General features: G+C 48.7%; 2 protein-coding genes across 2 annotated transcripts; one reads left to right on the plus strand and one right to left on the minus strand.

Annotated features, from left to right (window-relative positions):
* Positions 1-13,894: 13,894 nt before the first annotated feature.
* Positions 13,895-83,720, minus strand: LOC119393120 (uncharacterized). The gene is made up of 2 exons (XM_049416124.1): positions 83,700-83,720; positions 13,895-14,732 (listed from the first exon to the last, which is right to left on the minus strand). Exon 2 carries the CDS (start codon positions 14,669-14,671, stop codon positions 14,024-14,026), a length of 648 nt encoding a protein of 215 aa, XP_049272081.1. The 5' UTR covers positions 14,672-14,732; positions 83,700-83,720; the 3' UTR covers positions 13,895-14,023.
* On the plus strand, positions 34,921-35,868 carry LOC119393080 (uncharacterized). Its single transcript, XM_037659904.1, has one exon. It carries the CDS (start codon positions 34,921-34,923, stop codon positions 35,866-35,868), a length of 948 nt encoding a protein of 315 aa, XP_037515832.1.
* Positions 83,721-144,179: the final 60,459 nt, after the last annotated feature.

A 144,179-nucleotide genomic window follows, 5' to 3' on the forward strand; every position in this document is an offset into this window, starting at 1 on the left:
CAGCACAAGAAGGCACATTGCGAATAAAAAGACCAAAAGTTCTTGCTGCTCTAAAACAGAATTTTCCAGACGCTTCGTTAACAAATCACTAATTCACAACACATCAATCACAACAAATCAGTCTAATTCACAAATCACTTTACATTTTTCAAATGAATCATCATGTCCGATAACAAAAGTATTTCCACATAGGCTTTCAAGCGAAAATAAGCTTGTCCGCAGTGAGGAATACAATATTTTTGGGCCCTCTGTGTCAACATATTGATTTGCATTTATGGCACAGAGCGTGATAACCATAACAACTTTTTTCTGACACTCGTAACAATAATGCACTTTTGACATATAACATAACCATTACAACCTTTTGCTGGCAATCGATGTCAACGTGATATTTTACACGTGTGAGTCAGACACAGAACATAACCGTAACAACGTTCAGCTGGAAATCCATGGCAACTGAGATTTCACATTTCTGACCATAGGTCGGCAAAAAAAAAAAAAAAAAACTGGAGCTCACTTACTCAAGAAAAATATTTTGCTCCGAGAGCTCACTGTGACTCAGACTCACCAAATTTCCCTCATCCGGACTACCTAAACCTTTTCTCGACCAGACTCATTCGAGCTGAATTTTTATTTAAATAGAAAAAAAAATAACATGAGAAGGTAGACTACATTAGAGCCGGCTATCTCAACAACAAGAATAAATAGGCCATAACAAGAAAAATGGAAACAAAAAATAGAAAAAGAAACACAATGAGTTGAACTATGCACATATGCAACATGCGTCGTACAACGTAGTACTTGCAGAGTCCAAGGGCAGAGTCTAGCACATAGAGGGTCGTGTCACATAACACCTCGGTGGCAGTCCACAGAGCCAGTCTCCCATAAAAGAACATATGACATGACTAGAAAGTATTCTCAATAATACAATGCTATGAAAGTAAAGAACCATGATAATCGTAAGGGGCTCATTAAGTCTGTATAAATTAAAAATACCAAAGAGCACTCATAGCCCGTCTTTGATCGTCATAATTTCGCCAAGGTCCAAACCTTGAAAATTGAGAGTGGTCGTTTGTGAAGTCTCTTGCGTCGATCGCTAAGTCGAACACGCTGTTCTTCATATTTCGGGCATTCTATAAGGAGATGCTCCACTGATGCATCAGAATTATCACAACGGTCGCTGGTATTGCTTGGCAGAATAACCATTTTTAATAAACAAATGTAAACACGCAAGAGTAGGAACACATTAATAACAAGGAATGCCAGGGTACAATAACTCAGTAAATGAGTAAATAAAACACAAAAATGACAAGTGGTATCACAATTTCAGGTCCCATTGCGACAGAAATGAAACGAGGCAGCAAACGCCATTGACATGAGATAAAAAAGAAAAGGGAACCTTATTTTGAACATTTACAATCTCAACTAAGCAATGTGGTTCACGCTGATGCAGCATATAATGTTAACATTCACGACCAAGATAATCACATCCCAGCCGGCGTGACGGTACAGTGCTTACAGTATCTGGCTGCTCACACAAAAGGCTCATGTTTGAGCGTGTCGCATTTCAATGAACGGGAAATGCCAGATGCTCGTGTACTTATATTTGGGTGCACACTAAACAACCCCCACAGGTCAAAATCTGTAGAACCTCAAGCACAGCATGCCTCATAATCACAGCGTAGTTTTGGCACACAAAATCCCAGCATTCATTATAACATCACGATAACGTAACCAGAACATGCACGAAGTGCAAAAAAAGAGATCAACAGATAAAATCACAATCAAGTGAATAAGCGATAAAAATGTAAAGAAACAGCAGTGACCGATAGTCCTCAAAAACAATATCACAGTTTCTGGTTAGGTACATGTGCAATCATTTGCTCGAAGCATTGGCAAGGCACACATGGAGATGTCACGGCACTTCATCAATTCCACTCATGTCGGAGCTGCTCGACTCATCTGAACAAGTTGAGTCTGTGCACAAAGAAATGATGAGACTTTCTGTTTGGTTGTCTATAATGCCATCACGCTCCCATGCCTCATCCTCAAGCCTCATCACGTGAGTGCAGTCATGGAACCAGTTCTGTTGGGTCACACTTGCGATTCCCTCCTGCAGCAGCTTCTCAACCGATTCAATCTTGAAGTCTCTGTTCCTTGAAGCAACATGGCCTTTGATTTGGCTCCATACAACCTCTATAGGATTTAGCTCGCAGTGGTAAGGAGGCAAGCGCACAAGCTCATGCGCGGCAGCACTGGCAAGTTTGTCAACTTGATAAGCAAGGAAAAAATGCTTATTCTGCTGAACGAGCTGCAGCAGTTCACTTTTCAGTTGGTCATCTCAAAAGGAATATTTTTCGATATCAACAAGGACTTGATTTTTGCTTGTCTGGATGATGAGCTCGGTAGCTTCTCAACCTGAGCATCGTGATATGACGCATTATCCATCACAATCACACTGCTTGGCTTGATGCTCGGTAGCAGCTGTTCAACAAATCATTTCTGGAAACGCGAAGTATCCATTTCTGTGTGGTAATCACCAGCGCCCTCCTTGGCACGGAAAACTAGGGCGGCTCCATCAACAAAGCTTTCTGCACTTCCAGCATTCAAAACGATTAGGCGTCCTCCTTTACCGCTTGGTGCACGGAGGCCGGTTGAGAGCCCTTGACGAAATGCGTCTTGCCGAGTCATCACGCTGTTGTCTGTCCAAACTCTTCCCTTTGTATGGCCGGCGTTTACCCAGGCCTCATCAAGGTAGTCTTATTGTTAACAGCGCACTTTCACTGGCCTGGCAAGAGCCCATTAACAAAGCAGACAGCCTTCATCCAAGGTTATGCCTCTGTTTAGGAGCAGTGGCAGGGAAGTAGCAAAGAAGACAGGCCACGCGTCTTGGCCGTCGGGTTTCGGACCCGAGCCACGGCGTCTACCTCCGTCTACCCGTGTCCTGAGCGACATACTGTGTACGTGCTGTTCCTGGCCGTGGGTATCTGATGCTCTGCTGCTGGAAAACGTGCCTGTGCCGGTGGACAGGTTCAAGCAGTCGGGCTTCGGGCTCGAGATCGGACGCGGCTGTCCGGCCGGAACATAGCATCGGTGTCGGCGCTTCGACTCCAGTGTCAACCTGTAGCCTAGGGAGGCTACCCGATGTAACAGTTCTTCGAGCCGCTAGACGGCGACGGCAACAGCGTCCCTCATCGGCAGCCGTACTTCGCTCCGTGGCATCTTCGCCACTGACCTTGGTGAGATCAGCACCGTGCCTTCACTTCTCTCCGCGACTAGCTGTAGGCTAGGGACTGAGTGATTGGGAACTAAGCATGTAGATTATTCGTTCTGAATGACGTGGCCTCAGTCACAGAGCCAGTTATTTTTGTAGTGTACTCTTCTGTCTTTGTTAGTGTTGTGTATTCTAGTTTTAGTGTTGTTATTAAATGTGGGTTGCAAGTGGGGTCGTCCTTTTGGGGAGTGTCTTGAGGGGATGCCTCGGACATTCCAAATAAATAAAGAACCTGCACGTTGTGCGAAACCAAAAATCAGAACGTAACACACTTCAAGTTGCCCGGCCACGGATTAAGACGACCACCTTTTCTATGTCCTTCTTTGTACGGAATGCAAAAGAATGAAATGACCTTCCCCACGACGTCGTCACCACTGCATGCCCATCATCATTTGTTGATGAATTGTGTACCATTTTTCAAGATTAAAACTTGTGGCAATAAAAATTTTATAGCCCATTCCTTATGTAATACCCCCTTGAGGGGTTTTTAAGGAAAATAAAGTTATGTTATGTTATGTTATGTTATGTTACGTTACGTTATGTTATGGCAACCTTGCCTCGGATCCTCACGCAATCACAGCACACAGACGCCGTCGGTTTCTGTCGGCGATCGCAGCCACTGATAAGGCGCTCGTGTTGTGCGTTTCTTGTCCTTCGTCCGTGCCGCGCTGCACATTTTCCCGAAGACACTAATAAGGGCTGGAAGGCGGCGCCGGCTTGTTGCCTTTCGATGAATATTTCCGCGGATGCTGATGAACTCTAGTGGTAATCACAGTAACGTCCAAATACACTTGAAGAAGAACGGCTGCTTGGGCTAATTGGTTAAAGTGCATTTTGAAAGGGTTTGCAGCGCAAGCACGGTAGTGCTGAAGGAAAGGCGTAAAAGCGAGGAACGGAAAGCTAAGAGGAACGACACGAGCGCTGACTACCAACTGGTTTTATTGTTCACGACACACACGTACATAGATATACACACAGAGATAAACTTTTATCAAGCAGACGTCAGTAACGCGACACATTTCGGTGGCATGTCCGATAAAAATAAGGTACAATGATAACTATTAAGACTAACCCTTATCCAAAAGCGCAAAATTCTTTTTCATGCAAGGCCACCGAAAGCTGGCTCACGCATTCACCGTCATATTTCCTAATATAATGCGCCTCAGTGATTTCTCGCGTTAGTTTGTCTAAAACCAGTTGGTAGTCAGCGCTCGTGTCATCCCTCTGCGTTCCGCTCCTCGCTTTTACGCCTTTCCTTCGGCACTACCGTGCTTTTACTGCAAACCCTTTCAATATGTCCGAATAAGCTTCTTTTATGCGGCTACTGACATGTCCTCACCTCCCGCTTCGTCGCTTCATGCGAGCGCCATGTTTCACGACGAGCATGCGTCATACGGTCATCATCCTTTTTTATTGCGATAGCAATTATATGGACACTGTCGGCTGGTTTTTGCCGTCACCGTCCGTCGACGCCGTCCGGGCCCATATATGTACAAGTGTATATATATATATATATATATATATATATATATATATATATATATATATATATATATATATATATATATATATATATATATATATATATGTGACGACCCACACGAGGACGGTGTGGTGCTGTAGTGTGAGAGAGGAAGACGAAGTGTTTAATAAACATGGATCTTCGTACAGCCATCATGTCGCCTGCGTTACACTAGTCGACAGGATCTACTGTGTCCTTCATCATGGCAACATCCAAGAAAGTCATCAACATCCCCAAGTTCTCTGGAGCACCCGACGACGTCCCCTTTGACAAGTGGCTCCGGCTCTTCGATGTGAAGACTGCGGCCGCTGCATGGACGGAGCGAGACAAGCTTTGCCACTTCTCCGATTACTTTGAAGGTGAGGCTTTCCGCTGGTTCCTCACCGAGGTGTTCGACACTGAGGCATCTTGGGACAGCTTGTCCGAATGCATGAAGACACGTTTTACAAGTGCCGTAGCGGATCCTTTCCATCAATTCATTCATTGTCAGCTGAGGCCAGGCCAGAGACTGAAGGACTACTATAACGAAAAAATGTGTCTCGGACGCCTTGCCGACCTAAAGGACGCACACCTTATTTCCGGGCTCAATGACGGCCTTCCCGCCGATATGGAAATGGCTCTTGCTGGGCTTAACCCGTCTACACCAGCGACGTGGCTTTCAGCTGCGCTGCGCGTAGAGTCAACTTTGCAGAGAGTTAAATTACAGCGCGTTCTTCCCAGTCGAAACACGCAGATCAACGCAGCAAGCGGCAGCGCCCGTCAGCGTCCACCTAATACGCCGTTACGAACACCCGCTTCTGAATGCAGACACTGCGCAATGGATGGCTTACCCCGGCAGATGCACTGGCACAATGAATGCCCACGGCGCGCAAGCATTTCCGCCCTCTCTACCGACCAGGGAAACGAGGAGGGCGACCCAAAGCTCATGTAATTCAACTTGATGCACTCATTAACGGGTACCCTGTCAGCGCTACTCTTGATACTGGAGCTACGATCACCTGTATCAACGAAGCAGTGCTGGAGGCTCTTCACCTACAAATAATGAGGGATTCATGCGTCTCAGTTCAACAAGTCACATCATTTACCAAAACTTTGGGTCGCGTCAATCTAATGATACAGATAGGAAAAGTCACAAGAGAAATTCAGGCACATGTTCTACAAGGCATGAAGAGCAACTTACTTCTTGGCTTGGACAGTGCCTGTCTCTTTAACTTGTCCCTGGACCTTGACACCCCGACTCTAGGCCAAGAGAATGACATCGTGCATCCTCGTGCACCAAACCATGCCACGGCGAATATGGACGCTTCTTTGCAGGGAGTTGAAGTTTGCGATTTAGTGCATCTAAATGAAACTCAACAGTTCGCATTGAAGCAGCTTGTCCATAAGTACGACGACATTTTTTCCAAGTCACAGACAGACATCGGGTGCATCATCAGCGAAACGCATCGCATTCTTCTCACCAACAATATTCCCATCCGCAGGGCTCCTTATCGATGCTCAGAAGCCGATAGCGTTGAAATGGACAGACAGATCAACGATCTTCTTGCGCAAAACGTCATACGACTGTCTACGTCACCATACGCTGCACCGGCACTTCTGGCAGAGAAAAAAGGGGAAGGACGCACGCGTTTCTGCATCGATTACCGCAAGCTAAACGCAGTGACGGTGCCTGACTATCAACCCATCCCTCGCATCGACGACGTTCTTGATTCTCTCAGGAAATCTACGTATTTCTCGGCATTAGACATAACGTCTGCTTACTGGCACGTGAAGATGCATCCCGAGGACATTCCAAAAACGGCATTTGTCACACGTACCGGTCACTACGAGTGGCTTGTCATGCCTTTTGGCCTACGGAACGCCCCAGCCACTTTCGAACGGGCTGTCAAGTCCATATTGACAAAACACCGCTTGACGCACGTCACGAATTACTTTGATGACATTGTTGTCTATTCCGACACGTTCCCAGATCACCTGAAGCATCTAGAGGCCGTTTTAAAAGCTTTCAAAAGCGAATTCGTCAAGCTGAAATTGAAGAAATGTCAATTCGCCCGAACCTCCGTTGAGTACCTGGGACACAGGGTATCGAATGGCACGGTCACTCCGAAACAAAGCAACGTGGATGCAATCCTACGGTTTCCGACGCCATCAGGCCCTAAAGAGTTACAGCGTTTTCTCGGCACTGTGAATGTTTACCGTCGCTACATCGCCCGCTTCCGTGAAATTGTTCACCCACTGACACGTCTGCTCAGCAAAGACGCCACCTGGAACTGGGATTCGGACTGTGAGCTGGCTTTCACTCAGCTCAAGAAATGCGTAACAGAAGAGCCCATCCTTAAAATCTACGACGCCTCCAAACCTTGTGCGCTATACTGCGATGCGTCCAACAAAGGTATCGGCGCCGTCTTGAAGCAGGCTGATGATGAAGGTCGAGAGCATCCAAACGCATACCATTCACGCAAGCTAATAAAACACGAAATCAATTACGCCATCACAGAACTTGAATGCTTAGCAATTATTGACGCCATTGATAAATGGCACTGTTACCTACACGGCAAACCTTTCACTGTTATCACGGACCACGCGGCATTGCAGTGGCTTAAAAACATCAAAAATCACCAAGGGCGTCTCTTCCGATGGTCCTTGAAGCTCTCCATGTACGACGTGAACATCAAGCACCAAAAGGGCATTGACAACATCGAAGCCGACGCACTGTCTCGGAACCCGATTATTCAACTCCTATCTGCTGGACAACTGCGAGAGCATCCACACGACAAACCACCCGGCAAGCATATCATTGAGAACGGAATGACCATAGTCACGCGCAGAGGGATACGAAAAGTCTACGTCCCCTTTGCCCTCCGATCTTCTCTTCTCCAGAAAGCCCATGGCGCTTTCTGGAGAAGACGTGACCGAAGCGCCCATGGCGCTTTCGGTCACGTCGGTGTAAAGAAATTGCGGCTTCTCTCTCCACAATACTATTGGCCTGACATCGTCACCGATGTTTCCGAATACATTCGACACTGCGATACTTGCCAGCGCTGCAAGAAGCCGAAGACCAAACGCTTTGGTTCCTTGGAGTCTTTACCACCAGTGGAACAACCATTTGATCTTCTGGCCATGGACACTATCGGAGGTTTTGCCAACTATGGTTCCTCCAAAAGATTTATCCACTTAGCCGTTGATCATGCCACCCGTTATGTGTGGGCTTTTGCACACAAGAATGAGACCTGCGACGCCTACATCTCTTGCCTGAAGAGTATCTTCGCTGCTGGAAAGCCTCCGAAGTTCCTTTCCGACCGCGGCACAGGATTCACCGCCGGCAAATTCAAGCAGTTCCTCAAGCACAACAACATTCATCAGCTTTTTACAAGCTCACAACGCCCGCAGTGTAATGGCCTAAATGAGCGCACCAATCAGTCCATCGTAACTCGCCTTCGCTGCAAGATTATTGACGAACCCCGAAAACCATGGACGTGTCTCCTCTCTGACGTTATCGACGATTACAACAGAACACCTCACGAGGTCACGGGCTACCCACCCTATTTTCTTATGTATGGCACACCATCGTACCCTTGTCTCCTCTCCAACGTTGCCGAAAACCTGCAGGACGCTCGTGCAAACGCGGTCCGCAATTCACTAGCATATCACGAGAAAAACAAGCTTATATACAAGAAATTCATTCCATCGGAGCTTCAAGTGGGAGACTTCGTTCTATACGAAACACCCTGGCACCCAAACCGCGGCAAACTTAGTGCAATAATGGAAGGACCATATACCATCATACGCAAGATATCCACTGTTAACTACGAGATCGACCGCAGCGTGGCTCCACTCGGTCGCCAGACTGACATCGTTCACGTGGGCAGATTAAGAAGATATCATCCGCCCCTGCATCTAGGACTCTCTCGGGGGGAGGGGGAAGCGTGTGACGAACCACACGAGAATGGTGTGGTGCGGTAGTGGTGAGAGAGGAAGACAAAGTGTTTAATAAACATGGATCTTCGTACAGCCGTCATGTCTCCTGCGTTACATATATATATATATATATATATATATATATATATATATAAACGCCACCAAGAAAAATTATTCAGAAAATTTTTTTTCCGAAACGAGGAATCCAACGGGCGACCTCTCGCTACGCAGCGCGCGGCATTACACGGCTAGGCCACGAAAAATACGCCTTCCAGCCTGCTAACGGCGGGCTATTTATATACACCATTTACTTCAGCATGCTTTCTCGGTCGCCAATGAGATGGCGCGAAGTGCGCCCGGGGCGCGCTTGAACGGTCATCACCCCGCTCCTGCAAACACCGATGCTCATCGCCCTACAGGGCGTCGTAGTCTGAAGCGTGGAAACTTGGGCAAGTTGGTAGGTCATAATTGAATAAACGAACAGCGCAACTGACAAGGATAAAGGAAGGTAACAACACACAGCGCTGACTTTCAACAATGATTTATTAGCGGAGCGAAGTACATATATAGTGAAAAAATGGGCATACGTAGAAGGATGCAGTTAACAGCCACTGCGATACAATGCCAGCAAAACTCTTGTCACTTACTGAATGAGCTGGAAACCAGTACACTTCCTAAAAATGGTCGAGATACGCAATCTCTTCTTGCAATAGCGCAACTGATGGGGAACTTACACATGTACCGTCAAATTTATTTATGTGATAGGCCTCAATTATCTCACGCGTGGCCTGCGAGTGGTGCTTGCCTATTACCTCGCAACGCTCAAAGAGGGGCACGCAGCCGCAGTCGCGGCAGTGAATTCCGAGGTGTCCTTGAACCGCATTGTGCACATTGTTATTATGCTCTCTTAAGCGGTCATTCAAGCACCTACCAGTTTGTCCTATGTATTTCTTACCGCAGGAAAGCGGAAGAAGATACACGACACCAGTAGCACAAGGAACAAAGCGCGTTCTGTGTTTCACAGAGCATCTTACTCTATTTGCAGCTGGTTGTCACCAACTTACAAAGCTTCGATAGCTTTTCCGGGGCGGAAAAGACAACAGTGATGCCAGCGCGTTTCCCAATTTTTCTCAGCCTATGCGAAACGTTATGCAGATAAGGAACTGCAACACAGTTCTTAGGAACTGACGCATTTTGAGGCTGAGACTGCCCTCCTTGATGTTTGAATTGCTTCAAAAGCTTTTCCGCAACAGCAGAAATCAGGGCAATCGGGTAACCAGCGCTTAAGAGGCGCTCGACCTGTGCTTTGAAACTTCGTTGCATCGAGTGCGGGCATGACCTCCTAAGAGCGTTGACGAGGCAGACATTGATGATGCCCCTTTTCACCAGTTTTGAATGATCTGAGTGAAAGGGTAAAATGGGTTTTCCACTTCTCGGTGTGAACAGCCAGCACAAATGATCACACCGAAAACAGAGCGTTAGGTCTAAGAACCTAATCGAATTACCTGAAGGTAGCTCATGTGTAAGTTCCAGTGGAAGCAAGTGATCCTTAAACAACCCAGAAGTCTAGGGACAACAACTTCAAAATCAGCATCCGAACAATCTACAAATACTATGATCTACAAATACTATGAACAATCTACAAATACAGTCTTGAGTGACATCTTTCTCTCGCGTAAGGACCGCCACATTCTGAAAGCTCTTGCTTGACTTGTCTCTTGTTGTGAAGGTCTGTAGGTTTGTTGACGATTTCATAGCATTTGTAGATTGTTCGGATGCCGATTTTGAAGTTGTTATAGTTGCGTTACGGTTGTTATATGCTTGTACTTATCCGTTATGACGGAGAACGCATGCAAGTTTCACGAACTTGTATGCATGTATGGGAGGGGTCCTTGGCAGTTCTTGAATAAGGTCATTATCACCGTGATCAGGGAGCACCAGCAGCTGGACAGGACTTATTATCGGATCCGTTCGTGATCGCGGCTACAAACGGTATAAGTGTAGTGAAATGCGAGGTATAGTAGAGCTGGTTGAAACCGCAGATGGCTCTTGCGAAGAAATGATCTACGATGCCTCCTGTCCTGGACGTGGCACCGAGGTCTTGTGATGCCCTGTCCACATCCAGCCGTCTTTTATGCCGTCTAAGAACCAGGCATTGTTGGGATTCATAAATCAATGCTGAAGTCACCGGCAATCATGAGGGACATGGTCCTCTCGGCAGGGTTATTGTAGGAAGCATTGACCCCGGTTTTTGCGTAATCCACTTGTTCGACGTTGCGGACCACGTGGACGAGTGGATGGTAGCCGAGCGTCTTCCAGGTGTGCTTTGTCTTCAGCTCCCTAACTTTCTTTTCGTCCGCCGCTGTGGTGTAGTGGTTACAGTACTCGGCTGTTGACCCGAAGGTCGCAGATTCGATCCCGGCCGCGGCGCTCGCGTTTCGATGGGGGCGAAATGCTAGAAGCCCGTGTACTATGCCATGTCAGTGCACATTAAGGAATACCATATGGTCAAAATTTCTGGAGCCCTTCACTACAGCGTCACTCATGATCATATCGTGGTTTTAGGACGTAGAACCCTTGCAATCACTATTATTATTATCACTTTTTTTCCGTGTAAGTGTGTATGTTCGCGGTTACTGCGTTGATTGAGACTATGTTATCACCTGAGGCACATACCCGCATAACATTAACTCTGGTATACAGGTATGTGCCACACGTGACTGAGGGAAAGGATTTCATGACGTACGCGACAGGTATTTTGCTTTATTCACGTCATGACCAGTGAATCATGTTCGTTATACACTCATCCTATGCTGTGCAAATGTTGGTATATTACAGCCTATGGAGACGACCAGGAAGGTGCCCAGACGTAGGCGGCTAGATAGATAGATAGATAGATAGATAGATAGATAGATAGATAGATAGATAGATAGATAGATAGATAGATAGATAGATAGATAGATAGATAGATAGATAGATAGATAGATAGATAGATAGATAGATAGATAGATAGATAGATAGATAGATAGATAGATAGATAGATAGATAGATAGATAGATAGATAGATAGAAAGAAACGCCCAAAGTGCCAGAGGTTCGCTAAGAAATGCTTCGCATTTAATAAGCTTCATGCATGAAGGCAGGTGATTTCTTAGGGCGAACAATGTGACAGGCACTTTTACATTTGTCTGCCTGTATAACTAAATAGAGAATACCAGAATGAAGCCTCAATTAAGCGATTGCGCGGCCGCAACGTAGATGAGTATTTATAATAGTATACACAGATATCCGTTGTTGCGTGGACCTTAGAGCTTTTTGAAAACGATGTCATAATAACTATGCGTAATTCTGTCAAACACTTTGGTGAAGTCTATCGTGAGAACAGACAGACAGACAGACAGACAGACAGACAGACAGACAGACAGACAGACAGACAGACAGACAGACAGACAGACAGACAGACAGACAGACAGACAGACAGACAGACAGACAGACAGACAGAGAGACAGACAAATGTGCATTTGGTTCGTCAGAAAATCCTTTGCGTTGACAATACGTCTGTATCGCTAGCTGAGACAACCGAGTGTTACGTATCACTCAAGCAGGCCCGTAGCTCGGGGAGGAGGGGGGTGGGGGTGGCGCAACACCTCGTCCCGAAATTTTGATGGAGCGGGGTGTTTCACTGAAAATAAATAATGAAAATTGGCATTTTTTTCGAATAGTCAGAACCTTCTGCAAGTGTCTACGCGCCCCCCCCCCCCCCCCCTCTGAAAAATATTTCTGGCTATGGTCTTGCACTCAAGTATCCGACAGCTGGGAAGTTGACAGGGCGAGAAGGCATATTTTCGGCTGCCTTCTTTGATCAGAATGACGCACAGTTTGCCGTCAGCAGAGCAGTTTTCGCAGCGCCGCGTGTTTTATAGAGAAGAACGCTCCACAACGGATGAATACAGTGCTTCTGAAAGATAACGCTACTCAAATCAGCTGTAGGCTGGGATTTGCTGTCAACAACTAGCAAGAAACAGAACGTGGAATAGGGGAGGCGCGTGAGACAGGCTGGCCGACATATTGATATGGGGACCTATCTTTTTGTCAAATGCGCCATGTCGTCGTAGGCGTTTTAGATTTAGGCGGTTTAGTTGACGTCATATCCCATGGCGTCATGCTGTCGTTGTTGACGTAGTTATAGAGGTGATGTCCGTTGAATTCATGTCCGGTTACTCTGCAAGAACGTTCACATTCACAAGCGTGAAAGGGCCACTCTCACGCGCTTTCCATTTACTTCTTTTCCAGATGTCAAGTACCGGCAGCGACACTACGTTTCATAAGGTCAACATCTAGCCCGTGTAAACTTAACATGCCAAAGACAACAAGGCCGATTTGACAAAGATGTCCACCAGCATGTCTGAGGCAGCTATCCCTGTTCGTTTAAACTATTCACACGTTGTGTTTCTACCGATCGGCCCCCACGTTTACCACAGAATCTGGGGTGGTAGACAGGTGACGCAATGACGACGAAAGCATGAACACGAAGAATCAGGCCAGCCATAAGTGTGCGCAGGGTTTCCCATTAGTGCTGGCGAAGGTTCATCATTACAACCCCGCCCCACCACGTTTGTCGAGTCTAAAAGACTAAATGCTCCACAGAGGCTGCAAAAAAATGAAAATGAAGCAATGACATGCTTCTGACAATGGCCTTCCTCTGGTCCCTGGCTTTCCAGAAATAAAGATGCGAAGTAAACAGCTATTGGAATGCAGCTTCAGAGGCCTTCGGTTGCCATAATCGTCAAAAGCATATATATCACCATTCTCTTTAAACAATGACGGCACTGGTCCCACTACGTAAATGCATGGGGCAGACTATGTGGCCCTCTTAGGTGATTACGGAAGGAAGGCCGCCCACCCCTGCACCCCGCGCGTACGCCTACGAGGCCGGCAATAATTTGAATTTGCAAGTTTTCTCAGTAGACCTCGTACCCGGACAGACAAATTTTTTTCCGAACTGGATAGGGTAGTCCGAAGACTGTTTTTGCGCCAGAAGCAATTATGTCAATATAGTTGGAGGGGACAAGCATCCCTTGCAACTCCAGCTGTTTATTGTCGGCATGACCATAATTTATACGTTTAACCAGAAGTATAGTTATGCAAGCAGCGAACATTTACTCCAAAGCGCTTCAAGCATCCAGTTCGTTCACCTGTAGGTAAAATGCTGCCAAAACGAACGGGCCTTGTGAAGATGAATTTGAACAAGCCTTGGTAATATACTGGCTGCTTATGCTTGTACGGCAAGCACTCGTGAAAACATGCAGGTTAGACCGGGTTCGACGGCTCCGGATGGTCGTCGTCCTTAAGCGGGATGGTGCCGAAGTCCATGGACTTGGTCCGCTTATGCAGCGACGCCAACGACGGCGCGGGCGTCGGCGGCGGTGCACGGTCTTCTAGGCTGAGCCTGCGGGGTGTGATGGCCGTCGAAGGGCCGCCCCGGCGCACCAGGCTGGTCACCGACTCGTCCTGGTGGAGTGGGGGCTGTTGCTGCACGCTGTGGGCCTCTTCTGAAACGCCGTCAAAGGAGAGCTTGACGCGTCCCTTGCCGTAGAGCTCGACGCGTGTCTCCATGGTTAAGCTGGCCTTCTTCTTGAGACCGGTACACAGTGGCATAGGCGTTGTCACCACTTTGCTTCCGGACGTGCCACCCGGAGGCATTAGAGAGCCGCGGCGCAGCTTCAGGTCACGCGAAATCTTAATGTACCGCTCCATCTCCTCCTTGGAGACGGACGCATCGCTGGGCTGCTCCGGATCCCCTTCGTGTCCCCCGCGGCCAGCTGCCGGTTCGTTGACCAGCCGGCTGCTGGGCGACGCTTGTGCTGCTGCTGCTGCTGCTGCTGCTGACAGCGATTCGTCGCTCATCGGAAGGGACTCGGACTTGGTCACGGGTGCGTCGCTCGCGCTGCTCGTCATGGCTCGCTCAGGCCTCCAAGGCACCGTCTCCAGCCCGTAGAACCGCGCTCTATCTGGGATTCTTGAGACAAAATAGAAAAAGAAGTCTGTCAGGAGACCGGCTGGCTTGCAGAAGTACTCTCACAATCCAATCAGCTACGACTGCTTATATAAGAAAAAAAGCTGCAGGCTGAGTGTGAACAACTTTTCGTTTCTTAGCTCTAACATATCTATGCGCTTGACAATCGAGAGTGCGCCCATCTTATATGTCGTAGGATTTAGTGATTGCTACAACCTGCTCTTTCTAAAAAAAGCCGGGCGTAGCTTCCTCTAGTGGCGCAAGGCTAAAGGCACAGCCGAACTGATCGGTTTCTAGCTTGTGCTGGCCATACGAAGTGATGCTAAGTAACGTTAAGTGATGCCAAGTAATACGAAGAAAAAATCGTAAACAGGGGGTGTGTGCTGGCGCCGACGTTTCGACAAGCGGACTTGTCTTCTTCAAGGCTGCAACTGATTTCCTTAGCGCTTGTATGTATATGCGAAAGTATATGTAAGTTGGTAGCGAAACTATCATAGAAGCTGGTGTCTCAAGTAGTTGGCGGCTCGTTGCCACAGTCGCCATCTATGTATCGCGGGGACAACTAACAGCAAGCGAAAAGCAAAATAAAACACATGGCTGATCCCTCCGTCACAGGAATCGGCATAAAACGAAAGTGAAACTTGTCTTCACAGAAGTAGTGCTTATTGTGTAGTGATAAATGAAACTTTGTACAATGTCTATTCGTGTGTAGTAGCTATGGCACCGTTTGACGCCTAGTGGCATATCTCCATCGCGACAACTAACGCCCGTGATAATGATTAAACCGTTGTGGAAGCTGAAGTTGTGAACATATATTTGGACACAGGGAATCGTGACTTCCGCGTTAAGATGACATCAACACGCTCATAATCAACTCTGGTACCCGATATGCACTTCTTCAAAACGTCGTCAATTAAAGGGAGAAACGGCACGGCGTGCGCTGTCTAGTAATGGGTAACCGATGCCTGTGATCATGCATACACTATATACCATAGAGCACTGCACGGGCCGTGATTCTCGGCCCGGGCCCGGGCCAGGCCCGGAACTTGTTCAAGTTTACCCGCCCGAACCCAGCCCGGTGACTCAAAGCGACACCCGGGCCCGGCCAATAAAAAATTTTGCCTACCCGGCCCAGCCTGGTCCGACCGCAAATCGGGCCCGACAGGGACCCCAACCACTGATATAGATGGTGTTGCCCGAACATGGAATCGAGAGCACGGTGTTCTTGGCGCATGTATCGCTAACAAATATACTTCAACCTACAGTAATTTCTCGTAAATAGGAGCTCAAGGTGGAAACAGTTGAGCGGACATACTGGGCAAAATGGATGTTTGTTCAGCATTGTTTGTTCAAAAGCCAATTTTTAAATGCGAAGCATTTCTTAGCGAACCTCAGGCACTTTGGGCGTTTCTTTCTATCTATCTATCTATCTATCTATCTATCTATCTATCTATCTATCTATCTATCTATCTATCTATCTATCTATCTATCTATCTATCTATCTATCTATCTATCTATCTATCTATCTATCTATCTATCTATCTATCTATCTATCTATCTATCTATCTATCTACCCGCCTCCGTCTGGGCGCTCTCCTGGTCGTCTCCGTAACTTGTAATATACCAAAATTGGCACAGTAGGAGATCGGTGTATGACGAACACGATTCACTGGTCATGACATGAATAACGCAAAATATCTGTCGCGTACGTCATGAAACCCTTTCTCTCAGTCCGTGTGGAACATAGCCGCATACAGGAGTTCATGTTATGCGGGTATGTGCCACAGCTGATACAATCTCTCAACCAATACAGTAACCACGAACACACACATTCACACACAAGGAAAGTGATAATAATAATAATAATAATTGTTGGGGTTTTCTGTCCCAAAACCACGATATGATTATGAGACACGCCGTAGCGAGGGGCTCTGGAAATTTTTACCATCTGGTATTCTCTAACGTGCACCGAGATCGCACAGTACACGGGCATTTTGCATTTTGTCTCCATCCAAATGCGACCGCCGCGGCCGGAATCGAAACTGCGACCTTCGGGTAAACAGCCGAGCACCGTAACCACTACACCACCGCGGCGGACGCAAGGATAGTGAGGAAGCTGAAGACAGAAGACCTCTGGAAGACGCTCAACTGCCATGCACTCGTTCACGTAGTCCGCAACGTGGACCACATCGCATATGCAAAAACCGGGGTCAATGCTTCCTACAATAAATCTGCCCAGAGAAACAGGCCTCTCAACATTACCGGTGACTTCACCATTGATTTATCAAGACCCAACAATGCCTGGTCTTTGTGTGAAAGAAGGCTTGAAGATGGACAGAGCATCAAGAAACCTCGCTGCCACGTCCAGGACAGGAGGCATCATAGATCATTTCATCGTAAGAGGCATCCAGGATTTCCACCAGCTGTGACCTCGCACTTCTCTACCTTAGACCCGTCGTAGCCGCGATCACGAACGAATCCGATTAACAAGCCTGGTCCAGTTGCCGGTGCTCACTGATCACGGTGATGATAACCTTGTTCAAGAACTGTCAAGAACCCCTTCTACACATACACACGGGTTCGTGAAACGTGCGCACGTTCTCCGTCATAATGGACAAGTATAAGCATAACAACCGTAACGCAACTGTGACTGTAACGTACGTGCAGTGCGCCTGCGCGGGGCACTGGGCTGTGTGTATATCCAGGGAAACTTTCCTGAATGAAGCTTAGTTGCGAGTAACGCCTGTCCTGCGCATATGTGTTTCTTCTTCGTTCTGTTCAGATTCGCACTATTCAGTATTGAAGAATGTAAGCACTGCATGTCAGCTTACCGCGTCTGGTGTTGTTAACGCCCGTGTTGGTGTTGGCATGGTTACGCATTTGTAAACAACTAGTTATATAATACATATGCGACTCTTCAACATATGAGTGTGCGTATACCACTTCCACATTTCTCTAGCGTCATTCCGTAACGTTTCGCTCAATGTAAAAAATTACACAACAGTAACCATCCCGCGCATGCTTCGCAACCCATCGATTCCCACGGTACGTGGGATCTGCCGAATTTTTCTGCAGATACAATGGGGATCAAGGGTGTTTTGTAGCAGATAATATTGTAGCAAGGAAAGTGATTTGCAGCATGAGTTCAGTTTCAATAGGGAGCGCGTTAAAAACAGAAGAGACAGAGAACAGGACGTCCTCCTCACTTTGTTTTTATTGCACTCTCCGTTGAAATTTAAAGCATGCTCTAACAACAAAGCCAATCGTGCACCCTTCAGGATATGTAGGACCTGTTCTCAGCATAGTAGCACCTTGCCACAGCAAGAGAAATAGATAAAGAAAGCCAAATTTATTACCTTGTCGTAAATACACAAGCCTATAGATAAAAGTTACAATGAACCGCGTGCACCACGTGTACTTTTAGAAATACGTATACAAGCAGCCAAAAGGAAGAGAAAGAATATTTGTCATAGGATTATTTGCAAATGTCACTCCACTGCTAGGATGTACAGTCTATAAGTTTTTTGTGGCGTATTTCATAGTTTATTTCTTCACATGTTGTTGTGCAAAAAATGAAATAATTAGAGATTCCGGCTTTAAGCACACCATGCGCTGTTGCATCACATATCCTGCCGCGCTAAAGTTTCTCGCATGCTGCTTACGCTAACCGCAGGGGCGCACATCTACCTTGCGAATTCTGAAGGCGTCGGAAGCCGTTGTTCTTAGCTTCCACCACTGGAGCAAATTTGGAATACGTTTGTGGACCTCTGCAGAATGAACATAGATGTACAGCTCATCCCGTCATTTTTCTCGTTCTAGAACATCGCGCCACTCTTCAAGGTCGTCTAGAAAACTCCCCTTTGAGGGCTTCTCCTTGCAGTTTTCAGCAGCGTATGTTATGCACGGTTTGCACCGTGCTCTTTATTTTTCTTATTATAATAGTGTATGCCTTTCTAACGAGGTTGTACTGGTACAAGGTGGTCATTGGACTACACGGGTAAAACGCGTGAGGTGTACGAAGTGATTTCGATCAATTTTCTGGTTTCGCTACCAGTTTGGTAATAAAGGCGCGAATAAGCTTCACGAAATAAAGTTTGTCAACGTGGATTTTTGGGCTAGGTGGTTATATGCTTCAGAATGGGGCAAAGCGCGGTGATAGCTGTGTCAGCTGCCCGTCGGTTCCGCTTACTGCTAATGAATCGGCCTTTCTTGACGCTGCAGGTTTTCATGGGCGATGAGTGGTGCGTTTGCGTACGGATCTAATTATACCGTTGCTTTCGAAAATAATCAGTTGAAGGTTAGCGCCTGTCCTGTTGTGTCTTCCTCGTCCGTGTGTGTTAGCGCTATGCTCCATTCTGAAGCTTCTCGAAGCTTACTCATTGGATGCATATGGTTTGAGGTAAAGGGACATCACCCGGCACGGAATTCGTAATTCTCTTTTTTCAAGCCACATATTTCGTCAAACGAATATGCGTTGCCCCACGCCTTGTATAATTGCCCTATGCTATTCCTGCACATTCCAGCGCTGTTGCGGCAGTATCATATAGCTCTCGCACTTTATAGCGAAGGGGTCTCGAACACGCTGCCCGAAAACCTCTCGCTAGCGGCCCGCGGCCAGCACGTGACTGTCTTCGTTTCACTTTTTTTTCTTTATACCGTATTTACTGGAATCTAGGCCGGCCCCGGTTCTAAGCCGACCCCCGAAATTCGCAAGGCCAGATAAAGAAAAATTCGGCAGATCCCACGCACTGTGGGCATCGATGTAATGCGAAGCAGCCAGCAAAGAGCTGCATACATCGCCTTGTTTGTCTTTGAGCCAAATGAAATCATTCATGCCATGGCATCTAGTCCACCATATATCGCACATTTGCCATGCACGCATGCATGCACCACCTAGTATACACCACGCCAATGAAACGCATATTCTGGTATATACAATGCATGACCTATCGCTTATGTTCATCACGCACTCGTGTCGTGCCATACCAATTTTGGTACATATCCAGTTAACAAAACGGCCGGAAGCACACCGTGACAGTGGCATGTAAATCATACCGTACATGACATGCATAACATGATTCGCATGTTAAGACCTTTCATTTATGTTCGTCATACAGTCACATCGCGCAATACCAATTTTGGTGTATATCAAACGACCGAAATGGCCGCGAGTGCACCACGAGTATAGCATGTAAATCATGTCAACATGACATGCATGTCATGATTTTCATGTTAACACCTTTCATTTACGTTCGTCATACAGTCGCTTCGCGCAATACCAATTTTGGTGTATATCAAGCTAGCGAAACGGCCGCGAATGCACCATGAGCGCGGCATGTAAATCATGACATACATGACACCATGGGTGCTATGCAGGATGGCCCGAGTTTGGCGAAACTCGGGATCTTTCCGAGCTCTGGCGACACCCCCTTTTGAACGAGCTAATAGTACGATAAGGTGAAATCCATCCCTCAGCGCGCGCTCCGTTCCATTGGTTACGATGGAACGCGGCGTCACGTCAAGGGCGGTCGAGAAGGTTGGGTGGTGTCGTCAAACTTCTTTCATTTGTTTGTCGTTCCACTGAGTGCAGAAGTGCACCCATGCAAGAAAAGTGGCAGAAAGCTCTACTAACTATATTTTTTATGTGTGCGAGGGCCGTTTGAATTCATTTTCAAGCGTTTAATGTCTGCACTAAGTATCCTTTAGGATAATCAGCACCGTGTCCTCTGAGATTAGTTCCGACCGAGCGCCTTATAACACAGCGGCTAGAGCTAATCCAATGGCTAATCGCCGAGGCCGTGTGTATAATCACCATGACCAGCTTGTACATTCTAGCGCGTCGCTCGGCCGGCGCGCGCCCTCGTCGTTCTCTTCTTCATCGTCTGATCGCTCCCAGAGCACGTGCACCTGGCTGATTAGCTAATTGGCTGGATGGTATACCTAACTAAGTCAGGACGGGCTATGACGAAGCTGATGGCCAAATCATGCTAAGGCCGAGCTAACTAAGCCACGTCTTACTCAGACCATGCTAATGAAATCGTGTAAAGCGAAGAGCAAGGTAATTAAGATCATGCTAACTAACACGACGCTAATTAGGAAAATGTAATTAAAACCAAGATAATCAAGACCTTACTCACCGAGATCGTGTTAATTAAGGTCGTGCTAATTAGGATTATGCTAATTACATCTGTACTATTCAGGACCTTGCGAACTAAACCTGAGTAATTAATGTCGTGGTAATTAAGACACTATAAATTAATGTTAACTAACACGACGCTAATTAGGAGCGTGTTAATTAGAATCGTGCTCATTAAAATTGTGCTAATTACTTCTGTACTATTTAGGACCTTGCGAAATCAACCTGAGTCATTAATGCCGCTGTAATTAAAACATCGACAACTAGTGCTAATTAACACGACGCTAATTAGAAGCGTGTTAATTATAATCGTGCTCATTAGAATTGTGCTAATTACTTCTGTACTATTCAGGACCTTGAGAAATCAACCTGAGCCATTAATGCCGCTGTAATTAAAACATCGACAATTAGTGCTAATTAACACGACGCTAATTAGGAGCGTGTACTTAAAACCAAGATAATGAAGACCTTACTCACTGATGTCGTGTTATTTAGGATCGTGCTAATTAGTATTATGCTAATTACCTCCGTGCTATTCAGGCCCTTGCGTATTAAACCTGGGTAATTAATGTCGTGGTAATTAAAACATTAACAATTAAGAAATGGCTATTCAATATCATGTTAGTTAGGACCTTCCTAATCAATAGCACCATTATTGAAACCGAACTGACACGGTCATAACTCCGAAGCAGACCAAGCATACTGAGTAGACGAGCCACGTAAAAAGCTGGAAGAAGCTAGGTGATCACAAGCTACTCCGATGGCCCCAGCCTTGCGCAAGTAGTGCAAGCTGACGAAATTATTTTATACGCAATGAAGCTGCTGAGTAGCGTCCACTGCACAAAACACTTGACAAGCACACCGGCACTATGCCAATTACGAGTTGAACTGGGGCCTCTTCAGAATCAACGAGTTTGTGCCCGAGTTCGCGTGTCAATCAATTTGATTGACAGACGCCCGCGGCGAAGAGCGGGTCCGCCCACCGCGTTTCCTCTTGCCGAGGAACAGTGCTCACGACGCAACGCCAGCGAGCGGCACGATTCATCTATGAGCCCATAGAGTTAATATACTGACTCTAGAGGAAAAGCTGGGCCGCGAGACCTATAACCACAAGAACGCTGACATCTTGGAACGTTGTCATTCTTGCAATCACACATCAATCCTAAAGAAGCATCTCCACAATTAAAAACTTGCGGATATTGTTTTGTGTTTATTTTGAATACTTCTACGAAAGAATCCGACGGCTATTTATGCAATTTACTGCGCGCGGAAAGGAGCGTTTGCAGGCTGATTAACTAGATGGCACCACCATATCAACACTCGCGAGTACGCGAGTGTGTGCTTGCGGCCGATTGCGCCGGTTTGCGCGTCGTGTTAAAGCCCCTGAAACTTCGTTCGCGTCGTGTATCTCGTAGTTGTCATAGTGTCCCGTTGTGTGCGTTTTCTGTCGCCGCATATACCACTCGACTTCATGTGACAGCGCTTTTTTCTTTCAAGCTGAAAACTTCAGTGCAAACCAGGACGGACGGCAAAGAAGAGATGAGACAAGCCCTGAAAGTTATGTACGAACTAGTCGCAAGCGATTCTTTTTAGACTTTTTAACGGCGATAAAGCTTCGTGGGCCGTGTAACTTTAGTTTCGATTGAAGCTTTCGGGAGATGTCTCACTCACATTCGCCGCTGCATGCTGCAATCGACATTTTTCTGCTTTACGGCTCTCTGCGCTGAACTACGGCAGCAATGAGTTGAAAAAGAATGTGGATACAGGTGTCTCGCCATTGCAAGTCGAATCAGCGCGCGACCACGGCCTACGGACTACGGACTTTACTTCGAGCTGCGAATCTGTCGAGTGACCTTTGTGCCAGCGAACGGAGAAACTTTGGTAGGGAGTGCCTAGTAAAAACCATGCACAAACAGGTGGAAATTTTAACTGTTATCAACCGGACCACCTGCACAGACAACCGTACACTAACACACGGCTTCACGCATCAAAACACAGCTGATGTTCTCTGAACAGCGCGTAGCTAGCTGGCTTAGGTTGGTAGATTAGAACTGATTACTACCGTCAAATATAGCGAGCGTCTCAGGGTCTGGAAACGCTGGCAACGAGCGTTTTGTTCCATCATGGCGGAACCCATGCGGTTATAGGTTTCAATGCATGGGCCCTATGGGGAGCTTTTCCTCTAGAGTCAGTATATTAACTCTATGTATGAGCCTAATCGCACAGACTATGTACACACGCACGAAGAACTAAAGGTTATATCATCACGTGGCTACGATGTCTCGCATTCACTTTCACCGCTCTCACGACGTACCACTCACAGCTAAGAAGCAAGCGCCCCTGGTGGGATTTTCGGCGAGAACTATTTATTTGTTTACTATTTACTTGTTTGTGGAGGCATTGTTTCTACCGATTCGCTACTACAAACAAATCTTCAGACGTGTAATGTAAGTATAGCAGTAACCTGTCCGTTTATTTATCTGTAATATTCCAGAGAAGCGAAACGAGCTGCAACAGAATGCTGCGCGTGCGCCCTTGCTGCCTTCGAGAGTGGAAATTTCCATGCTGCAGGTGGAACGAAAGAATTTTACGAAAGAGGACAAACGCCCACGAACACGCCCGTGGGCGGCGCGATGATCAGTTGGCAAAAAGATAGCGCGACAATCACGCTGTCGTCGCTGCACTGTCAAAACGTTGACTGCGTGGCGGCGCTGACGCGCTCGCACGCGGTGTTCCTTTGAAAACCGCCGCAAATGCCGCATATGCGCTTGTGACGCCATGCTCGTTCTTGTAGCCGTTTTTATCAACGCCGCTATCGCGTGCTCCTCACTGTCTTCCTGTCATGACCACCGTAATGCAAGCTCGGAGCAAACTCGTGTGCCCGAGAAGCTCGGGCCATCCTGCATAGCACCCCATGTCACGGTTTTCATGTTACAACCTGTTATTCATGTTCGCCATACAGTCGCGTCGCGCAATACCAATTTTGGTATATATGAAGCTAGGAAAATGGCCGCGAATGTATCATGAGTGTGGCTTGCAAATCATGTCGTACATGACCTGCATGTCATGTTTCCATGTTACCACCTCTCATTTACGTTCGTCATGCAGTGGCGTCGCGCAATACCAATTTTGGTGTATATCATGCAAGCGAAACGGCCGCAAATGCACCATGAGCGTGGCAGTAAACCATGACATACATGTCATGGATGTCATGGTTTTCATGCTACCACTTGTTATTCATGTCCTTCATACAGTAACATAGCACAATACCAATTTTGGTGGATATCAAGCAAGCGAAACGGCCACGAGTGCGCCATGAGCATGACAAGTAAATCATGTCGTACATGTCATGCATGTCATGTTTCCATGTTACCACCTCTCATTTACGATCGTCATGCAGTCGCGTCGCGCAATACCAATTTTGGTGTACATCAAGCTAGCAAAGCGGCCGCGGCTGCATCATGAGCGTGACATGTAAATCATGACATACATGACATGCATGTCATGGTTTTCATCTTACCAACTGTTATTCATGTTCTTCATACAGTCACTTCGCGCAATCCCAATTTTGGTGTATATCAATCTACTGAAACGGCCGCTAGCGCACCATGAGCGTGGCATGTAAATCAGGTTGTACATGACTTGCCTGTCATGATTTTCATGTTAACACCTCTCACTTACGTTCGTCATACGGTCGCGTCACGCAATACCAATTTTGGTGTATATCATGCAAGCGAAACGGCCTCAAATGCACCATGAGCGTGGCATGCAAATCATCACATACACGTCATGGATGTCATGGTTTTCATACTACCGCCTGTTATTCGTGTTCTTCATACAGTCACACAGCACAATACCAATTTTGGTGTATATCAATCTAGCGAAACGACCGCGATTGCGCCATGAGCGTGGCATGTAAATTGTGTCATACATGACATGCATGTCATGATTTTCATGTTACCAAGTGTTTGTTATGTTCGCCATACAGAAATGTCTCGTCATACCAGTTTTCGTATATATCCCTTCATTTAAACGGCCGCGAGCGCCCAGAGACCATGTCATGTAAATCATGCTGCACATGACATGCGCCTCATGATTTGCATGTTAGGACCTGTCATTATGTTCGCCATGAATTCTTGCCACGCCGTACCAATTTTGGTGTATATTAAATTAACGGAACGGCCGCAAGAGCCTAAGGTCGTGGAATGTAAATCATGCTGTTCATGACATGCGTGTCATGATTTTCATGATATGACCTGTCATTTATGTTCGTAATAAGGCCATGTTATAACACACCAATTTTGGTATACATCCCATTAATGAAACGGCCAGGAGAGCACAAAGTCGTAGGCGGCTAGATAGATAGATAGATAGATAGATAGATAGATAGATAGATAGATAGATAGATAGATAGATAGATAGATAGATAGATAGATAGATAGATAGATAGATAGATAGATAGATAGATAGATACGCTCAAAGTCGCAGAAGTTCGCTAAGAAATGCTTCGCATTTAAAAAAAACCTTAATCATTGTACTCGAATCTAAGCCGACCCCCCCCCCCCCCACTTTCGCACATCGTTCTTTCTAAAAAAAGAAGACATCAGCTTAGATTCGAATAAATACGGTAACTACGTTCTTAAGCTACATAATCATGACAGGGTTAAATCATTTTTTTTTTCGTGAGGCACCCTCAGCGGCCACCACGTGATAACAGTTAAACAAAACTCTACATATCAGAATCGGCATCCAGATTTCAGACATTTTGGAGATAGGTATCTATATGTTGTTGGAATTCTGCCGCCGAATACCCATCAGAAACTACAAGTGTTGTATGCGTTACCGAAAAAAAGAAACTAAATACGCTACTAGTTAAACTAAAGAAAAAGGAACGCGTTACCGCCCTGCGTTACCCATAAAAAATTAACGCTTTACCGTTACCGTTACCGAAAAAAAGTAACGGACGTTACTTCTATACCGTTACCCCATAGTCATAAATCTTAATCAGTGCGTCCTAGCCTCAAGAACCTACTATAGCAACTTTATAAAACTCATATTTATATGTCACATTAAAGTTGTAGCCCAAACGAAAAAATCACAGCATATCCACGGAGTGAATGATGATGAGTGGGCGAAGCTGCGGAGGTTCATCGGTAAACCGTGAATCTTCCGTGAATTCTGCCCAGCACATCATCACCGACGTGAGATCGGGTGCGTTTATACTAAAGGTTCGATGAGTTATGACGACTTGCAGCTCACTTTAATTTTACATGTACGCTGTGAATTTTCATTGTTTAGAAAACTATTGCTTTAGAAAACATCTGGCGTCTTTCGTTAAGCAGCTGGCGTCTTTTCGTTTTGCTTTAGAAACATCTGGCGTTCTTTCGTTTTGCTTTTAGAAAACATCTGGCGTCTTTCGTTGGTTTATTTCATCAATCAAGGGCGTTTTGAACAAAATTTTTATTGTTTAATAACGCACTGGAGAAATCTCACCAGGCACTACCTTGGAAGTAAACAATGGCTGCTAATAGGAATGAGACACAGAAGAAGTCGGCTTTTAGCTAACACTTACACTTCTAATTCTACTAACGTTTCCTACTGGAACATGCCAATGGCTGCTAATGGGGAATGAGAGACAGAAGAATTCGGCTTTTAGTTAACGCGCACGCTGCGAATTTTTTATTAGATGCGAAGTATCTTAAGGCGGAGCTCAATCCGGTGGTGGTGGTGGTGGTGGTGGTGGTGCGCGGCGTGACCACCCTTACTACGCATGCGCATACCCTCTCCACACACCTCCTCTCCATTCACCCTCTCTCAACCCCTCTCCACTTTCCCTCTCCCCTTCCCCTCTCCACATTCCCTCTCCCCTCCCCCCTCCCCCTTTCCACTCTTCCTCTGAAACGGGGGCTAGACATGCCGAAATTCTCTCCTGCGAAACGCCGCGATGAGCTCGAGCGCATGCGCGTTCCCTCCGCTTCTCTCTCCTCTCCCACGCTGCCCCCCTCTCGCCCGCCTGTCGACCGCGTTCCCCGCTCGCCCTGCGAGAATTAACGGCCAGGCTAGATGGAAGATACGACGCGCGTAGCGTCCCTCTTCGCGTTCCACGACGCGAGGTCGGTAGCATTCCCAACGAACGCCAACGGAACGCGATCGTGCAAGTGCTCCGGCTTCGCATCGCCTCATGGTCCCCTTTAGCGGGAGATGGTGTAATTTTTTTGTTCAACGCACAGGAAAAATCTCCCACCTTGGAGGTCAAGATCTGGTACTAGCGTTACGACTGGTTACGCACTACTACGAGGGACGAACGGGTGCCGCCTTAAGGAGCTTCGCCCCTAAAATTTTAACCGAAATGCTGATTAAACAAGAACAATCTGCACAAATCTGCCGTATCTTCGCAGTACTATAGTCGCCTAAAGTTGCCTGTATAGTTTCATGTGATGTCTTACAACTATGTGGCACACGGGGAAGCTGTTTTCCGGAACGGATCATTAAACACAAAGTGACCGATTTCATCATTAACGCTCTCCGCAATGAAAACATAACTGAAGAAACTTGCAGTAATTATGACGGCATGCTTCTACTACCAAAATAAATGCGGAAATTTTGGCAGCAATAAAGGAATGCTTAAATGACATAAATCTAGGGAAAATTATTTGCGCATATCAACAAGTTTTTTTTTTAATTTGGCCTGCATAATTGCCGCAAATATTGTGACGGCGTGTGTGAAAGTGTTAAACGTCAGCCTCGCTTGCTCAGGAGTTCCGTAACCAGTAGGCGCAGTTGCAAATAGCAAGACGCAAAACTAATTTTGAACACGTTTATAAAGAGTGCTAGAGTATTGCAGGGAAAGTTTTCTAATGTAACTACAAACCTCTGAATATAAGCAACAGCTTTGTTTCAAATATTTAATCGGACAGCCTGACTCGCTTATAGCGAATACGTGCGCACCTACGATAAATAGGAGCTCGACGGACGCACCATGTGGTACTGCTGTATTCACTTTAAGCAGGGGCGTAGCCAGAATTTTTTTTTGGGAGGAGGGGGGCGGGTTCAAGCATACTTTATGTATGTTCATGCGTGCGTTTGTATGTGTGCGTGCGTTTGTATGTGTGCGTGTATATATACGCAAGCAAAACTGAAAAATTTCGGGGGGGGGGGGGTTGAATCCCCCGAACCCCTCCCTTGGCTACGCCCCTGACGTTAAGGAAGAGCTGGTGAACGCGCGGAAAGTCTTCCTTGAGCCCGCTCATGGCGATGCTATGTGGCATCAACGGTAGCGAGACAGTCGCTCATCTTCAGTTGCCGATTACGTTCTGAAGGCATTTCCGAAGAAGTCATCCTCTTTTGAGCTGGAGCTCACGCCGAGTCTTGGTGTCCACAAGCCGAGCAGGTCTGGACAGCTCGCTTTTGACGGTTGCGAGGAACTTCAACTTCGATAGCAAGGTAGCCGAAACTATTCATTCAATAAACTTCGGCAATTTGCTCCCCTTTGATATTTTCCCGCACAATAAAGGACCCCGTGCGGGGTCGCTTTGTCAACGCTTGGCGGGCCGACAGCAGACTGCCGCAGCGAGAAGATAACGTCTGGGCGAGGTCTCAGAAAGGCGCTCCTACAAGACGATTGAATTTTGTGTAAGACTGCGAGGATAATTGGATTACAAAGTTACGAGTAATGTGGCACCTCACGTTACCGAAAAATGTTAACGAAAGTACGTTACCCGTACAGTTTCGAAATAGTAACGAGTACGTTACTAAGTTACTGAAGAAAGTAACGCGCTACCGGTAACGCCGCTACTTGTAACGCGTTACCGCCAACACTGGAAATTACCCATATACGAGATATGGACAAGGTCTTTCAAATCGTGGCAACGCTAGCCTCCCTCAACCCCCCCCCCCCGCTCTTCGTCACTGTCCTTTCCCCTGCGAGAGTAAATTTTCGTGAATGCGGCCCGTTAGCTGAGGAGAGTTTGAGACTCCTTATAGAGCGCAACAAGACGAAAGCTCAGACGTTAACAATGTGGACAGAAAAAGCAGGCTGTGCATGTCTATCTCGCGTCACATGACCACTGGAAGTCGTGACGGAACCACGGAAAAGAATGTCTTTATAGGAATTCTATCTAACGAGACTTCGTGCAGTCCTTTTGTTTAAGTGGAGGGCTGGAACTTTCAAAGACGTTTCCCCGATTGGAGCTCTATGATCGCTCTTGCGATGATAGGTTAGAGGTATAAATTTATTATATTACATTTATTTCTGCGAGTAGAGAATAACATTTGGGATATAAAATATTAACTAGTGCAAATAAAGCACAGAATACCGATATGTTAACTATATAAGCGTCAGGTCTGTTTAGTTTTAGCTCGATAAATCAAGTAGTGCCACACGCAAGAAGCAAAAGAAGTTCAGTACTTGTCTCTCATAAACTTCTCCAAATAACTTTCCCCTCATAAAAAAAGCGTTTTTTTTTCGAGATTAAATGTGAAACATATACTTATGCACAACGTATGTGGAACAAACTTAAAGAGACAAGTCAGAGAAGAGCGATTTTACTATTAACAGTAAATCACTCTTTTAAAATTCCACAGTCATGACGCTCGCTGCGACAACACTCTTGGTAAGCGATAAAACGCACAGAAAAAATGCGGGTGGTGACGCCACCCTGAATTTCGCGCAGCAGAGGCCGTGACGTCATAGATTCCGGCAGTGTTCACTGGGGCCTGCGTAGTTGCTAATCGGCAAAAATGAAGCATATTGGCCTCTGAGGGGGCCATAGACTTAACATACCAAGTTTCAGGAAATTTCGTAGAGCCAAAGTCCCAAAATACGACAAATACAGTTTGAAATCCGTGACGTCGCGCGCAGAGTTTTCAGGGCGACATTTAAAAATGGAACTTTGACCTTGATAGTCACCTCGATTAACTCATGATGGTGAAATGAATGACAATTGAGTTCTCAGGGTACACTTTATCAGTCTACACCGATTCAGTGTTTCACTTTGGTGCCCCTTTAAGAACGGTCCAAGCCCGGCCCGACCCGAGCCCGCCACCTCAAACTCGGGCCCGGCCCTAAGCCCGGAGCTTCAGGCGCGAGAGGCCCTTGCCCTCCGTGAAAACTACTTTACCCGGCCCGGGTTTTCGGGTAGCCCCCAACCCGTGCAGTGCTTTAATATACCACACTGCGCTTCAGCAACACGGGAGGGAGAGGTTTGTAGCTTGAGCCGCAAATGCCTGCGCCCCGCTGGCCTCTGTCTCGCTCCACCAAGGCACGACATTCGCCCGTCGAAATCGTGTCCTTTCTGCAACGCGTATTGCAGTAACTTTGTTAGTCGGTGCTCTCGCAATCGAAGCAGCCGGCGGCGGAAAAATCCGCTTGGTGCATGTGGAAGCTGCGCTACTCCGATGAGCCGGTGCACGCTAAAACTAAGCGCAAGACAAAGAGCGTAACTGCGTCTAGGGTGCCTCGGCGACGCCAGCGCCTCGCTGGTATCGAGACACTTTAAACATGGCCTCCGAGGTCGCACGCAATCTCAGAGTAAGCGCTAGTAAGTGTCAATCGTGACGCATTACTTCTTTTCACCTCTGACAGACGGCGGAACCACCCCGCTCCGCCCCGCCTATACCTACACCGCCGTCAGAGCACCGCGTGAGAGAGAATGTGTGAAAGATATACACCGTTGCATCGGTCCAGGAGGACCGCTGCCTGGCAGCCAGCGCTTTCCGCCTTTCTGGCTCTTGCGCCACGGCGCGGAGTGCGCAGGCTGGTGCTTGGATGAGTGGCGTTGTCTGTAGTGAACTAGAACATATTGGTTCTGGTTCACTATAGCGTTGTCGAACGATTTTTGCTGTGTTTTAGGTCGACCTGCGGATTTTGTTCACTTTTAATGCGATGTCATTCAGCGAAAGGTCAACGGGAAACCACTGTGCCGTTTTCGGTTGTTCTAACAACTTTGGAAAAAGGAAACTGCCGCCTCAATAAGTATGCGACGTGCATCGCCAAACGCGGAGTGATGATGATTAGTGGGGTTTTGTGGCGCCAGGGCCATGGGTGGCCAAAGAGCGCCATGTTTCTTATGTGGTGTTAGCGATGGCCAATGATTACGAAGGCCTAAAATCACGCGCTATAAAGAAGCGTAAAAGATGTGTATAGAGTATAAAATTATGGCAGTGACAAGTGATGTGATCTGTGGGTGTGGGATGAATGCCGAGTGAGCATGGTATTTACAAGTGAGAGGCGGGAAAAGAGCACGAATGCCTCCTCAAGGCTTTTGGGCCCATAGGCCGGGAGGCACGTGCTTCCTTTGATATAGACCGCAGCAGCAGCCTCATGCAATCATGAGGCCACGCTACGGAGCGCCTGGAAAAATAACGTTGAAATTATGTACATTTTTTAAAAATTCAAAGAGGGACTGATATTTAAAAAAGGTGTTCTCTGACAATTAACATAACGGGATGGAGTGGAAACTGCAGGTACATTGGTGAAAAATGCTTTTTCCTGAGAGCGTCTAGTTCTGTGCATTGTAGTAGGGTGTCGAGTGCAGTTAAGGGATCGCCACAGTGGTCACACAAAGGTGGATCGCGTCCGGACAAAAGGTGTGAATGTGTACTGTATGTGTGTCCAATCCTCAGTCTGCATAGTGTAATTTCTGTGTGGTGTGACTTCGACAATGACGGCCAGTTACCAAGATGCGGTTTGATAACGTGTAGCTTATTTCGTGTGTGCATATCCCATGTGCTCTGCCAAAAGGCCCTAAGCTTTCTTTTGAGGAAGGGTTTTAGGTCTAGTGTGGGGATAGCTATGAATGTATTGGGACTGTTTTCCTGGGCGGATGCTGCTAACCGGTCCGCCAACACGTTGCCTTGAATCTCGCGGTGCACTGGCACCCAGCACACTACGACATGTTGTTCGAGTGTGTAGATCGTGCATAAAAGAGAGTATAGCTAGAAAAGGTCACGGTTTTTGTGCTTTTTCAGAGTTTTTTACGCTTTTACCACGCTTAGGGAATCCGTGTATATTACTGCCTTTTATAGTTTTGTTTTGTGTGCTTAACGGCCGCAAGTATGGCGTAAGCTTCCGCTGTGAAGATACTTGAATTATGGTGCAGAATACCGGAATCGGGAAAGGATGGACCAACGGCTACGTAAGACACAGAAGTATTGGACTTTGAGTCGTCTTTAAAGAATTCTGGACCAGTGTATTTGTGCTGGATTTCGAGGAAGTGTGTACGGATATGTGCAAGTGGCGCGTGCTTGGCAATGTCCACGAAAGAAACATCACAATCTATAGGCTGCCACTGCCGCGGCTGGATATATGGAGCCATTAGACAGTGTTCGAGAAGTGGCACACTCGTTTCTTCAGCTAGGCCCCTCACACGAACTGAGTAGGGCTGTCTCATCGAAGGTCGGTTGTGAAAAAGTAAAAGAACTGGATAAATCATTCATTGTAGTGTGTGAGGGGTGTTCATTGTTTGCGTTCACGTTGAGGAAATATACAAAGGATAGGTAAGATCTCTGGAGGTGTAACGACCACTCATTCGATTGAACGTAAAGGCTTTCTACGGGGCTAGTACGAAAGGCACCCATACAAAGACGAATACCCAAATGGTGGACTGGGTCAAGCATCTTCAAGGCACTTGGTGCCGCAGAATGATAGATTATCGCCCCGTAATTTAGGCGCGTGCGTACAAGGCTTTTATAAAGGTTCATCAGACACTTCCTGTCACTACTCCACATAGTGCGTGACAACACTTTTAGAATATTCATAGTTTTTATGCACTTGTTTTTTATGTACCTAATATGTGATATAAACGTAAGTTTTGTGTCTAGAATTAGCCCTAGGAACTTTTGTTCTGTTTTGTAGCGTTAGCTACACTTGCCTAGCCGGAGCCAATTTTGCGTGAATCCTCATGAGCCGTGCTGCGCATGCGCGAGGATCAGTGATGTCACACAGCTGGCTCACCGGAGCCGGCATCTCGCGCGCTCTCCGCCACCGCCACGCGCGACTCGCCGCTGCTGGTCTGCGCATTCGGGAGGAGTGGCGTCGTAGCCGCGGCAGACACACTGGCGCCGGCGCGCGCGCAGACTCCGCCACCGCCGCGCGCGACTCGCCGCTGCTGGTCTGCGCATTCGAGAGGAGTGACTTCGTAGCCATGGCAGACACACTGGCGCCGGCGCGCGCGCAGCTATTCGCCTTCGCTGTGCAGTCGCCGTCTGACACTGCGCTGGAGCCGCTTGATAGCGCCTCTGACTGGCGGTTGCAGGTGAGTAACGCCATGGAGAAGGAGAGCGCAAATGTTGCTCAACGGCGCAGAAGAGGCGAGGAGCTTATCTCATCGGATCCCGAAGTAGTTGACTGGCAATTAGTGGTTCAGCGCACGAAGAACGAACAGAAGAAGGCTAATAATCCTAGACAATCTGGAAAGGTAAGAATAATCAGCTGAATCTTTGCTAACGCTACGTATATCCTGGCATAGCCGAGCTAAGCCACTGGAATTTTTTTTTAATTGCGGACCTTTTACGTGCTTTTGTTACCCACGCAATTTTATAGCGTCCTTATGGCTCACCAATTGCGCGTTTGAGAGAAAAGGAAGATCAACAAGAAAGATTGGGGAAGCAAGCTTGTTTCATTAGCCAAATAGCGTACTTGCAATATACACCAAAATAATTTGCAGGTGAAGAAATTATGATACAACGGCTTACGAGCAAATTTCACAATAGCTCGAAAATTCACGTTGCCCATTCAAGAAAAAACACTGGAGCGAGACAACAGCCTTGAAACTATCACATTGGCAACCTTACAGTACAGCGTTTCTTCGCTTAGCCAGGCTAGTAGCATAGCGCGGGAAGACACACGGACAAAGAAGAGGTACGATACGAACACAAGATGTACCAACAAGCCCATATCGGTACCCTAGTCGACTTCGCTTAGCGTGCCACATTTGCCGTCACGAAAGGCGTCGACACGCCCGCCGTGAGCCATCGCAGTCATTACTGACTGTGCTAGCGCGCAGTCAGCGCAGTAATTTCCACTACTCAAATTAGTCCTAAAGCTTAATTATTTTGAATTTTATTCGTCCTACTACCTACAAACTTTTGGAACTAGTATGGGGACCCCTTTTGCGCCAGGATTTTTATGGTACAGTTAGAATCAGAGCTGTTGAAATCATACCTTGCATAGCGTTCCACCTATCTCCCCTGCATAGATAAAATGTTTATTCTATGGGAACTAGGCCTAAGCGCACTAAACGCATTCATTGACCACTGTAACAAGTTTCACTCTAGTATTAAATTTACCATGCACCATTCTTCCATCGAAATTAATTTCCTAGACACGACGGTATCTACTGAAACAGAAAAAATAAAGAGGACGCTCTACAAAATACCAACAGACAGCCAACAACACCTAGATTACACCAGCCATCACCCGCGACACTGCAAACAAGGAATATTTGTCGGATAGGCGAGGCGTACAAGGAGGATCTGTAGCGACGACGGTGGCTACGTTCACCACTTAAGCAGCGTAAATGAAACATTAGCTGAAAGAAATGACCCGCACGACGCTCTAAACAAGGTCTACAACAAACATGTAAATTAGATATGAAATGAAACCTAGTAGAAAGAGCCCCCTAGCATAACCAGTGTTGCCAAACAATTTTTCGAAAATACGTATGTCCGTGTCAAAATTGCCCTACTTTACCCTACAAAACTTTTTTAATTACCGTACACTTTACCCTACGCCTAAAAATGGCATAGTGTAACTATAGCGCATCCCCTTACGTCGCGCCCCGAAGCCGGCGCCCGCGGCATCGCAAAGAAAGAAAACAAAAACTCTCGTGCTATGCCGCCGCCGCTGGTCGGGCAGCGCGGGGAAGACAGGGGACAAGTCGAACCGCGCTCCTTCTCTCCTACTTCTCCTCTTTCCCTTTTGCGTCGCCCCGCGAGCCTGCTCTCGTTTTTGGGAAACGAATAAACAGTTGCTAACCATAGCTCTCGGTTCCTCCTGCGTGCGCTCTACAATTTGGTGACCCTGTTGCATACACGCCCTTAATTCAAGTTAGAGTCATGTCCCTCGCAGAGCCGGACGCAAAACTGACACTAGGAACCATCATGCCACAAGACCAGGCAGATCCCCCTAACATCGGCCAGAATTCCCACACTGCAGACGCCCCCGGCGACGCAGTCTCTGCGGTATCCCTACGCTTGCCACAATACTGGGAGCGCAACCCAACCGTCTGGTTCCTGCAGGTGGAATCGCAGTTCCACATCAGCCGCGTAACATCTCAGCTTCAAAAATTCCACGACGTCGTCAGTGCACTGCCACCTGCTGCAGCAGAAGAGGTCTCCGACATACCGGTTTCCTTCAGGACGAACCTCCCGGCAGCTCCCTACGACGAACTCAAGGCAGCGCTGCTCGACAGAACCGCTGCATCGGAACGGACGCGAATTCAACAGTTGCTGTCAACTGCAGAGCTCGGCGACCGGAGGCCCACGCAGCTGCTTCGTCAGATGATGCAGCTCCTAGGTTCGCGCGCACACGCAATGGACAGTGCTGTGCTACGCGAGCTGTTTCTCCAACGCTTGCCGTCCAACGTGCAAATGGTGCTGGCCACCGCTTCCACTATAGATTTACCGTCACTCGCCGCACTCGCCGACAAAGTCATGGAAGTGGCGACGCAGCACTTGCAAGTCGCTGCCGTCAGCACTCCTTGTACACGACCCCCGTCGTCATGTGCTGCTTCTAATTTGACAACCGCTACCACCTCGCCTTCCCACATCGACCAAATCTGTGACAGGCTCGAAGAAATAATCGTGGCAGCCACGCGACAAGACTATGCTCCACGCCGTTCGCGACAACGTGGCCGATCCTCAACCCCCCACCGTGCCGGAGAACGTGATCGGAGTGCGTCTACAGGCCCAAGCTTGTGCTACTACCATCGCCGTTTTGGAGCCGAAGCCCGCCACTGCCTGTTGCCATGCGCTTGGACGGGAAACCCGCCGTCCGACCACTAGCGGCGACAAGCGGTCAGGACCTCGAGGAATGTCGCCTCTTCGACGTCGCCGATCACACCACAGGACAGAAATTTCTCATCGACACCGGAGCCCAGGTGAGCGTCCTTCCTGCCGAAAGGTCAGAACGTACTTTGCCTGCCATTTTATACCTTCAAGCTGTAAATGGCACTCGCATTCCTGTGTACGCCCAACGTTCCCTCACGCTGAACCTGGGGCTTCGCAGACTGTTCCGGTGGGTGTTTTTAGTCGCCGACGTCAAGTCCGCAATAATAGGAACCGATTTTCTTCCCAAGCATGGGCTTCTCGTCGACCTCAGACACAAACGTCTCCTGGACTCAGCAACGAGCCTGTCTGTCCAAGGCATCGCTGCGGGCGCAACTACTGATGTGGCACCTTCCTGCGCTGCATGCAGTAGCCTCAGAACCGTTCGCCGCCTTGATAAATGAATTCCCATCCCTGACATCACCACCAGATTGGACTCAACCTGTTGCTCACGCTATTCAGCACCGTATAATAACATCCGGCCCACCTGTTTTCTGCCGTCCGCGGCGCCTTGCCCCCGACAAGCTCAAAGTGGCCCGGGCTGAGTTCGAGCACATGTTGGAACTTGGCATAATTCGACCGTCATCCAGCAGTTGGGCATCCCCCCTCCACCTGGTCTCTAAAAAGTCAGGTGACTGGAGACCATGCGGAGACTACCGGCTCCTGAACACCAAGACCGCCCCTGACCGGTACCCACTGCCCAGCATCCAAGATTTCACCTCTGCTCTGCACGGTGCCACAATATTTTCCAAAATCGATCTTGTTCGTGCATACCACCAAATCCCCATGGCTGAAGAAGACATCCCCAAAACAGCCATAACGACACCATTCGGGCTTTTCGAATTTCGCGTATGCCATTCGGACTCCGAAATGCTGCGCAAACTTCACAGCGCTTCATTGACACAGTGACACGCCGACTACCGTTCGTGTTTGCCTACGTCGACGATTTGCTTGTAGCAAGATCGTCCTTCGAAGAGCATGTGCAACACCTCAGGCTTCTCTTTGAGAGGCTGGCAGCCAACGGAATCGTCATCAACAGCGGGAAGAGTGAATTCGGAGTGCACGCTCTCGCATTCCTCAGTCATGTGGACACCAACGGATTCCGCCCACTTCCCGACAAAGTGAATGCAATCGTAGAGTTTCCCAAGCCGACACCGCTTACAAAGCTCCGCCAGTTTCTTGGTCTGGTGAATTTTTACCGACGCTTCGTAAAAAACTGTGCCGCGCTACTGGAACCGCTCGATCGCTTGCTTTGCGGCAAACAGCAGTCTGCCACACCACTAGCATGGGACAGTGCCGCGGAGGACGCTTTTCTTTCAATTAAGCGTGCCTTGGCCGAAGCCACCCTCCTCGTTCACCCAAATCCGGACTCTCCATTGGCGCTCATGACCGACGCATCCAGCTCGAGGGTGGGAGCGGTTCTTCAACAAGAAGTTGATGAAGACTGGCAACCTCTTGCCTCTTCTCGAGACGCATGAACCCCGCCCAAACCTGCTTACAGTGTGTTCGGCCTTGAACTCCTCGCCATGTACCTGTCCGCGCGCCATTTCCGCCACCTGCTCGAAGGTTGATCGTTCACCATCTACACCGATCACAAGCCTCTGACCTACTCCGTCGGTCGTTCCGAGTCCATATACACTCCACGCGAGGTAAGCCAGCTTTCCTTCATATCGGAGTTTACGACGGACATTCGACACATCAGCGGCTGTGATAACGCCCCGGCGCACGCTCTCAGCCGCATGGACGCCGTCACGCGCAGTCGTTCGAACAGCTCGACAGCCTCGTTTCCATTCAACCTCTGAGAGCTCGCAACAGCGCAAGAGAGCTGTCCGGACTTGATATATCTGCGCAACGCGACGACCTCCCTGCAACTGGAGCCAGTGACCTTTCAGAGTGTGCCCATTGTTTGTGATACCTCCACCTCAGAAGGCACACCACGGCCATTTCTACCCGTCGTCTTTCGCAAGCAAGCCTTCAACTCATTGCACAATCTCGCCCACCCTGGAATTCGAGCAACGCAAAAGCTCATCGAGGCTCGATTTGTCTGGCCTCGCATGAACGCGGACGTTCGCGATTGGGTGCGCGCGTGTGCACCTTGCCAGCGTGCTAAAGTTCACCGCTACCCGGTACCGCCACCCCGCCGCTTCCTGCAACTTGATGAACGGTTCGCGGTGGTGCACGTTGACATTGTCGGACCGCTTCCACCTTGTCAAGGCCACCGGTATTTGTTGACATGCGTTGAACGCTTCACCCGGTGGCCCGAGGCAACGTCACTTGCTGACATTACAGCAGCCACAGTCACCGAAGCGTTCGTCTCCACTTGGGTTACACGGTTTGGCTTCCCGACAACAATACTCACTGACCGTGGCCGTCAGCTTGAGTCATCGCTCTTCGCAAAACTTCTAAAGCTCCTCGGAACGGCCCGTTTGAGAACAGCTGCCTACCACCCCCAAACAAACGGCCTCGTCGAACGCTTTCATCGGTACCTCAAAGTGGCATTGACAGCGCACGGGTCCCGAAACAAATGGGTCGAGACACTTCCGCTCACTCTTCTGGGCATCCGATCCGCATACAAAGAAGAGCTGTCGGGAGCCACAGCAGAGCTTGTTTATGGCACCACACTTCGCCTCCCCGGCGACTTTTTCGACGCCACAGCAACCCCAAGCGCTCTTACAGCCAGCGAATATTTGAGCCTGCTTCGCACAGCTTTCGGGAATCTTCGACCGCAGCCGACGCGTCCAAACCCAGCCTGGACAGCTTACATCATGCCAGACTTGGAAAGAGCATCGCACGTGTTCGTGCGGTACGGGCCTGTGCGTGGTTCACTGCAGCCTCATTACCTCGGACCCTTCCCTGTGCTGGAGCGTCTCCCCTCGAACTTTGTTGTGGACATGAATGGATCGCGTGAGACTATAGCACTCGAGCGGCTGAAGCCAGCGTACAGTGAAAACGCGCTCTCTTCTGTTTCGGCATCTTGCCTCACTGTGCCCCCCTCCCCTCTGTCCCTTTGTCACTCATCCCCATGCCGTCCTGCGCTGAGGCTTCACTGGGGCGCACTTTGCCCACAGCACTGACAATCGTTCGTCGCAGTGGTCGCCTCACTTGGGGGGGAGCTCTGTAGCGCATCCCCTTACGTCGCGCCCCGAAGCCGGCGCCCGCGGCATCGCAAAGAAAGAAAACAAAAACTCTCGTGCTATGCCGCCGCCGCCGGTCGGGCAGCGCGGGGAAGACAGGGGACAAGTCGAACCGCGCTCCTTCTCTCCTATTTCTCCTCTTTCCCTTTTGCGTCGCCCCGCGAGCCTGCTCTTTTTCCCTCTCCCCCCAGTGATCCACTCTAACTCTAACTTCTATACTTTTCTCCCCTTTCCCCCCAGGTGTCGCGGTTGTGGTGTCCTCGCCTGAGAGACAGTTACTGCGTCGCCTACCCCCACTATTCACCTAATTTTCCCAAATAAAGAATCTCTATCTCTCTCGTTTTTGGGAAACGAATAAACAGTTCCTAACCAGATGTTGTAGCTCTCGGTTCCTCCTGCGCGCGCTCTACATAACAATAATAACATACAGACTATACTTCACTGCAGAACATGCAGACGTGTGGTGGCGCTGAAGTCGCTAGCGACTTCAGCGGTTTGAAAATTAGTTTCGGAGAAGACTAAGTGACATGAGAGGAGAAATCGTTCTGGTATATTTGTATGAGAAGAGCGTTTACTCATAGTTAAAAACAACTAGGAGACTTATCATGAAGTATACGGCTGGCAGTGTAAGCGACATGGTAACAATTAAAGGGCCCCTCACCAGGTTTGACAATTTTGAGCTAACGAGCGCAATGCATACACTGGGCGTCCACGATCACGTCTGCCAAAATTTGCGACGCTACGCGCCGCGGAAATGGGTCAAATTTCAAGGTGAACGCTGCTTGCCCTTCCTCTCGCGGGCGCACGCTTTAGAGAATGAGGGGATGACGTACATGAGAAAATGGCCCTACGTAGATGGTAGTGCTGTGACGTCGCTCCTCTACGTAGACGACTGTGCTCTGACGTCGCCAACAGTAGCACGTGACGCTGCGATAATTATTTGACACGACATGTGTAGTTTGTGTAATTTGTTGCTTGAATAGATAATAAAACTTGAGAGAAATAATGAGACACACAAAGGGAATGTGTGCGTCTTTTTCATTTTTTTTTCGTGAATTGCAGCGACATGCGGGGCTAATGTGCCTCCCTTTCCCATGCGTTCGTGTCCCCGCGGTTAGCGCATCGAGCAGACGCCAGCCCTGGAAACGAAAGTAATGTTCTAGCGCGTTCGAGCACTCATTATGCTCGTTTATTCTACGGCGTCCAAGTAAACGTTAATGCGGCACTGGCTCATGATACCGCCACTCTCGTGCCCGTACAAATGTCTCAACTTTCATGCCCGTCCCGCAGAGACAGGCAGTACACCACAGAGAACGCCGACAAAACGCCCATGGCCGCTACATAAAAAAAATTACACCATCTCCCGCTAAAGGGGACCATGAGGCGATGCGAAGCCGGAGCACTTGCACGATCGCGTTCCGTTGGCGTTCGTTGGGCATGCTACCGACCTCGCGTCGTGGAACGCGAAGAGGGACGCTACGCGCGTCGTATCTTCCATCTAGCCTGGCCGTTAATTCTCGCAGGGCGAGCGGGGAACGCGGTCGACAGGCGGGCGAGAGGGGGGCAGCGTGGGAGAGGAGAGAGAAGCGGAGGGGACGCGCATGCGCTCGAGCTCATCGCGGCGTTGCGCAGGAGAGAATTTCGGCATGTCTAGCCCCCGTTTCACAGGAAGAGTGCGAAGGGGGAGGGGAGAGGGGAGAGTGGAGGGGGAAAGTGGAGAGGGGACGGGGAGAGGGAAAGTGGAGAGGGGACGGGAGAGGGTGAGTGGAGAGGAGGTGTGTGGAGAGGGTATGCGCATGCGCAGTAAGGGCGGTCACGCCGCACACCACCACCACCGGATTGAGCTCCGCCTTATGATACTTCGCATCTAAAAAAGGTAGCGGCCGTGCAACGCCGCTTGCGTGCTCCGGCTGGCTCGGGCACGTCATGCGCACGTGACCATGCATGCGCATGACGTGTTCATGCGTATGTGTCAAGTGAAGAGGGCAGGGAAGGGATTTGGCTTGCGAAGGCTACACGGGGCGAGTGGCAAGGGTTCGAAACCCGCCTCCTCGCATCATGGTTTCGCGCCGCTACAAATTATTGTTTTTCTCAGCTCGTAATGAACCGATTTGAAAAATTCTTGCGGCATACTGCTCTTCATTCGGCACACAACAACTTCCAGCGTGTAACTAAAATTTGCTATGTGGCCTGGTGAGGGGCCCTTTAAGGAACGTTAAGCGAAGCTTCATAGAGGCGGAAAAGATGTATTGGATATCAGCGATGGAAAGAAGGCCTGCTCTGAGCAACTAGCGAAAGCGTAAAGACGAAGTAAGTAAGATTACATTTTGCAATAATTCAAGGGGAGGTGCTCTGCTGTTTGAAGTGAGGTGAGGTTGCCTTAGAAGGCGTTGTTATTAGTCGAGATTAAAACAGAGAAGAGAAATTCACATGCGTGGAGAAGGTAAGTAAACGACGGAGCATGTTTTAATTGACTGTGGAGATGTACACTGTCGTCCTTTATGAAAGAAAACACACAAGCCCGTGGCCTGCACTCCGCGGCCGCGACCTACAGCGCCATCAAGCGACAGTTGAAGAAAACACGTCCGCTTCTGGCGTCATCAATTGGTAAAGAAAATAACGAGTCGTGGGCCCGATGCACAAACGCTCCTGGATTACACTCCCTCTGTACCCCCAAAAGATTATGCTTCTTGTGCTCGCGCCTTTTACATTGCAGGTACAACAATAAATAATTTTTTTACAAATATTAGAAACATTTTAGGGGCGAAGCTCTTTATGCCGTGCGTCTGTCCATCCTCCCTTTGTTTATGGCGTTGTAGTAGCCACCGCTAGCTCGTGAGAAGCGCGCGTTCTGGTACGCAGTAGAAGAAGAAGACGACGTCGACGAGTGAGACTCTCGTGCGTGTTCGCCTGTGTGATATTCTTCCTTCTTTACTGCGCGCGTTCTGGTATGCAGTATAAGAAGAAGACGACGTTGAAGAGTGTCACTCTCGTGCGTGTTCGCCTGTGTGGCGTTCTTTCTTCTTTAATACGTCTCATGTTTTCAACGACACCCGAAGACAACATTTCAGAAGTAACGCGCCATGAAGCTCCCTCTTGGCACGCTTTCTGTTTAGCTCGGAAAGGCTGCGGAACGGAGGGCACGGAAGGCGGCGGCAGCGCGTGCTCGCAGACAGAATCCTGCGGTGAGAGCACGCGAGGCCGAAGCTGCACGTCGACGCCGCGAAGCAGATTCCGCCGTTCGAGCCCGCGAAGCCGAAGCTGCTTCGACAAGCGGCACGGCTGCGGCGAGAAGACCCCGCCGTTCGAGCCCGCGAGGCCGAAGCTGCTCGACAAGCTGCAGGGCTGCGGCAAGAAGACCCCGCCGTTCGAGCCCGCGAGGCCGAAGCTGCTCGACAAGCTGCACGGCTGCGGCCCGAATCGGATCTTCAAAATGTGAAGCACCGTGAAGCGGCGAGAAAGCGCGCGTACCGGCAGGCAGAGCCCGAGGCTGTGCGAGAACGTGAAGTGGCTGCAGACGCATCAGGCGGGCTCTGCCCGAAGGCGCCGACGCGCGCTTCGAGCGGGACTTCCTTGATAACAGTTTCGGCCATAGTTGTAGTGTGTGCAACAGATTGTGGTTCTCAAACAATCTAGTCACAATATCTTCCATCAAGAAGGACCACGCTCGCGCCAATGCCATCGCCGTGCTGCAGCGCGAGTTGGCTTAGCCCGACTCATCATCATTCACCACGTGGATATGCTGTGATTTTTTTTTCGCTTCATATTTCTTAAATAGCAACATCTCCTTCGCTGGCATCACGGTTGGGGTGATTTGGTCGAGCATGACGTCAGAGCATCAAGTGCGGACATACTAAACGTGAAAGTACTTTCTCTGCTGACGGACCAGTACTTCCCGGGATAGTGGAATTCTGTCTCAAAGGAAAATTTCCACGGCGTTCAGAGACGCACTTTCGAAAAAGCAAACCACAACCAAACCTCCACCTGAATGCATTGCTCTCGCCTATATAGCTAGTGTTTAAGCAAAGCGCAATTCGCATATCCTGAGAGACAGCTTCGACGTTTCAACCGTGCTCGCGCACCACGCTCTATTTGTTGGCATCAGAAGACGCGATGCATGCAGCGCCTGTTACGCGAGCGGAGAGGGAGCATTATCTAGCGGCGATTGTCCGCCGGTCATGACTCGTTATTTTATTTGCCAATAGATGACGCTAAAAGCGGACGTGGTTTATTGAGTTGTCGATTCATGGCGCTGTAGGCAGCTGCCTCAAAGCGCGGGCCACGCGCTCGCGTGTTTGCTTTCATAAAGGACGACAGCGTGCACTCGCGTGTACCTTAGGGCACTAGCCTACATGAAGCCTTGGGTTTTAGGGACGTCATTGCGTACGTAAACAGGTCGGCGATAGAGATAAGTATCGGATTGGTGGCGGAAAAGTACGCAGGAAAAAACTGGAAAACTAAGTTGAATCTGTGATAAGGCGCAGAAAGTTGAGCTGTGAATTTATAAGTATTTTAGATGCGAAGTATCTTAAGGCCGAGCTCAATCCGGTGGTGGTGGTGTGCGGCGTGACCACCCTTACTGCGCATGCGCATACCCTCTCCACACACCTCCTCTCCACTTTCCCTCTCCCCTTTCCCTCTTTCCACTTCCCTCTCCCCTCTCTTCTCCCCCTTTCTACTCTTCCTCTGAAACGCGGGCTAGACATGCCGAAATTCTCTCCTCGCAACGCCGCGATGAGCTCGAGGGCATGCGCGTCCCCTCCCCTTCTCTCTCCTCTCCTACGCTGCCCCCCTCTCGCCCGCCTGTCGACCGCGTTCCCCGCTCGCCCTGTGAGAATTAACGGCCAGGCTAGGTGGAAGATACCACGCGCGTAGCGTCCCTCTTCGCGTTCCACGACGCGAGGTCGGTAGCATGCCCAACGAACGCCAACGGAACGCGATCGTGCAAGTGCTCCGGCTTCGCATCGCCTCATGGTCTCCTTTAGCGGGAGATGGTGTAATTTTTATAGGAAGGCCACATTAATTCAGCTGGACAAGATTAGGCAGTAATCTAATAATGGTAATCATAATAACAACAACGGCACAATTTAGAGCTTGGCAGAGCGCAGGTCACCGCCCCGTTATAAGACGCTCTTTCATTCATCCATCCACTGCCACTTAAAAAACTGGCATGATCCCTTTGCCTAAGATGACTGGAAGGCGAAAGCCATTTGCGTTTTTTTTTGTTCTCAGTCGATTTTCGTCTCAGCCCTCGACAGATTTCTGCACCTAGCGTGGTTTCGCCCTGCCTCCAGGATCGCAGGCACTGAAGCTTTCTGCACTTCCCGTGCCTCTGGGATCGGCCCACGTATGATAATGTGATGGCGTCACTATTTGACGGCACATCGTTATGTCACAGTGACGTCACTATGACTTCACGATGACGTCGCAAACTTTGGCGATCTGTGACGTTACGATGACGTCATGAGTTGACGTCGTTGTCGCATTATCTGCATCACTCGAGTTGACGCCGAGGGTCGCTTTTCGTGTTTGATGAGGCATCTAAGTCTTTCGCCTTAATAACTGCAAGTTGGAACCGCCTGCCGTCGCAAAATTTAAAGGCCCCTCCAGGCAACAAACGAATGGGAGACGACGGAGAGGAGAAAACTGTCTACGAGAAAAAAAGCTAATGCTAGCAGGGGATGTGTGACGTAACATATTTTTTCTCTGCCCTAAGCTCTCGACATGTGAATTAAGACAGTTCTAATTTTATTCAAAGAAATATTTTGTTTCGGATCTATTTAGGATGTTTAAGGGACGTTGATCCTTGGCAGGAGCCACAATGAGCATGCGCGGCTGGCTCTAGAAGCCTATCATATCAGAAAAAGGGCTCATCTTTGCATTGTGAGCTCCAGCTCCAAATATAGCCATATCCTGAAACGAGGTCAGGCAACCCTGGGAGCCAACGAACGTTTTCCCGCCGAGAGAGAGCGGAGAGCCGCGGTATTCGGCTTCATGCAATGTGACCGTCCTTTGTCTTCTGCCTAGCCTCCTCAAATTAAACGTTTTTCTACCCTTTCCGTCCTGTTACTCCGCTCACAGCATAAGCGACACGTCTCTGTCTCTGCACTCATCTGAGTTTGATTTCATTTCTTCGCGTATGTAATACACTGAGTCATTTTGCCACTGTTTCACTTCTGTTTTTATGCCGATTAAGTGGCGCATGTGCCGTAAGGCTGCCTCGGAGGCATATATGCATTGACAATCGCCGAAATAAAGTCAGTTGATAGTCAGCGCTCGTGTGTGTCGTTTCTTTCTTTGTGGCGCGTCTTTGCGTTTGCGCTGTAAATATACTTCTGGGATTATGAACCAACTAGGCCCAAAATAAATTTTACTAAGTTTTTTCATTCCGAGAAATTGAAAGGAATGGAGTTGCGGCAGGTCCCAATTCGCCGGAATGGAATTGGAATGGAATGGAGGCTCCCATTCCGCAAGACTGCTTCCCACCTAATGCATAGTCCTCAGCCATAATTCTTCATCATCATCAGCCACAGCACAAAGCGTATATGCCTTACAGATGTGTAGCGGGTACAAAGATTCTTCGAAAAATGACGAAGAATTGCATAGTGGGAACTTCGCTACTTCTGAAAAACTACGATGATTTATGGCGTAGTGGGTACCTTGCATGTCTAATTGTATTAGTTGCCCCAAGAGACTCTACAACGGGCTCTACAAAGTCCGCTCTTCCAGCTTTCGCTGTGACTGTGCTGCGTGTTCCGCGCAGGCCTCCTTTTATCAGAACAGCGATCTCGGACATCAGACAGTACACTCAATGACGTGCTGCTTCTGAGATCGTGCTCACTCACGACACAAAGCATTGAGTCCACAAAAAAAAATCGTATTTATTTTTTGAGAAAATAAATACTAGGACTTTGAATTTAATGCTGCTTTGTTCAAGTTGGTATGAATTCGTCGTGCACTTACTTCCGCTCCTCTGAAGAACGTGTTTTACCCTTGTCCCACATCCCTAAGAGAAGGGCAAGTAACTACATCACAAATGCGATGTTTTTTTTAATGCGAATGCATTTCTTAGTCGGGCTATCTCAGGCATCCGGCGTTGTCCGCGCGCCGGCAGGTGTTACCTCTCCGCTCTCACTCCCTCTCCCATAGCAACAGCTGCGGGCGCGCGCGCTTATCCTCGCCCCTAGCAACCGGAGCACGTGGTGCGAGAGAGTGTAGGAGAGGGTAGTTGCAGTGCTTCGCCGCTCCTTCTCTCGCCGTTCGCTCTCTCTCCTCCCTGCGCCCCACTCTCCCGTCCGCTCGCGCCTCACTCTCAACCGCTCGCTGGCTGGGCGCCTCTCAAGAACATCCCGAAATGTGTGCGCGAGACGCCGCTGTGAAACGCCGACGGCGACCACAAGGCTGAGATTATGGCCGTCAGGTACAATGACAACACAAACAGGTGCTGATGAACGTGTAAATAAATGGTTTTTATGATTACCTTACCTTCAAATTTTTGAATAAGAAACCGTTACGAACTGTTACGGAACATTTTTTTCGTTCCGGAACATAGACGGAACGGAACTTTTTGCGGTGGAACGAAACTAAAACCGTAATGAAAAACATTTCGTTCCGATACCCTGGTTGCAAGAGTTCCTTGTCGACGGAAAGCCTCTAGAACCGCTGATATACCTCTACAGAGTCGAATGTCTTTTCGTAATCTATGAATGTCACATAAACAGTTTTTTGTATTCGGCAGTTTTCCCAATTATTTCCTAAATACAGCTTGTTCTCTAGGTACATTAAAGTGAAGTGTGGCTCTTATCCTATCTAAAGTTATCTTCCTGAATATATTGAACAACATGCTGAAAGAAGGCTGATAGTTCCGCAGAATTCTTGGGCGAAAGGTGCAACACATCCTTCGTTCACTTCGAGCGATGATGAAGACCTTCCGTGTATGTGCATGGTGGTAAATTAGCGGAAGAAGAGGAGGAGGGGAATGAGGGGGGGGTTGTTACGCCCGCATGGCGATAATTGTGATGATTTAAGAGGAAACCAGCGAAAGACACGAAGGCAATGAAGGAGAACAACCACACAGGACAAGCGCTGGACTTACAACAAAATGTTTATTGAAGAAAGCCCCCACACACATGAACCAGCAGCGCATGCATGAATAGGCTGTCTGAGCCGTGTCTCATTTGCACAACTAAGAGTACAAAGCCAAGAAACGTGTCGAGGTGGTACAAACAGCCCACGAAACACCAAAATATCAATGCCACGTGCACCCGCTATAGAGAACCGCGAAATATTTATCTGTGATGAAAACTGAGGGATCGCTCACACATGACACTTTGCCCTGCCTTTCCTTCGCCCGTTTTCTATCTCGAGTAAAGACCCTAGCGGCCATCGTCGTCTTCATCGAACGACTAATAATTATGGCGCGCCATAATTAATAGTCGGCCGGTGAAGACGACGATGGCGGCTAGAAGACGTTTCGTAGCGGGCCCTCGGCGACGATACACGACAGCGACAGTCAAGGCGGGGCCGACTCCCAGCACGAGCTGCGTTCTCTCTGAAAGAAGCCGAAGATGGTGACCCACTAGAAGGGGCTGGAGGGGACGACCCACTTCAGAGTTCCAAGGCTTCGCTACAATTACCCCGGGTAGGAAAAGGGAGCCGCCTGGCGACCTAACAGCTTGTCACTACGAGCGGGTCATGGCAGGCCTTGAGGCGCTCCACGTTGACAATGTCGCGGCCTCGACGGCGCATGTCCGAAGATAGGTCAATGGGTTCGATCAGATAGTTTACAGGGGCTTTGCGTTCGACGACACGGTAGGGACCTTCGTACTTTGGCAGTAGTTTTGAAGAGAGGCCAGTTCCAGTGGTAACGATCGAGAGCCATACGAGTGCTCCAGGGAGGAACGTGGGCTCAGAAGTGGTTGTGTCACCGCGAATGCTCCTCTGCCGCTCTTGGTCATGTGTAGTAAAGCTCTTGGCAAGTTCGCGACACTCTTCAGAAAGTCTGGCTGTGGCAGAAATAGGCGTTCATGATGACTGAGGGGCGCGAAAAAACGGCACACAAAGAAAAGAAGTACACGGTGTGCCGTTTTTTCGCGCCCCTCAGTCATCATGAACAAATACCAACTCGCCCAACTTTTTACCTTACTGAGAAATAGGCGCAGACTCAGATCGATCCAGCTTGTGAAGGATTGTGTCGATTGTGTGCGATGCATCAAATGGGCGACCGTACAAATAAGGTCGGAATTTCGTAAAGGCCCAGATGATTGCCAGGCATTCTTTCTCCGTAACGGTGTAGTTGTTAGTCTCGGCATAGTAAGCGTACGACTTGCATATGCCACGACATATTCCGGGAACCCCGGTTTGCACTGTGCAAGGACAGCACCGAGGCTAATACCGCTGGCGTCCGTGTGTACCTCTGTAGGGGCCGTAGGGCCGTAGTGGAGTAGTATGGGAGGAGACGTCAACAAACGACGGAGCTTTGCGAAAGCGTAGTCGCACTCTGACGACCACGGATTGAGGGGCCCGTTGCTGCCAAGGAGCTTCGTCAGCGGCGATATGATAGTCCCGAAGTTTCGGATGAAGCGCCGAAAGTAGGAACATAGTCCTAGGAAACTGCGCAGTTCTTTGACGGACGTAGAATTGGGGAACTCTGTCACGGCCCGAAGCTTGGCTGTATCGGGGAGAATTCCGTCGTTGGACACGACGTAGCCTAGTATTGTCAGCTGCCGTGCTGCAAATCGGCACATTTTTAGATTCAGTTGTAGTCCGGCGTCGCTCAAACGTGTGAAAACATACCGCAGGCGTTGAAGATGCGTGGAGAAGTCCAGGGTGAAAACGACAAGAGTATGAAGTTGGGCATGTTCGTAATGCGTGATTTCTCACGTAGCGCAAAATTTGACACTGGACTAGAGAGGGACGAAGACGAGCGCTTACTTCCAACAAGGTTTATTTCGAGAAGCGTACACATATATACTCTCGAAATGCGAAAAACAAACAAATCATTCAAGGCGCCCACAATCGTCGTCGAGGCAGCACAGGCACATGTGCCCCTTCAAGTTGCGCAGAACGGTATCCATCATTACGCTCAAAGGTCGCGCGCGCATCACACAGCCCAAAAGGAATGACGTTGAATTCGTGCAAGCCGTCGGGCGTGAAAACGGCTGTCTTGGGTCGAGCGTCATCAGCCATGGGTACTTGCCAGTACCCTGAGCGCAAATAGAGCGATGAAAAGAATTCTGCTCCTTGCAGACTGTCAATGGCGCCATCTATTCGAGATAGGGGATAAACGTCCTTACGGGTGATCTTATTCAGTCGTCGGTAGCCCACACAGAACCGCACAGAGCCGTCCTTCTTCGCAACCAGGACGACAGGAAACGCGCACGGGCTGTTTGAGGGTCGAATATCGTCGCGGCGAAGCATGTCTTCGACTTGATCGTTAATTACACGACGCTCTGCTGGAGATACGCGATATGGGCGTCGCCGCAGTGGTGGTTGGGCACCAGTGTCAATGCGATGCGTTACAGCAAACGTGCGGCCGACAGAAGTTTGCGCGACATCGAACGAAGAACGAAATTCTTCCAGCAGGCATAAAAGCTGGGAACGCTCGACCGACGTAAGGTTGTCAGCAATCGAGGAAAGAAATACATCAGTGGATGACGAATCAGACGTGGAAACAGCACTGAGCATAAGGAAGCTGGCGCAGTGAGTGTCACCCGGTGCATCTATAAGTTGTGCGTTTTCGAGGGGTTCCGCTCCCCCGAGATATTCTCCTCGCACCAACGTTATAATGAACGGGTATGGGCTGGTAACAAAAATATCGGTGTCACCCTGAGTAACTTCCCCGGTCGCAAATGGCACCAGCAAGCCTTTCCTAGTGAAAACGCGGCCATATGAAGAAAGGAGTGCAACGGTGTCGGAGAGACCAGTGAAATAGACTGACGCAGCCGTTGACGAGTGTGCAGTAACTGTGGTGTCGTCTTTGACGAGTACCTTGGTCGCAGCCGATGGACTGTCTGTAGGCGTCTAATCTGAGAATGCCGAGAGCTCTATTTCGGCTGGTGCGCCGTGAATTACGGCGTTGTTGCGGGCGAGAAAATCTCATCCCAGGATGACGTCGTGAGAACATGAAGAAATTATGATGAATTCGACGGCGTATAGAGCGTCCTGAATGATGACACGGGCTGTGCATACCGCCGTTGGGTGAATGCTTTGGGCGCTGGCTGTACGGAGAGAGAAGCGGGAAAGTGGCGTCGTCACTTTTCGTAGTAGCCGGCTAAGTTTAGCGTGTGTAACGGATGCGGCGGCGCCAGTGTCGAAAAGAACAGATGCGCGAACACCGTCCACAAAAACGTCTCTTGCGTTCGATAGACTTCGCTGAGGACTTTCGCAGTTCGATAGCGTCGCAGCCCTTGCCTCCTGGACTGCAACGACTAGTTTTCCTGGTCGCGTGGGGCCGGACGTGGCGCCATCGATAACAGTGAGCGGCGTCGTGGCGACGGTGAACAGCGGGTATATGGAGCTGGGCGAGACGTCGATGACAAAAGCGTAGGTGGATCGTAATATGGGCGGCTCGAGTGGCTGGTGGCAGGCGACACGACTCTAGGCGGCTGCACGCGATTGCAATAACGCGCCACGTGGCCGGCCTAACCGCACGCGAAGCATATGGGGCGGTTGTCAGCTGTGCGCCATCGGTTCGCTGAAGCAGGGCCCGCCCATGGTGCAGGACGGGATTAAAGGGGCAGCAACTGATATTGTCACCAGGCTAACTGATTAATGGGAGAAGACACAGGGCAAAGATACAAAATAGGAACGTTTTCTTTAGAACAAGGCCGACACCCAAAAGCGCGCGCACACACCGATCAACTTCGTTGTTCTCTTTCAAGGGACTGGCCACTACGGCTGCCAGCCTACCTCACGTCAATTCCCCCCTCTCAAGAGCGACCGTCCCGGTCGATGGGTTCAGGGTGCAAGAAGAGAGCACTAGGGAGAAAGGTGGTTCCGTGAAGAAAAAAAAACCAAGGTAACGTAGTACAATATTCAAACGGGTTTCGAAGTGTCGGTTATCACTCGCGGGCGTGGTACGGCTTCATCCGTACGACGTGAACAACCTCAGCATGTGGACGTTGTCGGCTCAAACTCGGGTGAGAGCTTCGGGGCACCACCTCGTAATTCACATCACTGATGCAGCGCACAACTTCGTAAGGGCCAAAATAGCGTCGTAACAACTTCTCCGAGAGCCCACAATGTCGGATAGGTGTCCACACCCATACGTAGTCACCCGGTTGGTAATGAACGTTCCGTCGGCCCATGTTGTAACGGCAGGCGTCGTTGTCCTGCTGCGTGCGAATGCGGTTCCGAGCAAGCTGGCGAGCTTCCTCGGCTTTCTGAATGAAGTCGTCAACGCTGTCATTTCTGCTGGTGTCGTGTTCTATTGGGAGCATGGCGTGTAACGGTGTTGTGACGCGACGTCCGTGAACAAGCTCGAATGGTATAAGCTCGGTGGTCTCTTGCACAGCTGTATTATAAGCAAACGTCACATACGGCAAAATTTGATCCCACGTTTTGTGCTCCACATCCGCGTACATAGACAGCATGTCAGCCAGTGTTCTGTTAAATCGCTCCGTCAAACCGTTGGTTTGGGGACGATAAGCTGTGGTCTTCCGGTGGTTGGTGTGCGTTAGCTTGGCGACCTGTTGCAATAACCCCGCAGTAAATGCTGCACCGCGATCAGTGATGAGGGCAGTAGGTGCACCATGACGCAACACGATGTCGTGGACGAAGAATCTGGCGACTTCGACAGCAGTTCCCCTGGGCACAGCTTTTGTCTCCGCATAGCGAGTTAGATAGTCGGTTGCGACGATTATCCATTTGTTTTCCGAGGATGAGGTAGGAAATGGGCCGAGAAGATCCATTCCCACTTGCTGGAACGGCGCTGGAGGCGGATCCAAAGGCTGGAGGAAGCCGGCAGGCTTGACGGGTGGAACTTTACGCCTCTGACAGTCACGGCAGGTCCTGACATAGCGCTGAACTGATGAATATAGATGTGGCCAGAAGTATTTTTGGCGTATGCGCGCTAATGTTCTCGCAAAGCCTAAGTGACCGGCAGAGGGGTTGTCGTGGCACGCCTCTAAAACTTCCCCACGCAGTGCCGTCTGAACAACGAGGAGAAAAGTTTCCTGGCTGTTCTCGAAATTTTTCTTGTAGAGATCATTGTTCCGTAGGCAATACAACGTCAGTCCTCGTGAGAGCGGGCGTGGGACGACAACGTCAGCTCCCTGGAGATAGCGGATGACAGGAAGCAGCTCAGCGTCCTCACGTTGCTGTACATCCATCCGCACCACGTCGACGAAGCCAAGAAACGGCAAACTTTCTTCCATGTCAGATGATGTCACGGGAATAGGGGCACGCGATAGGCAGTCAGCATCGGTATGCTTTTGTCCGGATCGGTATACGACAGTTATGTCGTACTCTTGAAGACAAAGGCTCCAACGAGCGAGGCGGCCTGATGGATCTCGGAGATTGGCAAGCCAAGAAAGCGAATGGTGGTCACTGACCGCTCGAAATGGCCGACCGTACAGATAGGGTCGAAACTTGCTGATGGCCCAAACGACTGCTAAGTACTCTTTTTCGGTGGTAGAGTAGTTAGCCTCTGCTTTTGTGAGACTGCGGCTCGCGTAAGCGATCACACGTTCTGCGCCGTCCTGCCATTGAACTAGAATGGCTCCGAGTCCTACGTTGCTGGCGTCCGTGTGAACCTCAGTTTCCGCAGTATCGTCAAAATGTGCCAGCACTGGAGCTGTTTGAAGTCACTTGCGTAACTGTACGAAGGCCTGTTGCTCTTCCGTCCACACGAAAGGTAGATCTTTCGCGTTAGTCTCGTAAGAGGTTCCGCAATTTTGGAGAATCCTTCAACCAAAACGACGGTAGTAGGCGCAGAGGCCAAGGAACCGCTGAACAGCCTTCATGTCCTCTATGTTTATTGTTACCCTTTCGTTTGGGCCTTGAACTCTGGCCTCCATCGCACACTCAGCTCTCTCCTTCCTGTCCACTCTGGCAAACTCGCTGAGGAACTGCCGACGAAGCTCATCCCACGACGTTAACGTTGCCTCATGGTTTTCAAACCACGTTTTTGCTGAATCTTCGAGAACGGAGTACACATAGCGTAGCTTACGCTCTTGGGTCCAGTCGTTGATGATGGCAACCCGGTCGAAGTGCTCAAGCCAGTCGTCGGTATCCTCGAAAGCAGCTCCATGAAATGTCTTCGGCGTCCTGGTTTGGTTGACGACAAGCTGCGCAGGTGCTTGCACGGTAGCGTTAGGAGGTGTTTGATTCATAGCTCGCGTGCGTTGAGGTAGCAAACCGTGCTGTGGCTGGAGGCCCTGGAGACGACGACTCGTACGTACGTGCACAGGGGTAAGCTCGGTCGGACTATTCGGCGGGCTTGCGTCTGCGGTGCGCTCTGGGGACCGTATCATCTACCGTACCCAGCACTTCCACCAGAAAATGTCACCAGGCTAACTGATTGATGGGAGAAGACACAGGGCAAAGATACAAAATAGGAACGTTTTCTTTAGAACAAGGCCGACACCCAAAAGGGCGCGCACACACCGATCAACTTCGTTGTTCTCTTTCAAGGGGCTAGCCACTACGGTTGCCAGCCTACCTCGCATCAATATGACTACATGGTGGGCTGCAGTCGTGGCCTTGCATGACGTCGGCGTAGGTTGCCGGTACATCCGCTTCGAAGGACTGAGGTCGAGCGGCGGCTTCGGCGTAAATGTGTGGGGCAGCCGTAGGGATTGCTGGGGGCGTTCTTGCTACAACTTGAGCGTAACTCAGCAGTTCAGGAGCCGGATGGTGCTTGTGGTACTCGGGCATGACCTCCGCGATTTCCTGCTCAATTGCTCGACGGAGGGGAGGCAGAAGTGTGGTCGACGGCTGTTGAATGTACTGAGGGTGAGCAAAGTCCAGCAGAGAGAAGTGGCGCGCGATTTTCTCGCGGACGAATGACTTCATCTCTGCGAGCAATGCGGAGTGGTCGGATATGGTCGACAAGCCAGCGAGCTCGGCGTCGCGTGATGGGGAGCGACGGGTCATCGATCGCTGCCGGCGCAGCTCCACGTAGCTTTAGCAGGACATTATGACATCTGCCACTGTGCTGGGGTTTTTGGCGAGCAGCATAGTGAAGGCGTCGTCGTCGATGCCTTTCATGATGTGCCGGATCTTGTCAAATTCGGACATGGTGGCGTCGGCTTTCTTACAGGAATCGAGGACGTCTTCAATGTAACTGGTGAATGATTCACCGGCCTGCTGAGCGCGTTCACGTAAGCGCTGTTCGGCCTGCAGCTTACGAACGGCAGGGCGGCCAACCACGTTGATAATGGCGGTCTTGAAGTCGGACCACGTCGTAAAATCTGATGCGTGGTTGTTGTACAACAGGCCTGCCACACCCGCGACGTAGAAAACCAAGTTGGTGAATTTTCCTGCCTCGTCCCATTTATTGGGGACACTCACGCGTTCGTAAATAGCGAGCCAGCATAGGCGTGCGCACAGGGGGGGGGGTCGGGGGGGGCGGCCGCCCCCCCTAATCACCCATGAGCGGGGGGGGCGCAAAATATGCCCTGTACATTGACCCTTCTAGTGACCTAAGAGGGGGGGCGCAAAATCTGCCGCATACATTGTCTTAGTAGGGTAGGGGGGGGCGCTGCGATGAACCTTCGCCCCCCCTAATGGGGAAGTCTGCGCACGCCTATGCGAGCCAGTCCTCCACGTCGGTACCCTCTGCGCCAGTGAAGACTCGGATACGAAATACACCGGGCCGGTGCAGGCGGGGGCGTTTGCTGGGCGGCGTCTTGAGGCATGGTAGCTGGCAGGGTACGGGATCGAAGAGACTGGGGCATCGAATGAGGGCCGAAGTTGTTGTGAAGGCATAGCACTCTCCACCAAATTGTAAAGACGTTTATTAGTGGGCACTCGGCGACGATACACGACAGCGACAGTCAAGGCGGGGCCGACTCTCAACACGAGCTGTGTTCTCTGCGAAAGGAGCCGAAGAGGGCGACCCACTAGAAAGGGCTGGAGAGGACGACCCACTGCAGAATAACAGAGAGCTGAGCTAGTCGGTAAGTATTCATTCTAAACAGACAGGGCTTGCAAACACAGACACAAGAAGAAGTAAGGACACCACAAACGCCGACTAACAACTGAAGAGACGCACAACGGCTGAAAAGAAAGAAGGCACGAAAACTTATCTGCGCATGCCCATGCAACAGACGAACCTATCAATCCGGCACGCGTGGCGGTCTACGTGGAAGATAACTGTTAAGGCATTTGATTTCATCTTTATGTAAGTTAATCGACGGTTGGCTCACGCATGCGCTACCACTATTCTCGATATGCCATGCTTCAATCACCAGGCGCGTTTCTTCATTTCTATGCCGGTACAACACTGCGCATTCATCAAATTTTGGCGTGCACTTACAATCTCGACAATGTAAAGATAGATTAGAAGGTGAGCCTCCTGTTAGCGATCTCTTATGTTCCAACAATCTCTGGTTGATTCTCTGGAGAGTTCCAAGGCTTTGCTACACTCGGACTAAAGTTGACTAAGTAGGCTTAGGTGCCGATTTGTATCAACCATGCTTAAAACAAGATATCACTAATGTAGCTTTGAACGAGTTGGTTTATAATATTCGGAAGAGGAAACCAGCGAAAAACACGAACAAAGCGAAGGAGAACAACCGGACAGGTAAAGCGTTGGACATACAGCTAAATGTTTATTGGAGAAAGCCCCCACAAACATGAACCAGCAGCGCATGCGTAAATAGGCTGTCTGAGCCGCTCAGATAGATAGCCTGGCATAGAGCATCGCACGGAATTGCAGGACGAAGCGGCGGATGAAACACAAGAGAATGTAAACTCACACTTAAATGTTTTGTCCGCATTGTCCTGTTCTGTGTGTTACTTCACACGAACTTATGGTGATCACCATCTCGTCCGATTGTCCACCTTGGTGAACCTGCCTCCCTAGATTGGGGATCATTTCTGTGTGATCTGTTGCAATATGTAGATCATTTCAATTTTTTCTAAATATATGCCCTAAACTAGCTCTTGCTCATTTACACTTCTGAGCAACATGAGCAATTGCGTCCTTCTGCATCCACCGTTCCTCGACTCGATTTCACAGTCATATTTATTGTTATTCCAATACCGACTTTCCACACCTCATATAACCCAATTTGTGTGAAAGGGAGTAGCCTCGTCAATCAGAATATGCCTACAGTCATCCTCGCCAAACACCACCGCTGGCGTTGTCACTGACTCGGATTAGCATAAGTACAACGTTAACATACACGTTTATCTTGAATCAAACACTACCTTTCCACATTATGGGGACACCTCATAAGTTTTTGTGGTCCAGTGATTTATTTTGAAGAATTAAGAAAGAAACGGGTATTTACTGGTGACAGAGGTGCGACACAAAGGTAGAATTAAAAAAAGTCACAGTTTCGCCGCAAGGGCGAAGCAATGAATGCGAGAGGAAGAAATTAATGCTATACTAAGTGAGGCTCGCCAAAGGATACTCTCAGTTTGAACAGCGCTCGTGTTGCAAAGGCGGCCGAAGCAGCGAAGGAAACTAGCGTGCTTCAAGTGTCGAGCTGTGACACTTGATAGTTCGCGCTCATCTTCTGTTTGTTCGTTTAGCGGCGTCCCTGAGCTCGAGTGACATTCGTACGCGCCGTAACATGAGCGCGGACATCACGGTGAAAGCTTGAAACGTTCCTCTTACCCTCACCACGAGAAAACCGCGCGAGCAGACAGCGGAAGGGCAAGGCTCTCCCATGCGCAAATATAAGAAGCGAGTGAGCTCGCCGACGACTTTAAATGCGCCCGTCGGGCTTCTAGCGCCATCTCGCTGGTAATGAAGAAACGCTTATTATCGCCTGTCGTCTCTGAGTCCGTCCAGCGGTAAAGGGTGTGTATATAACGCTCGCCGTTAGCTACGTGGAGGATCTGCGTTTCGTGGCGTAGTGGATAGCGCCACTCGCTGCGGAGCAAGAGGTCCCTGGTTCGATTCCGCGCTTCCGAAGCATTTTTCTGAATTATTTTTCTTTGGGGCTTTTATATATTGTGAGCATTGTTTATGCGCTTCATCTTCTCATATGTACATACTCATCATCACAGCTTGGGTTTGGGTTGTGGGGCTCATACTCGAGACAATAAAGAAGTGTCTTGAGCGTCCTAAACGTTGTCTCACAAGTGGTGGAAAGTGCTGTCCGGTCACTGGATCCTCTCACGCTAACCGACCATCTCCAGCTTTACCTAGAACACATCCCTGGAGCTCCGTTCGGGACGCCGCTTACACCACCTGAGTTCGACGATGTCGCAACACGAGCAGCCCGGCATGGCAGCAACCCCAACGCACGCCCCGGCGGCAACCCCTTCTTGGATGGTCACGAGCCCTCAAAAAGATCCACTGGGCTTCGTGGTGAAGACGTTGAAGACTGGCTGGAGGAGTATGACCGCGTGAGTGCCGTCAACCACTGGGATGAGCCTGGCAAACTCACCCACGTTGCGTTTTACCTAACCGGCGTCGCAAAGACATGGTTCTTCAACCATGCGTCAGATTTTCCGAATTGGACCTCTTTTACGTTTCAGCTATGCCAGATATTTGCCAACCCGTCTGTGCGCTCAGATATCGCGAAGAAGCGGCTTGCTGGGCGTGTTCAACACACGGGAGAGTCATACACCTCTTACATAGAAGACGTACTCGCCCTCTGCCGTCGCGTCGACAGCTCAATGGCGGAGAACGACCGTGTGCGCCACCTGCTCAAAGGTATAGGGACTGTGGCTTTCAATGCGCTCGTAGTGCAGAACCCCACGACCGTAGCCGATATTGTCGCTACCTGTCAGCGCCTCGATGAGCTTCAGACCGCACGCTTGCAACCTTACATGTCTGACCTGAGGCCAAGCAATGACATAGAGCTGCGTGCATTGATCCGCTCGATCATCCGAGAGGAACTTCATGCACAAGCTTCGCCGTGCCATCTTGAGGTTCGCACGACGCCACCTGGTGCCAATCTACGTGAAGTCGTGAGGGAGGAACTGGCTTCCATGACCGGCACGCAAGTCCCGAGCCCGCATCCTGTGCCAACGCCAACATATGCTCAGATTGACACCACCGCCCCAGCAGACACCACTAGAGGCGCCTGGAGTGCATGGTTCGCTTAACTCCCTCACACCACGCGCGCCGGTCCAGCCTTACAACGCCTGGCGCACTCCTCGGCCGATCTGCTTCTATTGCGGCATCCGTGGCCATATTGCAAGGTTTTGCCGACGCCGTCAGCAAGACGAAAGACGAGGCTACGAGGACTTTGAACGGGATGAGTTTTACACCACTGGACCGCAATATCGTCGCCCATACCAGAACAGCCCACGTCGATCACAGTCTCCGCAGAACTTCGGCTCAGTTGGTAGTTCCCGATTCCCGCGTCGTCGCTCGCCTTCACCGATGCGGCGCTCCTCTTCCCCACTTCGGCCTCCTACTTCGACTCCTGATCATCGACTGGAAAACTAAATAGTGCAGCTTCGGGAGGGAAAGCTGCATCGTTCGCACTATATGAAACTCCTCCGCACCGCCCGTCAAATATATTGTTGGTGTACGTTGAAGGTGTTCGGACTGAGGCACTGGTGGACACAAGCGCATCGCTTTCCGTCATTAGTGCAGACTTGTGTTCCCGCTTGAGAAAAGTGAAGACGCCGTACAATGGCCCTCCCCTTCGCTGCGCTGACGGAGTTCTCATTCGGCCTTCCTGTGTTTGTACAGTGCGGGTTTCCATTGATGGCATCCTTCATCATATTCAGTTTCTTGTGCTGCCCTCGTGCACTCACGCGCTCATCTTGGGTTGGGACTTCCTCTCATCGGCATCAGCTTTCATATCTTGTCGTCAGCGAGTCATTCATATGACAGACACAGAGTTTTCCGCCGATGACGTTCCTTACAGCTTGCGTTTTGTCACAGCCGCTGATTGTTGTATTTCGCCGGGAGACGAGAATATTATTACGCTGGCTTCTGATACCTTTGTTAATGGTGACGTGTTCATTGCACCATCTGGTCGCTGCAAACCTACGGGGATTACCATCGCACCTGGTCTTGTGCGGTTTAGCGACGGTAAAGCGTTGGTCGCCGCGCTTAACCCAACTTCCTCGCCAGTAATGCTGCCCCAAGGCACTGCTGTGAGTTGCTTCGCTGACACCGAGCCTTTTTCGCTGGTTTCCCTTCGCGCAGAACCACCACCTTTGTCTGCCTCAACTGATTCTAAGGCTGCGAGCGCTGCTTTAAATGCTACCATCAATCCCCACCTTACTGCTGAGCAAAAGAGAGACCTTTTAGCCATTCTTCAGAAGCACAGCGTTTCGTTTGACGTACATTCCAAGGTCCTCGGCCGCACTTCCGTCGCAGAGCACCGCATTGAAACGGACGGCAGCTCCATTGTACGCCGCCGCCCATACCGTGTGTCTTCGGCGGAACGGCAAATCATCGAGGACAACGTCGCGGACATGCTCAAACGCGACGTCATCCGCCCTTCGTCCAGCTCTTGGTCATCTCCTGTGGTGTTGGTCCGGAAAAAGGACGGCTCTGTACGATTTTGTGTCGATTACAGAGCCCTTAATAAGATCACGAAAAAAGACGTCTATCCGTTGCCACGAATCGACGATGCCCTCGATTCCCTTCAAGGCGCAGAGTATTTCTCCAGTCTCGACCTCCGGTCCGGGTATTGGCAGATACCTATGCACGAAGCAGACAAAGACAAAACAGCCTTTGCAACGCCGGATGGGCTTTATGAGTTCAACGTAATGCCCTTCGGATTATGCAACGCTCCTGCAACATTCGAGCGCATGATAGACACCGTTTTACGAGGCCTAAAGTGGAGGACCTGTTTATGTTATCTGGATGACATCGTTATTTTTTCCTCCACTTTTCCTCAGCACCTTGAGCGTTTGGACGAAGTTTTAACATGTATTTCGAACGCTGGACTTCAGCTCAATACAAAGAAGTGCCACTTCGCCAGCAAAAGCATTGAAGTACTGGGCCACCTTGTCAGTAAAGATGGCGTTCGACGGGACCCGGACAAGATTGCTGCCGTGATTCGTTTCCCTCGTCCAGAAAATCAGAAACATTTGCAAAGTTTCCTTGGCCTGGCGTCTTACTTCCGCCGTTTCATCAGTCACTTTGCTGCCATTGCGGGGCCATTACACAAACTTCTGACGTCAGGAACAGCCTTCGCTTGGACCGATGACTGCGAGTGTGCGTTCCAAGCCCTCAAACGTGGACTAACATCAGACCTGTCCTTCGTCACTTCGACGAGAGTGCGCCTACTTTTCTGCACACAGACGCAAGCGGCCATGGAATCGGTGCTGTCCTTCTACAGCGCGACGACACTTCACAAGAGCGAGTTGTCGCTTATGCCAGTCGTGCACTAACACCTGCGGAGCAGAACTACTCGATAACAGAGCAGGAATGTCTCGCTGTAGTTTGGGCCATACAAAAATTCTGACCGTACCTTTATGGACGCCACTTCACTGTGATTACCGACCATCACGCTTTATGCTGGTTGTCCTCACTCAAAAATTTGTCTGGGCGCCTCGGTCGCTGGATACTTCGCTTGCAAGAGTACACTTTTGACGTTGTGTACAAGTCGGGCAAACAGCATCAGGATGCCGACGCCCTCTCTCGCTGCCCTCTGCCACTTTCATCTCCGGCCACGCACCCTCCAGGTGCTCATGAGGCTTCATCTTCACCCACGTTATCGCCGCTGGCAGTTGCTGAGTCGTTATCTTCTAACCGCCGCGCTCAGTTTGCCTTGTGTCAACGTGACGACCTCTATTGTAACCGCGTCATCGGATACCTAAGTGGCACGTCTTCTCCACCTAATGCCAGACTACGTGGTCAGCTGAGGTGGTTCAAGCTGGAAGACAACGTGCTGCATCGCCACATTTACAATACCGATGGACATCGGTGGGTGCCAGTACTTCCCCGTTCTCTGCGTGCGCAGGTTCTCGAAGCACTGCACGATGACCCATTCGCTGGCCACTTGGGGTTTCAGAAGACATACGACCGCGTTAGGAGCCGTTTCTTCTGGCCTGGCCTTTCTACCTTTGTGGCCAAGTATGTCGCTTCTTGCGCACTTTGTCAACGCCGGAAACGACAAACTTCACCTCCTGCTGGCCTGTTACAATCTATCCCGTGTCCCGAAACACCATTTGCCATCATCAGAATAGACCTAGTCGGGCCACTTCCCGTAACGCCAGCAGGTCATCGGTTGATTGTGACAGCGGTCGACCACCTCACACGGTACGCAGAGACCGCCCCTCTACGCACTAGTTCTGCGTCAGACGTGGCCGCCTTCTTTTTGGAAGCCATTGTGTTGCGTCATGGTGCACCTCGCGTGCTGCTTAGTGATCGCGGGAAGACCTTTTTGTCCACAATTCTTGAGGAAGTGCTTAAAACTTGTGGGACAGTTCATAAGACGACATCAGCTTACCATCCTCAAACAAATGGTTTAACAGAGCGATACCATCGGACTCTAACAGACATGATATCAATGTACATCGGACCAAACCACGATAACTGGGACACAATCTTACCCTTCGTGACGTTTGCGCATAACACCTCTGTCCAACGGACTACCGGATATTCACCTTTCTACCTCGTCTACGGTCGCGCGCCGACATTCACCATCGACGCCTCTTTCTTCAATGTAACGACGAAAACCCCTTCAACTACACCAGAACATTTCGTCGTTAGGCTGCATGAATGTAGACAGCGTGCTCGCCTCAACACACAGGCCAGTCAACAAGACCGCAAGCAGCGCTATGACAGCTTTCATCGCGACGTCACCTTCCGTCCTGGAGATGAAGTACTACTTTGGACGCCTGTTCGTACTCCCGGATTGTGTGCCAAGTTTCAATCGCACTTTCTTGGACCATACGTTGTCCGTGAACAAACATCCCCAGTTAACTACCTTGTCACTCCCATCGAGGTTTCTTCGGACCATCGCTACCGTGCATCTGAGGTAGTTCACGTTTCGCGCCTCAAGCCCTTCGTTCGCCGTACCGTTCCCGTCTGAATCGCGGCCGGGCCGGCCGCTCGCGCGCGCGGGGAAGCTTAGTGTGAGCATTGTTTATGCGCTTCATCTTCTCATATGTACATACTCATCATCACAGCTTGGGTTTGGGTTGTGGGGCTCATACTCGAGACAATAAAGAAGTGTCTTGAGCGTCCTAAACGTTGTCTCACAATATATATACATACTTATACATATACGGTGCATGACGGTGGCGACGGCGACGGCAAAATTCAGCCGAGACTGTCCATATAATTGCTATCGCAATAAAAAAGCCAGCAGATCCCACGCATTGTGGGAATCGATGTAATGCGAAGCAGCCGGCAAAAAGCTGCATACATCGTCTTGTCTGTCATTGAGAAAAATGCGTGTCATGGTTTTCATGTTAACTCCTATTATTTATGTTCGTCACACAGTAACGTCACGCAATACCAACTTCGGGGTAGATCAAGGCAGCGAAACGGCAGCCAACGCACCATGAGTGTGGCACGTAAGTCATGCTGTACATGACATGCGTGTCATGATGATCATGTTAACTCGTATGTTGTTTATGTTTGTCACACAGTCACGTCGCGCAATGCCAATTTCCGGGTAGATCAAGCTAGCGAAACGGCCGCCAGCGCACCATGAGCGTCGCACATAATTCATGCTGTCCATGACATGCGTGTCATAATTTTCATGTTAACTCTTGTTATTTATGTTCGTCACACAGTGACGTCGCAAGATACCAATTTTGGTATATATCAAGCCAGCGAAACGGCCGCCAGCGCGCCATGAGCGTGGCACGTAAGTCATGCTGTACATGACATGTGTTTCATGATTTTCATGTTAACTCGTGTTATTTATGCTCTTCACACAGTCACGTCGCAAGATACCAATTTTGGTGTATATCAAGCTAGCGAAACGGCCGCCAGCGTACCATGAGCGTGGCATGTAAATCATGCTGTACATGACATGGGTGTCATGATTTTCATAATATGACTTGTCATATTTGTTTGTCATACAGTCATGTTACGCCATACCAATTTTGGTGTCCCCCGCCACGGTGGTCTAGTGGTTATGGCACTCGACTGCTGACCCGAAGGTCGCGGGATCGAATCCCGGCCGCGGCGGCTGCATTTTCGATGGAGGCGAAAATGTTTGAGGCCCGTGTACTTAGATTTAGGTGCACGTTAAAGAACCCCAGGTGGTCGAAATTTCCGGAGCCCTCCACTACGGCGTCTCTCATAATCATATCGTGGTTTTGGGACGTTAAACCTCAGATATTATTATTAATTTTGGTGTACAATCGATTAATCAAGCGACCAGGAGAGCACAAAGTCGTAGGCGGCTAGATAGATAGATAGAAAGATAGATAGGTACGCTCAAAGTCGCAGAAGTTCGCTAAGAAATGCTTCGCATTAAAAAAAAACATTTAATCATACTTAAATGGCGCACCGATCGCGCCAACAGAACATGTTGGCGGAGGCGGCGGCGGCGCAGCGGAAACTGTCGGCGGCGACATGCCGACGTCTCGGCGCACACCTCTAGTCATCGTATAAGAGTTGCGCGCAGCTCCACCAAAGTGGTGCAGTAGTAGAATGGCCGCTTCCCACTCAAAAGGCCCGGGGTCGAATCGCTGATGTAGGTGGTGGGTTATTTTTAGTGTCACTTGAACTAGGTTCAGTTGCTACGCAGTGCTACACAAAGTAACGTCAAATGTGAAAAGAAATAAAAGAAATTTGACATTGAGGATGGATGGATGGATGAATGCTATGAGGGTCCCCTTTATAACGGGACGGTGACATGTCTGCCACCAAGCTCGAAAAAAAAAAAACCTTCCTTGTTTCATGGTGGCCTAATACCTTATCTACATTGATTAAATCTATGTTATTATACCAAAAAATATAAATTCACGGTCCATCTCTCTGAGCGTAATTACCTGCAGCGCCACCGCACGGAGATCAACAAAAACATAAGGTACGGCATCCGAGATTTCTGCGAATACGAGACTCGGAACGTGACTTCACAGTTTACGTTACTTTTTGTAGTAGCACGTAGCAACTGAAGCTAGTTTTAAGAAACAAAGGAAAACCAATACAGCTATAACAAGTGACACTAAAAAGTGACAGTTTCACCTCAAGGGTGAAGCAATGAATACGATTGCAGCAAATTGTAATGTTACAGGAAGCGAGGCTGGCACCTAGCTCTTTTGGATCCGATCTCGCGTAACTCTACAAAACGCTGCTTTCGCGCATTCGCAAAAAGCTCGAAGCCAAGCATACTTTAGGTTTTTGTTGAATGTCGAGCGGTGGCGCAGGAAATAATTACGCTTATTGTCAAATTTTTTCTATTTCTCTTCACACCTCACCTTACTTTTTGTAGCAATAGGTAGGAAGTGAAGCTAGTTTTAAGAAAAAAAAAAGACGCCAGGCCTGCGCTGATACCGAATTGCAGTCACAGCGAAAGCTCGAAGAGCGGCGTTTCTAGAGCCCATTGTAAGCTCTCTTGGGGCTACACATACAAGTACACTCGCAAGGTACCCACTACGCCATTAATCACAATTTTTGTGAAGTTGGGAAGCAAGTACTAAGCCAATATTCTTAGAATAACAGAGAGCTGAGCTAGTTGGTACGTATTCATTCTAAAAAGCGACAGGGCGTGCAAACACGGACACAAGAAAGAGATCAGGACACCACAAACGACGGCGTTTGTGGTGTCCTGATCTCTTTCTTGTGTCCGTGTTTGCACGCCCTGTCTCTTTTTAGAAGCGAACATTCGTGATTCTGCGAAGAAGCCAGGCACCAGCTACACGTCTGTAAGGCATCCGCGACGACTGATGACGATGAAGAATTATGGCTCAGCTCTTTGTAATGGGTCGGAAGCTTTAAACGGGCCACCAGTCATGCAATTTGCATTGGGTGACGCCCGGTCGCTATTTCCCTCTCCCGCCATGCTGTATAACATACGTTGACGTGGGAGAGAGGGGGGGCGGAGCGCAGAATACTGGGACCCCGAGGAAATGGATCATGCGCTTATGGGCTTCCTTGGCAACCAATACAAGTGCACTTGCGAGGAACCCACAACGCTATAAATCATTGCATTTTTAGGGGCGAAGCTCCTTAAAGGGGCCCTGCGACACTTTTGCGACTGCCTTATTTGGCACCGCAAATGCGTGTAGTTATGAATGGCGAGACGAACGCAAAAAGAATTATGCAAATTGGTGCACGAAAAGTGAAGTTATTAGTCCCCAAAGTTCGAAACTCAAGCAGACGACGACGAGAAACGTTTTTTTCGGATTTCACTCTCCCGCTGACGTCAAAGACCGGTTCCAATCACCGCGCGCGTCTTATAAAGACATACAGGAAATGTCACCTCATGGTGGCCTTCACACAGTACATTGCTACCCCTCTTTTTGACGGCGTTGTTACCATGCTTACGACAAACCATGTGCGTCAGCTAGCAGACGCTCCCACGATTTGTCGTGTAGTGCACAAAATGAGTCTGGAAGACCTAACAGACCTCGAGCGCGAGCTCTTGCGACGCAGTGATTGCTTGCATGTCGTGTACGCCATTGAAAATTGAAAGTGCGTCGCTGAGCCCCGCGCAACGCGAGGATGGCTCCATGGGCCCAGACTAAGGTCCCTAGATAAAATTATCTATACTCCGCGACAACTTTTCTTGGCACCACTGTGGAAGCTACGGAGGGAAAGTGCCTGCATGCGCGCGCGCCATGAAATAGTACCTATATTTATTTTCTAATTCTAAAAGTTACCTAGCTCAAATAAATGAAGATTTGTTCATTATAAAAAGAGAACGAGTATGGGAAGGCGTTCGTAAAAAAAAAAGTTATTGTAAACTTAAATTTTGTTTCTGTCTTTTTTTATTTCTTGGACAGCACCGCGTGACCGCGTTTTCCTCACGCCTGCTCTCTCAGTAAACATGGCGTCCGTGATGCCGGCTGAAACGTGTGCGGCCGCAAACTCGCCGTTTCGTTCTCCGAAGAAGCTGTACACTAAATGTGACAAAAAGTGGCTGTCAAAACAGACCAAGCAAGTTATCTGCAACGTCTACGCTGGAGTGAGGCGCCGTCAGCCTGACTTGTCTACAAATGCAGTGTGCCAGACTGTCGCCGAGCTCACCGGAGTGAGCGAGCGAACAGTTAAGCGGGTCAAGGCTGAAGCTCTGCGGGCCCCACTTGCCTCCCCAAAGCGCAAGAAATTGAGTTTCTCGGGCCAAGCTGAGAAGCGCATCACTGGAAAGACGCGGCTCCTGCACTATGACACGTTTGCGTTGGCAGCACTGCGTCGCAAAGTGCACAGCTACTTCATGCGCAATGAAATACCTACGGCAGAGAAGCTACGCAACGACGTGATCAGCGACCCTGACATGGACATGCCGACCATCAGCACTCGTACGATCCAAAGAATGCTGAACGACTTGGGGTTCGCCTTCCGAAAAAGAACAAGGAATTCCGCGTTGCTAGAGAGAGACGACATCGTTGCTTGGCGTCGAAAGTACCTCCGCACCATCCGAGAAATGCGGAGGCAGCGACGGTAAGTTCTTACGTTCTTTTTATTTCTGCAAAATTTCTGTTCACGACGCCTGATTGTTGGTAAAAAAGTTGACGCGAGTGGTGAGCATGCGTGTGTGCCTTCTGGTTAGCGAAAACAATAGGTGTGCTTTGCATTTGTGATCGCCAAACGTGTGCTATTGACGTGAGTGATCGAAAGCCTTACATAATCCTGACTTAAGTCGCAGCGAAATTCCCCATTAAGATAGGGTGGCTGTTCATGCTTGCGCTTGTACGGTAAATAATAGTATTCGCCGAGGATTCCGTTGCATGTGGTGTAGATTTAACTCAGCGTTGTGTATTGCAGCATTTCCCGTAGCATCGTTTGAGAAGACTTACTGCCGTTTTTCCGCGTAGGGGCAAGGAATCTCAATGGCTTGGAGAAAGGAATAGCTAGTGATGGTTCTCGGAATTGTAGATGTTATTGAACGAATACGCTACGCACGTAATTGGGGATTGGGGACCTGGTAGCATCAGCTTTGATGTACAGCCTGCAGGGGCGTAGGCAGAAATTTTTTAAGGGGGGGAGGGGCGCCACTTTCGTCTGAGCTGGGGGCCGGGCCGGACCATGTGGTCGAGTGTAATTTTGTGCTCTGTATTCCGTGGAAGAAAAAAATTAGGAGGGGAAGGGGGGCACAGGGCCGGAGTGCTTCCCTCTCGCTACGCTTCTGGCAGCCTGAAACAAGTTTTCTAAACATTGGTTTCAGTCTTTCAGAGAGAGAGTTTTGCCAGCTTATCTATGTTATATGTATTCACATAGGTTTTGTCAGTGCACATTTTTTTGCCCTTAAACAAAGGCATAATCTCGGATGAAGGCTGCCTGCTTTGTTAATGGGCTCCTTGTAGTGAAAGTGCGCTGTTAACAATAAGACTGCTTTCTCTTTTACAGGACCATCTACTACCTTGATGAGACCTGGGTAAATGCCGGTCATACAAAGGGGAGAGTTTGGACAGACACCAGCGTGATGACTCGGCAAGACGCATTTCGTCAAGGGCTCTCAACTGGCCTCCGTGCACCGAGCGGTAAAGGAGGACGCCTAATCGTTTTGCATGCTGGAAATGCAGAAGGCTTTGTTGATGGAGCCGCCCTAGTTTTCCGTGCCAAGAAGGGCGCTGGTGATTACCACACAGAAATGGATGCTTCGCGTTTCCAGAAATGGTTTGTTGAACAGCTGCTACCTAACATCAAGCCACGCAGTGTGATCGTGATGGGTAATGCGCCATATAACAGTGCTCAGGTTGAAAAGCTACCAAGCTCATCATCCAGAAAATCGGAAATCCAGTCCTGGTTGATATCGAAAAATATTCCTTTTTCGGATGACCAACTGAAAAGTGAACTGCTGCAGCTCGTTGAGCAGAATAAGCATCTTTTCCTTGCTTACCAGGTTGACAAACTTGCCAGGGCTGCCGGGCATGAGGTTGTGCGCTTGCCTCCTTACCACTGTGAGCTAACTCCTATAGAGCTTGTATGGAGCCAAGTCAAAGGCTATGTTGCTTCAAGGAACACAGACTTCAAGATTGAATCTGTCGAGAAGCTGCTGCAGGAAGGAATCGCAAGTGTGACCCAACAGAACTGGCTCCATCACTGCACTCACGTGATGAGGCTTGAGGAAGAGGCATGGGAGCGTGATGGCATTATAGACAGCCAAACAGACAGTCTCATCATATCTTTGTGCACAGACTCAAGTTCTTCAGATGAGTCGAGCAGCTCCGACATGAGTGGAATTAATGAACTGCCGTGACATCTCTATGTGTGCCTTGCCAATGCTTCGAGCAAATGATTGCACATGTACCTAACCAGAGACTGCGATATTGTTTCTGAGGACTACCGGTCACTGCTGTTTCTTTACATTTTTATCGCTTATTCAATTCATTGTGGTTTTATCTGCTGATCTCTTTTGTTGCACTTCGTGCATGTTCTGGTTACGTTATCGTGATGTGATAATGACTGTGGGAATTTTGTGTGCCAAAACCACGTTGCGATTATGAGGCATGCTGTGCTTGATGTTCTACAGATTTCGACCTCTGAGTTTGTTTAATGTGAATCCAAATATAAGTACACGGGCATCTGGCATTTCCCGTTCACTGAAATGCAACACACTCAAACATGAGCCTTTTGTGTCAGCAGCCAGGTAATGTAAGCACAGTACCGTCACGGTGGCTGGGATGTGATTATCTTGGTCGTGAATGTTAATGTTATATGCTGCATCAGCGAGATCTACATTGCTTAGTTGAGACTTGAAATGTTCGAAATAAGGCTCCGTTTTCTTTTTGATCTCATGTGAATGGCGCTTGCTGCCTTGTTTCATTTCTGTCACAATGGGACCTGAAATTGTGATACCACTAGGCATTTTTGTGTTTTATTTACTCTTTTACTGAGTTATTCTACCCAGGCTTTCCATGTTATCAATGTGTTCCAACTCTTGCGTATTTAGATTTGTTTATTAGAAGTGGTTATTCTGCCGAGCAATACCAGTGACCATTGTGATAATTTTGATGCATCAGTGGAGCATCTCCTTATACAATGCCCCAAATATGAAGAACAGCATTTTCGACTTAGTGATCAACTCAAGAGACTTGACAAACGACCGCTCTCAGTTTGCAAGGTTTGGAGTATTGCCAAATCCTGGCAATCAAAGATGGGCTATGAGTGCTCTTTGGGATTTTTTAATTGATACAGACCTAATGAACTGCTTACGATTGTCATGGTTCTTTACTATCATAGCATTGTATTATTGATAATACTTTCTAGTCATGTCATATGTCCTTGTATGGGAGACTGGCTGTGTGGACTGCATCCGAGGTGTTATTTGACACAACCGTCTATGTGCTACACTTTGCCCTTGGACTCTGCAAGTGCGAAGTTGTATGACGCATGTTGCATATCTGCATAGTTCAGCTAATTGTTTTTCTTTTTCTATTTTTTTTATTTGTTTCCATTTTTCTTGTGATGGCCTCTTTCTTCTTGTTGGTGAGATAGCCGGCTCTAATGTAGCCTACCTTCTCATGTTATTTTTTTTTCTATTTAAATAAAAAAAGTTTGAGCTCGAGTGAGTCTGGTCGGAAAAGGTTTAGGTAGTCCGGATGAGGGAAATTTGGGGAGCCTGAGTTACAGTGAGCTCTCGGAGCAAAATATTTTTCTTGAGTAAATGAGCTCCAGCTTTTTTTTTTTTTTTGCCGACCTATGGTCACAAGCGCGAAATCTCAGTTGCCATGGATTTCCAGCTGAACGTTGTTATGGTTATGTTCTGTGTCGTGCCTCACACGTGTAAAATGTCATGTTGACATCGAGTGCCAGCAAAAGATTGTAATGGTTATCATGTTCTATGTCACAAGTGCATTAGTGTTGACGCCTGGATGACGCCTGGATGCAATGCAATAAAAGATATTAACGGCTTCTTATGCTTTATTTTTTTCTACCAGTGACAATCGAAATTATGGACAATACCTGTTACATACTGCATATACAGATGGAAAAAACATCGGTGGCCGTTATGCTCTGTGAAGGTGTGTGACCAGCGAAGCTTGATAAAATAATCTGCGTCACTCTCTTTTTAATTAAGCGTGAGCTCTCTTTAAATCTAAACTCAATTCAGCGGCATCTTGGTACTTGCATTCCGTATTTATTCGAATGCAATGCGAGCTTTTTTTCCAAATTTTTGCTACTAAAGTCGCCCTCGCGTTACAATCGAGCAAACACCGTATTCAGGCTGCGGTGTGCGCTTGGCGGCGTTCATCATATTGCCATGTGTCCTATTTTGTTGTCTTCGGGCTTCACCCGCAAAGACTGTTTGGAATGCTCCGCGCAGACCGCGATGCGATGTTCCAGAAGCGTCACGATTGTTTTAGATCTTTCCGTTAAGACTGCGCGCGGTACGCGAATAGTCTAGAGTTTACGTGGCCACCAGCGATAACGCTGGAACATTCGACAGAACATGTATAAAAGCCGACACGCTTTACCACTTGTCAAAATTATTGACGGACGACGCTCTGACTGACTCGTTTCCCGCCCACAGGTTCGGCCAAATAAAGAGTTTCATCTTCGACACGCCCACTGCTGCCTTCGTTAAAGTAACAAACCCGTGACAATATACAGTACAGTGGGTAGGTGCATCTACGCACACTGATCACAATTTCACTAGGGCCCCATTCTGCATGTATACGTGCTGCTAAACGCTCTAGCGATGCGAGCAAGCGAAACCGAAACTGGAACTGAAACCGGCTGCAAGATGCCGACTTGCGTAGTAACACAAATGTGCGGATGCCCCGCCTCCGTAGCCTTCGCTCCAATGCCAAGATAAGTTGTCGCCGAGTATAGGGACCTTAGCCCAGACGAAACGCTAACGCCCGATGACGCGGAAGGCGTCGGTCGGTAAGCGTTTAGAACTTTTTTTTCGTTGACAGCATCGTGCCGAACTGAGCGTTGCGTGTTTCTCAGGTGACGGTGTCGCTCGATGCCGCAAAAGACAAAACGCGGAAGAGTATCGTTTGATTACCATTCCACAGCGCACCTAGCGTCGTGTTCGTTGTTTTGAAAATATATCAGTTAGAAACAGGAATCATTCGTTTCTGAGAAAGCATAAAAAAGGGTTTTGTTCCTCTTAGGCCTCGGTAATATGGCCTAGCAACCGCCATATGAATATTGCACGTCACGTGTCGCGTCAAGCCAATCAAAAGCGAACGGTCTTTGTCGTCACTGTCACATGACATCACGTCACTTCCTGTAACAGAAATAGCCGATGTGTGTCGCCATAGTGCGAAATCAAGGTAGTTTATCCCGTGAATTAAAATTATAACCGCTTCGATTTCGGCGTTGCCACTTGCGCAACAATATCGGTGCATTCCACAGTACCAGAAGAACCGATGATAAAGACAGGCTCAAATTGTGTCGCAGGGCCCCTTTAAGGCGGCACCCGTTCGTCCGTCGTAGTCGTAGTAGTCGTAGTTCGTAACCAGTCGTAACGCTAGTACCAGATCTTGACCTCCAAGGTGGTGCCGGTGGGAGATTTTTCCTGTGCGTTGTTGAACACTAAAAAATTCGCAGCGTGCGCGTTAACTTCTGTCTCTCATTCCCCATTAGCAGCCATTGGCATGTTCCAGTAGGAAACGTTAGTAGAAGTAGAAGTGTAAGTGTTAGCTAAAAGACGACTTCTTCTGTCTCTCATTCCCATTAGCAGCCATTGTTTACCTCCAAGGTAGTGCCTGGTGAGATTTCTCCTGTGCGTGATTAAACAATAAAAACTTTGTTCAAAACGCCGTTGATTGATGAAATAAACCAACGAAAGACGCCAGATGTTTTCTAAAAGCAAAACGAAAGATCGCCAGATGTTTCTAAAGCAAAACGAAAAGACGCCAGCTGCTTAACGAAAGACGCCAGAAGTTTTCTAAAGCAATGGTTTTCTAAACAATGAAAATTCACAGCGTACATGTAAAATTAAAGTGAGCTGCAAGTCGTCATAACTTTCATCGAACCTTTAGTATAAACGCGCCCGATCTTACGTCGGTGATGATGTACTGGGCAGAATTCACGGAAGATTCACGGTTTACCGATGAACCTCCGCAGCTTCGCCCACTCATCATCATTCACTCAGTGAATATGCTGTGATTTTTTTTAGAAGTAGGGAAGGAGGCACTGTGCCATTTTTCGTCATTCTACGGAGAGCCATGGTACCTGCTAAGCGCATGTAAGACATTATGCGCACTTTGTCGATGTTGTGCCTGATGACAGTGAAGAATTATGGCGGAGCCCGTTGTAATTGGTTGGAAGCATTCAACAACCTACTCATTGCGCAGTTCGCATTGTGTTATGCCTGGTTACAGAATTCGCGTTGTGCGACGCTTGGTGCTTATTTTACTTTTCTACCACGCTATAGTGCATATGTCAATGTGGCTCCTTCCCGACATGAAGCCTGTGTAGGACCTTTTCGCAAAGCAGTTTCAAGCACCGGCATGGCTCACAGGTTGAATACTGGGCTCCCACGCAGAGGGCCCAGGTTCGAACCTTGTTCCATCCTGGAATTTTTTCTTATTTCGTTTATTTTCTTATTTAGAGCGATGGTGGAGGACCTTTTTAACACGAAAGCATTTTATGCCGGGGTCCACCAAGAGTTCAGTGACGTATTTCCGTCACGGAAATGACGTAGAAAAATATACAGGATCAGGTGGCAAAGAAAAAAAGTACCGTCAACGGGCATCGAACCCACGACCGCTCGGTCCGCAACAACAGATGCCGGACGCGCTATCCAATGCGCCACGGTCACAGACTCTGGAGGCTTTACGAACGCGCCTTTTATATCTACCACTCTCCCGGTTGGCGGGCTGGTGTTGACCTCTGGGAGTGGTAAGGTAAAGTAATTCGTCATTGCTGTGGCCTCCGCGACTAGCACCTGCAACGCGTTACGCGTCCATCCCATTCGGCGCGTTTTCAATGGAAGTTGAATCGTGGCCTCCGAGATTAGCCGGCGGCGCGCCGTTGCTACGGCCGTCCTATTCGGCGCGTCGCCCAGCGGAGAAGCGTAATTTTGTCGCCTCCTGAAGGCGCCGCGAGATGGCGATGTTTCCCCAAGGCTCGCGCGGCGCTCGTTTGGCTCGTCTGCCTGACACAGCGTGCGATTTCAGTCACGACATCAACCGTGTTGGCACGTAGCACACAGTCAACGTGCATCTACGCCTTGCTGCAGCTACAAAGAAGTTCAGGTACGTAATTAAAAAGTTACTACTTGCTTTTGCATGCAACTTTATTGGTCGTTTAAAACCGATTTGGGCAACAGAGGCTGCTACCGCGCAATATTTCTTCTAAACTCGGGGACAACTTTCTGTGGCAATGAAGGGAAAGCTACGGGGGCGGAGCGTCCGGTTTGGCGCGCGTCTCGTAACGCCGTGCAAACTGATGGCTAGCGTTTCATTTCGACGCAAACGCTGCTTAGCGTCTAAGGTACGGGTAAAAGGCGCGACTTTTTCACGTATGCAAAAACGGAAAGTGACAACGTAGAAAGTAAAAGAAATACAAATATCTCGCTTGTGTGCGCTGCGTTCCGTCTCAAAAGTCGGCACATATGTGGGCGGCAATTTTCTATTACGCGTCGCATAGAGGCTGCGTATTGCCGAGGTTTCGCCCTTCGCGCGTGCCCGCGTCAGGGAAAGCGAGCCATGGGGAGCGCGCGCCGCGGTGCGGCGGCGGGGTGCGGCGGCCGCTCTCTCCGATTACGCGCTCTGCGTGCGAATGGAAGGGCCGTAGCATGGTTGAATTTTGTCAATGCCTTAACACACCGCGAGGTGGCGATCTCAGCCCAAGCGTCGTAAAAGCGTCGGCCTCGCTCATAGCATCACGCTAATAAATAGCAAAAATAGCTCTGCGACGCACGCCTGCCTCACCTGGCTGTAACACCGCGTTCCGTGCTCACGCGCTCGCCGCTCGCCCCGAGAGAGAGAGAGAGAGAACGTTTATTTACACCCGTCGAGAATGACGGGGGAGGAGGCTTTGGCCTCTGCCCCCGTTCATCCCCCTAGCCGTCAGCCGGAATCCCTTGGGACTCGGCGGCGGCCAGGGCGAGACCGATGACTTTACGTTGTTCTTTGGCATCTTGGCTGCGTTATAAGGCCTCCCAAGATTCTACGTTTCTGCTTGGCTCGTTGTAACAAGGGCAGGTCCAGACCATGTGCACTAGACCCGCAGTGCTATTACAGTGCGCACACCGGGAATCCAACACTTCCGGGTGCCATTTACTGTACAGGTGAGGGTTTGGAAACACCCGGTTTGGAATTTTCGCCACATTATTTCCTCATTTTTGTTCAGCTGTTTAGCTGCCTCTGGATAGATCTTACGGTGGGATTTATAATGTGAGGTGATTTCATGGAACGTTCGTAGTTCGTCTCCTGTGCAGAGGGGTTGCTCGAGTGGAGGCGGCGAGTCAGCGGCGATCGACCGGAAAGTGAGCCCTCGGGCGATCGAGTGTGCCTTCTCGTTCCCCTTCAGACCTTGATGGGCCGGGGACCATATCAGTGAGATTTGCTCTGCGGGTACTGGTCCTTGTCTCAGAACTTTGGCGGCTGCAGCAGAGATCCTGCCCATGTCATAGTTCTTAATGGCTGACTTAGAGTCGCTGACAATCACTCGTGTACCTTTTTGTTTTATCGCCAGAGCAATCGCAAGTTCTTCTGCCTCAGTGGCAATTGTGTTCTTAAAGGTGCAGCACGAGACCAGGTCCCCACTCTCGCGAACCACCACCGCTGTGTATGCTCCCCTTCTTTCGTATTCAGCAGCGTCCGTGTAAAGCACGTCGGATCGACCTTCAAGTTTGGCCTCTAGGGCTACAGCTCTTGCTTTGTGTCTGCCTTCGTGAAACACCGGATGCATGTTTTTCGGCAGCGGTGTAATTTTGAGTCTGTTCCTAGTTGGTTTAGGTATGCTAGCTGTCTGTCTGGAACACTCCGTGGGCTCGAAACCCAAGCGCTCCATGATTTTCCTTCCGGTTTTACTTCTCAAAAGCCTTTGATGCTGTGACCTCGTGGCGGCTTCTATGAGCTCATCCAAAGTATTGGAGACGCCTAGCCCAAGAAGTTTTACCGTATAGAGGTGTTCGGGGGAAGCCCTAGTGCAGTTTTGATGCCTTTTCTTATAATGACTTCAATATTATCTTTCTCTGCTCTACCCAGTTTAAGATAAGGGGCAACGTATAGTACACGGCTTATCACGAAAGTTTGAACCAACCTCAAAAGATTGGCTTCCTTCATCCCCGCATATTTGTTAGAAATGCGCTTAAGCAGGCGGCAGATGTTTAAGCAACCTCAAAACCAACCTCAAACCAGAAGCCCTAGTGCAGTTTTGATGCCTTTTCTTAAATGACTTCAATATTATCTTTCTCTGCTCTACCCAGTTTAAGATAAGGGGCAACGTATAGTACACGGCTTATCACGAAAGTTTGAACCAACCTCAAAAGATTGGCTTCCTTCATCCCCGCATATTTGTTAGAAATGCGCTTAAGCAGGCGGGCAGATGTTTGAACATCAGGCTCAGAGAACATTTCAGCTCTCTAAAAGGCTCGCCATACTCGCATCTCGCGATGCACTGTCGGCAGTGCGGGTGTGAACCACTTTTGTCTGACACGGCGGTGATGTACCGGAACCGGAACAAGCTGTCCAGAGAGACTGTAGAAGCGTTTTTTATTTTCAAGAGCAATTCTGTATGTGTTAGCCAGGCTTCACTGAGCCTACTTCCGTGTGAGATAGCTTTTCTTTCGGCCAACCTCGCTGCTACCCTTGCCGCGTAATAGGAACATTCTATTCTGAGCATGCGTGTTCTTATTGTGATGTTTTCGAGTTATCAGTGTTTGACTGCGCGGTTTTGCGCGTTTTAGTATTGTTATCATTTTAGGTATAAGAGATGATCAAGGTGAGCCGGCGTCATGACATTCGCAGCAGTATCAGTTGTTCTCTCCATGGTGACTATGTGGTGGTGTGATATAAGATAAATAGGCGAGGATTCAGGAAATAAACTTTAGTTTGAAGTTGGCGCTTGTCCTGTGCACTTATTCTTCGCTTGTGTCCGTGTCTCTTTGCGCTACCTGCCTTAACATGAGTTCCCACAAACTAGCCCAGTTATCCGTTCTCGCAGGCGGCACGTCTGGCTTGCACTAGCTTCGAGTCTCCGGATATTTTCAGTGTTTTTGCCATTTGCTTGTATGCGCAACCCTAGTATTCTAACGCTGTCTACGGCTGGAATAGCATTGCCATTCACTCGTAAAGCAATATCACAACCCCTTCCAGGGGGATTGTTTCTTTTCCTTTGTTGTGATGGTACAAAAAGCGCCTCTGATTTTTCTGCCGAGCATTTCAACCCTATCGGTTCGAGATATTTTTCTATGATATCTATAGCCCTCTGAAGTGTGCTTTGAATTTGTCCGTCGCTTCCCCTGTTAATCCACAGCGTCACGTCGTCCGCGTATATGGTGTGATGTAGGTTTTCGAGTCCGTCCAACTTTTCAGGAAGGCCGATCATCGCTATATTAAAAAGAGTCGGAGAGAGGACGGACCCTTGTGGCGTCCCTCTGTTCCCCAATTTAATGTTTTCGAGCAACTGTCCTCCCATGCTGATGGTGGCTGTGCGATTAGAGAGAAAATTTCTTACGTAGTTGTATGTCTTGACGCCTACATTTAGCGCGCTAAGGTTCTCGAGTAAGGCTTCATGTTTGACGTTGTCAAACGCCTTGGAGACGTCCAGCCCCACAATGACCTTGGTGTCAACAGTCTTTTTGTCTATTATCTGCTCCTTCAGCTGTAGCATAATATCGCACGTCGATAGGTGTGATCTGAAGCCTATCATGGTATCAGGGTACAGGTTTTCATCTTCCATGAACCTAGTGAGTCTTGTTTGGACGACGTGCTCCATCAATTTTCCAACACAAGACGTGATGGAAATGGGTCTGAGATGCTCAAGACTAAGCTTCTTCCCTGGTTTCGGAATAATGACCATATTCGCAGTTTTCCAAGCTTGCGGTATCTCTCCGTTGTCCCAGCATTCTTGCATATAAGTGGCAAGGTGACGAATGGAGCCGTCGTCAAGATTTCTGATTATTCTGTTGTTGATTTTGTCCGGCCCGGCAGCCGTTTTGGTTTTGAGTCTGTTAATTTCAGCCCTCAATTCCCCAACCGTGATGGGGCTGTCTATGTCTGGGGTTTCTGAACCCGCGTAGTCGGGGAGATTTTTACATTCAGCGCAGCTGAGGTATCGATCCCTAACCTCCGCTAATAATTGCGTCGTCTGACCTTCATATTTATACACAGGCTTGTGAAGTTGCTGTCTAGCCTCCGACTTTGTTTTCTCTGGGTCTAATAGACGTCGTAGTAGCTGCCATGTTTTAGCATTGCCAATTTTCTTATCCATCTGATCGCAGATACTGCCCCACTTTTGCCTGGTGAGTTCCAATGCATGATCTTCAATCTCTTTGTTCAGTGCAGCAACTTGCTTTCGGAGATTCCTGTCTTCTCTTTTCTGACTGATTTTTCGCTCTCTTTCTTTTTGTTCCACATGCGCACAAGATGTATATCAACAACTTCCTGATCATCAGCGTCAATCTTTTCGGTAGCATCCTGAACCGACTGGATAACCCCTTTACTCCATTCGTTAATATCATTTATCGGGTCCTGTCCCGACCTGATATTTCTAAAGGCAACCCAATCTGTAGTCTTAATTCTCCTCTTATTCATCACCGGTGGGCCATTCTCAACTATGATCTCTAAAATTCTATGATCGCTACCTAGGTCTTCTCCGGTATTGCACCATGTGGCAGTGGTGTCACTGCCTACCAGAGTTAAATCTGGTGTCGTGTCCTTGGATACGCTATTTCCTTTCCTTGTGGGCTTCATCGGGTCCGTAATAATGATCAGCCCATGTTGTTGAATTTCATTCCACAAATTTCTGCCCTTAATCTGCGTGAATTTATAACCCCATGCCGTATGATGCGCATTAAAATCGCCCAAAATCAAAAGTGGACTGTTTGTTGAAATAACCTTGGTTTTCGTGAAAAGATCGCCAAAGTCACATTTGCGCTGTTTGGGGGAACTATACACATTCAGGATGAAAAGATTCTTCTTTGCGCTTGCGAGGAACGAGTTCGACTAAAACATGATCAATCTGCGAATTCCCCGTCTCGTGCTGCAACGTTGGAATGTTTCTCTTTACAAAGGTCGTAACTTGGGTATCGTTACCCAACCCGGAAAAGATTTGTAGCCAGCTAATTTAGCATTTTTCCCGCACTCCTGGACCGCAATAACCTCCGGTCGATCGCCGTTGGCAAGACAGGACTGTAAAACCGCACGCTTACGCAAGAAACCCCTACAGTTACACTGCCAAATCATGTTATTGCAGGGGCGCAGAGCCATCACGTTTGAGTTTGAGCCCTTGGCATAGCCATTCTGTCTGTCCATACTAGCAAATTCAGCCTTCATTTGCTCGATAGCGCTGCCTACTTGTTTCATCTGTTCCAGTACCGTTTGAAGCATTCCTTGTAAGGACTTTGTTTCTACCTCAAGCGCTACACTTATCGATCCGTGATTTTCTTCAACTTCTATTTCCTTAGCCCTCTTCTTCTTTAAAGGCGGTTCGTTTGCTACGCGGGGTGTTTCCAGTGCCTGCCCTGGTTTACTGGTTGGTTGTGCCTTAATCTCATCAAGTTGCTTGCGTAATTCCGCATTTTGCTCTTGTAATATCCTGTTTTGCTCTTTAAGAGCATTAATCATTTCTGCATTAGCATCCTGGGAGACCTTAGTTACCCAACCCACCTGTGGTCCAGGGGACTTTGACTTCTCTCGGGCGCAATCACCACTATCCTGGGGTTCCTTGTGAGAAAGTCCCTGTTTCTCCAGCGATGGCAATCGGGGAAAAGATTCCGAGCGTCTTCTCGACCCGCTGCGATGCTTGGATTTACACCTCGAACGATCTTGAACCCCGTCTGTCCTGCTGTTGCGCTGCGTTTCCGCGTCGGCCTTGCGTCGTTCCTCTTGCTCCCGCGCTTCTTCTTCCAGCTTCATTTCCCACTGTCGCTTTTTCTTTATGTAAGGTGTTCGGAAAAGTTCTTTGCACATTTTGTCTCCGGTTACGTGATCCTTGCCGCACAGGCGGCACGTCGGTGTGCATTCATGGTCCTTGGATGGGGAGGTCGCCCCACAACCTCTGCATTTTGCGTGCGGACTGTCGCACACGTCGGATCGATGTCCCAGCTCACCACACCTGTAACACACTTCATATCGCTTCTTGTATAGAAAACACTTCATCGGCGTCCCAAAACAGATCATCCATCTTGGCACGTAGTCGTCGACAAAGGTGATGATTACCAAGGTGGAGTTGCCCATCCTCCGCACACCAAGAATGGGACGATTTTCTTCGTGTGAAAAAGCCAGTTCCAATTCCCTCTCAGAGAGTCTCAGATCAAGTCCACGTACCACTCCTTTTCCACAGCTTTCGGGTGCAGCCATATATGTGGTCACCTCATACTCCTTGCCATCGAGCTTGATGACTTTCAGGCCCAACATTTTCTTGGCGTCGTCCCCGCCGGGCGAGCTGTATATCAGCGTTCCTTGCTTGTCGTTCACGACGATCCTGTCCTCCTCCCGACCTTTCCGCCATGAGATGCCTGCGGCCATCCTGACTGCTCCCCCAATTACGGGTGCCGAGAGTTTGGTGAGCGTCAATCCTTCTTTGGGCTTGATAATAATCTTGTGATCCGCTTTCGGAAGACGCGGTAGGTGCGACGCCACGGACCGCTCCGTGAGCTTTTTTCCCGCTGTTGTGAACGAGGGTCCCCCGCGCACACCATGCTTGTCGCTTTTGTAGCCGGCTGGCACTGTCCTGCCTTCTTTTCCGCATCCACCGCTGGTAGACGCCAGGCTGGTGGCGCCATTGCGTTCTCGTTGTTGACGCTCCTGGAGCTCAGCCACGCGTCTCGATACTTTCGTCACCCAGTCCGAGCTTTCCAATTCTGCCGGATCGGCATCCGTACCGTTAACGCTCACTTCCACCGAGAAAAATCGCGGCCGGGCTAGCGCGGCGGCACGACGCGCTTTGCGTTTCCCTCTAGTCCGGCCGTGGTGTTCAATCACATTTTAACATGCCGCGGGATGGCGACCAAGTTCTGCGTCCAATATGTGACGCTCTTCTGGCTATCACAACTCGTTCTCTGATTACGCTTTCACCGTTAACTTCTACAGCTACCACAAGGGTTTATTTAATCATTTAACATGGACGTTAGTCGTCGGGATGGAGGTGTACCACCAATCATCTAAGTGGGTGCATACACGTTAAACGGCGCCATTAGCTACATAAATATACATTGTGCAAACTCTCTTTGTCAATGTGCAGTAAGCATTCAGTTACTTCTGTAAGGGCACGCTTAACTTTCGTGTTATTCCGATTCCTATGACGAAGGGATCAACCGTGTTTTTGCAAAGCAGCTTTGAGCACCGGCATGGCTCAGAGGTTGAATACTGGGCTGCCACGCAGAGGGCCCAGGTTCGAAGCTCGTTCCACCCTGGAATTTTTTTCTGATGTCGTCTTTTCTTTTCTTATTTCGAGCGATAGTGGTTACGGACACCGGCGCCGACGGCGGCGGCGGGCGACTACGGTGCAAAAACGGCCGCTGAAATGATCTTATAACAGCTTTCGCTGTAAAACAATACAGCTATAACAAGTTACACAAAAATAAAAACCCACCATCTACAGCTATGATTCGAACCAGGCCCTTTCGAGTGGGAAGTGGGCATTTTACCCCTGCACCACTTTGGTCGAGCCGCAGACTTCTGATCGCAGCTCCCCAAGCGGCTTGACCCTGTTTGAGCTTCACTTTTCGAAGCTCGTTCCGAGCACTCCCCTGTTCTAGTACATTTTAGCTCGAACTAATCGGCAATTCAGCTAGCGGTAAAATCCTAGATACAAAACTCTCTACTATATAAAGAAGGCCGATACTATATACGGAACCTGAAGCCGTGAGGTTCCATATGTAGTACCAATTGATCACATCGCTACGCGCGTCGTATGTTTTATGTGCGAGCGCTGCTAACGATAGCTGCTTAAGCGGGAGTAAAACGCGCCGGCCGTCGTGGCAAAGGCCCAGGGCGGTATCGAAGGCGTGGGATACGGGTTACGTGGCGCTGGCAGAAACTCCGTACCTTAACCGGCCGGGCATTTTCGCCCGCGGTCACATGCGCTGTATCTTTACGGAGATTAGCAGATGGCTCACACACTTGCACGTGTTGTGTTCTCGCCGCCAAGTTTGCGTTGAGGCCAGAGACAGCACGAAAGTCATTTCCTTCGCTGCAGCGAATGCGTTTCCTTACGCCAGAGTTTCGTGAGTTAAGCCAGGTAGCATGCTAAAGCAGTAAGCCGCTAGCCTTCTTCTGGCCGTGTTCATAAAATGTTGCAGAGCCCCTTTAAGAAGTCTAGAACCTGTCTCGTATACTTGCTCAAATGAGAAATAAAGCATTTACTCAGCAAGTTAATTCTTCGTTGTTAAAGGGACAGCAAAGAGAAACAATGAATCGGCTTAGATCGATCAATTGTGGTCTGAGAACTCTAACGTCGGTAATTTTGCCATCATAGGTTTGTTAATAAAGGAGAAAACCAAGCTCAATGTTTCATTTTTAAATTTCGCGCCGAAATCTCTCCGCGTGACGTCAGAGATTTCGAAGTGTATTTATCGTATTTTGGCGCCACTGGCTCAACAAAATTATCCCAGACTTGGTATGTAAGTCTATGGCCACCTCAGAGGACGATGTGCTTCATTTTTACCGATTAGGAGCTACGTGGTCCCCAGTAGGCGCCGTCAAAACATGTGACATCACAGCGAATGATGCGGAAAGTTAAGGTGGCGTCGCCACCCACATTTTGTTTTTGCGCGTTTTCTCACTTACTAATCGTCTTCACGCACCAAGCGTGGCGTTTTTGTTATCGTAAAGGAGTAGTTTACTAATATGAGAAAAATCGTTTTGCTCTTTAGTGTCTCTTTAAGCACAGTCCAGTCGCTGGCGGCTCCTCGTCACACCATGAACAGCAGCAAGGTTAGTACGCATATGATTGCCATACGCGCCACTCTATAGGTGCCAACGCAAAACGACGAATGGCTGCTAAGGCGCATTTATAATTACTTCCAACACCTGAAGTGAAAATACACAGTCCAGTCGCATTAACGAGACCACCTGTCAAAAGCCAGAATAACCACCTTTCGCAGAGCGGACTGCTGCACGGCGTGCAGGAAGAGAGTCAGTTAGGTTCCTGAAGGTTTTCACTGGGATGTTGAGCCATGCCGACTCCAGTGCCGTGGCCAGCTGTGCTAGATTGCGCTCCAACGCGCCAGCTTGGACCCTTCCGGCAATGGTTGCAGGGTGTTTGCTTTCAGAGGTTTCACGCCGTATACGCCAACGTCCATCTGTCCGATGGAGCATAAAACGTGATTCATCGGAAAACGCCACCTGTCGCCACTCAGTGGACGTCCAGTTGCGGTACTGGCGTGCAAATTGCAGCTCTCGTCGCCGATGAACGGCAATCAGCATAGGTGCATGAACCAGGCGTCTGCTGCGGAGGCCCAGACGCACTAACGTTCGCTAAACAGTAGTTTGGGAGACACTGTTGGTAGCCCCTTGGTTCATCTGGGCGGTCAGTTGCTCAGTGGTAGCACGCCTATTCGCCCGAACGCATCTCCGCAGCCTTCGTTGACCTCTGTCATACATGGGCCGTGGTGCACCACATTTGCCGCATCGTTGATTCTGGACAGTCCCATTTTGCCATGCACGGTACACTTTCACCACGGTGGCACGCGGACAGTTCACAATCTTAAGCTTTTCGGAAATGCTTCCACCCTTGGCCCGAAAGCCAATGATCATGCCCTTTTGAACGTCGGATAAATCGCTCTGTTTCTGCATAACGCCAACGATTGCAACGTTTTCCGAAGCCCTCACACACCCTTTATATATGCTCAACTGCACTGTGCTGCTACCTGCCTTCTGTGATTGCTGATTTAACGTCGACGTCGAAAGTATGTGGTGGTCACAATAATGTGTCTGGACTGCGTACATGATCATCAAGCATGGGCACCGAAGCCATTCCCGGAGGTGTCGCTTAATTGAGCCATAACTCGACCAGTGTCGACGATCGGCTTGGTGTTTCGACGGCGACAATGAAATCCGGCTCTTTACTTCAACGCATGGGCTCCAATTGAGCCTGCTCGCTGTGAGGCACACATATGACAGAATGCATATTTAAAGCTCAAAAATTGAATAAACGGGCGAATCTTGCTTAAGCTGGCCATACATCTGATTCGTCAGTCACTTCATCAAAGGTTCAGGAGCTAAATCGTGAAAGACCGCTTTTCATGTTCTCCGCTGTGTTGATCTCGTTATCCCGCAGGGCATGGTCAAGCAGCACGATACTTTCGCTCATTGCGCAAGTGTGCTAGAATCAATACCTAGAAGAGCCAAGAAATGACGCACCTTGCAGGAAAAAGGCTGAAGGCGAAACGTCTTCGGACGCTTGGTCATTGGCATAACACGCAGCACAGGCCGCACGACCGCGGCATCTGATGATGATGAGGACGCTTCAAAAACATGCCTCGTACCCACACCTGGAGATGGGCTGAGAATCGGCCAACAGAATTGATGATGATGACATCCCTTAGTGGCTCACACCCAGACACCGCCTGATTCATGGCCGATCCCCCGGGGTGGGTTGCGCAAAGTCTCCGAAGAACAACAACAACAACAACAACCGAGAAGCGAATGAGTTAAAAAAAATAGACACATGTCAGCTCCATCACTAGTACAATATTTTACTATAGTCTAAATAAATTTATTATGGCCATTAAGAACTGACGCACTTGCCGCAATGGTTCGCCAAATTGCTGCCAGTCTCCGCTTCAAGGTTGTTGGCGTGTTCTCGCAGGCAGCCATTCACACCGGCCCGTCTGACGAATGTACAAGCCTCCACAGGACGCAGGGATCTCGTACACCACTCCTGTCTTGCAAGGAAGAAAGCGAGTTACATGCTTTTTAACACGAAAGTGTTTTATGCCGGGGTACACCAAGAATTCAGTGACGTATTTCCATCACGGAAATGACGTAGAAAAAAATTACGCGATCAGATGTCAAAAAAAAAAGTTCTGTCAAGGGGCATCGAACCCACGACCGCTCGGTCCGCAACAACAGATGCCGGGCACGCTATCCACTGCGCCACGGCCACAGACTCTGGAGCAGTGCCTCCTCTATTTTTAGTGCCTGGGCGAACGCTCTCCTCGGGCCGTCGAGCGCGCGCTCCGCGTCCGCTCGCCGCTGCCGCGCGGTGGCGCTGTGCAAGTAGACTTGCACAGCGCCACACAGCGGGCCCTTCGGTGCCCATGGTAGCTTGTAATGAGGAAAACAACCAGGGGGACTCTTTGACAGGTACTATAGCGAAAAAACAGAGAAAAGGTAAAAGAAGGGAGAAGGCGCGTGTTGCAATTAGTTACATTAACATGCAGGGTGGCAGAAAAAAGGCAAAATGGTTAGAGATTGAGGGACAGTTAAACAAGGAACAGATAGGTGTTTATGCGGTTACAGAAACACACCTTAGAGACTTGGAAGAGCCGCCACATATTGAAAATTATGTTTGGGAAGGATGTAACAGGATCACATCAGAAAGGAGAGGTGGGGGGTTGGAATGCTAATTCATAGCAGACCAAAATGGGAGAGAGTGAAACAAACGTGTTCAGAGCACATATGGGTTTCGGGCACAGTAGGTGGAAAGAAAACGTGGCTAGGTGTAGCTTACTTGTGGACAGGGAATAACTGCAGAGAAAAGAATCGGGAGATAGTGAAATGCATAAGCACCGATATTAAAGAATTTGGTCATGATGCCGAGATAATCCTTCTAGGGGACATGAACGCTCACATTCATGACCTTGACGGATATTCAGACACCAATGGCAAGTTATTGCTAGATCTCTGCGAGCAACATAGTCTTGAGATAGTTAACGTGGGGCCTAAGTGTGAGGGGCAGATCACGTGGGAAGTCGGAAACAGGCAATCGAGCATTGATTACTGTCTCATGACAGAAGGAATATATGACAAACTTAGAGAGATGAGAATAGACGAAGAAGGCATTAACAGCTTGGGTAGTGATCATAAACGCATAATATTACAAATGGGATATAAAACTGAAAATAAGAACATAGAATCAAATTTTGGCAGCTCGAATCTAAATGACAAACAAATAACAAATATAGCCGCAAGAGTCGAGGAAAAAGTAGACGAACTACCAGGCAAAGACTGGAAGTATAGTGAGCTGCTACATGTAATCACGAAAGAAATGGAAATAGAGAAGAAAACTATTTGTTGGAAAGGAAAGAAAAAGCCAAAAAGTTGGTGGAACAAAGAAATCCGGGAAGCGATCGAGATGCGACGTCAGACATCACGGGAGCACAGACAGGCAAAAAAGGAGAAGCGGCCACAGGACGAAGTCAACCAAATATGGGAAGTATATTTAGAGCAAAAATCCATTGTGCCGAAATTAGTCGAGGCAAAAATTAAAGGTGAAAGTGAACGCTGGATGACAGAGATTCGCGAAAAGAAGAAGGCCGCGCCTAGGATATTTTGGAGCCATCTAAAAGCGCTGGGTAGGAAGTCTGTCACAATGCAACAACATATGGTAGATGAAGGAGGAAATAAATTGGAAGGATATGAAGCGCTAGGTTACATCCGAAAGATAACAGCCGATTCGTTTAAAAAGGCCCCCCAGGGTATTCCCGCGGTGAGTGAAAGTACGCAAAGGAGTGCAACCGACGAAGATGTAGTACAAGAGAATTTCAATTGGAAGAAGGCCGAAGGAAAAATTCCTAAGCGCACTACTCCGGGCTTAGATGGGGTTCCCGTCAGCCTCATTAACGAACTCGGACATAACACTAAAGAAGCACTGCTGAAAGCCGTAGAAAAGTGCTTACAGGAGAGGGAAATACCAGACAGTTGGCGAAAAAGTAGAATGAAATTAATCTATAAAGGCAAGGGAGAAAAGGATAACATTCGCTCGTATAGACCGCTAACAATTACATCGGTGCTATACAGGTTGGCGATGCAGGCAGTAAAATTAAAAATAGAAGCGTGGGTAGAACAAAATGATATTTTGGGAGAACTTCAGAATGGATTTCGAATCGACCGGCGGTTAGACGATAATCTGTTTGTTCTTACCCAGTGTATAGAAATATCTAAAATAGAAAACAGGCCCTTATACGTAGCTTATCTAGATATCACCGGGGCGTATGACAACGTTAATCAGGAAATTTTGTGCGACATATTGAAGGAAGTGGGCATAGGTGACGACTGTGTACAGCTTTTGAGGGAAATATACCGAGAAAATACAGTTTGTATAGAATGGGAAGGAGTAAGTAGCAAGGACAGCGTTGAAATTAGCAAGGGGCTGAGACAGGGGTGCCCTTTGTCCCCGCTGTTATTCATGCTGTACATGGCGAGGATGGAAAAAGCGCTAGAAGGTAGCAACATTGGATTTAATTTGTCACACAAACAGGTCGGAGCGATAGTTGAGCAGAAGCTTCCAGGTCTATTTTATGCTGATGATATTGTCCTATTTGCGGACAGTCAAGATGATATACAGCGACTGGCAGATATATGCGGAAGGGAGTGTGAGGCTCTAGGACTAGGATTTAGTGCAACAAAATGTGGATTGATAGTATTCAATGATCACGGAGACCATACGGTCTTAATACAGGGCCAAAAAATACCGAGGGTAAGCGAGTACAAGTACCTCGGAGTATGGGTAAATGAGGGGGACAGATATATGGAGGTACAAGAGAAAGCATCGGTAGCAAAGGGAAAGAGGAATGCTGCAATTATGAAGCACAGAGCTTTATGGGGATACAATAGGTACGAGGTGCTTCGAGGGCTGTGGAAGGGTGTGATGGTTCCGGGGCTTACATTTGGGAACTCAGTGGTGTGCATGAAGTCAGAGGTGCAATCAGGAATGGATGTAAATCAAAGGACGGTGGGCCGCCTCGCGTTGGGCGCTCACGGGAAGACTACAAATGAGGCAGTAAAGGGTGATATGGGATGGACAGGCTTTGAAGTGAGGGAAGCGCAGAGCAAAATGAGATTCGAAGAGAGGCTGAGGAAAATAAAGAAGAGCAGATGGGCAGAGAAGGTTTTCAGGTATTTGTATAGAAAAAGCGTTGACACGCAGTGGAGAAAAAGAACTAGGAGGCTCACCAGTAAATATACGGCTGCCAGTGCGGGCGATATGGCAACAAGGAGCATTAAGCGGAAGGTCAGAGAGGCGGAGAGGACTTATTGGATGGCAGCGATGGAAAAGAAGCCGGCTCTGAGTAACTACCGAAAAGGAAAAAAAACGAAATAAGGAGGGAAAGGTTTTATGATAATTCATGGGGAAGCGCTTTACTGTTTGAAGCAAGGTCGGGCTGCCTTAGAACGCGTAGTTATAAAGCGAGATTCAGTAACGAAGAAGAACAATGTACATGCTGCGGGGGAACTAAGGAAACGATGGAACATGTACTGATTGAATGTGGCGGTATTCACCCAGGTATACGTGTGGGCACGAGTCTACATGAAGCCTTGGGTTTTAGGGACAACAATGGAAAGCTGAACACGTCCGCGATAGAAATAAGTAAGAGACGGTTAGAGTATTGGTGGCAGAGAGAGAGAGAGACATAACTTTATTTTGTCCTTGCTGGGGTCAAGGGAGGCGGGGGCCGGGAGACTAGCCCTACCGGAGCCCCCCTTCCTCAGGCGGCGGCCAGACCTTGGGTCTTGGCGGCGTCTTCGGCCAGCCGGACTGCCCAGAGTTGGTCATCCGGGCACGCGCTGAGCAGCATAGCCTCCCACTGCTCGGGCGTGGTAATCTTAAGTGTAGGGTTCTTGCTGTGTTTGGTGGTGTGTGTCGCTGTGGGACATGCCCAGATAATGTGGTCGAGGTTGGCGCGAGCCATCCCGCAAGCTTTGCACTGTGGTGTGTAAACGTCCGGGTATATGCGACTGTACAGCGTGGGTGTAGGGAATGTTCGCGTCTGTAATAATCGCCATGTTGTCGACTGTTGCTTATTTAGCGACTTGTCAGGGGGTGGGTACTTCAATCTTGCCCTACGGTAATGCATGACAATTTCACCATACGTGACCATTCTTTCTTTCGCGTGGCCGCACCAGGATTCGAGTTCTTCGTCCTCAGCCTGCTCGGCTCGTCGGGAGGGTAGCTGCTCTGATGACGGGTGACGCGCCCGGTGGACGATTTCTCGGGCAGCGTCGTGAGCGGCTTCGTTCCCGGCAAGGCCCGAATGGCCCGGAGCCCAGATTAAATGAACTTGGCGGCGACGAGATGGGGATGTGCTTGCAAGTATGCGGTTCGCTTGCGGTGAAATGAGGCCCTTGGTGAAGTTGCGGATAGCTGTCTTGCTGTCACTAACAATGCAAGAGGCGGTAGTCGTCGCGTAGGCTAAAGCGATGGCAGCTTCTTCGCCCTCTTCGGGTTGTGTGGTGAGTAGGGAGCTGGTGGTGGTAGTTACATGATTCTGTCCCGTGACGACAGCGAGCGCCATGGCCGGTTGTTGCGGGTACTCTGCTGCGTCGACGTAAGCTACATGCGCGGCCCCCTTGTAACTCTTGCTGAGATGTTTAGCACGGTCGGCGCACCGTTCTGCGTTGTAGACGGGGTGCATATTGCGAGGGATGGGGGGAATCAGGAACGTTTCTCGGATGTCCTTGGACAATGGGACCTTGGGTCCGGTCTGCGTAACGTATTCAATGTCAAGGGTACGGAGGATGTGCCGCCCGGTCTGTGTTTGCGAGAGCCGCTCGTAGTGTGAAATGCGCTGAGCCTCAATTAACTCCTCAATTGTGTTATGTAGGCCTAATTCCATGAGCTTTTGATTCTCCGTAGATTGAGGGACGTGCAGGGCTTGCTTGTATGCTTTCTTGATAATTATGTTAATCTTGTGTTTCTCGGCGTTGGAGAGGCATAGGAAGGGCGCGACGTACACGATGCGGCTGATAATAAAGGCTTGCACCAACCGTAAAAGGTTGTCCTCTTTCATTCCCATGTGCTTGTTGGCGATGCGGGCGATGAGCCTTCCTATTTGAGTAGCGTGGGTCTTGAGGCATTCGATAGTCTCTGTGTTCTTACGGTTCTGTTGTATGCGGAGCCCCAAGACTCGCAGGCTAGGCACGCACGGTATGGGATGTCCTTTGACTTCGAGCATGATGGGATGCGTGCTCTCCTGACTCGTTCGACGATGCGTTGCGGGGCGTATGATTAGTAATTCGGACTTGCTCGACGAACATGAAAGTCCTCGTGGCTCGACATACTCGACCACCACGTTGATTGCTTCTTGCAGGGTCTCTTCAATTTCGCCATCACTGCCTCCAGCAGTCCAGAGGGTAATATCGTCCGCGTATAGGCAGTGATTTAGGCGTGGGATAGCAGACAGCTGTGTTGGAAGCCCCATGAGGGCGATGTTGAAAAGCATGGGAGAGAGCACGGACCCTTGTGGTGTGCCCTTGCTTCCCAGCTTGATAACCTCCGACTGGAGTCCCCCTATTGTTAATGTGGCAGTGCGGTTGGAGAGGAAATCTTTAATGTAGCTATAGGTCTTTGCACCAACGTTTAGTTCTGAGAGTGCCTCGAGAATTGCACGGTGTGTGACGTTATCAAATGCTTTAGTAAGGTCTAGGCCAAGTACAGCCCTTGTGTCCAGTTTAGGTCCCTGTCGGGTGTCGAGTACTTGATGCTGAAGTTGAAGCATGACATCCTGCGTGGACAGCCGTGGGCGGAAGCCTATCATGGTGTGTGGAAACTTGTCTTCCTTATCCATGTATTCAGTAAGCCGAGTGAGAATGACATGCTCCATGACTTTTCCCACGCATGAAGTGAGAGATATGGGGCGGAGGTTGTCGAAATGTAAAGGTTTGCCTGGTTAGGGGATGAAGACTATTTTGGCGTGTTTCCACGGCGCAGGCAAGGAGCCCGACTCCCAGACGATGTTGATATGTTGCAACAGAGTCGCTAGGGAGTCGTCATCCGCATTTTGTAGGATCCGATTGGTGATGCGATCGTCCCCCGGCGCTGAGTTGGGGCGCAGATTTCGTACCGTTGCCTGCACTTCCGCCAGGGTGATAGGTGCGTCCAGGGAGGCGTTATCCTGACCTGTGTAGGGCATCTGCGGTTGCGTCACCTGGTCACCAAGGTACTTGTCGACAAGGTTACTCAGGAGCTGCTTGTCGGCGGCCTGCGTTTGATGTAGGAGTTTCTGTATATTGCGTTGTTGAGTAGTTTTGCTGGTTCGCGCGTCTAACAGGTGCCGCAGAATGTTCCAGGTCTTGGGGATATTGGGTTGCCGCTGCATGCCGTTGCATACGGCATGCCATTGTTGATTGGTTAGCTGCAGCGCGTACTTCTCAATGTCCGTGTTAAGAATCCCGATTCGTTTGCGGAGCGTGCGATTCAGTTTTTGGGTCTTGTAACGTTTCCTAAGCCCCGCTAGAGCCTCCAACATGTGTAGTAATTTACTGTCAAGCTGCTGGGCGCCTGCTTCTTCCAACACCCATTTAGTCGCCGCCTCCGCATCAGCAATAAGGTCGCTGGTCCAAGTCTCGAGGTCGGGTGCACACCCTTCTGGGGAGGTACGTGCTGCCCTGCAGGCCCGGAAAGCATCCCAGTCCGTGATACTGAGCGTTCGCCCTACCCGTTTTCGTGGACCGGCTGCGATGAGCGTTTGCAGAACACAGTGATCACTACCGAAGGTTTGACCGGTATTGTGCCATTCTGTGAAGGAGGCTCGCTTGATCATCGTGAGATCCGGTGTGGTGTCCCTGTTGACGCTGTTACCAATGCGCGTGGGATAGGTAGGGTCCGTGACCACCGTATATTGTAATTGTTGGATATCTTCCCACAATTGGCGGCCTTTCTTTCTGTCGTAGGAGTAGCCCCATGCTAACGCTGGGGCGTTAAAGTCACCCACGACCACAAGAGGGAAGCCTTGCGCTGCCTTGTCCGCTGCGGCAAGGAGTCTATGAAATCTATGTTGGTGTTTGGGACTACTGTATACATTTAATATAAAGAGTCTGCTGCGCTCTTTCCGGGAATGTGGAATTATTTCGATGAAAACGTGTGGGGGTCCGTCCGAGAGCAAGTCATGTTGTAGTACTCCGATGTTGCGGCTCACTAGCGTGACTACTAACACCCTCTGATCAGTGTTTGATTGTTGCTTGTAGGCCGCATATCCTGTTAGTTTTGCCTCGGTCATGGGCTCTTGAAGTGCAATGACGTCTGGTGGTTTCTCCGATGTGAGAGTGCGTAAGCTTTGCTGAAGTATTCCGCGTTTCCTTGAAAAGCCTCGGCAGTTCCACTGCCAGATACAGTAACCTGTAGAACTAGTGCTGGGAGGCGGAGACATCGTCAGGGTGGGGGTGTGCTTTCTTTGCAAAAGTTCCCTTGAACCTAACGGAATGTTCCTCTACCTCTGTCATGCGGCGCTCTAGTTTCTTGATAGACATAAGCACCTTATGCGCTAATTCTGAATGTTGCTTATTCTGTTCGTCTTTTAAGGTTTGGGTCATTGTGGCAACTGCAGTTTCTATCGCCTTGGCGATGGCGCCTTGCAGGCATTCCTCTACCGTAGTTCTAATAATATCTGCATTTGTTTCCGGAGCGGATGTATCCATGTCGGTGTCTGGTGCAGTTGCCTTACGTTTGGGTGGGTTGGTGGTAGCATCTTTTCTACTGACCACCCCGACCGATCGCTCTGCCTCAGGCTTGGGAGGATGCTGCATTTGAAGCTTTTGTCGAAGTGCACTGAGCTCTTTCATGCGCTCTCTGGAATCGGGCTAGCAGACGACGCGCGAGCGTCTCGATCAAATAGCCGCGAAAGACACATGCCTTCGAAATGGGCTGGTTGCCCAGAACAAGTGCTTCATGATTCCAGTTTACAAGTTTTCATTATACTTTAAACAACGCGAATACAGCCGAAAACTGAACCATACAGCAGCTTCGAATGGAGCCACGGCATTCATTTCCGCGAGCGAGGACGCGACGGCTGGTCTACTACGGTAGCGGCGCCCGGCGGCTAAAAGCCGCACTAACGCCGACGGTCGGTTCCCATTGCGCTCCGCTCCTTCGCCCAGGCACAGAAAAATAGAGGAGGCGCTGCTCTGGAGTCTTTACAAACGCGCCTTTTATATCTACCACTCTCCCGGTCGGCGGGGTGGTGTTGCCCTCTGGGAGCGGTAAAGTAAAGTAATTCTAGCAAAACTTTGGTCTGGGCGAGCTGGTTCATCGTCGGACTTGTTTGGGGCAGCGCTAAAGAACACACGGACAAAGACACATAGTAGACGCCACGGCGCCCGTGGCGTCTACTATGTGTCTTTGTCCGTGTGTTCTTTAGCGCTGCCCCAAACAAGTCCGATAAAGTAATTCGTCATTACTGTGGCCTCCGCGATTAGCACCTGCAACGCGTTACACGTCCGTTCCATTCAGCGCGTTTTCAATAGAAGTTCAATTTTGTCAATGCCTTAACCACGGCCGCTAAATAAAAAAAGAGGTGCGGCCTGCCGAATGGGTGTGTTTTCAATGGGGGAACGCGTGACATGCAGAGTTTTGAGACGCTACCGCGGGGGCGCTGCACATCGGTAAACAGCGGCCGCTAGTAAGCGAACGCTCGGGTCGTTATATCGGACGAGCGCAAGCAAACGCCCTTGCTGGAAATGAGCAGCCGTATGCTTGCTTACGAGGTAGAAAAGGTGCGGGTTTTTTGTTGCGTTGGCTCTATCAGTGAGAGCTTATTGGGACTGGACATTTCACCATAACTGCGATGCCCAAGACCTGTCGCTGTGGTGGAGATCGGTAACTGCGAAGAAGTCGCACATTCACTTCGTTCACTTCAAGCAGGCGCTGAGCCGTGCTCCCAATTAGGGTTGCAGAAGTTGCGCCATTTCCTTTCCTCAACCTCTCCTCCTCCTCCTCTTCAAGCAGTACGACTTCAAGGTAGTGCGCAAGGTTGTGCGACCGACAGCCGGGCCGACCATATTTTCATCTTTTCCAACTTACAGGCTAGCCGCGTCCTCATTGAAAGGTAGACCACTTGTTCGTGTTTTGCCTACTCCTTCCATATCGAACAGCAAACAATATTAACAAGACGAGTGTCAAAGCTCAAAAGAAGTTGTCAATCCCTTGCGTGCAGAAGTTGCTGAAACAGAAAGCGTCGTGAGTGGCATTATGTCGAACGCGGAAGGATTCTCTGGACTGGACGGCCGCCTACACAGCCCTGCCGTGGAAGACCGCGTTAAAACGCGAGAGTTAAAACCCAATGAACCTCCAGTTCGGTGTGCAGCGCTGTGTGTCCTTCCGCCATTTCTCGTTTTCGTTTTTAGGGGCGAAGCTCCTTAAGGCGGCACCCGTTCGTCCCTCGTCGTGGTCGTAGTAGTGAGTAACAAGTCTTACGCTTTGACCTCCAAGGTGGTGCCGGTGGGAGATTTCTCCTGTGCGTTGCTGAACAATAAAAAGTTCGCAGCGTGCGCGTTAACTAAAAGCCGAATTCTTCTGTCTCTCATTCCCCATTAGCAGCCATTGGCATGTTCCAGTAGGAAACGTTAGTAGAAGTAGAAGTGTAAGTGTTAGCTAAAAGCCGACTTCTTCTGTCTCTCATTGCCATTAGCAGCCATTGTTTACCTCCAAGGTAGTGCCTGGTGAGATTTCTCCTGTGCGTGATTAAACAATAAAAATTTTGTTCAAAACGCCGTTGATTGATGAAATAAACCAACGAAAGACGCCAGATGTTTTGTAAAAGCAGAACGAAAGAACGCCAGATGTTTTTCTTAAAGTGTAGTAGTTGTATTTAGCCACCTCGCCCGATCGTCAACGGGCGAGGTGGACCGGCAACGGCGCGAGGACCCTGCCGTACGAGAGTTAAATCACACTAAAAGACATACTTTGCGGGCGATACACTCTAGTGAGCTTTCAACTTTTCGTCTTAATGTACATGATAAAGAAATTATTTCTACGAAAAACGCAAGGCACACCTTGAGCAATATGTTTGGTTTTGGGACGCTAAATGGAACCATGAGGCGATGCGAAGCCGGAGCACTTGCACAATCGCGTTCCGTTGGCTTTCGTTGGGCATGCTACCGACCTCGCGTCGTGGAACGCGCGTCCTGTCTTCCCTCTAGCCTTGCCTTTAATTCGCACAGGGCGAGCGGGGAATGCGGTCGCTCTTGGCGCTCTTTCGCTCGGGAGCGGACTTCTTCCTTGCATTTCACCGATCACAAGTGATAATGAAGGGACCACGTAAACCAACAGTACAATAAATGTTTGATGTTTAATATATACACGATGTTTCACACTCTTTATATTATGTACTGGGCGCATTTCACGGAAGAGTTTCACGGTTTACAGATGATTCCCTCCGTAGCTTCGCCCCACTCATCATCATTCACCCCGTGGATATGCTGTGATTTTTTCATCTGCGCTGTTTCTTCAGGACGTGAGTACGCGCCAACTCGCCCAACTTGATATTTTGGTACAATATGTAGGCAAGTCGTTTGCATTTACTGTGTTTCAGTAATGTAGTTCAGTGGTAACAACTCATGTTTGAATCGGGTGTCATTTAAAAATGGCACTTATTAGTGCAATGTGAAGCAGATATACACCGGATTCAGCAAGTATATACGTGGGAGATATCCCATGTCACGCTAGTTTATTTTGAAGAGCAGAAAGTAATCACGCATCTCTAAAAAAGCCCCCGCAATGAGGAAGTCGTCCACGCAGATAACAAAAGCTAGAGCATTCAAACGACTGAGGACATAAACGAACAGCATTGGACCACTTTTGTTCCCAGTAGAAGAAAAAGAAAGAATGATTGTTCAATAAAGTTTTACATTCATCCATCTATATTTTGGCAGCGGCTCTGTACAGCACGCTTATAGGTGTGTCTTCATGGGAGCATGCCCCTCTCGCGTATACCAGCAATAACCGCAAAGGAAACCATACTGATACGTCATCTGGCGTGTCCCGCATAAACAGCCGAAAGGCAATCACACGTCAACGTGAGAGACTGTAAACCGCTGACGCGCTCGCCCCCCAAAAAATCGCGGCCGTGCTAACGGGGCGGCACGACGCGCTTTGCGTTTCCCTCTTGTCCGGCCATGGTTTCAATCACATTTTAACATGCCGCGGGATGGCGACCAAGTTCAGCATCCAATATGCGACGCTCTTCTGGCTATTACACCTCGTTCTCTGATTACGCTTTCACCGTTAGCTACTACAGCTAGCACAAGGGTTTGTTTTAGTCATTTAACATGGACGTTAGTCGTCGGGATGGAGATGTACCACCAATCATCGAAGTGGGTGCATCCACGTTAAATGGTGCTATAATAATAATAATATCTGGGGTTTAACGTCCCAAATCCACGATGTGATTATGAGGGACGCCGTAGTGGAGGGCTCCGGAAATTTTGACCACCTGGGGTTCTTTAACGTGCACCTAAAGCTAAGTACACGGTAAACGATGCTATAGCTGCCAGACATCAATATACATTGCGCAAACTCTCTTATATTATTTCAGTTACTTCTGTAAACATTCAGTTACTTCTCTAAGGGCACGCTTTACTTTTGTGTTATTCCGATTCCTATGAAGGAGGGATCAACCATCATTTTTTTTCTGGCAAGCGGGTTTTCTTAAGGGACACGCGGGTTTTCATCGCCTATAAAACTAAGCTCGATTGTAGAGCGCGCTTAGTTTTATAGGCGGGCGCAGTCGCCTTTTTCACCCGATGGGAGACGCCATGCAGGTAGGGCATCACGAAGACTTTAGCCTTGTAAACTTCTGATGCGGCTTCTTTTTTTCGCGACCGAGGTTCGCGTAGGGCTACTTCTGCCAGTCCTGCCACGAGCTGCTCTGGAAATCCAGCCTTTGTCAACTTGTCCACTTAACGAGCGAAACTGGAAGCGACTTGATGGGGACAGGAACGACCTAGTGCATTCGTCATGGCGGGCAGTTCGATAGCGCGTTTAACAAGCTTCGAGAGATGGGATGAAAATAGTGGAAGGTACTCGTTGTCTTGGTGAATCGTGAGGTCAAGCAAGCGAAGCGTTTGCCTTCAGGAAGCTCCTTCGTAAAGGATAGTCCAGGGAAGTTAGTGCAGAAGCTGCTGTAAACCTTGTCTGCCGTGATCCTGGCTCAGTCAGGGTTCGCGTGGAATAAAACAAGGAAGTCTTCAACAAAGCAAAAAAGGTGGTTGATCCCTCCGTCATAGGAATCGGAAGAGCACGAAAGGAAAGCGTGCCCTTACAGCAGTAACTGAATGTTTACTGTACATTGATATAAGAGAGTTTGCACAGCGTATATTGATGTCTGGCAGCTATAGCATCCTTTAACGTGGATGCACCCACTTTGACGATTGGTGGTACATCTCCATCCCGACGGCTAACGTCCATGTCAAATGATTACACAAAACCTTGAGGTAGCTGTAGTAGTTAACGGTGAAAGCGTAATCAGAGAACGAAGTGTGATAGCCAGAAGAGCGTCGCATATTGAACGCAGAACTTGGTCGCCAGCCTGCGGCGTGTTAAAACGTGATTCAACACCACGGCCGAACTAGAGGGAAACGCAAAGCGCGTCGTGCCGCTCCCCGGTCGCGATTTTTCTCGGGGCGAGCGCGTCAGCGGGGAACGCGGTGTAACAGCCAGGTGAGGCAGGCACGCCTCGTAGAGCTATTTTCGGTTCGGATTAGCGCGATGCTATGAGAGAGGACGACGCTTTTACGACGCTTGGGCTAAGATTTCCACCTCGCGGTGTGTTAGGGCATTGACAAAATTGAACTTCTATTGAAAACGCGCCGAATTGGACGGACGTGTAACACGTTGCAGGTTTTAATCGCGGAGGCCGCAGTAATGACGAATTACTTTAGCGCTCCCAGAGAGCAACACCACCCCGCCGACCGTGAGGGTGGTAGATATAAAAGGCGCGTTTGTAAAGCATCTTGAGCCTGTGACCGTGGTGAAGACGACGTTCCGAACGGTCGCGTTTTTCATGTTCTCCGCTTCCAAGGATTTATCGGCCATGGGCCGAGGTGTTGCTCAGGCTTCAGCCAGCGGCAATGAGTACCGTGTTGTACTGCCTCGCCTTCCCACCGGTAAGCTGGTTGTGGGTTCGGCTTTCTACACGCGGTCTTAGCGGGTCGCCCTGAGCGGGTTCAAGACTGCAGAGATGCTCTTCGGGACATTATCGACTTGAAGGAAATAAGCTCTCTAGTTCAATTTGAAATGTCACATGTATGGATGGTCACATGCAAGTCAACGCTAACGAAGACAAAGTTGGTCACAAGAGGTGAATTTTTAGTCAAAAATCGACGATGCCTCGTGATTGACCCGGACCCCACGGAAGTAAAGATGAAGCTTCTGTGGCTTCCTGAGCACTTGGAAGACGCCTATATTCACGAGGCACTGCAAGTGTTTGGGAAGGTCAAGACAATATCAAAAGAAAGCTGGAAAGTAGCGGACATGATGAAATCGTGATGTTGTTTTGTCCCTTGCCGATGGAGTCCGCGTTGGCGACGTTCCCCACATTCTTTTTGTCTGTGGAGTGCAAAGCCTTGTCCTGATCCCTGGCCGTCCACCACTTTGCCTTCGGTGCAGTAAGGTTGGACACATCCGTCGAAACTGCAGGACTCCTCGCTGCGACGACTGCCGACGCTTCGGTCATTCAGCCGAGGACCGTGTTGTGACATACGCTACAAACTGAGGCAGCGTACGCAACAGCCAGATGATAGCCTACAAGAGCATATCATGGATGCCGCCGAGGTTTTGGATGCAACAGGAGACGCCCCGTCAACTTCAGATTCTTCTGGCTCCACCAAGAAGGATCCAGAAGTGACAAGAAAATCAGTAGCTGCTGACACAGTTGAAACTTCTAAGTGCAAAGAACCAGGTGCGCCTTGCAAGCAGCTGATCCAAATTAGCTCCGAACAGCCTCAAGCACAAGGAAAAGTCCCCACGAAGAATGGCACTGCGCTGACCCAAAATGACACCGCAGAGCCTCTAGCACAAGAAAGGGACCTTAGGAAGGATCCTGCTGAAGTTGCTTCACCTGCTTGCGCTGCAGCTCCGCAGCAGCTTTTAAAGACGATAGTCTTTCTTGGGGAACTTAAACGCAGAAATTTTGGTCTGTCTCTCTGTCTTTCTGTTTTCGGCACGTCACTCGATTCAGCCTACCGGCCAAAGTTGAACCACTTGCCCAAGGGCCAGCCATCTTGAACGGCTGACTAGGTTCATACTTGTGTACATTGTTGATCAAAAAGCAAATATTACGCATATCTGAGGCGCAACATCACTAGGTAAGTATTAAGTGGTGTGTTCCTTTAATACAAAATACATAGATACGTAATTCTAGAGATCGTAGTTTCTTAGGCTGCGCTGAAAATGCGACTGCGCTGAAATTTGCCTTGCTCCGTGCACTCTGCACGAGCTCATCGTTGTGTTTCGGCTTCGGTTCAGTATTGCACTGTACGAATGCCATGGGGCGCCGCTCTGGCATTCCTGTTTTACCCATGCGACGTGTAAATAAAAGAGTGTGTCGAGAGTACTCGTTGAGTGCGGACGTTTCTTCTGCTTCGGCGCTTCGCGCCGAACCACGTGTTCGGGTTGGCTGGCGTCCCCGCCGGTCGCGTTGGTCACCGCCGGTCTTCACCTGCTGCTGCGCCGGGACTACTAGCCCGCAACACAGCACTCATGTTTCCCGACGTATTGCCACATGGTGTCCATATCTCACGCAGCGCCTCTTCTATCGTCGTTAGACGACATTTGCAGCGAAGCACGCAGATACGCGGCCAATTTTTTTCATCAGGGTGTGGTGTTAGACCATTATATGCAGGCTTCTGTGGATACAACAATACCCAAGCGCCGCGCGACGTACAGCTCGGATTCAAGCAAGGAGAATGACCCAGTGACAGTCAGTAGGAAGTCACACCGTCGCCGAACGTCCCCGCACAAAGGGAAGTGTCGGCGATCACGATCTGGGAGGCCTGAGGGGGTTTCAAAGGAAGCCTCACCATCAACCCTCAGGACTGATCACATGGGACAATAAGCGCAATAGAAGGTAGTCACCATGGCGCAATCTGAGCGCCTTATCTTTGCAACCTTGAACGTACGTGGCCTTAGGTCTTCGCAGAAACAGGCGCAGCTCCGTAGACTTTTTAAACGAAAGCGTCCCGACTTTGTCGCCATCCAGGAGACAAAGATCGAGAGCGACGAAGAGACTGAGAGGGCCCTGCGGCCTTTTCTGTTTGAGTACAACGTGTGTGTTTCACATGCAAAAGGTTTATCTGCGGGCTGTTGGCTGTTCCTGAGAAAGAGCCTACGCTGTTCAGCAAACAGTACTAGTGTTTATAAAGAGGGCAGATATATATGCTGTGATTTTTTGTTGCAAGGATCGCCGTGGCGTATTATCAATCTATATGCGTTTAATGAGGTTTCGAAACGACTTGATTTATTAAAAATATGTCTAATTTAATTGACTCCGACAGATGCACTGTACTAATGGGTGACTTCAACTGTGTATGTGACGCTGATGATCGTAACAATCCTAATGGCAGGCGAGACAGGAGTGGAGAGCTTTTATGCGGTATTGTAGATAACGCGGGGCTAATTGACATTGGTGTCTGGAATCGTGTAACGGCATATGCAAGAGTTCTGGGAGGTTCTTATGCTCGACTTGATCGGATTTACGTGTCCTCATCGCTCCTCTCCCGTAAAATGTCCTGTAGCACTGAAGCAGTGTCGTTCTCAGATCATTGTATTGTTATTGCGCAAATTGGTGAAAACCATCATAAACAATTCCGCCCACAGTGGGCCCTTTGGAAGATGAACTCAAAGCTTCTCTGCGATCAGGAATTCGTGAATCGTGTTCAGACGACAATGAGGCAATCTTTTTCAATTGGTTTGCATACATTCGCTCCTTGGGAGCTTTTTAAACAAGAAGTTCATGTTATAGCTGTAGACATTGGAGCAGTTAAGTCTTACTATAAAAAGTATGAAGAAAACTCACTCCTTCAATGTCTTTGCAACCTTTATGAAATTGAATGCGAAATGCCGGGAACGTACATTAATGAAATCGAAAATATTAAATGTCAGCTTCAAACATGATGCAGCCCACTACAAAGGGGCGCGTATTCGATCTCGAAACCAGCGCACCTTGAATTCTGAGCAACCGACGCGTCAAGCTTTAATGGATGAACAACGCCATGATATTTCTAAAATTATTTCATGCTTATACCTAACGGTGCTCTTATAACAGATACAAGAAACATCACTTTGAAGTTCGAAAAGTACTATGAAAGTTTATTTAGTTCTCTATGATGATCCTGACGTTCACCTGAAGGCTAGTTTTGTTTCCCTCTTGAGCCCCTTGAAGGACGATGACTGTGCAGCCATCAATGGACCCATTACGGTTCAGGAAATTGAGCAGGCAATTGACAACTTACCTTTATCGAAAACGCCTGGCCCTGATGGCATATCTCAGCTGAATTTTACAAAGCGTTAAAAAAAAACGCTTTCTCCCATATTTCTGGATATTTTTCAAATAGGTTCCGACATGAAGACACTCCCGCGATCTTTTTGCAAAAGCCACACTGTTTTAATACCGAAAACCTCTGAAAAGGAAAAACTTCGCTCCGTCGAAGGTTACAGGCCAATATCGCTGTCAAATGTGGACTAAAAATTTTTTTCGACAGTATTATGAAGTAGGTTGCAATTTGCGATGTCGATTCTCATTGGGTCTGATCAGACATGTGGAATTAGGGGTCGACCTATGCAAAACAATATGCACGTTGCTCGTACAGTTCTTCAGTTCTGCTATGGTTATCGAAAACAGGTTGCAATGCTACAGGTAGACCTTGCAGAAGCCTTTGATCGTGTTAGTCATTCGTTCCTTTTTTCTCTTCTTGAGCATGCCATCGTTGGCACAGTTGTGCTTAAAGGGGTCATGACCACTTTTCCAAGTAATGATCTAATGACCTTAGTATCGGAGTTTACTGCCTCCCAAACCGATTGCCGCAAAAATTTTGGAATCCGTCAAGAATCAGCGGAGTTACGGGGGTTTGACGCACGCTCTCGGCGCTTTCTATCTTTTCTTGTGCCGACGAGCGCACTGGAAGCTAGACAGGGAGGGATGGCGCGGGGGTAAGAAGTTACGTCAGCGCGCGTCATGAAACGCGATCGCTCTCCCGCTGTGATTCGCATGCGCGAGTGCGGCTACAGTGTAAAGTTAGCAGGCTGAGGAGTGCGGCGCGGGCAAGTGGCGGTACCCCGTGGCAACAAGCGCATCTCATCCGGCTATCGGCCAATAAGCGTGCTATGTCTCTGCGACGTCAACGTGCAGACGCCCCGCCCACCGACGAGAGTGAGAACCGGCCTCTGTTTGAAAAGAGGGCGCCTGAGGAAACGGCAACTTCGCGCTACGCTTGTGGCCTTTACGCGGCGCGCACGACTGTAATATTTTGCAGAGCAGTTTATAGCCGTGTCAGCTTTCCGCAGGTTGTGTTTCTTCAACAAGCCCAAGCATGGGCGTAGGAAGGGGGTGCAAAGGGGACACTTGCACCCCTCAAGCCACACCGCCACTTGACCCCCACCCAAGCTATGCCAGCTCTCCCTCCCCCACCCCACACCTCCAGCCGCGATGTGACACGGGTTTGCACCCCCCAAGGCAAAATCCTGCCGACGCCCATGAGCCCAAGGGGTGCTTCATGACCACTTTAAAGGTGTTAAACTTTGTTTTAATGGATGTTCAACTCGTCTCATTCTTAATGGTCAACTCTCGAAACCTGTTTCTATTTGCTCTTCGGTGAAACAGGGATGTCCGATGTCACCACTTCCATAGGCGTATCTATCGGGGGGGCAAGGGGGGCGCCAGCCCCCCCATTGAGTAATGTTGGGGGGGCAGAGCCCCCCCCCCACTTTCGACAGTGGTTATTTTCTGCTGCAGACTGGGAGACTAACAAGGCAGAGTTTTACTTGAGCGCAGCAATAACGTAACTTTTTAATGAAATTTGTCCTACGATTCTGCTGTGATGACTGTCCTCCGTGTGTCATGACCACGCACTGTAGGCTACCTGCGGTGCGGGCTGCCTATTCCACGTTTGTGCGTCTTGCGCTCGAGCATTGCAGAGGAGGCTATCGCTCAGCAGGAGCTCTATAACATTCCAGCAATCTGTCATGATTTTATTTTGTCCTTCCTGGCCTGAAATTTAAGTAATCCACGGCGCAAATATGGGCGGGAACCGGTAAACGTTTTATAGTCCGATCAACACTCTCCTTCTTCACGAAATTCAGTTTCTTTGAAAACGAATAGCATCGCCACTGCTCCATATTCAAGCTGCTGTGAGTTGATGTGTGTTCAGAAGTATCCAGTATTTTAGTTGTGCCTAACCAGGACAGCTAAAATAGATTCCCACTTTAGTCTCCGATTAGCCTGCTTCACTTGGCTTATCATATGGTAGCCTGCAGCGATCGTGGCGGCTTGTAACAAGGCAGTGGACTCGAGCACATTGAGAAGCCCAGCTTTCAAGTGTGTCCCGTTACTTGATCGATCTCACCAGGAAGATGATCAGCGTCCACGGTTTTCTGGACGAAGTAGGCTGCCTACCCGCAAAGGATTGTGTCTGTTCCTAATAATGTTTCTTTCTCTCTCTAGGTCTTTGTCAGCAACGATGAGTTCACAGAGAGTTGTACACGTGCAAAAATAACTCAGCATCGTTAGTGGCCGCGAGATCGAGCGGAGTCGCCGCCTGGCGGCTACTGGCACAAGCGCGCCTAGTGTGGATTGCTCCATGCGTCGTCTGCTAGCCGCGTTGTGTTTGCATGTGCGCGTACGTCATGCAGGGCCTCAAAAGGCGGTTTCTTCCGTTGCGTTGGTGCAACTTTAACTGCTCGTACGTATGCCTAACACGATGTAAAGAAGCATTTGGCCTTGATCGGCTGTATATGTACTGTAATAAGATCAGTGAGTGCACTTGTCGAGAGTGCTGTGTGTGATCGTCGTACCGTCCGTTCACGAGAGTCATATCAGTGTAGGTGCCGCTCTGTGGTTCAAGCGCATTGCAATGTGCACTTGGCATTGTCCTAAAGATGAGAAGTATTAAATCTCATGTGAATATAGCCTTTTAGCGGCTCGGTGGTTAAAAAAAAGGCTCTCATGCACTTGCGCGTTGTGGTTAGGTGTATAACTTCGGGACTGTCGTTTATAGGTTACGCGACGAGCTTTAGTTGTGTACGGTCCTGGTCCCACTGCAGAGAAATATTTCTGTCTAGTCACGTCTGTCACTTCGGTACTTAAATTGTCCCCAAAACAGAACAGAAAATGGAATGACACGGAAATCGCAAAACTGAGTTGCCTTGTGCTATTATAACTTGTGGCGAAATGTATACAAAGACACCCCTGCACTTGCGAGGTAGCTTATGCCTGTGAAATTTGCGCTTTGGCAAGTTCAGTGTCGGAAGTGCGTAAGGCCTCAATCTCTTCCGCGAAAACCCTTAAAAAAAGAGAGAGCGAGCGAGAAAAATATATTGATCAAGATCAGCAGTGGCGATAAACTCGCTCGCGCATTTTCATCGCTTACGTGGCGAGTGAGGGCTCATAAAACGATACCTTTTACTATGCACCAGATCATGCATACACACTTGCCGCGTTTCGGTGCACGTACTTGCCCTGCGGAATACTGATAACTGTTCTCGCGGCCGTGTAAACACAATGGAACATGCGCGAACTACAAAAGGGCTCGGGGACTCTCGTTTAAACAGACTCATAGCCAAGCGCGAACAAACTTTGCATTCACAGCACAGACGGTACTTGAATGACAAAGAATAAATTCCATGAATTAATTTTCTTCTTTCTCGATTGATTCTCGCATAATTTTCCTGCGGAAGTGTAGGAAAATCAAAGCACAGGGAAGCTTCCCCGAGCGTTCGCTTACTGCGACCGTCTTCACGCTCGTAGTGCACAGCAGCAACAAGCATATAAATGCACACATTAGCGAAGTTATCGCTGACTACTCACCATTCTTTCTCGTCTGCGAATGCGAATGCACCGTCGTCGAAGTGCTTGCTGCACACGATCGCGTACTTGGAAGGCGTCCTGCCGTTACGAAGCCTAACCAGCCACAGTCGGCGACGTTCCGCGTCGGTGGGATAAAAATGGAAGCTTATCCCTGGCTCTGTGGAGTATGTGCGGCATTGTGGCACCGAACAAAACCTCACCATCGATAACGAAGAGTTTTCTGCAGGTACGGAACACAAAATCACGATGTGAAAACAGAAGCCCCGTGCACTTCTACACACACCACACGAAACCAGTATCCACACTAGCGGGGTGACGGTGCTGCCACCTATAGGTCGATCTCGCCGCGAATAGGGAACCCAAGCTCAAGTTTGCGGCGCGACGACAGCGCCGCGCTGGCCGCGCTGCGGCTATGTCGGAAAGCTCTGGAGCTTATGCGCAGCCGACTCAGCCCCTTTCACGGTAGCGGTAGCGCACGTGCGCACGCGTTCTTCTGTCGGTGCGGGTAAAGGCTCTGTTATACTCCGACGTGCGTTCGCGTCAGCCCGCGGCTGCGGGAGTTGGCGACGTCAGGTTCGTCACGTTACGTTGACGCGAAAACAGAGCACTCTATACTCCCACTTCCGCGACGCAGTACGTCGCCTTGACGCATGCGCATTTGAGTGCACTCGGCGTCCCTTCTTCACGAAGAGACGCAGACGGAGTGCAGTCTGGGTAACGTCGCCGGCGCGGAATGCAGCATGTCGCATCTCGCGCCGGCTGCAGCCGGGGCGCGCTGACGGACGCCGGACGCGTCGGTAGCGCCGCGCGTCGGACTATAAAGTGCTGCGCGTTTGTTAGCGTAGCGTCGCTGTGCCGAGCGTGCGCGCGCGTCGACGTTACGCTGGAGTATATCAGCCCCTTAACTGGGGGGCCGTCAGCTCGGCACGTTGAACCGAGAGGCTTGTCGTGCGAAGCCGCGCATTTCCGCAATGGCAGAAGCGACCCCACGGAAGTGGACGCGAGGTCGGAAGTATTGCTGTGTCGTGGGCTGCCGCAACAGGGCAGACAACACCAAGGCACGCGATTCACGTGTGAAACTGTATTGGTTCCCGGTCGTGTCGCACGAGAAATAAAGGCGGCAAGCGTGGATAGCTGACAGCGCTGTCTCGCCTTCTATTTTGGCTGTCTGAGTTGATCGCTTTCGTTCATTTCGACTACCTAAATCGGTAAGTAACGCGGCGCATGCACGCAGCGACTCAGTCATGATAACTCGGTGTCTTCTCGCATTGTGAAAGTCCAGTTACGGTTGTAGGTGAAAGAACTTTGTGTTTTGATTCCCCGTGTTCGTGAGACCTACCCGTCGTTGCTGAACGTTCACACTCGCGTTATACCGTTAGCGTTGCGCGGTTGGTTGAATTCAACTGAACTCGGCACATTGTCAGCAATTCGGCGCCTGCAATTCTCTCTCGTCGGGAAGGCTGCTTTATCACGCCGGAACGGACGTCTGTGCATTTTCAGCAAGCTTTGACATCGTTCTGCAGGTTTGCTTTGTTTTTTCACTTTCTTAGTGTGATATATATTTAAGCCGTTAAATATAACTGGCCCTTAATACATGCTTTGCAATTGAAACCTTGAAGTAACCACCTTCTGACTGTGCGATTTTCTAGCCGCGATCGTGCAGCAGGTTTTCTACCCCTGTCAAGTCGATATCATAGAGGCTGCAAGCATGACGCGAGAGTCCAAAAAACCAGGCGAGTAGTTCATCTAGCTTCACAGTGGTTAAAGCTCAGCTAGCTGCCTCGCGTCTTAATCGGCGGGTGATTCTCTAGCGGCACGGAGGACTTGACTCTAACCTTCTCAGGAAACAGTGCCATGGCCGTATAATCTTTTTTTCGCACGCCGCAAACGCTTGTTCAGGAAAGTACACGGCTGCTAATGTAAGCATGCCATATCAAAACAACAATCATATGATTCGTAGTCCACACCGAAGAACATCGATAGCGTGTACGGCTTCATTTGGGAGCGCATGTGGACCATTATTCATCTTTAACATGATAGAATGAGATTTAAGAGGACAGACTTTTGGACTAGTTGGTTCGTTACGTTCATTGAAGCCATAGCGCTGATAAGACAGGGACCACAGAAAGAGTACAGGACGTGCGCTACTCACAACTGAATCTTTATTTCGGAAACATGCTGTACTTATACAGCATTGAAAAGACAGCAATCGTCACCACAAAACCGTATCACAAGCGCAAGCCTGCATCATCCAGATACACGATTTCCTTAGCACTGAGAGCAATCGAGGCCGCACTGACACAATTGGTATGTTCTCTAGAATCAACCATGCCTCGACAATTTCCCGCGTATCTTTATCAAAGTTCCTATGCAGAACTACGCACTCATTGAACACAGGTCGGCAGCCGCAGTCACTACAATGCACTGATACATGCCCGTCGCGGTAACAGTTAAGCTTCTGTTTGTGCTCTCTGAGCCTATCATTCAGGCATCTGCCCGTCTGCCCGATATATACCTTGCCGCACGAAAACGGAAATCTATTAGGGATGGTAAAATCAATGAACGATTAAGCGATTAATCGATTAAAGGTCCACAATTAATTGATTAATCATAATCAATTTCCGCCGCTCGATTAATCGAATTAATCGATTAAAACTATTCGAATAATCGATTACGGAACCCCCCAATCCCGCCTCCCAACCTCGCCCCTTGGCTGGAGCGCATGACTGCGAGGCGCGCTATCCTGAGACGCAGATGCCGTGCACATCGTCTCTCTTTCACTGAGCGCATATTCCTGCGCTAGCAGAACGAGCCCGGAGGTGGCGGCGGCCATACCCCATACAGAAAGATATGATGTTGCCCTGATCTCCGTCGCGTACGGCGTCCCACTCCAAGCACTCCCCAGTGCTTCAAGCCCGGGCAGGAGGCGGCTCCACCACATAGAGGAAGAAATGAACTTGCCCGCTTCTCTCCGGCTCACAGTCTACTGCTGCTCGCACCACGCGCACTTCTACGCAACTGCGTTGCACCAGTTGCACTGGAGGACGATCCGATGAACCAAATGCCTTCTCAGTTCAAGACATACTATAGTAACCCTGTAGTCGATCGCGGCACCAATCCAAATTCACTTGAGACTTGGCACAGCATGCGAAATGCCTAGATCATGTGTTTCACGTTGCAATGGAGTATTTGCCAATTCCTGCTACGTCAGTAGCATTCGAGCGCCTTTTTTCGCATGCTGGATGTGTGGCGACCCAAAGGAGGTGTCGGTTGTCGCCCGAGCATCTCGGGCAACTGACATTTCTTCACTCAGTAGCAAAATGCATGTGGTTCGGAGCAGCAACCCCATGAAACAAAACAAAAGGGGACTCGCCAACTTTCAACACAGACGTTTATTCTTTTCTGTAAATTTCACACGTGCCAGCGCATCGTCTTGTTGCTTATTTTGTTCGTGTTCGTTTTTCGCCGCGCTGTTTCATCGTGTTGCCGCATAAACGCATCTCTCTTTACATTTGATAAACGAATAGTTTTCGTCGCCTGTAGTGTCAATCGCAACTTTCTTTGTATTTTATTCAACCCTCTGATTTTACTCGTTTTTTGTGTAAGTGCGGCATTGTAATATGCGCTGCTTATTTCCTGACTGGTTCTTAGTGCCGTTCTGTTTTACTGTTTAGCAAATAAAATATTGTTTACCAATGAAGGAGAGAGAGAAAATATATTACAAGGCAGAGAGGGTGGCCTGAGCTAGTACGCCCCTGCCTTCTACTCTGCACCGGGGAAAACGCAACGGGGGAAAAAGAGTGATGAAGTACAATGATGGGGAGATGATTAGGTAATCCGTATATACATAATAAGACATGTTTGCTAGCGTAAAGAAGACAAGGACGCTAGTAACCATCTATTAGTATGCTGTATACCAACTAGCCCAACTGTCCGTCTTATAGGTTTTATACCATTTTCATAATTGTTTAGCTAGCTTTCTTGCGATGCAGTTAGTCCAATTAATGGGAGCTAGTGACTTCTTCAAACAGTGTTCGAGCGCGGTTTGCTTGCGCTGGGACGCGGAAAATGTAGACTCGGCTCTCTTGACACGAATACGCATAATAGACAAACGCCAGCACGTGCAACTACGACCTCGTCTCCACTTGAAGCACGAAAGTTGCTGCCATTAGTTGAGAGAAAATGTAGCGCAGGAATGCGCACTCGCGAATTGTGAAAGGGGTCTTATAGACCCTTTATGTAATTTATGTAACTTTACGCGTCGGTTTACCGAACGTCTAGCATCCAGTGCATTACTATTGAAGAAGTGACCTTGTAGCACTTAGTGTATGGTCGCCTACTTAGGGATAAATACAGCTTTCAGCTAGAGGCCCCCGTCTTCTGCTGTGACAAGAAAGAAGGACAGTCACGAAATTTATATTGTAATGTATGAAACATGAGATAGCGCTCACAGTTCAGGCTGTACGCACGATTGAAAAGGTGCGAGTGGCGCCGTGTTAAGGCAACGATCAGATGAAACCTGTGGAGTATACTGGCGCAGCTGCTGTTTATTCTAGCCGGGAGGCAGCAACTTATGTCACTCTATTACCCGCAGTTGCCTGTACCGATGGTCTGTTTGATGGCCAGTATGTTTCTGTGTAATCTCTGCATGGGTGACCTCAAGGAAAAGATCGCTTCAGTCCGCAATCATAGTATTATGTAGGGCTTCCACAATATCTAACCGACAAACCGAGAAAAGATGCCGTGCTTACGAGAGCGAGCGTCTTATTTAATTCCTGTTCCTCCTCGTCTCTCTTTTACCTTTCTCGAGATTTCCTCACCCTCCGCCACACTGCATGTTTCAGCTGCGACTTTCAAACCAGTGTGGTCCCCGAACGCGCCTCCGGTTTCGATGAGCTCGAGTAGGCAGGCTTCAAGAAAATACGACCTGCTGCCATATAGTCCAGGAATGATGGCCACAGATGGGCCACAGATGCTTGAATCCGCGACATCAAACAAAGACGCCGGGCCCCTTGTGTCCAGTGTGCGAAAGTGGGAATTTGCGTGCACTGTACACAAGGGGCCCGTCGTCGACACTTTCGAAAGTGGGAATTTTCGATCGTCAGCGCGTCTGATAAAGATTTCGGTCCATCTCGAACACGAACGATGCCTCTCAAACAATGAGATATCGGTTTTAAAGCACCCATAAAAAATGTCGATTAATCGATTAAAACATTCCACCGAAAGCAATTAATCGATTAAACGCTAAATCGATTAACGATTAACGATTAATCGATTAAAAATTTTAATCGACCATCCCTAAAATCTATAAACAACACTCTGAGCTCAGGCCACGAAAGGGCACTGGTGCTTCTTCGCGCATCCTCGGCGTTTCTTGTAGAAGGGATCAGAACCCTTACAAAGGCTCACTAATTTCTGTGGAGCTGAAAACAACACATCTACTTCCGCTTTGCTGGCCACCTTCTTAAGGTTGTGGAATAGCCCATGCATATATGGCACAGAAACGTACTTCCGCCTGTCTTGATTGCCCCTGCTCGAGCTTGCCGGTTGTTTTAACTTTCTTAACGCCTTCCCTGCCACTGACAGGAGCACGTGAACAGGATAGCCTGGCCTGCATCCAGCAGCCGCTCTTTTAAAGACGATAGTCTTTCTTGGGGAACTTAAACGCAGAAATTTTGGTCTGTCTTTCTGTCTTTCTGTTTGTCGGCACGTCACCCGATTCAACCAACCGGCCAAAGTTGAACCACTTGCTTACCGCCCACCCATCTTGAACTGGTACGGCTGTTCATACTTGCGAACGTTGTCGATCAAAAAGTAAATATTACGCATATCTGAGGCGTAACATCACCAGGTAAGCATTAGGCGGTGTGTTCCTTTAATAGAAAATACATAGATACGCAATTTTAAAGACCTTGATGGTATGCGTTTAACCTTGAGACAGTAACGCGTTTATTAAAAGATTGCCACAGCTGAAGCGATCAGCGGTCCAAGCCGAGCAAGCGCGAGCGCCAACAACAACCGTCTTCGTCTTCTTCTTTCGCAGGCGTTCTTGTCTGCGCCCTACCATGTTACAAATCACTCCCCCGCGGAAAAGGAGCCATCCTGGCGGCCTAAGGAACAGGTACAACTGGTGGGTCATAATGCGGCTTCAGTCGATCGACGTAAACAGTCTCGCGGCCGCGACGACGGCGGTCCGTAGATGATTGAACAGGCTCAATCATATAGTTAACTGGGGATGCTTGACGTAGGACGCGGTAGGGGCCTTCGTACTTAGGCAGTAGCTTTGTGGAAAGGCCAGGGGCGGAGGAGGGAACGCGAAGCCACACCAACGTTCCAGGCGAATACGACTGAGGAGGCAGGCTTTCGTCGTGACGGTCCTTCTTGCCCTACTCGCCCTACAATGTTACAACCCTAGTTTCTTAAGGTGCGCTGAAAATGCGACTGCGCTGAAACTTCTCTTCCTCCGTGCCCTCTGCACAAGCTCATGTTGTGTTTCGGTTTCGGTTCAGTATTGCATTGTACGAATGACAGGGGGCGCCGCTCTGGCATTCCTGTTTTACCTAGGCGACGTGTAAGTAAGAGAGTTTGTGGAGAGTACTCGTTGAGTACGGACGTTTCTTCTCCTTCGGCGCATCGCGCCAAACAGCGTGTTCGGCCTGGCCGGCGTCCCCACCGGTCGCGTTGGTCACCGCCGGTCTTCGCCTGCCGCTGCGCCGGGACTACCAGCCCGCAACACAGCACTCATGTTTGCCGACGTATTGCCAGATGGCGTCCATATTGTTGCGGAAAAAGACACCAGCTCAGAGGGATACGTATCCCTGTATTGTTTTCAGCTTAGGCGAGCAGCACAACCGACGCGAACAGCACGCGCCAGTCTGTCTCGTCCTCCTCTTCGTCTCCTTGGCCGCGATGCCGCTGGTACGTAGCATTACCCCCGGCGGCCGAAGCACCGTCCCGGGGCTTTAAAGGTCGTTTTCGGAAGCGGTGTTGTAGGGCTTGAGCCGTGAAACGTGAACAATATCGCTGGACCGAACAGATGGCGATGGACAGATGGGGCCAATCTCATAGGTAACAGGTGTTACCTGACGCAGTACACGGTAAGGTCCCGTGTAACGAGACAAAAGTTTTTCGGATAGGTCCACCCGACGATGAGGGGACCAGAGCAGCACAAGGGCACCGGGAACGAAATGTGCGTCTCGATGAGTAGCATCGTACCGGCGTCGTTGTTTGGTTTGCGACGCCGTCAGCCGAGCGCGGGCGAGCTGTCGGGCTTCGTCGGCTCGCGCGATTGCGTCTCGGGCATACTCGCTGGTGGAGGAGGTGGAGGTAGGAATGATCGTGTCCAGCGGTAAAGTCGGCTCTCTTCCGTACAGGAGATAAAAAGGGGAAAGCCTGCCGTGTCGTGACGCGATGAATTGTACGCAAAAGTTGCGTAGGGTAGGGCAACATCTCAGTCTCGGTGGTCCGGCGACACATACATAGCGAGCATGTCCGTAAGCGTGCGATTAAAGCGTTCCGTTAGCCCATTGGATTGAGGGTGGTATGCAGTGGTCAGTTAGTGCTGCGTAGAACAGGAACGTAAGATGTCGGCGATAACTTGAGACAGGAATTGACGGCCACGGTCTGTGATCAGTTGTCTTGGGGCACCGTGAACCAAGATAACGTCCCGTAGCAGAAAGTCAGCAACGTCGGTTGCACAACTTGTCGGTAGAGCTCGCGTGATCGCATAGCGTGTAGCGTAATCTGTAGCCACTGCGATCCATTTGTTTCCTATGGTTGAGACGGGAAAAGGTCCAAGAAGGTCTAATCCAACGAGGTAAAAGGGTTCCGTGGGTATGTCCAGTGGTTGAAGATGGCCAGCGGGTAGCAGCGACGGTGTTTTGCGGCGTTGACATAACTCGAACGTGGCGACATAGCGGCGTACTGAGCGAGCAAGGCCTGGCCAAAAGAAACGGCTGCGTACGCGCTCGTATGTGCGAGAGACGCCGAGGTGTCCAGCTGTCGGCGCATCGTGAAGTTCAGCGAGGACACTGCGTCGTAAATGCTTAGGCACGACAATTGGAAGATCAGGTCCGTCAGGTCGGAAATTTCGATGGTAGAGGACGCCCTCTTGAAGCACAAAGTGGCGAACAGAGGCGTCGTTTGGGAAAGATTTCGTGCGGGTGATGAGGTCAAGGAGCACGGGATCCCGTTTCTGTTCTTCCCCAATGTGAACCAAGTTGGACACTGAGAATATGGAGCAGATCGTGTTGGCGTCAGTGTCATCAGGATCGTCGACAGGGTACCGGGAGAGGCAGTCGGCATCCTGGTGCATGCGGCCAGATTTGTACACGACTGAGTAGGAGAACTCTTGGAGGCGCAAAGCCCAGCGACCAAGACGCCCTGAAGGGTCTTTAAGAGAGTTCAGCCAGCAGAGCGCGTGGTGGTCGGTAACGACCGAAAACGGGCGCCCGTATAGGTATGGCCTGAACTTGGCGACCGCCCAAACGAGAGCCAAACACTCACGCTCTGTGATTGAATAATTGCGTTCGGGGGCGGATAAGAGGCGGCTGGCGTATGCAATAACGCAGTCGTGGCCACGTTGGCGTTGAGCAAGCACGGCGCCGATGCCATGACCACTTGCATCCGTGCGGATCTCAGTAGGGGCAGCAGGGTCAAAGTGGGCCAAAATTGGAGGAGTAGTGAGGAGCGCGATGAGATTGCAGAACGCAGAAGCCTCTTCTGAGCCCCATGTAAACGGGACGTCTTGCTTGAGGAGCTGCGTAAGAGGTCTCGCTATATCCGCAAAATTTTTCACGAAGCGTCGAAAATACGAACATAGTCCGAGAAAGCTACGGACATCCTTCACAGATCGTGGAACGGGAAAGTTCTTGACTGCGCTGATTTTCGCCGGGTCTGGCTGTACTCCGTTAGCGTCCACTAAATGGCCAAGTACTGTAATTTGGTCGCGGCCAAAATGACATTTTGATGAGTTCAGCTGCAGGCCAGCACGACGGAAGATGGCTAGGACGGCTGAGAGACGTTCTATATGAGTTTCAAATGTTGGGGAAAAAACAACGACATCGTCCAAGTAGCACAAACAGGTGGACCATTTAAATCCTCGGAGCAAAGAGTCCATCATTCGTTCAAAGGTGGCTGGGGCGTTACAAAGGCCAAAGGGCATGGCCTTGAATTGATATAGGCCATCGGGGGTGATAAATGCCGTCTTTTCACGATCCATATCGTCCACCTCAATCTGCCAATACCCGGAACGGAGGTCGATGGAAGAAAAATAGCGGGCACCATAGAGGCAGTCAAGGGCATCATCTATTCGTGGCAGAGGGTAGACGTCTTTTTTTGTAATTCTGTTTAGGTGGCGATAATCGACACAGAAACGCCATGTGCCGTCCTTTTTGCGCACTAGCACGACAGGGGATGCCCAAGGACTGCAGGACGGCTCAATGATGTTCTTGGCGAGCATTTTGTCGACTTCAGCTTGGATAATTTGACGCTCAGTCGCCGACACGCGATATGGGCGCCTATGAATAGGAGGCTGGTCAGCTGTGTTGATGCGGTGGGTTACACCAGTAGCTTTTCCCAATGGACGGCCGCTGAGATCGAAAACGTCGACGTAGGACAGCAGGAGCTGGTGGAGCTCGTCAGTCTGCTGCGGCGTTAAGGTGCAAGCAATCATCGACCGTATGGCGCTGTCGGGACAAGGATTAGATTGTTGCTGGGCATGGGGATCGGACGGAGCGGTCACCGTGAGAGCAGCCACCGCGCTGTCTTCTAAGGTCGAAAGTAATGCCAAAGAGATGCCTTGCGGGAGCACTTGCGGTGTCAAACTAAAATTGACAACGGGAAGGCACGTGGTGTTCCCTGTGACAGAAAGAACCGTGTGTGGTAGCATAATACCACGACTTATCAGGACATCGGTGATAGGGGTCAGTACATAGTCGCCGTCGGGAACTGGTGGTGTTGCGACAAATTCGACATAGGTCAGTGTTTGGGGTGAGAGGCGAGCGTATCCGGCAGTGCAGAGGCGACTCGGCCGGGGCGCAGGAGGGCGATCATGGGCAAGTGGAGACGGAGCGTACTGGCCGAGCAGTCAATGAGGGCAGAATGCGCAGACACGAAGTCGTGGCCTAGGATGACATCATGGGGACATTGTTCAAGGACGGCGAAGAGGACAACTGTGTGGCGATCAGCAATGCTTACATGAGCGGAGCACATTCCCACGACAGATGCTGTTCCGCCGTCGGCCACACGGACAAATGGAGTCGTCGCAGGTGTGAGAACTTTCTTGAGCTTGCGTCTAAAATCAGTGTTCATAACGGAAACTTGAGCGCCAGTGTCGACTAGAGCTGTCACAGGCACTCCGTCGACTTGTACGTCAATAAGGTTCCGTTTCGTCGGTATGGTCAGTAGAGGATTTTCGCTTGGTCCGATTGATGCAGCGCCACCTCCAGGGGCTGCAGCATTTAGTTTTCCGTCGGCGAACGTCGTGGGGGAGCGGGGGAAGGTGGTCGTCGGGGCTGAGGCGAACGGGACTGGCGACGGTGGGGTGAGGGAGAGCGGGAGTAGTGGGGATCGTGGGGGGCAAAGTGGTCCTGATGGGAAGAGTAGGCCTGAGGGGCAAAGTGGGCCGGAGGGGCGTAGTGGGCCGGAGGGGCGAAGTGGGCTGGAGGGGCGAAGTGGGCAGGAGGGGCAGAGTGGTCTGGGCTGGTTGCAGAACGAGGAGGGGGACGATTATTGAAGGAAGGCGGGAAATTTTGTGCAGGAGGACCCCAGCGACTTCGGCAATGACGAGATATGTGTCCTAATCGGTGACAGTAGAAGCATATGGGCTTGTCATCAGGTGTTCTCCATTCGGACGGATTACGGAACGCTGGTGGCGAGCCAGACGGGGAGGCGTCGAAATAGAGCAGACACCCATGCTGGCAATTTCCTGTCGGATTACTGCTTGAAGAAGGGGTAAAGGGACGGAAGGAGGTGTGTCAGAGGATGGTGGTGCCACGGTAACAGGGGCGGCTGCTTCAAGTTCACGCCTAACGAGTCGGGTCAAGTTATCGCAGGCGTCCGGTTGCCGGTATGTAGCGAGGCAAGAAGACGTCACTGCGGTATTCGGAAGGCGCGGGAACAATATCTCACGCAGCGCCTCTTCTATCGTCTTTAGACGACATTTGCAGCGAAGCACGCAGATACGCGGCCAATTTTTTGTCTGCAGAAGCTGAACTGCATTGTTGAGGCATGGTTGATTGCTAGAGAAGATACCAGTTGTGTCAGTGCGCCCTCGATTGCTCTCAGTGCTAAGGAAATCGCGTATCTGGATGATGCAGGCTTGCGCTTGTGATACGGTTTTGTGGTGACGATTGCTGTCTTTTCAATGCTGTATAAGTACAACATGTTTCCGAAATAAAGATTCAGTTGTGAGTAGAGCACGTCCTGTCCTCTTTCTGTGGTCCCTGTCTTATCAGCGCTATGGCTTCAATGAACAGAATGAGATTTACCTGGAGGTACACGTCCTACACGTTGTAATCGCGACTTGGGAAATGCATTTCGCTTTGAGTCGGGCGTCGTTGTCGTCGATCGTCTTCTCTTCACCGTTAACGTGATTGACGAGCCTTTCTCCTTTTATCAAGTTCGCTTTTCTGAAGTGCTTGTCCAGCTGTGAGATTTTTTTGAACCCGCACTGCAGGCGGTACATTGTGAGGCGCCGCGAGAGCTCTGTACATGCACAGAAGCGAGCGGCAACGCGGTGTAGAGAAGGGAAAACGCACGCTGCTTACACCCCAGTTTCTATTATTCTGCCAGAGATGGTGCTGCCTGTCAAGAGCAGCAGAGCGGCTAAGCGTTGCTTGGGAAGACTATACTACAACTGAGTGTATACATTGTAAACATAAGAATCCATCTCGTCTTATGCTATAAGCAGCCGCTGCTAATGTAATTAGCAGGCCGCCTTCCTAATTTACATTCAGAAAGAAACACTGTCTGGCTATTCCGGAAAAAAATGAGTTATTGTTCAGCACAGTAATGTGCTGCTTATTGTGCACACTTCATTTTAACGTCGCGAGTTTTCGCAGACTTGTGACGTCGCGTAACAAGTGGAGGCGATTTTATGGCACATTGAAAATTTTTGACGAATAGCGATGAACCAATGACAAACAATACGCCGTATTGAAAATAGTTCATTATTAGTATTTTTCTACGCAGTCATGCGTACGTGGTAATTACGCGCTGGTCACTTACGCGTCCTTTGCTGCGTCGTTTTACGAGCAGGTGCTGTGAGCATGACCCAGAAAATTTCAACCAGTGATTAGCAGCTAACGATCTGTATGTAAGAATACAATGCGGGTACTTTAACGTTATAATGGCCCACGTTTTTTCAAGGAAACTTTGACCTTGCACAGTTTACGTAGGCTATTTACTTGGAGGAACCGGAGGGGAGGAGTAAAGGGCCACTTCACGGCTTTCCCGTCCACGCCCCACCCAAGCTGGGAAAAGTAGGAGGGGAAGGAACGACACCTAGTTAATACCCGTGCCACACAGGCACAGAAAATGGCATTTACCTCCTAATGCCTCATATTTAATGCCATTCGCGCGGTGCCACACGGAAGAACGAAATGGCATTCGCCCAAATGCCATTCGTCACCTAATGCCATCGCCAGAACTCATTCGACTGAGAAATGCATACTCTCGACGGCACAGCTGACGAAGTGCGGTATACCTAAATTGTATAAAACGACATCCTATTCAGCTGAAAATAAAGTTTTCACGTCTTTTATTTACACTAATCACTTAAACAAGCCCTTCAAACGCTGTACTTTGATTGCAACAGTCACCATCTTCTTTTTACGCTGTGGATCTCACTAGCGTTGGCTTAGGTTGCTACGGTCGGCTGCAACGTCGGGAAATAAAGCAACGAAGCAAAACTTACGGCAGCGTAATATGCTTATTTCTACATTTAATTATTCTCGGAGGTATATTAAGCTTGTAAACGCATGTTTATTTTTTTATTACTACCGAACAATTGCGCATTGCAGAAGATGCAGTGCGCAAATTTCTACCACCTGGGGTTCTTAACGTGCACCTAAAGCTAAGTACACGGTAAACGGTGTTATAACTGCCAGACATCAATATACATTGTGCAAACTCTCTTATATCAATTCAGTTACATCTGTAAGGGCACGCTTTACTTTCGTGTTATTCCGATTCCTATGAAGGAGGGATCAACCGTCTTTTTGTCCCTGCACGCATCTGAGGGACGCCGTAGTGGAGGGCTCCGAAAATTTCGACCACCTGGTGTTGTTAACGCGCACCTAAAGCTAACTACACGGTAAACGGTGTTATAACTGCCAGACATCAATATACATTGTGCAAACTCTTATATCAATTCAGTTACTTCTGTACACATTCACTTGCTTCTGTAAGGGCACGCACTACGTTCGTGTTATTCCGATTCCTATGAAGGAGGGATACACCAACTTTTGGTCCCTTTACGCATCTGAATATGGTTTCATGTCTTCGCGTATATAGTACACCATCATCCTTGTTATACGCTTTGATTTAGAGCTATTGTTGTGTGCGCATGTGCGGTGAGGTTACCTTACTCTTATATATGCATTGGCGTATGAAAGAATAAAGCAGTTAGCCAGCGCTTGTGCCGTACATTTCTTCGTGGGTGTCGTGCGCGTTAGCGCTGTAATTTTAGCCTCAGGATTATGGTCACGGTGTAAGATATATACTGCGATTCTGGTTCAGCCGTCTCGTTTCTTCCCTCCTACAGTAGAATAACGGAAAGGTGGGCGGGTTGCTTAGGGTTCATAGTGTAATGTATGGGGCAGCGCTAGAACGAAATTTTATTGGAAAAAACGCCACTTAGATATCCAGCATAGCCCAAATCCATCATAGTCCAAGTCCACAGGACGCCTACAGTAATAAGCCTTCCCACTAGCTCGCGCCACCACGAGCCACAGGACACTTCTTTTTTCCTGGCCGACTGGCCACGTGTGGCGCGGCGCTACCACACCAAAATGGAAAACTAGCGTGGGTCGCCAGCGATACGACGCAAATGCAGCGCGGGCAACAATGCAGCATGACACGTCTCGAATAATTTTAATTTCGGCACGTGTAGCGTCCCATGCGTTGCACCCAACACCGCTTGCGTTTGTATTCTGCAGTTAGTATCCTGGAGAACGAATGACGCATATCGCAATTGTCTAAGGCAGCGCGCTGCGGATCCAGGGTCGCAGGTTCGAATCCACGGTCGCGCGGAAACGTTTACAGCGAAAGCTGTTATGAGATTACAACAGAGGCCGTTTTTTGGCGCCGTAGTTGTCCACCGCCGCCGCCGCCCGTAACCACTATCGCTCAAAATAAGAACAAAAAATGAAATTAAGAAAAAAGTTCCAGGACACAATGAGGTTCGAAACTGGGCCCTCTGCGTGGGAGCCCAGTGTCCTACCTTAAAGCCATGCCTGTTTTTTGAATGCGGAGCATTTCTTAGTCGCACCTGCGGCGTCGGCGGCGCCGTCCACACCCCACTGCGCATGCTCGGCTCGTCTCGTGCCGGCAGCAGGCCTCTCCTCTCCCTCCCTCCCTCCCTCTCTCTCTCTCCCCTCCCCCTCCCTCGCTCGCTCGCTCGCTCGCGCTGCACAACCGTTCAACGCACGCAGCGTCTGCTAGCGAGTTTCTTGATTGAAAAAACCGACGCTCGCGCTGCACAAACGTTCACTGACCACCCCGTATATATAGGCACTGGATTTTGACCTCCAATGTAGTGCCTGTGTGTGATTTCTCTTGTGCGTGATTAAACAATGAAAATTTACAGCGTACATGTAAAATTAAAGTGAGCTGCAAGTCGCCATGACTCTCATCGACCCTTTAGTATAAACGCGCCCGATCTCACGTCGTTGATGACGATGACGCGATACCCCCCCCCCCCCCACTCTGCGACGCATTTACTCGAGTTACTCCTGTGGGAAGATGCGGGCGGCTTTTTTTTCTTTATTGTCTGCATGCATTACAAAGGAATACATATGTACGTGCTAAAACATGTCAACCACACTATTCTCGATGATTTAGTGAAACTTAAGAGATTTAATAATGTAATGTTAGCCTCAGAGTAACGCGGTGCTTGAAACTGCCTGCATATAGGCCCTATACAGGCTTCATGTCGAGAAGAAACCACATTAAAATATGTAATGTAGCGTGGTAGAAGAGTAAAATAACAACCAAACGTCAGACAACGCGAATTCTGTAACCAGGCGTCACACAATGAGCATTGCGCAACGAGTAGTTTGTTGATTGCTTCCAACCCTTTACAAAGGTCTCTTCCATAGTTCTTCATCATCAGCCACAGCATCAACAAAGTCCACATAATGCCTTACAGGTGTTTAGCAGGTACGACGGTTCTCCGCAGGATGACGAAAAATTGCATAGTGGCTGCTTCCCTACATCCCAAAAAATTATGATGATTTATAGAGTAGTGGGTTCCTCGCAAGTGCTCTTCTATTGGTTGCCAAGGAAGCCCATAAGGCTCCCATGATCCATTTCCTCAGGGTGTCAATAAAGTTAATTCCCTCTCTCTATCTGTTTCTCGCGTTAGCGTATGTTACAAAGCGTGGTGGGAGAGTGAAAAAACCACCGGGCGACACACAATGGGAATTACATAACTAGTGGGTCCTTTAAAACTTCCAACCCATTACAAAAGGCTCAGTCATAATTCTTCATCGCCATCAGCCGTCGCAACAAGAAATTGCACATTTGGTACCTCGCTTCTTCGCAGAATGACGAGTAATGTCGTGGTGGGTGCTTGCCAACTTCACAAAAATTATTTGTGGCGTAGTGGGTACGTTGCTAGTGTACTTGTATTAGTAGCCACAAGAGAGTTTATAACGGGCTCTAGAAATGCCGCTCTTCGAGCTTTCGCTGTGACTGTGCTGCGCTTTCCGCGCAGGCCTGGCGTTTTTTAGATGCGAAGCATCTTATAGCGGAGTTCAAACCGGTGGTGGTGGTGGTGTGCGGCGTGAAAAAAGGGCCCTGCAACACCTTTCTTAGTTATATTGGAATAGTCTCATTATTGACGTATGACTCTTCACGAGTCATATGCCGCAAGAATTTTTCGAATCCGTCAAGTCTAAGTGGTGTTACAAAATTATAGAGATCACGTTCCGCAGCTTTCTCCCTCCACTCAACGCCGGGAGCGCGCGAAAGCTGCGCGGGGCGTAAAGGGAAGGAGGACGGAGGTGCGAGAAGGCGCCGAAGAGTTACGTCAGCGCCGGCGGCATTTTTTACAGCGAAAGCTGTTATGAGATCATTTCACCGGCCGTTTTTGGCGCCGTAGTTGTCCGCCGCCGCCGCCGCCGCCGGTGTCCGTAACCAGTATCGCTCGAAATAAGAAAAAAAACTAAATAAGAAAAAAATTCTAGGATGGAACGAGGTTCGAACCTGGGCCCTCTGCGTGGGAGCCCAGTATTCAACCTCTGAGCCATGCCGGTGCTTGAAACTGCTTTGCAAAAAGGTCCTATACAGGCTTCATGTCGGGAAGGAACCACATTAGCATATGCAATATAGCGTGATAAAAGAGTAAAATAAGCACCAAGCGTCGCACAACGCGAATTCTGTAACCAGGCGTCACACAATGCGAATTGCGCAACTAGTAGGTTGTTGAATGCTTCCAACCCCTTACAAAGGGTTGGAAGCATTCCCATAATTCTTCGTCGTCATCAGGCACAGCATCAACAAAGTGTGCATAATGTCTTACATGTGTTTCGCAGGTACCACGCCTCTCCGTAGAATGACGAAAAATGGCACAGTGCCTGCTGCCCTACTTCTCAAAAACTACAATGATTTATAGCGTAGTGGGTTCCTCGCAAGTGCACTTGTATTGGTTGCCAAGGAAGTCCATAAGCGCATGATCCATTTTCTCGGGGTCTCAGTAAAACTACAATGATTTAGAGCGTAGTGGGCTCCCCGCAAGTGCACTTGTATTGATTGCCAAGGAAGCCCATAAGCGCATGATCCATAACCTCGGGGTCTCAGTAAAATTACAATGATTTATAGCGTAGTGGGTTCCTCGCAAGTGCACTTGTATTGGTTGCCAAGGAAGCCCATAAGCGCATGATCCCTTTCCTCGGGGTCTCAGAAAGGTCTTCGCCCCCCCCCCCCCGTCTCTCTCCCACGTCAACGTATGTTATACAGCATGACGGGAGAGGGAAATAGCGACCGGGCGTCACCCAATGTAAATTGCATAACTGGTGGGCCGTTTAAAGCTTCCAACCCATTACAAAGGGCTGAGCCATAATTCTTCATCGTCATCAGTCGTCGTGTCAACAAAGTGCACATAATGCCTTACAGACGTGTAGCTGGTGCCTCGCTTCTCCGCAGAATGACGAATAATGTCTCAGTAGGTGCTTCCCAACTTCACAAAAATTGTGATTTATGGCGTAGTGGGTACCATTCTAGTGTACTTCTATTGTAGCCAGGGTGTCGGAACGAAATGTTTTTCGTTTCGGTTTTAGTTTCGTTCCACCGCAAAAAGTTCCGTTCCGTTTCTGTTCCGGAACGAAAAAAAAAATGTTCCGTAACGGTTCGTAACGGTATTTTTAATGGAAAAATTTGAAGTTAAGGTAATCATAACGAACATTGGATTTGTGATGTAGTTACTTGCCCTGCTCTTAGGAAAGTGGGACAAGGGTAAAATACGTTCTTCAGAGGAGCGGAAGTAACTGTACCACGAATTTCTACCAACTAGTACAAACCAGTATTAATTTCAAAGTCATAGTATTTATTTTCTCAAAAGACAAATACGAATTTTTTAGTGGGCTCAATGCTTTGTGTCAAGGGAGTGAGCACGATCTCAGAAGCAGCACGCCATTGAGTGTACTCTCTGATGTGCGAGACCGCTGTTCTGATAAAGAGATTGCCAGGCCTGCGCGACACACGCAGTACAGTCACAACGAAAGCTGGAAGAGCGGACTTTGTAGAGTCCGCTGGGGAGTCTCTTGGGGCATGAATACAAGTACACATGCAAGGTACCCATTACGCCATAAATCATCCCAATTCTTCTGAAGTAGAGGAGTTCCCACTATGCCATTTTTCGTCATTCTTCGGAGTCTCGCGGTACACGCGACACATCTGTAAGGCATTATGTGCACTTTGTGCTGTGACTGATGATGATAAAGAATTATGGCTGAGCACTTTGCAGCGCGTGGGAAGCAGTGTGACGGAATGGGCGCCTCCATTCCATTTCAATTCCATTGCGGGGAATTAGAACTTGCCGCAATTCCATTCCTTTCAATTCCTCGGAATGAGAAAACTTAGCCCATTCGCACTGCGGGAATGGCCGGGCAGTTCAATTCCATCAATGTAATTCCTCCACGTAAGAAAGGCATCTTAATAGTTTTATTGAGTTAAGAATGAACGCCCCATAAAGCTGATGTCATCAGATGCATTAAGAACTGAAAGAGTACGCAAAACAGGTTACCAAGGTCGAGGGATAATAGCTTGGTTACATATCTCGTGCAGAACAACCAGCCTACTAATTCCCATAGGGGCAGTTATCCCGCTACCTATAGTATTTGCATGGTCAGCATGTTTGAACGAATGGTGGTGTTTTAATATTGTTTATGCTTAAATGTGTTAATGCTAAAATGACAACGTAGCGTATTTTTATGCTGACAAAAGTAGTATTCAAGAAGACTAAGCAGCTTTGCCACGCGTCTGGAGCGGTTATGAATATGGAGAAAAATAAGATTTGGTTAATGAGGAATAAGACCCTCTAGATCTGCTGGTATTAGCTCGAACAGTACACCGCTCGGGCACCTTGTGCCTTTGTATCGAATACGGAACACTGGGCCGCATTGCTCGTCAGCACTCACGCTTGTCAAGCGCTCCTCGCAAGCATAGAAGCACTAGCGTGGCACTGTGGTGGAAGACCCGACTGCCACGCAGAGGGCGCGGGTTGAAATGCCATCCGATTCTAGAAATTTGTTTCTCATTTATTTTTTTTATATCACGCGATAGCGGTCACGGACACCGGCGGCGGCGGACAACTATGACGCCAAAATCAGCCGTTGTGATCTCATAACAGCTTTCGCTGTAACAAACTTCAGCGCCGACAATGCCCTCTCTACGCTGGCCTGCGGGACAGGCGCGCAAAAATCCACTTGCGTTAATATAAACATCTCTGGTTGCCACTGTTTTCGTTTTTTGCACAATTTCAACATATCTTTGCTTTGGAATTCCTGCCTGAGGTACGCGCTAATACCGTACCCTGAGATATGCTCACATTGCACGAGCTCAGCTGCTCCGGATTGCGAAGTTTTCTCGTGAACCGAAAAACGATTGAAAAAATTTCGTTTTCACTCCGGAACGAAATAATAGATAAAGTTTCGGTTACGTTTTCGTTCCGGCCCAAAATATCGTTTTTTTCGTTTTTCGTTTTCGGTGTTCGTTCCGTTCCGACACCCTCATTATAGCCCCAAGAGAGCTTACAACGGGCTCTAGAAACGCCGCTCTTCCAGCTTTCGCTGTGACTGTGCTGCGATTTCAGCGCAGGCCTGGCGTTTTTTTTCTTCATTTTTTTCTCTCTGGCGTCTCGGCGCAACCACGTGGTCTGTGGCGCCACTTCCGGTCGGCTTGCGTGGACGTCGTCTCCATCGCACCGTGTATCGCGCGTGCTTGAAAACTGTGAGTCGGTTTGGTAATGTTGGGTGTGCACCTCGAACTGCCGTAGTGTTTTCATCGCTCTGCCATCCATGGACGCAAACCTGCGTGCGCGTTTGGAACGAATGACAGCTGAGATGGGTTTCGACCCACACTCCGATACACCGCCTCGTCGCACTGCTCGCGCTTTAATCGTATTCAACACGGCAAAGGTGCGTGCACCCTTCTACCAGTGGCGGTACTTCGATGCTGTTTGCTCTTCGAATGCGGGCGCACAGCGAGTGCGGGCTGACACCTAAGAACTAAAGACTAGAAGAAAGGATCGTGGGGCATCAGGCCGGCGCGAACCCATCCCCCGGCTGTTTGCAGCTACCGTGAAAATGCGAGTCTGCTTGGTTGCTGTGTCGCGGTTTCTCCGGAACGTGAGACTACGAGGAGAATACGCCGAGGTGCGGCTCGATGACATACTGAACAGACAGCGAACGGGACTCTCGCCATACAGCGAACACAGGTATCCTAAACTAGCCGGCGCCAGCATTGTTATCGGAGAAATGCTGCACCGCTGCCTCGGTCGGTCGTGAGAACGTGCCGACGATGCAGTTTCCAACTGACGAGGCAACACTCGAACGGCTGCCACTCTCAACGGCAACCGACGATGGTCAAAAGCACAGAAACATTCACGATTTCGGCACTGCGCATGGTGATGAAAACGCAACCACGCAACTACCAGCAGACGAGCTGTCGGTGAGACCGGAATTGCTAATATTAATGTTTGTTCGGTGTTTTAACGGCATAACACAATATAAACATACATATTACCTACTTATTGAACTTACAATTAACAACGAAGGTAATAATGAGGGTGTTATCGTTATTATGACATCAGCCAATGGTGGAACTGCCGACAATCGCGTCATATATTGCGGACTAATACATCATTTTTCGAGAGAAGAGAGAGCGATTTTCAGCTGACTTTGAGAATTTATTGTAAATTCCAGGCCGCTCGCTTCGCTATAATATTTGGCTCGCGTGTTCTCAGGAGCCTCGACTACTGACTGGCAGCGCTTTTTGACCCTGCTCAACAAGTGTTGCAGGGCCCCTTTAAGATACGAAAAGCGCAACGGACAAGGACAGAGGAAGGTAACAAGACAGCGCTGCGTCTTGTTACCTTCCGCTGTCCTTGTCCGTTGCGCTGTTCGTATATTCAGTTATGACCTACCAACTTGCCCAAGTTTCCACGCTTCAAGGTCAGTGGCTCGCCGCATCTATCGCAGCAGGGCAACTCACCCCCGGACAAAAGGTGTGCGTGTGTGCTGTACGTGTGCCCTATCCTTGATCTGCAGAGTGTGACTTCTGTATGACGTGTTTTTGATGTTTGTGGCCAGTTACCGAGGCCTGGCTTAACCATGTGCAGTTTATTCTGTGTTTGGCTGTCCCATAGATGTTGCCAGTGTGATTTCAGTGTTTTCCTCAGAGCGCGCTTTAAGTCCAGTGCAGGGACCTCCCTGGACGTGTCAGAGCCGTGTGCATGGGCAGATGTGGCAAACCTGTCAGCCAGTTTATTGGTCTCGATATCTCGGTGTCCAGGCACCCAGCATATCACAACATTCTGCTGGGACGAATACAGTGAAACCTCGGTGATACGAATCTCGCGGGACCACCAAAAATATTCGTATCATCCGAATTTCGTATTAGGTCGATTCCACGAAAGATCGAAAAAGGGTGTATATTTGATGTTTCCGAGTTTCCTGATAATTTTGTATGTTGTGCACATATGATTGCACAGCACGAAATCGCAGTTCGTTTTCAAATAAAAATTTTTTTCAACACAGCAAAATTCGACAAGTGTCGCCGGTTGACGACGACCATTTTACGAAGAATGCGTTTTCGTAACTTCGGAACCATGCTGGCAGCTACTCAAGCTATATATTACAAATATCTTTCTTTTTAGCGGAAGTAGACGTAAAGAGGAAATAGCTCTTATCATTTCATGGAATTCTGAGCAAATTATGTATTTTTAAAAATTCACGAAAAACGCTGCGTTTTTGAAAATCAGTCATATTTGGGACGCTATGGCTACTTCTGTGAACATCTTAGCTTGTTCATATTTGCAGTATGAATAGGCCTTTATGTGAATAATGAACGTCTGCATTTGTATTTCTCTAATAAGATTCAAAGTAGTAAATTGTCATGCTCGAAACACCAAAAAGAGAAAAGTGCTCCTCCATTCAAAAATCTATAATAAAAAAAACCCAATCTCAATTTTGTTCAAAGTCCCCCAAAATGTTCTCAAAGGACTGCAGAATGATATTATGAAAAAACATATTGCATCATTTTTATTAGAACAAAAGCAGAAAATGTCAAACATTGTGTTTCCAGAGCGTGGTGGCCACTGCGTAAAGGACATCTCTAGTAACAAGAAAATACAGTAACACGTCTTTTTTCTTCTCTGAGCTTCGCTAAACAGCAGTAATGATCTATTGTTGGAAAGTGGGTACTGTTTTGTAAAGAAAAAAACAGATCGTTCCAATTAAATGCATTTGCGACACCACTTACATTCCTCGTCGACGGGCAGCACGGACATTTTCATTCCTCTGGATAATTTTTTTTTAGTAAATGCGCTTATATAAAAGTAACGAAGTTAAACGCGAAATATGTGTAGCTGAGTCGATCATGCATTGTAAGAATGTGAGAAATCGCAAATGGCGGCAGTGGTGAACGGCGAGTACCGCAGTGCAACCTAAGCACAGCAGCCACACATTGTTTGCCAGGCTTTGTCGCTATGCACGAGGAAAAGCTGGGGTGTCGATTGCGTTGGTTACACGATACATTTTTCACCGCTCGTCGCTCTCCCGCCCGGTCTCTGGATCCGCACAGTGCGGATCGTGTGGCCCGCGCTACAAGCACTCGTGTAAACGGAGTAGCATGCGTTATATAGGCGGACAGCTGCAAAGGGCGGCGCGATGGACGCCCGCCTGAGCAGACTACAGCAACGAGTACGGCTGTGCCAGTCAGCCAAACACCACCTGAGATAGAAGTTAAGCATCCAAATTGTGCTTCACTTTGATGCGATCACTATCCTACGCTCTGAAGGTGGCTATGGGTAGGCGTTATAGCCATGGCCGAGATTTTGTACGGACTGCCTCATGGTGCACAAAAAGAAAATTCCGCTGCAGCAGAATTTTCGTTACGTAGAAGATATCGGATCGAGTCTCTTTTGCGGAGGGTCATGAAGCAGGATGCGCGCTCAATTCAAGAGGGAAACCAGATCTGCCAGCACTCCTTCAAGAGAAAGAAGGATATGCAAAACAAAGCAGATGCAATGCAAACAAAACGTGTTTTGTCCGTGGCCAGAACTGCTGCCACCAATCTTCACGTAATCGATTCTTTTTAAACTCTGCATTGATCACATAAGGTTTGACAACGTACACATTTGGGCCAACAAAAAGCACACCTCTTGGCGACCGCTCTCCAGAAATTCATTTCCATTCATGAATAGACCTTGGCTTTTATACCAATCTCTCAATTCTGGCACAGCACATCATCATAAGAGACGCATGGAGGGAATGCGTTCTTTAGCACTCAAGATATGAATTATACTCAACTGAAATAGATGAAAAAAAAAGGAGGCTACCACTGAAAGTGCATACTGTGGACTGAGGGGTGTCTAACACCGGCGTGAAGTCGCAAACCACGCGAAGGCATTTAATTGGAACGGTCTTTTTCTTTACAAAACAGTTCCCAATTTCCGACCATAGATCATTACTGCTGTTTAGCGAAGCTCAGAGAAGAAAAGACGTGTTACTGTATTTTCTTGTTACTAGAGATGTCCTTTACGCAGTGGCCACCACGCTCTGGAAACACAATGTTTGACATTTTCTGCTTTTGTTCTAATAAAAATGATGCAATATGTTTTTTCATAATATCATTCTGCAGTCCTTTGAGAACATTTTGGGGGACTTTGAACAAAATTGAGATTGGGTTTTTTTTATTATAGATTTTTGAATGGAGGAGCACTTTTCTCTTTTTGGTGTTTCGAGCATGAAAATTGACTACTTTGAATATTATTAGAGAAATACAAATGCAGACGTTCATTATTCACATAAAGGCCTATTCATACTGCAAATATGAACAAGCTAAGATGTTCACAGAAGTAGCCATAGCGTCCCAAATTTGACTGATTTTCAAAAATACAGCGTTTTTCGTGAATTTTTAAAAATACATAATTTACTCAGAATTCCATGAAATGATAAGAGCTATTTCCTCTTTACTTCTACTTCCGCCAAAAAGAAAGATATTTGTAATATATAGCTTCAGTGGCTGCCAGCATGATTGCGAATTTACGAAAACGCACTCTTCGTAAAATGGTCGTCGTCAACCGGCCACACTTGTCGAATTTTCCTGTGTTGAAAAAAATTTTTATTTGAAAACGAACTGCGATTTCGTGCTGTGCAGTCATATGTGCACAACATACAAAATTATCAGGAAAATCGGAAACATCGAATATACACCCTTTTTCGATCTTTCGTGGAATCGACCATTACTAGAAAGCATGGAAAATTTCATGCGACAAAAGAAAGCTGGCGTACATTTTCATCTATTGTTTTTCAGGGCCGCAACAACGTCAGGAGGAACCCTGAATAATTGTCAGTTAAGTTTTTAGATGTTGGCAGTCATACCAGCACTCGTAAATATACGGCCTGTACGCGCGTATTCAATTAATGAACCGGGTGCGTTAATTGTGACCCGAGACAGCAGTAGCCCCTTCCAAATTTTAGTATGCTTTTTTGCATGACACCGGAGTACTGCAGCGAAAGTAATGAAAGAAGCGCTTTGACGCGATGGATCAAGGCCACAAAATTACAGAACCACAGTCCCATGTAATGATTTTGCTACCGCGGAAGTGTTGGGGATGTTTTTTTGGGAGATTACGGCCGTGCCCGCACAAGTGCGACCTCAACGGTCGCGCATGTTGACGTTGTGAGGCTTGACTCCTTCGCCAAGATAATCATGGCGCTAATGTCCTGTGTAATGTAAACGCGAATGCACACGGAGGCACATAAGAGCCTCAAAGATTCGCGCACACAATCTCAGAGGCCGTGACGCGTCTTTCAAGGTTTATCTGACCGTAAGAAAAGTGTTTTTCGTACACCGTGATTTTGACGATTCGGCAGTGTGGCGCGCATGCCCATGCTTGCGTTCCCGCGCTTGCACGTTCTTGGCGCGTCTTCCGCGAGAGCGCGGACAACACCTCTTCGTACCTGGGCGGTAGCGTACGTTCGTATCAAACGTCACTGGGTGAAAATCGGTTCGCAACAACCATACTCCATTACATTGCAGGCCAATGGGCCTTGGCTGGAACCAAAGAAAAATTCGTATCACCCCGAAATTCGTATGAGCTGTGATCGTATCACCGAGGTTTCACTGTAAATGGTACATAAAAGTGAATAGAGCCGCACGATTACTGGATTTTTGCGTTTTTTCAGAGTTTTCAACGCTTTCACGACGCTTAAAGAGTCCGTGTATATAACTGCCTTGGGCATGTTTGATTGTTTATTGTGCTTAACAGCCACTAATATCGCGTAGGCCTCTGCTGTCAGTATGCTTCCATTTGAGTGCAGTATGCCAGCATCCGACAGGTATGGGCCGACCGCCGCGTAAGATACGCCAACATGAGACTTCGATGCGTATGTTAACAAGTCAGGACAACGTTATTTGTGCTGCACTTCAAGAAAGTGCATGCGGATATGTGCAGCAGGCGCGTGCTTTGTAACTTCTATGAAAGACAAATCACACTTTATAAGCTGCCATTGCCACGGCGGCAGCTGTTCAGCAGGAGCCATCAGCTGGTGTTGGAGAAGCGGGACGTTCATTTCCTCAGCAAGAGCTCTTACACGCAGAGAGTATGGCTCTCTCATTGGAGGACGGTTATGGAACAAAGAAGAGCTGGACAGATCGTTTACAACACAATATGCAGGATGTTTCTCGTTTGCGCTTACTTTTATGAAATACGTGAACGACAAGTATGCTCGTTGCAACTTCAGCGGCCATTCGTTTGCTCCTACGTAAAGGCTTTGTACTGAACTAGTCCTGAAGGCGCCTGTAGAAAGGCGGATGCCAAGATGGTGGACTGGATTCAACATCTTCAAAGCGCTTGGGGTGGCGCACTGATAGACTATCGTTCCGTAGTCTATACGTGTGCGTATAAGACTCTTGTATAGATTTTTGAGGCATTTTCTGTCACTGCCACAATTCGTGGGCGACAAAACCTTTAGAATATTCATTGTTTTCATGCACTTCTTCCTAATATATTTGATTTGTGAAACAAACGTTAGTTTCATGTCCAGCACAACTCCTAGAAACTTATGTTCCGTTTTTACAGGCAGACGATGGCCCTGCAGGTCAATATCGGGATCGGGATGTAGGCCTCTTCTCCGGGAGAATAGGACACAGGTGCCTTTTTGTGGGTTGAGGCTGAAGCCATTTTCGTCTGCCCATTTCAATACCTTATTGAGACCGAGCAGAACCCGCCTCACGCACATTGCAAGGCTGCACGATTTAAAGCCTATCTGGACATCATCTACGTATGTCGAGTAGAACATAGTGCCTGGGATACATAGACGCAGGGAATTCATTTTTATTATAAAAAGTGTGCAGCCAAGCACACCACCCTGTGGTAGTCCGGTTTGCTTGACAAACGGTCGTGACAAAACGTTGGCCATTTGAACACGGAAAGTGCGGTTCGACAAGTAGCTCTCTATTTAGTTCAGCAATTTACCACGAATACCGAGTTCTGAGAGGTCTCTCAGTTTTCCAAATAACCAGGTAGTGTCGTACGCTTTTTCCATTTCTAAAAACACAGAAAGAAAGAATTCTTTGGGAATGAAAGCCTCACGAATTTGTGTTTCAATCCGTATGAGGTGGTCAGTAGTGGACCGTCCCTCTCGAAAGCCACATTGATGTGGATCAAGCAGGCACCTTGATTGCAGGAAATGTATTAGTCGATGGTTTATCATTTGCTCAAAAAGCTTACAGAGGCAACTTGTCAGAGCTATTGTTCTGTAGCTCGAAACAGAATGGATCCTTGCTGTGTTTCAAGATAAGAATTACAATAGCCTCTTTCCAGGAGGTAGGGATTACGCAGGAAAACCATATGACATTGTAGAGGGAAAAGAGAGTTTTCTGTGTTTCGGGAGGTAGGTGTACCAACATTTCATAGACTACACGGTCGGAACCTGGGGAGGATTTGTTGCACCAGTTTAGCGAGGCCTGCAACTCAGCCAAGCAGAAAGGTTTATTGTATTCTTCGTATTTTGTACACTCGCTCGTGTTCTAGTTCTGTCCTTCTATTCTTGCCCTACAGCGTTGGAAACTTTCAGAATAGGCCAACGAGCTGGAGACGTGTTCGAAGTGGGCGCCCAAGAAGTAAGCGTGGTCCTCCAGCGTTCCGCCCTGCATATTAGTCAAAGGAAGTGGGAGTGTTTCTCGTCCATGCACCCTATTAACCTTGTTCCAGACTTTCCCTTCGTCTGCATACGAGTTGATTACCGACAGGAACGTTTGCCAACTCTCTCTTCGAGCCTGCCGGCGTGTCCTCCTTCCTTGGGATTTCACATTTTGAAAATTCGTTAGGTTCTCCGCTCTCGGAGAATCCCGGAGCAACCGCCACGCTTTGTTTTGCTTGTTGCTCGCTTTTCTGCACTCATCGTTCCACCAGAGAACACGTCGTTTAGAGCATGAGCTGCTCGCTTCGGGAATAGATTGAAAAGCAGCATCAATCAGAAGAGCTGTAAAACACTCCACAGCATCATCTATTGTAAGACCGGACATCTCGGCTCACGTCGCGTGAGTAATAATTCGGAACCGTTCCCAATCGGCTGAGTCGAGCTTCCACCGAGGAGCCTGTGGAAGATGGTTCTTCTGGTTCAATGCACTTAGAATTATCGGGAAATGGTCACTTCCATAGGGTTTTTAAGAACATTCTATTTAAAATAGATTAAAAGCGACGGTGATGGAATGTTAAGATTTATAGAGGAGTATGAATTGTTTGCGAGGCTAAAATGTGTGGGCTCCTTCGTATTAAAAAGACATAACTTAGAGACAAAAAGTCGCTCTTCAATAAGACGTCCTCGAGCGTCGCAGTGAGAATCGCCCAAAAGATCATTGTGCGCATTAATATCCCCAAGAAGCAAATAAAGCTCTGGGAGCTCATCTATTAATGACTGTAGGTCTCTTTGGTGGAGCTGATGATTAGGTGGTATGTACAGTGAGCAAATGGTAATGAGTCTATTTAAAAGAACAGCACGGATGGCAACTGGCTCAAGGGATGTTTGAAGTTTTAGATGAGTACATGCTACACTTCTGTTTACTATAATGGCTACGCCACCAGATGACGCCACGGCATCATCGCGGTCTTTTCGGAAAATGACGTATTGACGTAGAAAGTAAGTATTGCCAATCAGTTCTGCGGAATACCGCAAGGTGGCGGAAGGGTTAATAAAGGGAAAATAGACAACCACCCGTTTGTAGCACGAAGCTACGAGGAAATCCATACGGATTTCTCAGAAATAAAGCCTCTTAGTTGCCGAAAAATTCGTCCTGGTACGGGGTCCTGGTACCCCGTACCAGGACGAATTTTTTCTTTTCTGAAAGTAAGTATGTTTGGAATTCAGGTGTGTCTCCTGTACACACAGCACTTTTGGATAGTATTCGTGGAGGAGTTCTTGTATGTCAACGAGGTTCCTAAGACCTCTTATGTTTTATTGTATTATTTGTGGATCCATATTGTACATGAAATGGTGCTATATGACAGTAAGAAAGTGATGAGTGTTCATTAGAACGTTTAACTGGGCAAGTTGGTGTGATTCCATCTTCAATGAATAAAACGCGCGAAAGAACGAGGACGAACAGAAGAAACAACAGACCACGGAGCTGACTCGTAACTAAAACTTTATTTCACAAGGAACAGAATAAGTAGCATCTGGGAAAGGATATCGAAAGACCATCACGTATGCACAAGGCGACAAAAGTAGCAACAACAAAAAAAAAAACCCTACGTGAGTGATTAGTCATGAACGTGAGGCAAGTTATCTCTGAGATAAGCCACTTCAGCCTGTGAAGAGGCTACCGAACGGTTGCCTGACGCACATGTGACTTTCCAATGACATGTAAAAAGCTTCCATTATTTCTCGTGTGCGCTGATCCCTGTGCCTGTGCAAAATTTCCGTCCTATCAAAACTGAGATTACAACAGCTTTTTCGACAATGAAGAGCCAAATGAGAACCTGTGCTGTTTTTAACATTTTGCGCATGCTCATGTATCCTAATGTTTATGCATCGACTAGTTTGCCCTATGTAAATCTTACCGCAGGAACATGGAATTTTATATACAACGTTAGTTTGAAAACCAACAATTTTTTTAGTTAATGTAAGAAGTTGTGATGTACAAAGAAGCGTTATTGATGTTTTCAAAGTGTTCAGAGAATGCGGTAAGGGCCTGTCTTTTACGTGTGAATTGCCTGTTGAAAAACAGTTGCAGTTTCTAAATTTGAAGTTATTTTTTTTCTACGGGGGATCACATCTGTTGGGAGTATTCCCCTAGGGCAGATAAGCCTTTACTAGCGTTTTCATCTGAACACTCGAAAGTGGTCAAAAGAGGTATCAGCGTTGCATGCATTCAGTCTTCTCTGTTTAAATCATGTCACCACTTGATGCAACAAAGTTTTGCAAGACAGGTGTCGAGACTACAAGAAGCAGGATACCCCACTTGGGTTATCACGAGAGCTTGTGAAAAAGTGGCGAAAACAGTAAAAGCTAGACCGAACAGAACAGCTGATGGTAATTGCGCTACTACAAGAAAGAATTCAGCAATGATTTCTTATGTGCATAGGTTATCACATGGAATTAAAAATGTGGCAAATAGGTACCATGTTGACGTTGTTTTCACTGTTGGCCACAAGTTGCGACAGGTATGTCCAGCCGTGCACAGAAAGTTTAATGGAGAAAAAAGTGACAAACGGCTCAGGTGCGCGGTCAAACGTAAGAAAAAATATTGTAGATTGTCAAACTAACGTATATAAAATTCTATGTTCCTGCGGTAGATTTACATAGGGCAAACTAGTCGATGCATAAACATTAGGATCCACGAGCATGCGCAAAATATTAAAAACGGCACAGGTTCTCATTTGGCTCTTCATTGTCGAAAAAGCGGTTGTAATCCCAGTTTTGATAGGACGGAAATTTTGCACAGGCACAGGGATCAGCGCACACGAGAAATAATGGAAGCCTTTTACATGTCATTGGAAAGTCACATATGCGTCAGCCAACCTTCGGTAGCCTTGTCACAGGCTGAAGTGGCTTATCTCAGAGATAACTTGCCCCATGTTCATGACTAATCACTCACGTAGGGTTTTTTGTGGTTGTTGCTACTTTTGTCGCCTTGCGCATACGTGATGGTCTTTTGATATCCTTTCCCAGATGCTGTTTATTCTGTTCCCTGTGAAATAAAGTTTTAGTTGCGAGTCAGCGCCGTGGTCTGTTGTTTCTTCTGTTCGACCTCGTTCTTTCGCGCGTTTTATTCATTCAAGATGAGTGTTCACCTGTATTATTATCTCTTTCAGGAGACAGGACCACCGTCCGGCCCCGTGATGACTTCTTTTGGTTTCGTGGCACAGTCAGAAGAGCCGCGCCGTTGTTTAGGCACCAGAGCGGCCAACGTCGTGTCCATTGCCTCTTGCGAGGCACTGGATGCCCGCACGCGCGAGCTGGCAGTTCGGGTTTGAGGCATCGCCTGGTGAGACGAGGCATTGAGACCCGACGACCCTGCAGTCGCGGGGCTCTGTTCGCAAGTTGGCGGAGTAGCCTGAACTACTGCCGCCTTGGGGGCAGGCGCCATAGCCGGCGGTCCGCTCAGGACTGGCCGGGCGAGTGGCGGAGGTCGGTGCGACGCTGCCCCCTGACGCGCCGCATCCGCATAAGTTGTGCCATAGAAGTGCGCGCATCTATTCCTGGCTTCTCTAAAGGAGATGTTTTCTCTCACTTTCAAAGAAATAACGTCCTTTTCTTTCTTTCGTGCAACACAGGACCGTTAGTAGGCGGGGTGGTCATCACTGCAGTTGGCACAGTGAGCTGCAGCCTCACATTTGTCTGACATGTGATCTTTAGAGGCACACCTGGCACACGTTGGTTGTCTTTTGCATGTTAGAGAGCTGTGTCCGTACTTTTGGCAGTTCAAACATCTTCGTGGATTAGGAATGTATGGACGGACTCTTAGTTTAGTGTAGCCTGTTCTGTGGTCTCTGGTAGTTCGCTCGATCAAAATGTTAGTAATATGTGCTTGGTTGGTTTCTCTACGTTGTCTCTTCTTATTTTGATTCTTTGAACGTTGACGACATTTTGTTGTTTCCATCCATCAAGAAGTTCAGGTTCGGAGAGGTTCAAGAGATCTTCATCTGAGACGACACCACGGACGGTGTTCATGGACCTATGTGGGGTGACTAGGGCAGGGATCCTTCCGAATGGTGTAAGGTTGCAGAGGCTTCCGTACTGTTTTCTGGCTATTATCTCAAGAGTAGATCGCCACTGGTCATCTTAGTCACCTTGTAACCTTGTCCTAGTTTTTCCATTAGACTTTTTGCCACCAGAAATGGTGAAATGGTTCTGACTTTTTCGTCTGACTGCTCGCTGTGGAAAATGTTCGTGGGTCTTGGGGAAAGGTGGCAGGGATGCTTCGGTGCGTACCCTTTTTAGGGTACGATCGGTTTTGGAAAAAGATGAACATAGCATGCGTTTATGTTTCGGCTATGGTGCCACCGCTAACCACCGAGCCCAACAAGGGGCGCGACATGAGATGTGCGAAGATAAGTCTGCCAGCGCCAGCCGTACACCACCGCTACAACCATATATGGTGAGCCAAGACTGGTCATACACACAAGGTTAACCCTTGCCGCCAGGAAAAACGGAAGTAAACAGAAATGAGGAAAAGACAGGAAAGATGAAAAGTAAGAGACAAAGCCAAAGGTGTAGGAAGAGAGAGACAGGAAAAGGCGACTGCCGATTTCCCCTGGGTGGGTCAGCGCAGGGGTGCCGTCTACGTGAAGCAGGGGCCAAAGGGGTGTGCTGCGTCTGCTGGGAGCTTTAAAGGTCCAAACACCCGGCGTCGGCTCAACCCCCATGATCCCCTTTTTCCCGGACACGGCTCAGCCACGCACGGCGAGGCGTCGGAGGGGTCGAAACCCCCCTTAGCTCAAGTCCGTGGTGTCGCTACACACCAAACACCTGCTTGCACAGACGCCCCTGCGGGGGCGTTTTGGCACGCGCGTCTTGTCGAGGCACGTTCAGATTAGCTGCGAACCGACGGTGACACCAAGTGGACGCACCTTCACGCTCCGCTCAATTGCCTTCACAAGCGGGGCGTGAGGTGTATTCTCCGTTCCACTGCTCGCAAGATCGTTCTGCGTACGCGTACCGCAATTCCTTCTACGCGTTTCTGTTTAAATCGCGTCACGCGCACTACACACTTCCTTCTATGCGTTTGTAAATCGCTAGCATACGCAGGTATGACAGAAACGGATCGTAAACGCTCAGCTAGACGTGTCTATTGTCAGGACATGGCCAGACTGGTGAGGCGCGCGGGCGTTCCTTCTTACGGCTTCCGCTATCGATTCGAACACAATTTGAACGTTTCTCCAGTAGCCTCCGCGATGAGATCCGGCAACGTGAGGCCGTTCCATTTGTACGCTGAGAGCGCAATCAGAGAAAGCGGTGTGACAACCAGAGGAGCGTCGCTGACTGGACTCGGAACTTGGGCTAAGGTCGCCATTCCGCGGCATGTTAAAAAGTTAACAAAAGAATGTTGATCCCTCCGTCATAGCAATCGGAATAACACGAAAGTAAAGCGTGCCCTTACAGAAGTAACTCAATGTTTACTGTACATAGATATCAGAGAGTTTGTACATTCTATATTGATGTCTGGCAGCTATTGGCCGCGAGATCGAGCGGAGTCGCCGCCTAGCGGCTTCTGGCTGAACCGCGCCTAGCGTGGATTTCTCCATGCGTCGTCTGCTAGCCACGTTGTGGTTGCATGTGCGCGTACGTCTTGCAGATCCTCAAAAGGCGGTTTGTTCCGTTGCGTTAGTGCAACTTTAACCGCTCGTACGTATGCCTAACACGATGTAAAGAAGCATTTGGCCTTGATAGGCTGTATATGTCCTGTAATAAGACCAGTGGGTGGACTTGTCGAGAGTGCTGTGTGTCGTCGTACCCTCCGTTCACGAGAGTCATATCAGTGTAGGTGCCGCTCCGTGGTTCAAGAGCATTGAATAGTGCACTTGGCATTGCCCTAAAGATGAGAAGTATTAAACCTCATGTGAATATAGCCTTTTAGCGGCGCGGTGGTAAAAAAAAAAGGCTCGCATGTACTTGAGCGTTGTGGCTAGGTGTTTTATATGTTACACGACGAGCTTTGGTTGTGTATGGTCCTGGTCTCACTAAAGAGAAATATTTCTGTTAAGTCACGCCTGACACTTGGGTACTTACGTTGTCCCCTAAAAAGAACAAAAAATGAAATGACACGGAAATCGCAAAACTGAGTTGCCTAGCGCAATTTTAACTTGTGGCGAAATTTATACAAAAACACCCATGTACTTAGATTAAGGTGCGCGTTAAAGAGCGCTGATGGTCAAAATTAATCCAAACGGCGTAGTTTACATTTATGTCGCAGTAATTTCACGCGAAGCCACATCTTTTATTCTTTACATTATCTTGAGTGTTTGTGTTGCGTTGTTTAGATTGACGGAAGGCAGCGGACATTATTCGTATGAAAAAACGTACTTTGGTCCCGTGAAATAACCGGACCTTTATTGAATTACTGTCGTGCTAGTAATCAATCGAAGAAATTTCCGTGCTGCACAGTTACCTTTGTGTACTTTTACTGGAATAAAAACAAGCGTGTGCGTGTTAAACGTCTCCGCAGCGCTGAAGCGCTGTCAGCCACGTAGCTTTCCTCAGTAAACCTATCAACTGTCCTACATTTCATGGAGAACTGAATAAAAAATGCGAATGAATATTTGAGCACGTAGTGCACAAAGTACTATTGCAACTCATCCTGCAGGAATACGGTCTTTCTTTTTGTTGAGGGGCATCCAAATGAACAAGAAGTAAATAGTTAATTCAGTCGCGCTATACAGCAGTGCGTAGTCGATGGAACACAAGCTAAACATGCACAAATAAAACAACAAGAAAACGTCACCCATTGCGATAACGCCGACTGTCGCCGAAGGTGAGCAACCCGTTCGTTGGCAGAATGCGCTTCTCTCACAAGTAATCGTAACGTTCGGCGCGCTTCGTGCATTTTTCGGGAATGAATAGCGCACATATTACCACAAAGCTGCAGTCAACGCATTTTGTTTGCAGGAAATCAGGTCAAATCGCTCACAATGAAGCGCTGTTGTGCACGTTTGTATAGACCACTTTACGGGCGGGTTTCGGTACCGCCATGCTGGGCTGTTAAGCTTGCCGTGTTTTATCTTGAACAACTAAGCGAACAGCGCTACGGTGGGCGTATACACATGAAAACTGTAGGGGTGATTCCACGTAAGATCGAACAAACGATGGCTGGTCGACCTCTCAAATTTATTTGAAAATTTTATATATTATTGCCTGATGAGTGGAAAGAAGAGATCCGCAATTTGTTTTGTCGCCAAAAATTTTTTCGAACCACAGGAAATCAATAATGACGAAGAGGTGGAGTGGAGCGCTCATCCGCTCTGCTGTTTTGGCCAACTTTCATTATGAATTGCACAAAATATATTAAAGTTGGGTAGCTGAAATTTATTTACCTAAATATATGCATGTTTTTGCTTCTGCTCAGGTATTTTTAGTTTTTATGTGTAGTGTAAATGTTTTTATAAAAAACCTCAAAAATGGCCCGATCGGCAAAATTTTCTTTACTTTGAAGGTCTTTATCTCAAAAATGCCTTGTAGCAGAGCGACAAAAATTCTGCATTACGTTCTTCGCATGCTTATCTACCAAACTGCCAACTCTTGTATTTATATAACTTTTCAGTAAAGAGATATGATCGGGCTAACTTCAAGAAAACACCGAACAATGAAAACTTCTGACGACAATTAAAAAAAAAACCCATTTTTTAAATTTCTTAAACTTTGTCCACTTATTCTCCTCCACATCAGCTTTCACAGTCATTAAAAACATGTTGCATAATGTCGTTGCACTAATAGTTACGGCCCCTCCAATGAGACCCTTTGGCAAGGATGTGCAATTCCGACTTCTTGCCCAGCAAGTGTATAAAATGCAGGCAGGATTGAATTTCATTTTATTAAAAGGTCAGCAGGTACCTAAAAAAATCACAGCATATCCACGGGGTGAATGATGATGAGTGGGGCGAAGCTACGGAGGGAATCATCTGTAAACCGTGAAACTCTTCCGTGAAATGCGCCCAGTACATAATATAAAGAGTGTGAAACATCGTGTATATATTAAACATCAAACTTTTATTGTACTGTTGGTTTACGTGGTCCCTTCATTATCACTTGTGATCGGTGAAATGCAAGGAAGAAGTCCACTCCCGAGCGAAAGAGCGCCAAGAGCGACCGCATTCCCCGCTCGCCCTGTGCGAATTAAAGGCAAGGCTAGAGGGAAGACAGGACGCGCGTTCCACGACGCCAGGTCGGTAGCATGCCCAACGAAAGCCAACGGAACGCGATCGTGCAAGTGCTCCGGCTTCGCATCGCCTCATGGTTCCATTTAGCGTCCCAAAACCAAACATATTGCTCAAGGTGTGCCTTGCGTTTTTCGTAGAAATAATTTCTTTATCATGTACACTAAGACGAAAAGTTGAAAGCTCACTAGAGTGTATCGCCCGCAAAGTATGTCTTTTAGTGTGATTTAACTCTCGTACGGCAGGGTCCTCGCGCCGTTGCCGGTCCACCTCGCCCGTTGACGATCGGGCGAGGTGGCTACATGCAACTACTACCCTACTACTACTACACTTTAAGAAAAACATCTGGCGTTCTTTCGTTCTGCTTTTACAAAACATCTGGCGTCTTTCGTTGGTTTATTTCATCAATCAACGGCGTTTTGAACAAAATTTTTATTGTTTAATCACGCACAGGAGAAATCTCACCAGGCACTACCTTGGAGGTAAACAATGGCTGCTAATGGCAATGAGAGACAGAAGAAGTCGGCTTTTAGCTAACACTTACACTTCTACTTCTACTAACGTTTCCTACTGGAACATGCCAATGGCTGCTAATGGGGAATGAGAGACAGAATAATTCGGCTTTTAGTTAACGCGCACGCTGCGAATTTTTTATTGTTCAACAACGCACAGGAGAAATCTCCCACCGGCACCACCTTGGAGGTCAAAGCGTAAGACTTGTTACTCACTACTACGACCACTACGAGGGACGAACGGGTGCCGCCTTAAGGAGCTTCGCCCCTAAAAGGTGTCGCCGGCACTGAAGACGTAAATTTTTAAATTATGTGGTCACTGCAGCGGCCACGAGCGCGGAGCTACCGAGTAGGCGCTAAGAGACGGCGCAGTGAGAGCTCGTTCTCGCGCCCTCAGACCGATTGAGTTCGAAACAGCAACACCTCTCGGGTGACTTGAACGCACGTGCACTGGAGCTTCGCTATTCTATCCGCCCTCTGTTCGCATCTCAGCTAGGCGCTGATAACACGGCGGAGATGGAAGCAAGATGAAAACTCTATAAGGGAGCTATGTGAGCGCTCGCTTCACGCACGCTGCTGTCACAGAAACTGCGCTGCGCCAGTTGCGATCAGTGGAAAGCATGAACGTGGCGCTCCAGTGGCAAAGCAAAATATGGATTGTCAAAGGAAAGAAAAGCAAAACTATCGGTAACCGGATGCGCTTGTCTATATTAGATGTCGGCAGCAGACGGCGTGAACTGGCCGCGCGTTCGGTGCGCTGTTCACACTTCATTCGGCGCGGATAATTCTTGTGCTTTGCTCTTACTCTACTCCTCCTGTGCGTCTCATGACGAGAAAGTATAGCTCTGAAGAGTCTATTGTGGAGACTACCTTTCGAAGCACAAGAAGCTTAAAGGAGTACTGACACGAACTTAAAAAAAATTCGGATTGTTGCTCTAAATAAAAATACTGGTGTCGAGAAACCTAAAACGACTATTGTCGTATCTGGGGATGCATCCTATATATTTTAATTAGCGCCACCTTAAAAAGGCACTTTCGGTTTCGATATCGAGGGGGTGGCTTCTCAGTGTCGTTTCATAGCAGTGTGTCGTCACGGAGATACAGAAATTCGCGACGTACTAGCGGGAAATCCGTCATCTGCTCGTGGTGCAATAGACAACGATGAGTGAATTGTCGTGCAGTGACCCTGACAGTGATTTCTACGATTTAGGCTGCATGCAGGACGCAGAACTCGCGAACTCGGAGGAACTGTCTTGACTTGTCGGGATAATGTCCTTGCAGTGTGGCTGGCTTGCATATGCTCAGCGACGAAAACTTCAAAGTCAAATTAAAATATTCTATACGTGTTCTCCGACTCCAGTGTGTGGATAGCGTTGACACTGCATACCAACGAAGCAAAAAATGTCCCTTTTGCGATGTCTCAAAATCGTGTCAGTACTGCTTTAATTATTGCAAAGAAGCCAAAATTTCGCAGAGTTACCGACCTAGACATAAATGCTTTGAAGGAACGTTTAACGCCCGAAAGATCAGTGACTGTCAGTGAGACGGACTACTTGTGCTACGCGTGCTTTTGCTACCACTGCAATGAAAGATCTTCACGGAACGCACAGTTTAACGATGACATTCTTATGCCCCCTGAAAATGAAATCGACGCAATTAACCAGATCACTGCGACTACCGGTGCACGTGCGTTCAAGTCACCCGAGAGGTGTTGCTGTTTCGAACTCAATCGGTCTGAGGACGCGAAAACGAGCTCTCACTGCGCCGTCTCTTACAACGAGCATCTCGGGTGCGCGCGCGCCTGGTCGATAGCCCCGCGCTCGTGGCCGCTGCAGTGACCAAATATTTTCAAAATTAACGTCTTCAGTGCCGGCGACACCTTTTTAGGTACCTGCTGGCCTTTTAACCCTTTCGGCCCTGGCGGTGTCAATTGACGCCATGACACAACATTTCCCCTAGCATCTCGGAAATGAAACCAAAAACTGGCCATTCTTGGGGGAATACTTCTTCAATGATCCCCACTGCGTTTGACACCAAAATGGTGACATGCTTGCGGTACTGGGAGCCATAGTGAAGAAGAAGCTTGACCGAAGTCATGGGTGACGCCGTGGCGGGTCAGCTGAGGCGGCTAAGCGCAATTTTCGGGTCGACGTACCGAAGCTGTTTCAATGAGTATCACATTGAAAAATGAGACGTGGTTCACATTTTGTGTACTCTAGTGAATAGCGGGAAAAAAGATGCCATTTTTCTCATTTCACAACCGCTGAGCCCTGATGACCTAATTTGATGTCATGTCTGTAAATCCATTATTAATTGCACCACTGGCTCAATTTTTCGTTTGTGGTCTTCTGAGTTCATAACTATTAGGAAAACAAACACAAAAAATGTCCCCGACCAAAATAAAAAATCCAGGGCTGAAAGGGTTAATAAAAAGAAATTCAATCCTTTTTCAAAATTGGCTAGCGCGAAAATCGACAAGGACTAAGAAGGAACACTGATGAACACTAGCGCCTGTCCTGTACATCAGTGTTCCTTCTTAGTCCTTGTCGATTTTCGCGCTAGCCAATTTTGAAGATTATGAACCAAGTAGCCCAACAACGTATACTATTAAAAATTCAATCCTGCCTGCATTTTATACACTTGCTGGGCAAGAAGTCGGAATTGCCAATCCTTGCCAAAGGGTCTCATTGGAGGGGCCGTAACTATTAGTGCAACGACATTATTCAACATGTTTTTAATGATTGTGAAAGCTGATGTGGAGGAGAATAAGTGGACAAAGTTTAAGAAATTTAAAAAATGGGTTTTTTTTTTAATTGTCGTCAGAAGTTTTCATTGTTCGGTGTTTTCTTGAAGTTAGCCCGATCATATCTCTTTACTGAAAAGTTATATAAATACAAGATTTGGCAGTTTGGTAGATAAGTTCGCCTCACGGGATACAAAAATAAGAAAAGATTCCTTTAACAGCCCATGATGGCGGCGCCCATATGCTTTACGTAACATAGTCTATACGCGCCGACAACCGCCTTTCCACACTAGCGTGGCGACGGTGCTGCCACCTGTAGCCCGATCTCGCGGCGAATAGCACCGTTTAACGTGGATGCACCCACTTTGATGATTGGTGGTACATCTCCATCCCGATGACTAACGTCCATGTTAAATGATTAAACAAACCCTTGTGGTGGCTGTGGTAGTTAACGGTGAAAGCGTAATCAAAGAACGAGGTGTGATAGCCAGAAGAGCGTCGCATATTGGACGAAGAACTTGGTCGCCATCCCGCGGCATGTTAAAATGTGATTGAACACCACGGGCGGACTTCAGGGAAACGCAGAGCGCGTCGCGCCGCCCCGGTAACCCGGCCGCGATTTTAGGGGCGAAGCTCCTTAAGGCGGCACCCGTTCGTCCCTCGTAGTCGTAGTCGTAGTGAGTAACCAGTCTTACGCTTTGACCTCCAAGGTGGTGCCGGTGGGAGATTTTTCCTGTGCGTTGTTGAACAATAAAAAATTCGCAGCGTTAGCTAAAAGCCGACTTCTTCTGTCTCTCATTCCCATTAGCAGCCATTCTTTACCTCCAAGGTAGTGCCTGGTGAGATTTCTCCTGTGCGTGATTAAACAATAAAAATTTTGTTCAAAACGCCGTTGATTGATGAAATAAACCAACGAAAGACGCCAGATGTTCTGTAAAAGCAAAACGAAAGAACGCCAGATGTTTCTAAAGCAAAACGAAAAGGCGCCAGCTGCTTAACGAAAGACGCCAGATGTTTTCTAAAGCAATGGTTTTCTAAACAATGAAAATTCACAGCGTACATGTAAAATTAAAGTGAGCTGCAAGTCGTCATAACTCATCGAACCTTTAGTATAAACGCGCCCGATCTCACGTCGGTGATGATGTACTGGGCAGAATTCACGGAAGATTCACGGTTTACCGATGAACCTCCGCAGCATCGCCCACTCATCATCATTCACTCCGTGGATATGCTGTGATTTTTTTTCTCGGGGCGAGCGCGTGAGAGGCGAACGCGGTGTTACAGCCATGTGAGGAAGGCGCGCGTCGC

The sequence above is a fragment of the Rhipicephalus sanguineus genome, chromosome 5 (assembly GCF_013339695.2).
Source record: "Rhipicephalus sanguineus isolate Rsan-2018 chromosome 5, BIME_Rsan_1.4, whole genome shotgun sequence".
In the NCBI taxonomy this organism is placed as follows: domain Eukaryota; kingdom Metazoa; phylum Arthropoda; class Arachnida; order Ixodida; family Ixodidae; genus Rhipicephalus; species Rhipicephalus sanguineus.

Excerpts from the sequence above, each read along its gene's own strand:
- LOC119393120 (XM_049416124.1), bottom strand. The coding sequence starts at position 14,671 with ATGACGAGCAGCGCGAGCGACGCACCCGTGACCAAGTCCGAGTCCCTT.
- LOC119393080 (XM_037659904.1), top strand. The coding sequence starts at position 34,921 with ATGTCCCTCGCAGAGCCGGACGCAAAACTGACACTAGGAACCATCATG.